Genomic DNA, 112483 nt, shown 5'->3' on the forward strand with positions numbered 1-112483 from the left:
GACAAAAATATAAGGCAAATTCTTAAATAATAATAATAATAATAATAATAATAAAAAGAAATCAACTAAAATAATTTCATGTTTCTTTTTTTCCTAAAATTAAAAATTGATTAGTTTCAGAAATAATTAAAAAAAGAAAACTGAATATTTTAATAAGCACGACATGATTCTATTTTTGTGGGTAATTGTCTTTGTATTATTTATATAAAATATTCAAATTAACTTTTCATAACTACTCCTTTATAACAAAAAATAAAAAGGGCGATTTTTTAAAATAATAATAATAATAATCTATCATAATAATAATAATAACAACAACAACAACAATATAACAACAACTATCCATAATGAACGGCTTCAACTGCACTTCACCACATCCTAAATTAATATTTAAAAGGATTCCCTTCATAGATTTTAAATTATTTAATTTAATAAATGCTTAAAATCCAAAACAGTTTTAAAACTGTCCATCAATTAAATACTACCGCATAATCCTACGATGTAGAAACCAAACATTGTTCTTTTGAACACCAAAATAGTTATGGCTTTACAGTTTTACACGATATCAAATATTTCAAGCAAATTCATACGAGGAAATTTGAAAGTTCAATTTTTTCAATTGTAATTTAAAGTTAGTTTTGCAAGATGACAAGGTAAAATTTATATTCATAAGGTATATATTGTGGATTTTCACATTACTAATTATTTCTGCATATTAACATAACACAAATTTCTATTTTAATTTAGAATGCATACATGCATCAATTGGAAAATTTTGAATTAATAATTTTAGGGACAATATTCTTGAAATCTGTGTTTATACATCAACTTTTCATACTTTAAACTATACGGATATCTATTTCTGTTTCATAAGTTGTTTGATTGTGTTTGTACTAAAAATTGTTCTAATTACAGTTTTTTAGTTCATTTAATATATATTAAGATCTTTCTATTTCTATTTAATACATATTAGTAAATAGTATTCAATATTTATATATTGTTTATTTTATTTTAATTGCAGTAATACTAGAAATAGGCAAAAATATTTGCATCAATGAATCAATAGATATAATTCCTATTCACACATGTTTAAAGTGTCTTTCTATATCTTTAAATGAAAAATAATAGTATGAAAGTTCTTTTAAAGAATAGAAAATATTTACGTCTTTTGCAAAATAGATATTTTATAAATTATTAGTGAAAGGCAAATTTCTCTCTATTCATTTTATATTTTATAAATAAATACTTACATTTTTTAAAAGTTATGGTTACTAAAAGATCAAGTGACACTATTCATTTGTATATTCAGTATATATATTTTATGGCATAATTATTTTTAGGGCAAAGGACAGGAATCACATACTTTTAAGGCAAAATTATTATTTGTCCCTTATAAGTTTATAATTACAAAAATCCCTCAAACGAATACAATAATATAAGCACTGATATATTAATCTGATGTGTGAGATACATTAATCGTTAAGTAAGATACATTACATTTTATACATGATACACTAATCTAATGTACATTTTATACATGATACACTAATCCAATGCGCGAGATACATTAATCGGATGCGTGCGATACATTAATCTGATGCACGCAATACACTAATTTGATCCGCGAGATACACTAATCTGATACACGAAAATAAGGGATTTTGGAGATTTGTAAAACTAATACGGGATAATGGTAATAAGAGAACTTAAAGGTGGGATTTCTGTCATTTTTCCTGATTTTTAATCGTTTTATATAATTAGTTTAGTAGTATATTATCATATTTTTTCATTTTAAATATAATAAATAGTCTTGATTGATTTCTTAGTAAACCTTTATTTATATTGTAACAGTGAGATGTTACAAAAGTTTAATAGATTATTCTTGTGATCCATATAAATTATATTAATTAATTGTTACTTTTATTGTAATATCAAAAAAGTGAAGAGGCATTGCATAAGAACTTGGTTTGTTAGTTTCGTTATTTTCTCTTTAGATAAATAATTATTCATATAATGTTTTGAACACCCCCACCCCCACACCAAATTATAATAATTTTTTTCATGAACATTTAATTTAATGATCACAGCTCCTGATTTTTTGATAACTCATATATATACAATAACATATTTCTTTAATTCCAAAATATATTTGCAATAAATTAAAACAATTTTTAAAATGGTTACCACTTCCCTTGCTTTGAAAAAATAATCGAATTGTGATCTTTTAATTTATTTTTTAAAAAAAAATTAGAGATAACCAACCTACATCTCATAGATCCCATTACACCCCCACTAACTTGCAAACATTGCATTTAATTTGAATTTAATGTTATAATAAAATTCAAAATTTAAAACAATTAACTTTATTCTGTGTTTGTGGATAGAGGATAACAAATAATTAATTCTGTGACAAATTTTCATAACTGACGAATTGCTACAAATCTATGGTGACAACAAGAGAATTGTAAGTCATCTTTTTCACAAGTAAAAATAACTTTATATCTATCTATATAATAGAAGTAAAATTGAAACATGTCAGCACCCCAAAAATTTAAAAATAATTTAAAATTCTTTTATATATGTATCTTAAATTAACCAAGAAGAAATAAAAAGAGTAACCAACTAAAAAATTCTTTTAAAAATAAATATTACAAAATTGTATTTTGCAAAAAAAAAAAAAAAGGACACATGTAATTGTAGTTAATTATTTTAAAATAATGGGATCATTTTTAAAAATGAGTAATTTTAGTTAATTAAAAATTATTGTATCTAATTTTATTGGTAGATTTACCATTTTTTGACAAATATAATTGTTTCCTTCAAAGGTTTTATACGTATATTGAGTACCTTCATAGATTGGTAAACCTTCTATTAAAGTACCTTTAATATGATTGGTTGTTGCGCCAGTTTGTATTAAGATTTCTTGATCTTTCCATTTTGTTCCATTATAGATTCTTCCTTTAATGCTAGTTATGTTAGAAATTTCAAGAACTTTTTTATGATATCTATTAGATATACTTTTTCTAATGGAGTTTTTTCCATATTCTATCGAAAGTCTAGGATTGCTAGAATTTCCTATTTCTTGTGTTTTTCCAAACTGAATTTCATACTCGTCTGGGATTTGAGCTTGTTGAATTTCTGCTTCAACAATTCTTGCTATTCCAGTGCATTCTTGATCAATTTCTATCATTTCTTTATTTTTATAAACTTTTCCATATATAGAGCTTGATAATAAATGCTCATTATATGATTACCTGGTTTGAAAAGATCTTTTCTTTTAACTTGAAAGTGCAAACTTAATGCATCATTAAAATCTGCATCTTTGAGAGAAATACAATACCTTGGATAGTATGTAAATAGGAGTTTTGTATAGGCTAGATTTCCTTCAACTATACCAAGATTTCCTTCTCTTGCATTCATAAATCTTTCGTCTGATAGATTAATAACTATCGGACAATTGATTCCTTTTTTAAAAGTCGATTTGACTAATATTTGGATTCCTCCTAAATGAACATAATTCATTCTTTTTCTTTTCTTTTCGAGAATTTTTCTGAGGATTTGATCTATCATTTGTTTGGTTAACAGGTTTAGTTTGTGTTTTCCTGTTGTCTGGGTAATTTCTAAAACCTTTTCTATTTCCTGATACTCATGATAGGAAATGTTATCTCTAGTAAACATCCTTTGCATTCTGCTAAGTAGGTTATCTTCTACTTTTAGATTGAATTTTAATCATTGGATTTTTCTAAATGTTTCACCATCAAAGGTTGCTTTTAGAGCATACCCTCTTTGATCTTCTTCAGTTTCTATAATTTGAACTGAATTTTCTTCCTTTTGAATTTCTTTATTCATTTAATCAGATTCTTTTGATTCTATAGAAAGTTCTTCGTATAATTCTTCGAAGAAGTCCTCACTTCCTATTGATTTTATCGATTCCAAATCAGAATCAATTTCATTTCTATCAATTCTTGATATTTTTACTCGTTTTTTGTTACACTCGTAACTTTTGTGACCTTCTTCACCACAATTGTAACATTTACATTTCTCTGTGGGTTTAGATCTTTTAAAATCTTTTTTCTTTCTATAATACCTTTTTCTAGGTATGTAATTTTGTTTGGACATGTTTTTTCTTTTAATTAAGCTTTTCTTGAATTTTCTTCTTTTTTTATAAGATTTTTCATCGCATCCCCATTGGGTTGCGGTATTTGTATCCAAACAATAAATTTAGGTATTAATTCTTTTGGCCTTTCTTTGTATATTATGTGTCATGCATAATTGACCAAGTCTATTTTTTTAGGAAAGATATTCTTTGACCAAGAGTATCACTTACTTTAATTTCTTTTTCATATTCTTCTCTGAAATATTTTGCCCAAAAACCTGGTAATTTTTTATAATATTTTTCCAGATATGGGGTCATTTCTTTTTTACTATCAAATATTTTGTAATAATATTCTTCAAATTCACAAGTGTATTCTTGAATATAACTCATTTTACAAATTTGTAATTTTTCTAATTGTTCCTTAGCAATAGTTCTTATTTTTTCTCTATTATCAATAGAGCTCCCGTGTCCACCAAAGAACTCATTTTCAGGTTGGTTATTCCTTCTTGTAACGAATTTTTTAACCCTTCAAAGGTATCATTTTTTATAATTTTTTTTTGCATCTTCTGTTAATCCTGAGAACCAATCATTTACTTTTCATGTAAAAGTATTTATCATGATGATATATTTTTCTTCATCCGTATTAAATAAATCCATTCTTATATAATACTCCCTCCGTTTCACAAAGAATGACCTCCTTTTCTTTTTAGTCAGTCTCAAAAGAATGACCTCTTTCCTTTTTTGGTAACATTTTACTTTTAACTTTCCACGTGGCATGATTAAGACCACAAGATTAAGGACAATTTTGTACATTTGACATAACTTTAATTTAGGACCACAAGATTCAAAAATCTTCTTTAATTTCTTAAACTCCGTGCCAAGTCAAATCAGGCCAATCTTTTTGAAACGAAGGAAGTAGCTAACACTAGTCATTTACATTGAACTAGACAAGTTTAATTAGACAAACTCAACTAAAAAATGTGATAGAAGAATTTCGTATTCACACGTGCTGATTCAGTGAAATTTGACCATTGAATTTGTTTGTAATAATTAATACTAATAATAATAATAATAAAGAGTAGTACAAATCTTTATAGTATTAATTTAAAAGTACTCTATTGATATTATTAATATGTATATTTTTATTTTTTTTAAAAGAGACACCTACTAGGAGTACTTTTTCTATTATTAAAAAGTCTTGACTCTAGACACCAACTTCAAGTTATGCTTTACTCTTTTCTTGATGTTACTTTTTCCGCCTCAAATTATATATCGTGATATTTTAAAATAATTATATTATATTAAAAAATTAAAATTAAAATAATTATTTCTTTTTCAATTTTGTCCATAATAGTCATTTCTTTTAATTAGTTAATAATAATAATAATAATAATGACGACGACAATGACAATATGAACCTTTTTAAAAATGAAAAGTAACTTATTGTATATTTAATTTCTTTTTATTTTATTATCAAAGCTTGTAGAAGGAAATGTAGTAATATCTAGAATGAAGTAAAAATACTCAAAATTAATCTAGGACTAGGTTCATCCCTCCTCCCATTAACTTGATCCTCATATATCTTCACAAACAAAAAAATCTTTGAAAATCCCAATTGCAATGTGTAGTCTTGTGTACTTAGCTGGAAACATTGATATTTGAACTTTTAATTTTACATCTTTTTTTAATGAACTTATTCAAATTCCTTATCTATTCTTGAAAATATCTTGTTTTAGAGTCGAGAATTTATCGAAAGATATTTGAGACAGTAATTTAATTTACTTGAAAGGAGAAGAACCTCAAATAGTCCGTGTTGAAAAAGAAGTTCGATCTACCTAAACTATTCATGATATTTTAAAGAAGACATAAAATCTATCAAAAATTATCCTTTTATGTCACACAATATATAAGTAAGATATGTGATTTCAAACTGTTCAGATTCTACTTATGAGATCACATTGAATATGTTATTATTGTACTTGAGTTATAGTTCAAACACTTGACTATACAAATGGTTGGTGAAGTACTTGAGACCATCTCCAACCCAACACCAAATTTGGTGTGTGAATAGTATTACATCAAATTTGGTGTAACACTATTCATCACACCAATTCAATTTTTGAATATTTTAATATTATTTCATTATACAAATTTTTAATTAAATATTTTATAAATTGTATGTTGTAATTAAATCTCTTGTATATTTAATTATTTTTTATGTAATATTTTTATAATATTAATTTTAGATATAAAATTTAGTTTTTTATAAATTAATTTTTCTATATATGACTTTTTTATTAAAATTAAATTTATGTTAATTCTACTATAAATTATAATTGGATATAACTACAATTAACCTTCACAAAAATTAAAAATGCAAATATTGCTCATTTTGAACTATGTAATGCATTAACAGAGCATTTATGGGAGCACCGTAGTGATCTTGAAAGTTGAATATTTATGTAGAATTTAAAATAATTTTTTCAATTATGTAATGTTTATTTAATTGTATTTCATTAATGATTTCACTTTTATTTGTATTATCCATTATTATGTATAATGTATAATATTTGCTAGCAATTTATATTGTTTAAAAAATTATGGTACAAAATAATTTTATATTAAACGATTATAAAATGAAATAATATGAATTATATATGGTGAATGTTTTAGAAAGAATTTGTTTATGAAATAAGAAAATATAAATGAAATAAAAAATAATAATATAATAATGAAGAGAGAGAAAAATATTTCTTTTTGGTGTAAAATTTGATGCAGTGGGTTAGAGTTGATTACACAAAAGATAGTGTTGACACCAAATTTGGTATAAAATTTGATGTTTGGGTTGAAAATGCCCTAAGTAGCTAATTTGTCATTTTCCTATCCTAATCAAGAAAAAATTCTGCATTCACACTTGACTATTACTAGTAGTGTTATTTTTGTAAAAAAAAAAAAGAGTAGGTTGTCTAAGTATGAATTTAGTTGAATTGAATTCATTGGAAATTAACATGAAAGTTGCAGGTCAGTCTTTGCTTCCTTTTATAGATTTTGAAAAAGTTTTACATAATTTATTTTTCAAACTAATTGACTATATATAGTTGAAGTAAAAGAGAAAAAGTATTCTGAGTAACTATTGAAGTCAATAAATCTTTTTCTAATAATTACTCTGACTTCCGCAGACATCTTATGATTAGTGGCAATAATAAGATATTGTTTTCCCTTTTTGGAACTATTATTTAACAAGTTAACAACAAATCACCATATTGGCTTACATAACAAATCATAATACTAAGCATTTCTAACAGCAATTTTGGGATAATAATTTTTAAATTAGTTTGCATCGAAGCATTTTTAACGACATGCTATAATGTTAGTAATAAACTTGCTATTTGTGAAATATTTAAAATTCGTGTTAGCTTATACAAATTCCACTAGTGTATGACCTAACTACTTACATACACTCTAGTTTACAATATTACATATCTTACCAGGTTTTAGTGCGTTCATATACGTCTAGATACATGAATCTCTAGATACATAGAGCCAAAATTAGGTGTAATTTGTTCTACATACACTGTATCCAAATGGATTAACATTTATTTTAAATATCTGTTTGGTAATGAAATCTGATCAAGTTTTTAAAATATTATTTTTTCATATTTTCAAGTTTCAATTCCACTCAACAAAACTTTTTCAACTAAAAATACACGTCTAAATACAACTTCAAGTTTCAAAAATAATAACTAAAAATTTGAAATTTTCAACTTTTAGATTTTAACTTCAAAATTTATAATCAAACGGAAATTTGAACTTTCATTTTCAACGAATTCTTCATATTATAACTTTAATGTGACGATTTTTTCTTATTTTTTTCTTTTTTAGTTTGTGTGTTGACTGTGGGAACTGGGAAAATTGGATTATTCTTCTAGAATTTTCCATTTCTTAATGATTAAGCAAGTATTTCTCCTAATAAACAAAACAATAAAAGAAATCAACTTCTAATAAGCCTCCGTTTCGAAAAAAATAGTCTAGTTTGATTTGGAACAGAGTTTAAAAAAACAAAGAAGATTTTTTAATCTTGTGATTCTAAATTAAAGTTATGTCAAATGTTCCAAAATATCATTTAATCTTGTAGCCTTAAATATGTCACGTGGAAAGTTGAAGTTAATATTACTAAAAAAAGAAATGGGTCATTTTTTTGAAACATACTAAAAAGAAAATTGAGCCATTCTTTTTGAAACCGAGGATATTATTTATTTAAAAATTTAGTTTTATAATTTTTTTTTACATAGAGTACACTATTCCACTTAACGTAAATTTAAATCAATTGAACAATAGCAAATTCCGAATATCAAACAATTATGTAATACTAGATTCTTTTAAAGAAATTATTAATAAATAAATAAAACGTCATTAATAATAAGTTAGTGAGCTAAGCAACTGTCACTCTATCACTGCACCGTAGCAGCCTTGTTCAGCAAGTATTTCAAATTTACACTTTTAGTCCTCACTAAAACTGCTATTTATATGTGGCCATTTCAGCAAAAATCACTAAAAAACTTCTCTCAAGTTTCTGTTTTTTCTCTGTTCTCTCCACAAAAAAATTAGTTTATTATTCACAATCTCTTCTTCGAAAGAAAAAAAATGGAAGAACAGTACAAGAACAAGAAGAAGCAAAGTTATCTTCCTCCACCAAAACGAGGACAAATAAAGGTGAAAATTGTGAATTCTTTGATTAAATCTGTAGCGGATTTTGTTTATGGTGGATTGGAAAACAAAAAGGGGAATGAAAAAACTCCGGGAGGATCTCCGATTAGTTTTGATTCTGGTGTTGATTCTGATGGATCATATAGATGATGAGTGTTTATTTTTATTTTGAAGTTGAGGAAGTTTTATGTAAATAGTAATGGGAAATTCTGTTTCCCCTGTTTTTTTCCCTCATAGCTTCAAGCTTATAGTATACCTTTATTTATTTAATTAAAATTTCTTTATTTTTAGTTCTTTTTTTTAAAAATAAATTCAAGAGTGTATGATCTATTGATTATATGAAATAGAAATGAGCCTTTTTGTTGTTTAAATCTATTGTTGTTTTTTTTAGTTTAATGGAGAGTGGAAAAGGTAAATTTTATCTCTTGAATGTGAATTTACTAGTTAAAGAGGCGTTGATGGTTGATTAGAGTAACGCAAGAATTAATTATGAACAGATTTATGTATTGTCTAGTTAAATTCTAGTTCACACCTTCTTGTATCAATTTTGCCAATTATATTACTAACTAATTTTTTGTAGCATAGATATGGTTGTTGTTAATAGCAGATCAATGAAATTTTGTTTTTCTATTTCAATATCAGTCGTAGGAAGAAATCTTGGAATTTGGAATAGTAAATATTCACCATGTTTTTGATGTGATAAATTGTGCAAGTTTACAAGAATAGAGGATGAACAAAGACTATATTTGAATTGTATAAGTCTCACTTTGAGATGAATTGCATTATTTTAACTACTTGTGGAATAGTCACTTTGTTTGAGTAAAATATAAAGAAGTGACAAACTTGTCTTTTATCTCCAAGTAAAATAATAATAATAAATAGGTTAGGTAGATTGATAGATAAATAGAGGTTATTTTTGAATTATTTCTCACACATTATAGGTATTTTAGGCTATTTTCTGTGATTAAAATAATGTTCATGATTAAATGCATTTTAACTATAATTTTAAAAGTGAAAATGTAAGTAGGAGAACTTTTTTTAATTTTTATCAAATTATATCATAAAGTTAGTTTTTAAATAACTATTCTTTGTTATTGATTTGTCCCTAACATAATTTGTAATCGTTATCTTTCACAAAATCCACAATAAATATCCTTTATATGCGCATTAAATAAATCCATTCTTATATAATAGCTAACACTAGTCATTTACATTGAACTAGACAAGTTTAATTAGAAAAACTCGACTAAAAAATGTGATAGAAGAATTTCGTATTTACACTTGCTGATTCAGTGAATATGACCATTGAATTTGTTTGTAATAATTAATAATAATAATAATAATAATAAAAAGTAGTACAAATCTTTATAGTATTAATTTAAAAGTACTCTATTAATATTATTTATATGTATATTTTATTTTTAAAAAAGAGACACCTACTAAGAGTACTTTTTCTATTATTAAAAAGTAGTATTTTTTCAGTAAAAATCTTACCAATCATAAAATATAAAACATACTCTAGTGATTAGTTGATTTTGGTCAAAAGAAAAAAAGATAAGGTTGGTGTAGGAAACGTGAGAGTGAAATAAGTTGAAATTCATTTTTTATTTATAAAAAAAATGTGAAAGTTGCTTCTCAATTTTTTATTTTATTATTAAAACGTGCAGCTTATAAAAGAATTGTATTTCCAACAGATTAACTGTAAATCATATTCAGACAGTATTATGTGAATTATTGAGATTTTTTCATAATAAAAAAAGTGAATTGCTTAAGAATTTTAAAAATTATTGGTAACTTTCTTGTGTGTTTACTTTTTATTTAATGTGATTTTTAATTACTTTATTTTCTGATAGAATAATTAAAAGGATAATAATTGAAAAGTACCCTTTAATTTATATTAAATATTTTTTAAGTACCTCAGTAATTTGCTTGAGAAGTACCTAATTTATATGAACTTAATTTCATTTCAATTTATTTTAGAAAAAGAGTGACATAGTTCTATATTTAGTAATACTTAAAACTTTAAAAGAGTTTGAAATATCTATTTTATCATAATATAATGATTGGTAGACATACAAATATCTAATATATTATAGATCGCAATTTTTTAAATTTCATGTCAACTCTAACCAACGCATACAAATTTGAATAGAGAAAATAGTACTATTTAGCAAGTGCATATAAAAGTCAATATTCTTCACTACTAATTAGCCGGCATTTTGGAGATACATCTTATTGAATGTTCATTTATTTTCATGATAAAATTACAAAATTATTACGTACTATGTTCAATAACAGTAGGCATCAAGTGAGGTAAAATTTATTATTTGCCTTTAAATATTAACGATAAGAAATTAAAAATACATTGGCACATGTAAAAAAGAGTGTTTACTCATTATGAAAAGATCACTTAGTTATTACTCCCTTGTCCCTAATTACTTGTCACTTTTGAATTGACATACTTATGAAAATAATAATTGACATAATGAGTTCACCATTTTACCTCTATTAATTATAAAGTTGATTAATTAAAAACTTAAGATTTCAAGAAGTTATACATTTTTCAAAATAATTAATTGAGGGACAATTAAAAAGGGAAAAATTGACAAGTAATTAGGGACGGAGGGAGTAGTAAGAAACTTAGGAGAAAAGGTACAAGTGATTTTTGGTATATATTTATCCAACTTGAAATGGACTTGCTCCATTTGCATAAGCAAAAGAAATGGCTATTCATACTCATGTCAATAGAAACTTTGCTCGTTTGACTATTATAAAATTCATTTTGAAAGATGTGGGGTAAATCGCTTCCAACAAAAGCGACTTTGTATCGAATGAAACTCAAAATTGAAATCTTTAATAAAGGATGAATGAATATTTATCACTCCATCAGAATCCTTGTTGGTCACGATAACTCATACTAGCCGGCACTTATGAGACATCTTAATGGACCTTTCATTAATTTTTTGTTTTTTCTTAAAAACAAAAAAGAAGACATCCTAGTGATAATGATACAAGACCAGTCTCGAATTCAAATCTTATGTATGAAAAAATTCTTGATAGAAAACGTTACTTTTCAAAGACTTCAATGTGAATATTGAATACCGAATAAAACAAAATATAAGACCACCCTCCACATGACAATCACTGTCTGAATTACACTCCAATTAAAAACATAGTACTCCCTCCATTCCATATTAATTGAATTTTTGAGGTGTTTCACACCCGGGAAGGTCTATTAAAAGGGACTAACTAGTTAGTCAATTAGGTAGGAGTCCTTCAAGTCTTAAAAATTGGGTAGAAGTGACAAATAATATTAATTAGGTTAAAAGATATTTCTCAATAGTCCCAAGCTTTTAACTTTTACACTTTAGTCCAACAACTATCGTAGTTGTGGGGACAACTTCTTAAGTCATCCGACAACTTCAGTAGTTGTCCAAACAACTTTAATAGTTGTCCGGACAACTTCAGTAGTTGTCCGGACAACTACGAAAGATGTTATTAGTTTACTCCTTTTATTAATATTAAAAATTAAAAAGTAGAAAAAAAAATAAAGGGGTCCACTTGTCCCTTTTTTTTAATTGGAAACCTATAAGGCACTTTTAGCTCATTTTTCCTTCACAACCTTTAAGAAAAGTAGATTAAGACATAAATTGAACATAGTTTTCCATTTTTACCCTTATTAATTATTGTCAAATTTATGATTAAAATAACTAACTAATAATTAATCACTAATTCCAATACTAACTAATGAAGGGTAAAATTGGAAGAACACACTAAATATAGTTTTGAAAACTGAACAATTAAATTAATTTAAAAAATATCTCAACAATTCAATTAATATGAAATGGGGGAGTACTTCAAAATCGACAGATTGCCAGATTCCAAGTGTTACACTGTTGACTTTTATTTGTCGATTTACAATACATTTATAAACAATAATTAGAAATATTTTATAATACTTATATACATTGATATATAATTTTGTTGAAAAATGGAAATTTTTCTTTGATATATTAAAAACAGAACTTTTATTTTTTTATATATTAAAAAAGTAAAAGTGAACGATGGAGTATTTTCATACAAAAAATAGTGACTCCGAGTCGTTCTTTGGTACTTGATCCCCAATTTAATTCCATAATAAATAGTTAAAATGTTTTATTCAAAAAAAACACGATGGATATAATACAAAAAAGAATGATATAACGTGTTATTTTCAATTTTAGTGTGTAGGATCAATTTTTTATTATTCAAATCGTAAAGGATTATGTTTTTTCATTTCCTTTAAAGTTATATATTTATTTATTTATTTTGCCTTTTTCTATTTGGACACTGGTCTATTTCACATACTTACAAAAGAAATTGTTCTTTGGTCAAAAGAAAGATGCTGTGTGAAATAAGTTGAATTGAATTGATACAAAATGTGAATGCAACTTTTTCAAGAAAATTTCCAACTTATTAGCTGTACATCATATTTTGACCTGAGAGTGCATATTGTAAATTTTATACTTTCTTATTACTCTTCTCTCATATTATACGATACTTAAATTAATTAATTTACTTTTTATCCATATTAATGGATATCAAGATAATTTATGATGACACAAGGCATACAAAAGATATCATTAAAACTTATGCATATTTATTTTAATAACAATACACGGTGAAACACTTTTTTTCTTTCCAAAAATTAGCAGATTAACTATACTTGTCACTCCATTATTTTGTTTGATATTCGTGTTAAATTGATGTTCTCACTTTATAAGCTATTTTTTATTGTTCACGTGTACACTTGTTTTTAAACAATTTTATTATAAGTACTACAAAATTGGTGAGAGCAAGAGTACAAAAGAATAATTAAGTATTTAATGAACTCTTTGAAAAAATAAAGTTGTTTGTGAACTTTAATTTTGTTTAAACTTTCAAAGAGAAATTATGGAAACATAAAACATGATGATGAATATTAATTATAGTGCTAAAATAGAATTTTTTTTAATTAATTTTATCTTAATTTAGTAAGTGATCAAGTAATTTAGGACATTGAGCATTAATCAACCACAAGTTTTAAAAGTCTTCATTTCTTTCTTAGATGCAGTATCAAATCAAACTGTCACATAAATTAAACTAAAAAAAATACTCCCTCTGTCCTTAATTACTTGTCCACTTTTGAATTGACACACCTATGAAAAAAAACAATGATTGACATAGTGAATTTACCATTTTGCCCATATTAATTATGATTAAATATTTAAGATTTCCAAAAAGTTTTACCTTTTTCAAGTAATTAATTGAAAGTATAATAGGTAAAAGAAATTGTCCTTTCTTGATTTGTCGAAATTGACAAATAATTAGGGACAACTAAAAAATAAAAGTGGATAAGTAATTAGAAACAAATGAAGTATTTAGTTTCTTTTTATTTTATGATTAGCTAATTATTAAAGCTTCTCGAAGGAATTGTAGTGACATCTAGAATGAAGTAAAAATACTTAAAATTAATCTAGGACTAGGTTCATCCCCCCTCTCATTAACTTGATCCTCATCTATCTTCAAAAACAAAAAAATCTTTGAAAATACTAATTGCAATGTGTAGTCTTATGTACTTAGCTGGAAAATTGATATATGAACTTTTAATTTGTCATCCTTTTCTTTTTTTTTTATAATAAACTTCTTCAAATTCTTTATCTATTTTTTAAAAATGTTTTTTTAGAGTCAAGAGTCTATCGAAAGATATTCGAGACAAAGTGATTTAATTTACTCGAAAAGAGAAGAGCCCTCAAATATTTCTCGAAAAAGAGGCTCAACCTGGATAAACTATTCAAGATATTTTAAAGAAGGTAAAATATCTATCGAAATTTATCTGCCTATGTCACACAATATATAAGCAAGGTCTATGATTCCAATCTTTTCAAATCTTGCTTATCATATTACATTGAATATGTTATAATCTTATTTCAATTATAGTTCAAACACTTGACTATACCATGGTTGGTGAAGTACTAAAGTAGCTAATTTGTCATTTTCCTATCCTAATCAAGAAAAAATTCTGCATTCACACTTGTCTATTGAAATTGTACTAGTGTAGTGTTATTTTTTTAGTAAAAAAAAGATTTGGTTGTCTGAGTATGAATTTAGTTGAATTGAATTCATTGGAAATTAACATGAAAGTTGCAGGTCAGTCTTTGCTTCCTTTTATAGATTTTGAAAAAGTTTTACATAATTTAATTTTCAAACTAATTGACCATATATAGTTGAAGTAAAAGAGAAAAAGTATTTTTGAGTAACTATTAAAGTCACTAAATCTTTTTTCTAATAATTAATAAACTGTCACTTCCACATACATCTTATGATTAGTGGCAATCATAAGATATTTACTCCATATTGGCTTACATAACAAAACATAGTACAAAACATTTTTAATAGCAATTTTGGGATAATGATTTTTAAATTAGTTTGCATCTAAGCATTTTTAACGACATGCTATAATGTTAGTAATAAACTTGCTATTTTGTGAAATATTTAAAATTCGTGTTAACTTACCCAAATTTCACTAATTTAGGACCTAACTACTTAGATATGCTCTAGTTTACAATATTACATATCTTACCAGATTTTGGTGCTTCATATACGTCCAGATACATGTATCTCGGGATACATAGGATCAAAATTAAATGTAATTTGTTCTAGTATCCAAATGGATTCGCATGTATCTGATATATATTACAAATCTCGCTCACTTCCCTCAGCTCTCTGCCATCTCGCTCACGACTCTCATATGTATCCAGATACATCCCAAATACATGTGAATGTATGTATCTGGTATATATCTAGTGTGATTCACATATATCACTTGCCTCCCTCCCTATCCCACTCGCCTCCCTCCCCATCTCGCTTGCGTCTCTCCCCATCTCGCTTGCGTCTCTCCCTTTTTAGTATATGTGATAGCAAAAATACATGTATCTACCTTAATATATGATAGAAAACTCTTAATTAGTGATAATTTATATGTAATATTATAAAGTATATGTAATAGTATATACGATAATAGAGTATGTCTAATTACGTAGTTTCTAATTAAACGATATGGAACAATGAGTGGCCAAACCCAGGATCCGACCCAAACAAGGGGCCCATAATCAGCCCAGACCAAGAAATCATACTTGGGCTGAGCCGGTACAGTCCGATTGACCTGGACCGGAAAATAATTGTCAAACTGTCACTTTTAGCAAATTTGCAATTATTGAGCCATTTCTTTCAACATCTTTTTATTTTTTTAGCCTCAATTTATTTACAATTTAACCACATCAAAGTTATGGTGCAGTGAATAACATCGTTCCTCCCTTAACTAAAGATATCGAGTTTGAGCCGTCTGTACGAATAATTCTTGGTAGTGGGCACTTCTCCCCAAATGGGGTTGTATTTGGAGCATTTCCTTTCGAATGAGACCCTACACATAACGGATCTAGATTAGTGGAATTCAAACAAAAATACTAAACAGTGTGAAAAATCAAAATAATCATAATATAATTTAACAATCATCCTAAAAACTATATAAAAACTTCTTTCAACAAAAACAGTAGCTATTAATTTTAGATTTAGATTGTGAAAATTTGTTTTAAATATCTGTTTGATAATGAAATCTGATCAAGTTTTAAAAATATTATTTTTTAATATTTTCAAGTTTCAATTCCACTTAACAAAACTTTTTCAACTAAAAATACACGTCCAAATACAACTTCAAGTTTCAAAAATCATAACTAAAAATTTGAAATTTTCAACTTGTAGATTTTAACTTCAAAATTTATAATCAAACGAAAATTTGAACTTTTATTTTCAACTAATTCTACATATTATAACTTCAAAATTATATATATATAGAGAGAGAGAATTTGAACAACTTTAATGTGATGATTTTTTCTTATTTAGTTTGTGTGTTGATGGTGGGAACTGGGAAAATTGGATTATTCTTCTAGAATTTTCCAATTCTTAATGATTAAGCAAGTACTCCTCCCAATAAACAAAACAATAAAAGTAGGCAACTTCTAATAAGCCTCCGTTTCGAAAAGAATGATCTAGTTTAACTTGAAACGAAATTTAAGAAAATAAAGAAGATTTTTTAATTTTATGGTTTTAATTAAAGTTATGTCCAATGTACCAAAATATCTTTTAATCTTGTGACCTTAAATATATCACGTGGAAAATTAAAGTTAAAAATGTTGCTAAAAAAGAAATGGGTCATTCTTTTTTTAATAGACTAAAAAGGAAATTGAGCTATTCTTTTTTAAATTTAGTTTTATAAGAAATTTTTACATAGAGTACACTATTTCACTTAACGTAAATTTAAATCAATTGAACAATAGCAAATTCCGAATATCAAATAATTATACGAAAAACTCATAATACTCTAGATTAGTTTAAAGAATTTATTAATAAGTAAATAAACCGTCATTAATGTGAGCTAAGCAAGCTACTGTCACTCTATCACTGCAGTGTAGCACTCTTGTTCAGCAAGTATTTCAAATTTACAGTTTTAGCCCCGCTAAAACTGCTATTTATATGTGGCCATTTCAGCAAAAATCATTAAAAAATCAATTCCTTCACTCTTAAGTCTCTGTTTTCTCTCTGTTCTCACCACAAAATTAATTTATTATTCACAATCTCTTCTTCAAATGGAAGAACAGTACAAGAAGAAGAAGAAGCAAAGTTATCTTCCTCCACCAAAACGAGGACAAATAATGGTGAAAATTGTGAATTCTTTGATTAAATCTGTAGCGGAATTTGTTGATGGTGGATCGGAAAACAAAAAGAGGAATGAAAAAACTCCCGGAGGATCTCCGATTAGTTTTGATTCTGATGGATCATATCGATGATGAATGTTTAATTTTATTTTGAAGTTGAGGAAGTTTTATGTAAATAATAATGGGAAATTCTGTTTCCCCTGTTTTTTTCTTTCCTCATAGCTTCAAGCTTATAGTATACCTTTATTTATTTGATTAAAATTTCTTTATTTTTAGTTTTTTTTTTTTAATTTCAGGAGTGGATGATCTATTGATTATATGAAATAGAATTGAGCTTTTTTGTTGTTTAAATCTAGTATTTTATTTCTTTAATGGATTGTGGAAGTATTAATTTTTAAGAATTTTTAGCAGTTCGATTAATGGACTATCTGATTATCTCTTTTTAATTGCCAAATAAATTTATTGCAAAGGACAAGTCAAGCAAAAACTTCATTTAATGTCAAGAAAATTAAAAAGGAGTAAAATGTCCAACATAAGCATCGAGTTGATGTTTTTTTGGTCCGATTGTCTCAACTATGTATAATTGTCTCTAATAATTAATGAAGAAGAGCTTTATATTTTTAGGGCTATCGGATCAATATATTTTTTGAGTTTTCGATTTCTGATTTTCTGAATTTAACATTGTTATGGAGAATTTCCTCCCTCACTGGCCCTTTCCTCTTTGTGTTTACATCAAATTTGATGAAGTAAAAATATAACATAAGAAGTTGATTTCGAAAAAATTATGGTTGTAATAAATAATCATTATAAATGTGTAAGTTTACAAGATTAGAGGATGAACTAGACCAAAATTGAATTGCGAAAATCTCACTTTGAGATGAATATTAAATATTAATTTTAATATTGGTTTGACATAAATTTACATTATTTTAACTTTTTTAAGTACTTGTAGGATTAGTGTCTTTGTTTTAATAAAATCATACAAAATATAGAGAAGTGTCAAACTTGTCTTATTGCCAAAAGGGCCCGTTTGGATAAGAACTTCAAATATATTTTTTCAAATATTGATTAATTCATGTCCAAACACGCATCAATCTAATTTCAATACATGATATTTAATTAGTACTAATTATGTACTCTCTAACAACACTTTCACGTTTATTTTCTAAGATTAGATGGATAACAGTTGTCCACTATTTACTTGACAAATGAATTAAGAAACATAATTAATTTTACCAAAGCATCCTTATTAAATACAAGTCATTCAAACATTGAAAAATGAATACTAGTATTTAATAGCAAAAGTAAAAATAAATTCAAAATGATAAATTATTCACTGATTTTATAAACTAGACAAAATTTCGGACATTCCAAAATAATATGGTGGATAAGTAAAGATGAACGGAGGGAGAAGGTTACAAAAACCTACACGAAAGTATTATAAGTTGTTTTCTTTTTTCTATTCTTGTTAGTTTCTTCTTCTTTTGAGTTTTGTGGAATCGAAGTAATTAAATTAGTCAATTTTTGGTTGGTATCCTCTTTAATTACCATATATAAGATCATGATAGATTTAATTCTTACAATATAGCCTCGACCCTAACGCAAGCAATGACCTAAGATAAAATGATATATTTATCCTTCTAATTTTCTTGTATATCTCATTTTTGTCATGTGAACCAAATATACTATACTACTCCTTCACAAACATATGAAACATCTGTTCCAATTAATTTCGCTCTTTTCTTTTTAATCGATCTCAAAAAAAAAAATAACAACTTATTCTTAGTAATTAGAGGTAGATTCGAAATTCAAAGAAGATAAATATATATATATATATATCATGAAGGATAGATGCATATTAGTTAAAGCATATTATTACTTTGTTCGATAATTTTATTAAAAACACATTAAATTAGTATATTAATGTATAAATATGAATTAAATAACCCGTATTGGTAAAACTTTTTATCCCATGCCATTCAAGTCGAAAAAAGGAACTTAGTAGCTATTTCAAACCATACACCCAACTTATTTTGTGTCTTAGCGTATCTGATAAAATCTCAAGTTATATATACCAATTTTTTTTCAAAATTAACAGGTACACACGATTACCCCTCCTCACCATATAGGTCCGCCTATGTAGTAAGTACATCTAACTTTAAATTTTATCATATAGTAATTAATAATCATAAATTTCTTACTTTCCTAAATATCGTATCCAATATAAATTAGGACGGACAGAGTAATTGGGGGGGGAGTGAGGAGGGAGGGAATCCCTTTCAAAATTCAAACTCAAAAAGCCCAACAAAAATCGGGTCGGGTCCACTCATTTTGTATCCGTTCAGAAGTCAAAAGCAACTCACAATTGGATTATTCTAGATTATTGAGAAGTATGATATATATATATATATATCATGAAGGATAGATGCATATTAGTTAAAGCATATTATTACTTTGTTCGATAATTTTATTAAAAACACATTAAATTAGTATATTAATGTATAAATATGAATTAAATAACCCGTATTGGTAAAACTTTTTATCCCATGCCATTCAAGTCGAAAAAAGGAACTTAGTAGCTATTTCAAACCATACACCCAACTTATTTTGTGTCTTAGCGTATCTGATAAAATCTCAAGTTATATATACCAATTTTTTTTCAAAATTAACAGGTACACACGATTACCCCTCCTCACCATATAGGTCCGCCTATGTAGTAAGTACATCTAACTTTAAATTTTATCATATAGTAATTAATAATCATAAATTTCTTACTTTCCTAAATATCGTATCCAATATAAATTAGGACGGACAGAGTAATTGGGGGGGGAGTGAGGAGGGAGGGAATCCCTTTCAAAATTCAAACTCAAAAAGCCCAACAAAAATCGGGTCGGGTCCACTCATTTTGTATCCGTTCACACTTCCCCCCATAGCTTTTTCTGCTATTTCTTGAACAGAGCTCTGAGATTCTTCACATTCCAAATCGAATTCTGCCAGAAGCAAAAAAGGGTTACGAAGAGAGCAGAAATGGATGCTGAAAACATTGAAAATTCAGTGGAAATCAAAGGAATTCCAACTCGGGATGGCAAATATGTTGAGTACAATGTTGTGGGTAACTTCTTTGAAGTTACCTCAAAGTATGTCCCTCCAATTCAACCCGTAGGCCGTGGAGCTTACGGAATCGTCTGGTACTTCACTCATCCCTAAAATTCTTATTTTTCAGCTCTAGCTATTAGATTTTGATGTTGAAATTTGAAAAAAAGTTGAGTTTTTTAGTTGTGATTTTTGAAATTTGGATTTTTTGTGAGTGGAGGTCCTAAGATTGAGAAACTGGTCTGAGTAAGTTTTGGGGAAATTGAAAACATTTGAAGATCAGATTTTTTTAAAATTTGATTCCCAAAATCTATGGCCAAATGCTAGCTGAATCTACGGAGACGAATTCAGGATTTAGAGGGTGGTCCAGAAACTTGGCATGTCTATACATAATTGGTGTAGTTAAACCTGCTGCATGACTCTTTTGGGTGTGTAAATTGCAGATTTAGGATTTAAAGTCAGTTGGGGTTCAAATTTGGTGTTGAGGCACACAAACATAATCTGAGCTGATAGAAATGAATGCAGTTATCCTGGATCAGCTCATGTGTGTGCATTTAGGATATCGAAGTTTCCTAAAGTTGGTGCTTTTGTTAGAATTTTTTGGGGTTTTTGTGTGTACTTCCATAGATCATATGTATAGATGCATGTCTGATAATCCTCGAAAGGATATAAAAGTGCGATGATTGGGTCATATATTGAGTCCCTTTTCTGTTGTGAGTAAAGTTGTGCATAAAATTAAAGTCTTTTGCCTTAGTGAGATTGAGAAACAAGTGTCAAACTATAGGATTTCATTATTGATTTGATTTGAATTCTATTTTTGTTAGTCTTATTGAGTGGCAAATTAACATTTTGTTGGGTTCCCCTGCAGCTGTGCTACGAATTCGGAGACGAAGGAGGAGATAGCCATCAAAAAAATTGGGAGTGCATTTGAAAATAGAATTGATGCAAAGAGGACTCTTCGCGAGATCAAACTTCTTTCACACATGGATCATGAAAATGTATTCTCAAATTAATTGCTAACTAGTATAATGCTTAATCTTTGAGATTCATTTCGTCTTCCCTTCTCCCTTTTTCAAGTATATATCTTCTGTTTGCTTGTGCCAAGTGCTAATGGAGTCTTAAGTTTGACTGTCATGTATCTGCAGATAAAGACAATGTTTTTACTCAATAGTTTCTGAAACAAAGTTTATTACTTTGCCTATAGTGTCTTTTTCAGTACAATCTTTAATTTGGTTATCAATATTCCTAGATTTTGATATCGGTGTACTGGTTCTGCAGGTCATCAAAATAAAAGATATAGTAAGACCACCAGACAGAGAGGAATTCAATGATGTGTATATTGTGTATGAGCTAATGGATACTGATCTGCATCAGATAATACGCTCTTCACAGGCCCTCACAGAAGATCATTGTCAAGTATGTATGCCTCTCTACTTATGCTCAATTTTCATTAACTTTTAAATAATGTATATATAACAATCACTCTGTGACAATTAGAAAATCCAATTTTAATGTGAATAGAATGTCTTAGTAATTTGTTATACGAACAATTATAATTGATGCATGATGAAAAAGATCAAACCTGCTGGATATTACTGATTCTTTGTTCGATGATGTGCTATGAAGTTGCATACTGTGGAAATGGGTAGTTTACCCTGATCTTAGTTACAACTTACAAGTTTAATAAACTAGCACCTGCACAAATGGTGTGCTTGAACAAGAAAAGCAATTTGTTCATCCTAGCTGTTCTGGATTTATTTGACAGAATTAGTGAGAACGAGATAGAACTTGAATATTCGCTAGTATACAACGAACACAACACTCCAATTTATCCATTTTAAGGTTTGAAGATGGCTACATAATTTGGAAGCTCATTTCACATTTTATGGTGTTCTCAGCAGAACTGTTCAATGAACTACTCTGACTTTCTAAAAATGTTGTTGCACCCGTGTCATTAAGGAAATATAGAAATGTGAAATTCTTCTTCGAATGGACTACTAAAGAAATAGTGCCACATAAAGTGGAATGGAGGGAGTAACTCCTTTCACTAGCTTATTTATTAGCTGGTTTGTTGATGGTGCTTTTATTTTGTAACCTCCTGTATCTGATGCTATTTGCAATTTATGCTTGTTTCCAAAACAATTCCACAATTTCCAGTAACACAGGAGAAAATTTTAGGGTAATCTGAATGAGATTGGTTATGTTTACTTGCATGTTGAAGGCTCAAATTGGATGTTTTTATCTAAATTCAGCTTTTCCTTTTTCTTCTTTGGTGTTGAGATGTGGAAACAACCACTTGCAGAAATGCAGGGTAAAACTGCGTACAATAGACCCTTGTGTACCAGCCCTACCCCGGACCCTGTGTATAGCAGGAGTTAGTGCATTGGGCTGCCTTTATTTTTGTGATGGCACCACAATTTATCAATTTCTCACCCTCTACTGCATACAGGTTTTCACCCACTAAAGAAAAAAAAAGAACTACTATTGCCTGACCAAGCTTTACCATATTTTTGCTGTCATAATTTATGCCTATTTGGTTTGGCCAATTTCCATTGAACCCGTCTTCATTTACTTGCGTTGCTTGATACCGGGGTCTTCAGTATCTCATTACTAGAAAGTGGTAGTTTAAATTACTTTAGTCTTAAATTTCAATATGATGTTTTTCAGTGGGGCCAATCATCCATTGAGTTCAAATGGTGCATCACTGGCTCTTAGAGATTTCTTGGTTATCAAAAAAAAATCAGCAAATGATCTTACTTGCAACTAGTTAAGCTGTTATTTTCAAATAATTCTATATTAACTCCTATTTAACAAAATTCACACTTGATTGTTTTAATGTATGTGCTAGTTATATTGTGTATATTGGCACAATTGAATATTGACTTTGGTTTGGCAAAGTTTTGTAACATCCTCTTTATGATGCTTTTTCAGTACTTTCTCTATCAATTATTACGTGGACTCAAGTATGTACATTCTGCTAATGTTCTTCACCGGGATCTGAAACCTAGCAACTTGCTACTCAATGCAAACTGTGACCTCAAGATATGTGATTTTGGGCTTGCTAGAACCACTTCAGAGGCAGATTTCATGACAGAGTATGTTGTTACTCGATGGTATAGGGCACCCGAGTTACTACTTAATTGTACTGAATATACTTCAGCAATTGATATATGGTCAGTTGGTTGCATTTTGATGGAACTCATTAAGAGAGAGCCTCTTTTCCCCGGCAGAGACTATGCTCAGCAATTGGGGCTTATCATTAAGGTATATCTGCTTACACTGATATGTTGTTGTGTCTTATCCTTCTAAATCTCCGTTTCAATTTGTGTCTTAGTTTGACAGGGCACGAAGTTTAAAGTAAAGAAGACTTTTGAATCTTGTAGTCTTAAACATTTCATATGAGATGTTTAAATTAAAGTTTCCACATTAGGAAAGAGGTTTTCTTTTTGAAACAGACTAAAAAAGGAAGTAAGACAAACATAATTGAAACGGAGGGAGTAGTATATATATTCATTAACTAACACTAAGGCTCATCTATAGTTGATCTACCTGATTGTCATTGTCTTTATAGACTAACAATGAAGCCTGTTATGTTTCTCTTTTCTGTAAATAAGTTATTAGGTTCACCGGAGGAGTCTGATCTTGGATTCCTAAGGAGTGACAATGCTAGGAAGTACGTCAAGCAGCTGCCTCAAGTTCCAAAGCAACCATTCTCCGAGCATTTCCCAGATGTGTCTCCTTTAGCTCTTGATCTTGCAGAAAAGATGTTGGTTTTCGACCCAGCTAAACGCATAACTGGTATGCTCTTTGGCAACCACTGCATCAAAAAAGTTACTTATCTAAACTTGTTTTTCTTACTCATCGATTCTTCTATTGATTTCATTCATGTGCATGCAGTTGAGGATGCATTGAATCATCCATTCATGATAAGTCTCCATGAGATAAATGAGGAACCAGTTTGCACTTCTCCTTTCAATTTCGACTTTGAACAAGCATCTCTAAGCGAGGAAGACATTAAGGAGCTCATATGGAATGAGGCTCTTAAGTTTGATCCCGATACAACCAAGTGATGATCCATACTATATTACCTCAATATTTTGTTTCATCAATGTCTGGAGTGTGATTTAGTTGTGGCAGGTTAGCCATTTGTGACATCTGTTTGATTGTTCTTTTAAGCTGAGCTTGGAGAGTTTGGTTTTCCTCCCTTCATACACGGGGTTGTTATAAGGGAGCGCGCGCATGATGGGGGAGTAATCAATGGATTCATATTCTACTCAAGAATCCTTCCCCCCCCTCGAAATTTTCTGTAAAAAAAGAAACTAGTCGTTTTGTGTTTACAAACTCGAAACTGTTTGTAAACAAATCATAGAAGAGAAGAACAATAAGGATGAAAAAGAAAGAAACTAAAGTGATTATTTGCGAATATGCTGTTGTATAAGGGTTTGATAATATAATGGTATTGATATTTCAATTTTGAATTTGCTTTTTTTGCCTTGAATTTGTGTATAAATCACTTTGTCTCACTTGACCCAAGGGTCATCGGAAACAACCTCTCTACTTTCTTCACAAGGCAAGTGTAAAGTTGCATACAGTACCCTCCCTCGACCCACTTGTGGGATTTACACAGGGTATGTTATTGTAACACTCTTGAGTTATCCTTTGGAAAATAAGCAATAATACCAATGAGAGCTTTGCAAGTTTCTGTTCTATGAGCCAAACACACTCTTGAATCCTACACTTTTCAGGAAGGAAAAATATCCTTACTATGTTGCTCGGATTCTTTAGAAAATGCTGCTTGGTGTGTGTTGGATTCGTCAAAAGTAGTATACTTTAGAATGATCCATACCCTTTTGGAGAGTCCAAGCAACACAGATTCATAAAGCCAATTGAGCAAATTTTAACAATCTTTACCCAAGAAAACTTCCTTAAGCATGATGTACAGTTGTTGAAGCGTTATTCTCACACCCCTAATGCATCTGAAGCGTTCGTAGTTCGTACTAATTAACAACAATAATTTTACAAGTTTAGTCTTGAGAAGAATAGAGTACACAGATATTTCTCACACCCCTAATGCATCTGAAGCATTCGTAGTTCGTACTAATTAACTTATTCACTGTAATTTCACAAGTGAAGTCTGAGAAGACTAGAGTATACACATATTTTACTTCTACTTTAGGAGGTAGAGAGGTTGTAGTCAAACATAAACAACGGAGGTAGTAAAAAACATGGCAAATACTGAAGAGAACATGACAAAGTGGTGTGAAAAAAGGAGCACCACTTCAATTTGAGGCATCCACTCCTCTCGTCTTCACATGCCCGAACCATGTCTCATTTTGTATTAAACATGAATGCTAAATAAAAAATCCTTACAGTGGCAGTGAATCGTCAAAATTCACATTGAGAAGTTTGGTAAGGCAACAGGTTGAAGGTTGTTGGCCAAATGATGCACACAGGAATTCTGAATTGAACCTCTTTTGAGAAAGGAGAATAAATGCCACAACGAGTGGCACTGCCGATTGTCTTTTTATTTTTCAGGATACATTTACCTTAACTGGCTTGATCTAACAAAAAAGGTCTGCAGTAACAAAGAGCTCAAACTCTCTGCCAATACGACTATCAGCGATGACATCAATTTCCATGCCTTGCAACACTTTTTTTTTTGTATCTGGACTCTGGAGGACCTCAACAATAACAATGTAGGCTAATACAGGTACACAGCTTATGATTACAGCACTCAAATTAGAGTTATGTTAAGTACCAATGACTTAGAATTTAAGAACTTGTTTGGGTTGTCTTCCTCGCTTTCCCATTGCCTTTTCCAGAGCTGTATGAAAATCATCAAAAGGTGCTACTTCCAACCTGTATGAAAATGAAGGAGATTCAACGTCAGTTCCCCGCATCTAAGACGGGTGGTAAATGATCTGCCATCCGTCTTGCATCATTAGGCTAACAAATGACTTCCTCGCCCATTATCATCCGCAAAAACATTTTCAAATTTCAGCTGTTTAGAAGAATCACTGAATATTTAATTTTTTCAATTGCATTAAAATTCTAGTTATCACAATCTTAAAACTTTTTTTTTCGCAAGGACATCTTGACATCAACTGAGAGGGGGGGTTCATACTCGTATTTCAATTTTCCATCTCGACATAGGCCCAAAAGATAGTCTATCATGGATTGGCGCTCTTCAGCTTTGTCTGAACTCATCCACCTCTGTAGCCAGAATCCTGTCAAGGTAAGCTCCTGAAAATATAGTTTCCAAAACAGTTCAGTATTCTTTTTCCTTGTGGCATACACTAACACATCACTCACTAGGTTCCAATATTAAATTTTTACAGGTCTTAAATGCATATACTTGAGGCTCTTATTTGATCTCCCCACGTTAAATGTTCTTATTGAGATTAAAATAGGCACCTTATTGAGATTTGTTTTCTTTTTATCCTTTGGTAGGGAATTGGGGTAGAGAGGTAAGAAGGTGGTCAATGTTGAGCTGAGCCCACACATCTGGTAAGGCAAGACTCCCCATACAGCTCGTTGGCCTCATTGAGGTTTTAATACTTGTTTAGGACAGTTACAATTGAAGAAGATGAAAATATCTCAACATAGAGGTACTTATGTATGACCTGCAGGTTACAAGAATTTAATAGATTCTACCTAGTAACTCAAAGATTGCAACACTGTGGATGCATCTCAAGATCCTATTTTACCGTCCAAGTTCTCACAACTTTATTCCACATTACTTCCCTCACCTATGCTACTGCTCATTTAGGAATAATTGAAAATAGTTCTACCATAGAGCTACTTCTTCACGGGAAGAACATGAAAAGTGTGATGCTTGAGACTTGCCTTGAATATAAAAGCCGAAGTAGATACAGTTATCGGTTTCTTTGACATTCCCCCATATGTCACCATAGTGCCACCCTGCCTGCAAGAAACATGCTATATGTCTTTATTTCTGGCAAGTTAAATTGACTAGAAAATAAAATTAAGAATACCATCTTACTTCAGGAATTTTAGGATCAATGAAGCAGCATTGCCACCAACACAATTAAAGCCTAAAACAGGTTCAGGTATATTGCCCTACACAACATCAAAGGAAATAATAAAAATTTGTTTGGAATGGAAAATACCAATTAAAAAAATGTTTAAGAGAAGTTAAACTACTCCCTCCATTGATTTTTTTAGCCTTTTGAACACCTATAAAGCTACTTTGGAACTTTAATTTAGGGATGCTATCGACTCTATTAACCTTTATTTCTTCTCAAATTTATTCATGGTAAAGATTTTTTTTTATATAATAACCAGGAAATTGTAAAGACTTCTTACAAGTTTGTTCAATCATTTATAGATGAGGGTAATTTTGAGGGAAAGATAATTAATACCTACTTGGTTTCTTTAATATCTCTTATTTTGGACCAAATTTAAAAACTAGAAAACCACTTGAAATGGAATGGAGAGAAAACTACTTTAGAGCATTGTCCCGACACATTGAAGATGTGTAGGGTTGAAAAGGGGGATAGGAAGAGAGGAAACTGAAATGAAGGAAAATTCCCTGCAGCAATGGCACTACATAAACAGTTCAGTACACAAATCATTATCAACTTAAAATGGTTGTTGATTGTTACCAGAAGACCTCTGACATTCTTCACTTCCAGTTGGCTTTCAGTATACACTTCATCAGCACCTAGTTGCTTGAGATGGGCTTTTGCTTCATCTGATCCTGCCCTGAGAGAATTGAGTTTATAATCCTGTGATACCTCATGCGTAGAAATTTGTATTAAATTAAGAAGACCTAACATCATACACATATTAATTATTTAAAAAACCCAAGACCTTATTTGTGTATAAATTCATTACTTTACTTTCATCGGGAAAAGCACTCAAGGAAATGAACACAATTTATACAGAAACATTGGAAATGGAGAAAGATGATATCAAACTCATCGTCCTAAAGTGAAACTTGCAATTACGTGAGACAGCCTTGAAAATTTGAGGAGAGTTTGGAAGCTACATAGAAGGAAAGATGTTCTTTTAGGCTGCAAGTTGTTAAATGATTACAGAAGTTAGCAGCACTAATCAGGGATGACTCAACCTTTCCTAGAATAGTACCACTAAGACGACTCTTGGGAAAAATTTGCTACAGAGTTTTTAATGCGGGATATTGGTGAACCATATCTAAACATTCAGATAACCAATCGAATGGAAATCCCTCTTAATTCATAGAGATTATCAGCCTCTAACAAACTTGCAGATATTAGTACCATTAGATTGCTGAATGCTCCTGTATTATGAGGCAATTCTCAGGCAATCCAAGTTTAATGTCAAACATAAAGAAACTGCACCAGCAATAAAGGGGGAAATTTAGGATATCAGGAAAATGATATCATAATGGTAATATCGGATCATTTTTACCATAGCAAGGAATTACAGATGCAAATAGAAAGGCATCTATTTTATGCAATTATAGACTTTAATCATAAGTTGCATGTTGTCAAGGAAAGCAAGATTTTCACACCAGAGAACAAAGGAAGGTTTTCAAGCCAGAGAATTAGACTGTTCTCTAAACAATTATTTTGAGAACTAAGATAACTTCAAATACACCAAGACCACAACATATTTTCAGCAGAGTTAAACTCCACCTGTCTCTAATGATATTGATGCTATGAATCCCACGAAGTCGAGCTAGTTGAATAACACATTGCCCCACTATGCTTGTAGCACCATTTTGCACAATAGTGTCCCCTGCTTATGAAAAACATTAACAAGGGAGATGGAAGCAAGCAGTAAACATCAGATTCAAAATTTGGAAAACCTGATTTTAATGCAATAAAGTCCTCAAGCATTCTCAAGGCAGTCAACGGATTTACAATAACAGTCGCAGCATACTCCATTGGGGTGCTTTTATCAACTTTCTGCCACACACTTTGTTCTTTAACGACGTAGGTCTGCCATGTCCCTGCATGAAAACATTGGTGTATTGATGTGTATCAGAATACCAAATTAAGTTCCTTCAGTGGGTATTAAGTCTAGTAAAGTATGCTTCAGGTGCATAACTTGATGTTTTAATGAGCAACAGATTTCTACCTGAAGAAGGTGGGGAAGGGATAACCCAATCTCCCGGGGAAAGACCCTTAACTGCAGAACCAATGGCATGTACTTCTCCAACACCTTCATATCCCCCAACTGCAGGCAGCGGCGGTCGGACAGGATAAACTCCTGCGGTACAATAGATTTGGGGCAATTACTGTGAAAGAATGTTTCCTCTGTGAGAAAGTCAAAAAACTAGTCTTAACAATGAAAGAAAAGAATAGCTGAAGAAGGCCTCCATCAATGAGATAGAATGTTCGAAACATTATCAAACAAGTGTCTAGACCTTTTTAAAGAACATGGTTTTGAAGAAGAAAAAGGACATGCTTCCAACTTTATTTCCCTCCTGATTCATTGGTACTGTACATTGGAGTTATAAGCTCCCCTTCTTGCTTAATGAGTCATCCTTTGGTTGTTTTTGAATCAGACTACATGTTTAAGCGGCAAATTCCTTACTGCAGAAACAGAGATTGTCATTCTCTTCCTCTACTTAATTTGCTAGTGGCTGCTTTTTCCCCTCTACTGAGTAGTCACGTTTTGGTTTTAAATGGTATGTTGTAATAATTATTTACTATACATTTCTACTGAGTTTTTTTTCCTATTTGATGCAAAACCTGGACACTTCAGAGAGATCTATAGAATATGGAGCTGTTATAATGTGTTTATTGACTGTTGTTAATACTTCCGTTAATATTTGTAACTAATGACGACCATATACAATATCATGCACATGCGTTGACACCTAGTAGAGCAATTGAGAGTTTGAGACAGCCAAAAATGAACCTATGAAATTAAATCCAAGTCAAGAACTTTATATACTACTTTATATACTGAATGGTATAAACATAATTTATTAATTTACTTATCGATTAACCAGTTAAGAGAATATCTCAAACCGTAGTAACCCAATATAAAAAAAGAAAAAACCAAAACCATTACTGATACAACTAAACCAATAAGCATTTTCCGGTTCGGGTTATTGGTCTCGGTTTGGTTTTGAACAATCCTAATATCATAGACCTTTTGAATACAACATTCGTGGTGAGTATAGATTTTAAATACTTTTGTTTTCGTCGTGTTCAACACGATCCTTCAGTTTGTGTCTGTGCTAGTTAGCTTATACCAATAACAACAGCTTGCTTAAGTAAAGTACATGTTATTCCGTTGACAACTCCCAGACAATAACATATTCAAAGCTCCCACCTCCTAACCAAAACGGATCCCCACTATTGACAACTCTTTAATTGTAACTTTCCAGTTGACATGTCAATATAAAAAACCAGATAAACAAATTGAAACGGAAAGAGTAGTAGTTCTCAACATAAATCTCTGCACATATAACTGTCATTATGGATTAAAAGAAGCTAAAACTTAGTAAACTTTTCTAACCTTCAATTCTATTAATATCAGAAGGATTGATCGGAGCCGCAAGCATTCTAACGCACACATCATTGTCATTAATTTCCACCGGCGGAAGCTCCGTCACTCTGCAACACACACACATAAACTTACAATTAATTGAAAATTGAAAAGTAAACTGAAGAGAAATGGAAGAGTTACTTAACCTAGTGACAACATCAGGAGAGCCGTGTTGATCGTAGACAACGGCCTTCGAAGGCGGCGAAATGGCGGCGGAATAATCTCGCACAGCGGAGTATAGAGGACGAGAACGGAGCCGGAGGACTCGTGATAGCGGAGTCCATCGTGAAACTGAAACTCCATGTACGAGGGCTTTTAGGGATACAATCCTAGCAGTCGCCATTACAGTACCATCCAAAATGAGCTATGTGTTTTGACTTCTAATGAAACTGAAAAAACGACGCCGTTATGGTTGTTGCCGAACTTGCCAGATTAGTTTAGGCAAAATGCCTAATTTTGCATTGTCTTAATTATTTTAGACACAGTGCCTAATTTTGCATTGTATAATTTATTTATTTTATTTTAGAAATATTGATTGAATTTTTTGGTTTTTCATTAAAAAAAATTTATAATAGATAAAAGGATTACTTACTATTTTATTTTCTTTAATTTTTTGGGGGCTAATTGTAAAAAAAATTCATTCATCCTTATAGCATATGTTTTCGCTAATTTGTTTTGGACTCTAGAATTAGTCTTCGAGAGATCGTCTACTGAATGATATTTTACTAGTTGATGTTTGTTATTGTATTAGTTATTTTATTATAGTTCTTGTTTATTGATTATCGCACTATTTTGTTGTTGTACGTGCTCCCTTTTGATAGATTGTGTACAATTTGTTTTTGTTACTTACTATTATCTTTTCTTCTTTGTCTTCTTTTTCTTCACCTAAGCGGAGGGTCTTTCACAAACATATCTACCACCATGAGGTAGTGATTAGATCTGCGTACAATTTATCTCCCCAAACCCCATTTTTGAGATTTCACTAGAGATGTTGTTGTTCGTGTTACTTTTTTTTTAGTCAACTTTTAAAAAAATATTTTTTTATTTTTTACGACTCTTTAATTTTAGCTTTTCACATGGTATATTTAAGACTATAAAATTAAAAGACATTTTGGTACGTGCAACATATCTTTAATTTAAGACTACAAAATTTAAAAGTCTTTAATACTTGTTTAAACTAGGCGTTAAGTCAAAATCAAACAAATGAAGTAACTTATAACTCTTTCCATTCACTTTTACTTCTCCACTGTATTAAAAATACGTTTTCACTTTCATTTGTCACTTTTAACATATTAAGAAAAATATATATTATTTTTTATATTTTACTCTCAACAGTTTCAAACTTTAAGATTAAATATTAGTTAATTAATATAAATACTATAATAAAATATTTAAATCAATCATTATTTATTAAAGAACATGCAAAATCAAAACTTTAAATAAATAAAAATCAATTAAGAAAGTATAAACTAGATGCCAAATAGCAACATATTTTTCATCTGATAAAAAACAAAATTTGCTCTAAATATTAAAATTTAAAAAGAAATCATCATTCCCCATTTTGCCCGTCTCTCCAATAACTCTTGCCACCGTCGAATCACTAATGTGATGTGAACATTAACTTTATTATATTTATAAGAATAATTTTATTTTATTTTTTTGTATATAAGCTAAATTTTATATACGAAATCATGTACTTTGTGAGTAAATAATTGAAGCACATTGACTTCAAGCATGAATTTAAAATATTGCCAATATTTTTAAATTAGGTGTTTGCATTTTGAAAATAATAAAAATATAAGATTTAATTAGATTTCAGTTAGGAATCTCGATGTGCCTCATATCAAAGCACATGCAACGTAAAACATAAGGAGATTTTGTATTATTATTTCGATCCATTTCAATATCAAAATAGATATTCTATTAATTTTTTCTATTTTTAAATATAAAAAGTTGTAGTATTTTCTTCTTTCTCTATTTATGTGATATTATTTTACTTGAAAAAAATGAATTTTTTTAATTTGTGGTCAAAATATTATTTAATTATTTGTACATGAATATAAATCGTTTTACTACGAATAAAAATAACAATTTAAAGTTATGTTTTCCATCATGAAAATATGATATTCTTTTTGAGATGGAATTGAGATACGTAGCCTACCTCTAGGCCGACCGTCGTGCTCCAAATCAGGTTTTCGGAGCTTTTCCCTTCCGTACGGACTCAAAATGGTGCCACGCTATCAAAAATAGAATCACAATGTCAATAAGGTTGTTTTGACACCAAAATCGCATTTTCAGAGACGGACCCAAAATCGGGTCTAAAATAGGATATTGCGACCCGCACCAGAAATCCCAAAATTGATTCTATGAAAAGGTTCATTGTACCTCCCCAAACTTGTGTCCTAAAATGGAACACAATGCGAGGCTCAGAACAGCCCAAAATCAGCCCATGCATTTAAATCACCATTAAAGCTAAAGAAGAAGAGAGGGCAGCAGCTAAAATGCAAAATATAATTCAAACGGGGGTTCCCCCCCCCCCCCCCCATCATATTATCATTAACATTAAATAAAATATATAGTATCAGTAGTCACATTTAAAATTTAAACATCTTTAATAAGGTTAGTTTGATGAGTTATATACATTTCTAATTAATTTTTTCTTTAAAGGAATATGTCAGGTCAACAGGGGCTAAGTAAAACGAAACAAAGAGAGTATTATTATTTTTATTATTACTATTTTTGCCCATTATTGCATATCCACATTTAGTAGCAAGCCAAATGTATTCCAGAGGTGTCAAGTCTTCGTCAAAAAATAATATTATTCACTAGTATAGTTAGATAAAGAAAAACTTATATATTACTTAATTCTAATATAGAATTCACTAATTGAAGGATTGGAAAATATTTTAAAAAAATTAATGCAAGAAATGATTCCCCCCCTCCCCCGGGCCGTTTCCCATTATATTAAATATTTTACAATATATAATTCGATTTATCAAACCTATCACAATATTGGTGGTGTTTGTCCCGTGCTGAGCCCATGCTCAATATTCTAATAGTCGAAAAATTAATGAAGATTCATATTTTCAAACTTTGATCGTGAACTCGGATATAGAATTTTTATATTTCATGAGATATAATTTATATAAAAAAAATTACATACAAATTACAATAAAACACAATAATTAACAACTTAAATAATTTAAAATGCATAAAAAATGTTCTAATAAAAAACTTCATTGACTTTTAAAATTTTAACTGTGTCACATAAATTAGGATAAAAAATACGTATATAGCAGTTAAGGTATTTGTCACTAAAATATTCATTATTATAAAAAGACATGAAAACATTTTATTTATCAAAATTTACAAGATAATTTTTTTGTAATAAAAATAAAGGACAAAATATAAGCTTCAAAAGTAGAATTCCACGTGGCACTTACGGGCAATGCAGAAGGGACATAAGGGTAAGTAAATGCATAAAGGATAAATCGCATTTCACCAATACGATTTAGGTGTAATATGCTTTTCTTCTCTTTCGCATGCTTTTATGAGAGGTACAAATAGGTCAACATAATACATGAACAATTTATCAAGGATATGATCCTAAATAAAATGATATGAAAGTTGATAATTAGGGTAGAACGCTAATAGTAGGTGATCAAGAATTGTTTAGTTTTTCTTGTAGTTTTCGATTTTGTTATTACCTGTTATTTTTATTATGTTTATCATACTATTTTTTGTTGTGACTTTTTTCCTCCATTATTTTCTACTCCCTTCATTTCGGTGTCTTTGTCTGATTTTAACTTGACACAAATTTTTAAAAAGTAAAAAAGACTTTTGAATCTTATGGTCTTAAATTATACAGTAGATATGTATAATATATTAAAATATGATTTAATTTTGGAGTCTTAAATATGTAATTTAAAAAGTTGCTAAAAGGAGGAAAATGATCTTTCTTAAATAAGTAACACAAGCAAATTGAAACAAAGATAATATATGATTTCTTCGCATTTTCTTTTTCAATACTTGATTTTAATATGTTTTCCTTGACTCGAGGATCTTAGAGAAAATGATACTATTTCTTTATTAATTGTTCAGGAAAAAAATATCTTAATAAATTTTTATTTTGAATTTTATATTTTATAAACTCTTATTTAACCACATAAATATAAAAAAACATTTAAATTCACAAACTTTAATTTTTTTATAATTAATATATTCATAATTATAAAATTTCAAAAGTTCCTTTTTTTCCCCATTTAATCAAAATTACGACATATAAATAACTAGAGAGTATAATTAATAGAGGAAAAGGACATAAAGAGACATCAAATCTTATGAAATATATGTTTGAGCAAATCTTAAACATGCACCAAAATAAAGGTTTATTCTTGGCACATTCAATAATAACAAAAAAAGTTTATAAATTCCACCACAATATTTTTTTTTTAAAGTTTATGAAAAGAAGAAATAACAACAAACAATAAAGTTTCTGAAAATATCAGAACATCTCAACATGTGAGATTAAGAAGAAATAATACTTAATTAAGTACTAATTATTGATCAACATAATGACCAATGAAATTACGACATTACCCTTGACTTTATTTTTATTATTATTATATTTTAGAATATAAGAATTTGTTTCCTTTGACTTCCATGCTTCCCCATTGCCTTCTCAAGAGCAGAATGAAAATCTTCAAAATGTACTGCGTCAAACCTGTATCAAAATTAAAATTTTAGAATAATAATATCGACAAATTTAATCTTATTAAATAAATTTTTATAGTATAAATATAAGATTTGAACGTAAGTTTTTAGATTCATCAAAAGTAGATAGGTTGAATGGAATGTTTCATATGATGAAGTGAGTCAATAAATTGAATCTTCGAACTTAACCAGATTAAACGAATCATATTTTCATGTGCTAATTTTACGACTTTATTGATAGCGTAATAAAGAGAGAACAACATACTCATATTTTAATTTCCCAGCACGAACAAGGCGCAAGAGAGAATCGATCCAATCCCTATATTTTGTTTTGTCTAATTTCCACTCTTGCAGCCAAAATCCTTTTAATGTAATATCCTGCAACAAAAGTTTCATTAATTAGTTTAATTTTATTAGTAGAGTTGTTAGTGCTTGTTTTTACAAAATATAGTGAGATTTTTTTTTAATATATAAAAACGTAGCAGTATTTTAATCCTAATTAAAATCGTGCATATATATAGTATTTGATTGTAATTATATGTGTGTAGGTATGTGGGGCCACCTATATATGTATGTATGTTTTTAAAGCAGAAGTTAGATGTATGTGTGATCAAACTGTATATGTTTTCAAGGCAAAAATTGTATATATGTATGTGATGTATATGAATATCAACTATATGTGTATCCATCCAACATGTTGCAATATATATGTTTTCAAATTGTATGTGCACATATTACCCAACTGTATATGAAGTGTATGTTGTTTATATGACGGTTTCTGGTAAAATAACGTTGATTTTCTAGCGGTCAACTAACCTTGAATATGAAATTTGAAGTTGATATAGTAACAGGTTCTTTGGACATCCCTCCATATGTAACCATAGTACCACATCGCCTAAAACAACATAGAGTTATTACTAATAAAGTTAATTATAATCACTTATCACTAATCATAATTGAAAATTAAATTAAGAATAGTTAATCTCACTTTAAGAATTTGACCACCAAAGTAGCAGAATTACCACCAACACAATTCAAACCCAAAATAGGTTGAGGTGTATCCCCCTACAACATGCAAAAAAAAAAAACTTATAGTTTTTATATTGTATGACTTCAATGTAACAAAATATATAATTAAATGTCACGGTGAATAAAATTCAGTGATCATACCAGAAGCATTTTGATATGTTGTACATTCAACTCACTTTCAGTAAATACTTTATCAGCACCAAGTTCAATGAGTTTTTCTTTAACTTCATCAGATCCAGGATTATCTCTTATGATATTAATACTATGAATTCCATAAAGTCGAGCTAGCTGAATAACACATTGCCCTACTATGCTTGTAGCTCCATTTTGCACAATTGAGTCTCCTATATATATATTTGTGAAATTAAACACATAGTATTCGATGTTTGATAAGTAAGCAAAAAAATATTAACCGAACCTGGTTTCAAAGTGACAAACTCATTGAGCATTCTCAAGGCACTGACTGGATTAACAGAAACAGTGGCAGCAAATTCAACTGGAGTGTCTTCGTGTATTTTGTGCCAAAGACTTTCTTCTTCTACCATGTAGGTTTGCCATGACCCTAATCAAAACATAATTAAGCAAATTATGTACAATTACTTGATTTATTAGTCTAATATTCATATTGAGGTTTTAAAAAAAATATTGTGTAACAATAATAACATATTCAGTATAATTCCACTAGTGAAGTCTAGAAAGGGTAGGATGGCATAGACCTGATCCCTCCCTACCTTTTTTTTTTATGACAAGGGAAACCCGCAGCCGCTACCCTTTGGGTTCGCAATAGCTCGCAAACCACATAGGAGAGGTAACCCGCACTAGGCAAACCCGTTGCGATGAGCTCGACCCAGAAGGCAAACCCTTTGCTTTTGCTGACAAGGAGTTTCAAACTTGAGACCTCCAACATAGAAGTCCCAAGCCCAAACCACTGGGCCACCCGAAGGCTTAGCCCTCCCTACCTTAAGAGGTAAAGAAACTATTTTCGATAAATTATAATCCTTTTCCTTAAGGAAAACATTTCAAAACAGATTGGAAAAGAAAATAGCGGAAGTGAAGAATCCATGAAAAAATACGACTCACTTTGTTCACTTTATTACTTGTCTGTTAAAACACAAATATTTTCCCCCAAATTATTTTCAAGACCTAAAAGTATATACATAAGGGCGTGCAAAGTCTAGAGTGGATAAGTAAAAAGTGAACAAAGATAGTATAGAAAACATGTCAAAACATTTTGAAACGTGGTGCGTAAAGCCCATTAAAAGGGTAAGAACCAGAATTGTTTTGATACTCAAGACTCAAATAGTTACCAGGAATATATGGAGAACGGATAACCAAATCACCAGGAGAAAGAGTCTTAACAGCAGAGCCAACAGAATATATCTCTCCCACCCCCTCACCTCCACCCACTGCTGGTAGTGTTACCCTAGTTGGATATACTCCTGTCATTCGTCGAAAAATTAACAATAATAATATATTCAGTATCATTTCACACGTACAAAAATTCGAGAAAAATAGGATATGCATTAATCTTATCTCTACTTTTGTAGGGCAGAGATGCAGTATAGATAGAAAAGCACAAATTCCGAGTAAGCGGCTTATAAAGTCTTCTCTTGTACTTGGACAGTCAACTTATATATGTAGCCACTTTCTTAGATATGAGCAAGACCATAATTTTCTAAGATCTCAATTATAAAATTATTCTGAATATTTTTTTTGTTTGTATATAAATTGACATTTTTTTTTTCTAAATTCTAACAAAATGAGAAATGACGGATAAAATAATTAATCAAACCTTCAATTATATTGATATCTGCAGGGTTGATTGGAGCTGCCAGCATTTTAACACACACATCCTTCTCACTTATCTCCATTGGTGGAATCTCAATCAATCTACATTAAAATAAAAATTGCATTTATAAATAATCATAATATACAAATTTTAATTACACTAATAATATATAGTATTAAATATTTAAATTTATGATGATAAGTTAACATGAATTTCACTCTAGATCAATTTCTAAGCATAAAAAAAATCGAAATCATAATCACAAATCACAAATTATCGCCTTTCCACCAAGTATTTCAAATTGTATTCAAAATGGACTAAACAAAGTAATTTTTTTAAAAAAAAATTCAGAGGGATGCAACACGAGGACTTAGATTAAATAAAGTAAGATCTAAAATATATGACGAATTTTGGTTAGTAGTTTGAGTCATGTGATATAAAATGTAAAAATCTCGAAAATTTATAGTACATTGATACGTGCTTCTGACCTGATGACGGTGTCTATGGGGCCGTGTTTATCGAATACGGCGGCCATAGACGGCGGAGACATGGTGGCTGCCGGAAAATGTGATTGCTTTGACAACATAATTCCCTCTTTCTCTAGACTCAATTGATAAAAATGAGATAATGTTTGGGTGTTTTTGCTACTTAAATAGTTATTGACTAATGAGGAAGAAATTAATTGGCATAGATTATTTTCATTTATGAGAATTTGCCTATATAGTATATGAGAAAAATTAATTGGCAAAGATTATTACACATGGGAAAAATTAGGTATGTTTTTTGAATAAATTAATTTTGTAAATGTTTTATATATAGAAAAGTTAAATAATTTTCCTAAAATAATAGTCCATTCTTGTATCTAGACATATTTTTTACAAGTATTTTACTTATGAGAGTAAAACAGAAAAAAGAATAAAGTATTTAAAGAAGTTAGATTTTTTCCAAAATAAGTCATAGACTTGATACGGAGTTTAAGAAAAATAAAGAAGATTTTTGAGTCATGTGATCATAAACTAAAGATATGTCAAATATACTAAAATACCCTTTAATCTTGTGATCTTAAATACGTCACGTGAAAAATTTTGAAATTAAAGAGTTGCCAAAGATTTAATTTTATTTTAAACAGACTAAAAAGAAAAATATGATAAATAAATTAAAACGGAGAAAATATAGATTACTTTAGAAATCAACGAATCTAAATAGTTTTTTCTTATTGGTGTAAATGGAATTTGTTGAAAATAACATTGTATATATTACATATATCACATAGAGAGACTGTTTCCATATACCTCAACAATTCAAGTAAAACATTTTAAAATATGTAAGAAAATGGTGTACATAAGTTAAGAAACTAGGACGGAAGTAGCGGAGAAAAGAACACTAACAAAAACAAATAATATGATAATCGAACGGAAAAAGAACCTGAGGTAATCAAAATGGAAGCAAAGAGAGAATGAATAACAATAACAAATATTACGATAGGCGGTTATTCGGAGAATACATTAATGAAAATAATAGAGAAAAAGAAAAATAACAATAACAAATATTACGATAATCGAATCAAAGAGAAGAACAATTAACCAAAATGCAAAGAGACAAGTAACATGGATTAATGAATACTGCTATTTCATTTCATTTGAATGAATAACAAGACTCTGTTTTACAGTTTTCTTGTATCAATCAATTACAAAGAATGAGATATGAATTCACTACAGAAATACCATTTCTTGAACTTGAATCAATTTGAGTATTCATCAGTTCATGAACTTGAACAATTTGGGTATTCATCATTTCTTCAACTTGCAGAGACGAGACGAGACGAACTGGCCTGTGATTCAGAGATACAGCATATCAGTTCCGCCATTGTTGACCTTCAAGTTCTCTAGTAATGTACTCCTTTATCCTAATTTTTGTAGCACTTTTAAGGATTTCGAAATTTAAATAAGGTGGGAGTGACTTTCGTGATGAACAAAATGAGGGAAGCAAGACTGAGATGGTTTGGACATGTGAAGAGGACCTACGTTGATGCATCAATGAGGAGGTGTGAGAAATAGGTTATAGAGGGTATGAGAAGAGGCAGAGGTGAGAGAAGTGATAAGACAAGAGATGACCCAACTTCAGGTTCCGAGGACATGAATTTAGATAGGAGGGCGTGTATGACACATCAGGATAGAGGTTAGAAGGTAGTGTAGTATTTGTATTGTTTGGGGGTGGTTGGTGTTTGTCATTGTACTAGTGGTATTATTATTGTTTAGTGTGTTTCAAATATCGCACTATTGTATTGTTGTTAAGCGTCTTTCTGGTACACTTTGCACTATTTACGTGTTACTTGTTATATTTTATTCACTGACTCCTTTGTATTGGAAATAACCTCTCTACCTCCACAAGTTAGTGGACTAGTGTAAGGTCTGCGTATATTTAGTGGACTTATTTTCCTTTTTAATCCATTTAAAAAAGTATGTATCTTTCCTTTTTTTCCAGCAATTCTCTAATTACAACTTTTCACATGACATATTAAAAACCACAACATTAAATGACATTTTGGTAAATTTGACATATCTTAATTTTAGATCAGAAAATTCAAAGTCTTATTTATTTTCGTAAATTCCGTAACGAGTTAAAAATAAGTCAAACAAATTGAAATGAAAAAAGTAAAATTTTTAACCTTTCAGAAAACTTGATCAAACTTAATAGGTGGTAGACAAGTAGAGAAACCGTTTCCATAGACCTCAATTCAAGTAAAACGTTTTAAAACATGTATAAAATGGGAGTACATTAGTTAAGAAGCTACGAAGAAAGTAACTGAGAAAAGACTACTAACAAGAACAAATAATATGATAATCGAACAAAAAAGAAAAATAGGTAATCAAAAATTGAAGCAAAGAAACAAGTAATATGGCATAATGAATACTCATATTTCATTTCATTTCATTGAATAACAAGACTCTGTTTTACAGTTTTCTTTTATATGAATCAAATCAATAGTTCGATTACAAAGAATGAAATATGAATTCGACAAATGTGTTTCTCATTAAGAGAATCAGATATGAATTCACTATAGAAATGACATTTGAGGAGTAACTACTTGTTATATATACTCTACTTGTTATGTAGTTAGTTAAAAGTCGGTTATTAATTTGTTCAAATTGAATTCAAAAATTTCGATGCTGCCTTTTCAAACTATACCATAAAATTGTGAAGAGTTCTAGATGTGATAAGTGTTTTCTTATGCGTAATTAATTTAAAAAGTATTGTATTATCTTCAACTTCATCATCAACATTGTTTTTTCCGATGAATCCACAATTGTAACAATCAATGTACAAGAAGAATATGTGCTGCACCTCTTATATATCATGTGACACAAAAATTGATAACAAGGCAAGTTTTTCTATTAGCTTATATGCCTTTAACCCATATACATGTATTTCAGAATGTATATGGTATAATCTCTCATATATATATTTAGTGTGATTCACATGTATTTGAAATATATTGCAAGCCTCTCTTTCTATCTCACTTGTCTCTCTATGTATATGTATTTTAGAGTGTATATGATAACAAAAATACATATATCTAGGTGTATCTAATTTGTAATCTGATTAAAATTATTAGTTAGTGAAATGTACTATAGAAAATTAGTAAATATGTTAGGACTAAATTCAGATACATACTAAAAAGTCTCATATACGAAGTAAAGAACTCTCTAAATATATGTTTTGATCTATTCAGATCTATTAATTTCTTGTATAAATTTTAGGAATCACATAGTTTTAAAATGAAATTACAATCTATCCCTATTTAGTTGTAATTACATTAATCTCTGAAAAAGTAAAATAAACCGGATACATAATATATATAGCTCAGATACATTAAAAACTAGCTCGGATACATTATAAAATAATTTAGATTTAGGAGAGAAATAAGGGATTTTAGAGATTTTTGGAAATAGAAGGGAATATTAGAAATAAGGAAAATATAAGACGTGTATTTCAGTAATTTTTCCTAGTTTGTATCATACTTGTAGATATGTTTGTAGATTCGACCCCGGCAGCCAAGACAGGAGGCATCGTGCTCCTCTTTATCATTTATTTTCAGTGGCGGAAATTATAATTTTTATTAAAAAAAATAAAAAAATAAAAAAATTATCTTTGAATCAATTAAAACTTAACAACAATTAAAGATAAAACAACAACTCTAAAATTCTAATTTCGAAATAGTTAATTTCGAAATAACTTATTCTCAACCATAAGAATCAATTAAAACTTAACAACCAAACATATCAAATTCCTAAGACGTGTCGAATTATGTGTAGCAACTTACAATAAAATTAAACATGTCATGTGTTTAATGTTGAGCATGCAAGTCATTAAATTATGTCCATTAGAAGAATTGAAGAAACTGCTGGTAATATAACATACAATCCTTTAATACTTTTAAAAATAAGAATAAAATAATTACAAAATGACAAAGTATCTCTTAAATTTTTAAAATTGGACAAGTAAAATGAACGGAGGAAATAATTAAGGAAGAAATATAAAAAATTTGGTAAAATACCAATAACATAACTAGTGTCATACTGTCATCTCACAACTTGCTAGTTTGCTATTTTGATAAAAAAAAAAGGTAGAGAAAGAAAATTTTCGATAGATTCTTAGTTCAAGAAAAACATATATAACAAATCAAGTAGGTAAAACAAATATAGTATGAAGAAGTCATAATAAAAAACTGTAGGAAAGAATGGTAGCATAAACAAATAATTAATATGATAACTGGAGCCAATACTAATTAATCTTCTATTCTAATTTTCAACTTTCATTATTTAGTATCATGTCCTTGATAAACTGCAAAACTCCTATAATAAATGTTGTAAATAATTTTATTTATGGGGTGCTAAAATATTAAAATACAGATTAAAAAGTATAGAATAGAACAATAAAAAGCATTAAGGGCATAAATACGTTCTATTATTTCATATGGTCGACCATGCATCAACCATGAGAGCATAGATACTATAGTCAAGACACTTATACAATAATTAAAAAAGAAAAGAAATAAAAGAACCTAAACAAAATTGTTGCAAATATTCGAATATACTTCTTTTTTTTTGATAATTAAGAAATTTTATTAACCATCAAATTTGTGTTTACAAATCATAGCTTAGGGTGACTCAACAAATTCGATGATCTAAAATGACATTTTATTAAGAGTAGGCCTTAAATTTTTATTTAAAAAAATAAAAACTAATGTCAAATGTATATTTTATTTGAATACATTTTTAGTATTTTGAGATATAAAGTGATTAATACTATTATTTTTAATTGTTTATTTCTTTTTTTAATTGGTAATATAATGAACTCGTTTAATTTTTTTTGAGATATTGTCTAAACAACTCCTTCTTGGAATTGTTTTTAAAAATTTCAACTCATCTCCTTTTTGTGAATTTAGTGACATATATAACTCACAAACGACGTAAAATAAATTAAAACAATATTTATTTTTAAATGGAGGAAATATAAGTTGCTATCTTCCCTAGTAAAAAGGGGTAAAAGAGTCAAAATATTAGTTGAATGATTGCAATATTATGATGGGATAACTCAGTTGATATATATCATGATATAGGATAATATCAAACATCTAATTAAAGTTTCACAAATCTATAGTAGTAAAAGAAACTCTCTTTCCTTTTCGATTATTTTTAATTCCAACTTTCTACATAACATATTTAAAGTTACGAGATTAAAAGATATTTAGGATATACATATATATTATAATTTAAGATCATATAAATTTTTTATTTTTTTTACTTTTTTAAAATTTCAAGTCAAATCAAAATCATACAAATAAATGGAGAAAGTAACGTCTTAAAATTCACAAATTTCATTGGGCAATATTTTAAACAAAAAATCCAACCGATGCAAAACTATTTGAGTTGTTGCTACGTGCATGGATGAAATTGAGTGCAATCATATATGTCTCTTTCTTCTTTTTGATTTTCCATCCGATGTTCGCTATCTGTAATAGATATTAGAGTTTGACTAATTTGAATTTGTATGATGTAGAGCCTCATCCGGAGGGAAGTGCTTCTGATGATTTTTCATATCCATGAGCTCGAACCCAAAATCTATAATCAAGAAATAAGTGATCTCATCCACTGCATCATTTTTCTTTTTTATGATAATACAACTATATATGTCAATTGACAAGTTCCAAAAGTTTCCAAAAGTGAAATTAATTGAGTGACAAAAAATTTCATTCGTTCAAATCTTTTTAAAAAATGGAAAAAAAAATTGCAAAATTTAGTCGTAGTATCTACAGAAAATCTATATGAAAAGTCATTTTCCTATTTAAATTTGTTGATTATTGAGAGTCATTTTCAAAACAAAGACATTCCATTAATACTTGTAAAAGCTTCCAATCAAATGAACTATTTAAATCCACTTTTCATGGAAAATGTTTTTTGTATTTGATTGATGAGTCAAAAATATTTTTCAAAAATTATATAATAGAAATTAAATATTAATAATAAATTTAACAAATTTATCAAATGGTGTTTTGATGAGTTTTTTTTTAGTATTGAGGATTGATAAAATCGTAGCAAATATTGGTCAGAGCAAGTGGTATAAAATTAAAAGTTAAAATAATTATAAAATATGAAAACTATTCTCAATTAACGAAACATTAGAAAAACAATATTTTAACGAAAAACATTTTCTTAAAGAATGACTTCATTCATACAAAACACGTCTCAGTAAATTATTGTCATCACTCATCGGTCACTTTCAATTACTATTCTAAATAAGAAATTAAAATTAGTATTCCCCACCTATTATTAACGCTTTGCTAAAATAAAAGAGTTAATTAGCTAGTGAAAATCCTAGTCATTAGTGTCTTAATCATAGGCAACTTATCGTTCACGACTAAAAAGTTGATTAAAATCTTCTATATATTAATTAATTAGACATAAGCACACATGTCCACTTATTTGTCACTTCATAATTAGAAGTTAATCAAGTATAAGCATTAATCAAACTCCTTTAATTAATAATTAATACATGAACGGTTAAGAAATTAATTAGAAGCAGTTAGGCTTAATCCTTTATTTGTTGCCACTCTAAAAAGTTTCTTTATTACATTTAATTAATACTTTCTGTTTCTGTAATTTACTTTCGGTGCCAAAAAGCACATCTAATTGAAGATTACTGTCTAAATAAGAAATTGATGGTTAAAACAATTACGCAAAGTTATGGTGTAAATTAAGTCCGAACGTATCATAAGGTGACACGTGACGTTGCTAGACAATTATGCAAAAAATAATATAATAAGATTCACTCTATATCTTTTATCCATTGTTTTATAATCTATTATTCATATACTTATTACTTTGATTATATTCACTAACAAATAATCTAGCATAAAAGATATATAGTTGCCCTCTTAAAGATTTTAGCTTTGTTATGCCAATGTTTTTTCCCCATAAAAGTTTGACATTATTTTTACAATATGGACAGCAAATCAATCTTTAGTTCCAATTTTAAAGTAATTTTAACTATAAAAAGTGTGCTAATTATATAGAGTACTTCCATATAATTCAAAATATAGAAATTTTAATTTTTAAAATATTCAAGAAATAATATCCATATTTAGATCGAAAAATAAATACGACGTGTTTAGATGATTTTGAAAAATGGGAAGGACCGGTAGAGCTTCTAGAATATGAAGGTTCATCACTATATATTTTTAGTTTGCCAATTCAATGTTTGATGTTCATTTTAAAATTTGATTAATATTATGTATAAAAAAAATTATTTTACATAGTAAGATGTTTTTTTATATATATCTAAAATTTAAATTCACTATTTTTTGTTGTTGATAATTGTAGTGTCTGAATCAACTTGTGTACAACTAATTCTATGAGATACTTTCAACCTTCTATCAGCAACAACAACGGATAGCAAGTGATTCTATCTATCAAGGCTTCACGAGATACATTTCATCTCCCACCAGTAATAGATATCAGATAAATCTGTCCACCGATGCTAAGAAAAATGGAAACAAATCACCTAATATTTATGTCTCTACTATAAGATTTGAATACGAGAACTTATGATTCTCAATCACTTCATTATTGATCACTAGGTCATACCCTTAGATATCTCTAAATAACTCAAAATCCTTGACTTACCGATTCTTAATGAAAATGTTTAACTACAAAAAGAAGTCTGACTTATCACTCACCATATTTAATTAAGAATAAAGAAATATCGAGTACCTACTCTTCCACGACCACCATACATGTATAAACTATTTTATGGCATGTTATTGACTAATTTTATTAGTGCTACAATAGTAGTGATTTGGTGAACCGACAGATCAAGAAGTAGACGTATGATAACATGGACTATGTGTATAACCTTTTTTTTATAATCTTGGAAAAATATATGTTCCCCACGTGTGTGGAAGGGACTGCATATTTTTACCAAATTGGCGAAAACATTATATTTTTTTTAATTATATTTGTTGTAAGGGAATGAAAGTGCACGTCTTATTCTTGGAAAAGTTTGAAAGAAGAACCATAGAAATTGGAAATGAATTTTCTTTCTAATATAATATAATATATTCTCTGTATACTTTTGTCAGGGAAATAATAATATTGGAGAAGAATATCTTTTTTATGTTTGAATGATATTTTCCTTGATATATACCTAATTTTGATGTTGAAATACTTTTTTTCTCGCAAATTATTTATTGTGATTTCTAAAAATAGTTATCTTAAATTGAGTATATTGTTTTAGAAAATAATTGGGGAAATAGGTTTTTGTACATTTAAATTAGATTTTTGTGGATTAGATTTATTTTAAGTTTCGACTGATGTAAATTAAATGTCATATCATTTTGTGGTAGTTGGAACTTGGAATAAATTCAGTCATGTAATATACAGTGGGATATAAATTAAATGTCAATAATTAATGTTTGATAAGTTTTTTTAAAGTGTTTCTAAATTTTATTAAAAGTGTTTTTAAGTGTATTTTTTTAATTTAAAAAAAGCACTTTTCAATAAAATGCTTTTAGAGAAAAATATATTTTAGCTTTTGACAAATATTTTTTACTGCTTTCAGGAAGACTTATTTTCTCCAAAAGTTTGGCCAAACATCTTATAAATTAATCTTTTTAAATAATGATTTGAAACATTAAATTTGATTTTTACTATTACTGTATATAGTTACTTAAAGGAAACATTTATTTTTTTGATATAGTGAGCCATGTAAAATGAACATGTATTTTTGATGTAGTTTATAAATAAAAGTGAACGCAAGTTCGAATCTCATTGGGTTCACAAAAACGATTTTAAGTGAAATTTTAATCGCTTATTGATTGATTACTTTATTTATGAGGATTCGACTCCCCACAGTTATAACTCCCTCCCCATTTCTTCTTTCCTAAGAAAAAACAATGGAAGAAAACTATGTGCATGTATTTGCTTTTGATCAAGGTGCAATATGTCAATGACGACTCAACTCAAGTGTATATTTCATTTGGTTTGTCACCTTATTTCTAAAGTGATTTTCAATGAATCTTTTTGTATCAAATCTTAACAATTAAACATATAACCAAATTAATAACGATCAAGAATCGATAAATCAATATCTTAATGTTTCTGTAACAGTTAACATATTTATAAATGAATAACCAATAAATCGAACTATAATTTTTTTCAAAATCACAACCGAACTGATTGATACGCAATCCTAATATATATATTTTTATCCTAATTTATGTACTAAATATAATATATTAGTATTTGTATTTCCTTAAATTCAGCCAAAATTCTGAAAATTCTCTGACTCTTGTTTGTTTGGTCAAAACTTAAACCACAATTAATTTAAAAAAACAATAATTCTCTAATCTCCATGTGTCAATATCTTATTGGCTTATTTTGAAAGTCAAACTACGTTATGATCGGCGCCGGCTCGCCGATTTTACTCTCCGCGTAGCCGAGTAATTCAACATATTAAATGTGAAATATTAATATAAGAAAATTTATTAAATAATAATTACTCTAATAAATTATTGAATTTCATAAAATTTTAATTTTGAATTCTATCTGACCAGAATAACTCTTTTCAAAATAGAGTAAACAAAAGTGGAATAGTTGAGGCTACCCTATTTTTAAGCAAAAACAAAATCTAAGTTTTTTTTATTGTTATTTTATAATTATATTCAAGGCAGCTTATTGATTAATAAATTGAACGAGAATTTGAGAACGGAAATTGGAAACAAAAAATCTAATTTAAAAAAATTGTGTGTAAATATGTTTTTTTTTTAATTTTTTAATTTTATATAATGCATATTATTTTTAATACATCAAATCAAATAATGCATAAGAAATAATGTAAATATAACTAATACAATTTATTTAGCAATATTTTTATACACGTGGCTAAACGATCCCTCTATTCAACATTGTTCTAATACACTCTACCAAATCAATCTTTAGAAAGTAAAAGAAGAACCAACATGGATGTGTGGTGCAATGGTGTGATTGCTCCACTTTAACTAGAGGTTTCAAATTTACAGCTTTGGATATGGAGAAAATCATGTTGGAATCACTTACGGCCTAGGGGTAGCAAAATCAAACCCAACCCATTTTGGTTTCAGTTGGTTCCCACCCATTTGTTAGCTCAATCCATTTCAACCCATTAAAAATTGAGTTGATATGTAACCCAAATTGATTTTTGAGAAATCTCATCAATATATTTTTAATTTTTTTGATTTTATATGTTATATATAGTTATAATAAAGATTTTTTTTTTTATTAGGTAATGAAAGCTTATAAAATAACAAATAAAGCTATTAAAATTTAGTAAAAAATGGACGGATGGGGTTATTACTCGTTTCCTTACCTATTTTGACCCAAACAAATTTGAGTTGGATTGAGTCTTGACCCGTTTTTTCTCTTGTCCCATTTTGACCTGCCCAGATTTAATCCAACCCGTCCAATTGTGCCACCCCTAGAAGCACCACTCTGAAATAAGTCATACGGTGTGCAATTCAAATTTAATCGTATCTCCCATATGTGCTCCGAACACCGAATGAAAATTCAAAAAAGGAAAAAAAGTAAAAGAAGGAGAAAAGACAAGAATACAAAATAGGGACACAAAAAGACCTAAAAGTCCCTTGTATGACATGTTGAAGTTGTTGATTGGATTACCCCAATTAGTAAATGTTACACTTAATTAGCACCAAAAATAAATAAAATAAACCAAAACATTGTACTTACTACTACTTAAAGAAGAAGCTCCTTCTTTCTATTTCTCTTCCTTTTTCTCCTTTTCTCTCTCACCAAAAGCCAAAAATCTCTAAGCTAAAAAGTTCTGTAACTCTTCTTGTTTTGGGGGCTTTCGTTTCTTCTCAGAAAAAAGGAGGAAGAAGAAGAAGAAGAGAAGAAAGTTCATACTCATAGATATATAGATATAGATATATAGATATATAGATATAGAGAGAGAAATATATAGTGTTTTACTAGTTTGTTTGGTATTTGTGGAAAGTGGAAGCCATGGGTTGTTTCCCTTGTTCTGGTGATCCATCTATGACGAAACGAGAAAGAAAGAGAATCCAAGCCAATAATCAATACAAAAGGGATGATCAACCAAACCCCAAATCAGGTTTTTTTTTTTTTAACATGAAGTTTGATTACCCATTTTTCTGATTGGAATAATTTTACCCCCTTTTGGAAAATTCAATGTGGGGTTTGTTGGAAATTAATCGATGATTGAGTTTTTTGCTTAAAAAATGATTTTTTGGGTATGGAATTTCATGCCCTTTTTACTGATTTTTTGGTTTTTGTTCATCTGATTATTGCATGCATCTATGATTTGATTGCTTTTTTGTTAATGGGTATTGTTGAAATTGCTGATGGCTTGTTGATTGTTGATAGAAGAGAAGAAAAAGTTGAATTCTTGATGCGTCGGTGCTGTTTTTATCTGTAAAAAAGTCTAATTTCTGATTTGAGGGGTGTCTTCTAGGAAGTATCTAGTGTACAAACAATTGTAGACATCATCTTTTGGAACTTTTGACTTTTTGGGTTTTTTCTATTTATTTAATTTAATTATTTATGATTTTTTTTTGGATGGATGGTTTTGATGGTCCTTCGATTATTTGTTGTTTTTTGTAGTTTATGTTGTTTCTTGTACTTCTGTTATTGAGCTTGGGGGTCTATCGAAAACAACATCTCTACGTTTGAGGGCAGGGTAAGGTCTGGGTACACTCGACCCTCTCCACCAAAGACCCCACTTTGTGGGACTACAATGAATATGTTGTTGGTGTTGGTTTTGGTTTTGATGCTGCTGATTGTTGAGGTACCACTGAAGTATAATATCTTGCTGTAATGTAATTTGAAAGTCTCTTTCTTTGTTTTGTCTTTTGTGTTCAAGAACTCTTCCTTTCCTTTTAGATTATGTAATCATTGAGGTCATCTTGGTATACTATTATGTGAGAATCAGCAAACTTTGGCTTTTACTATCCATGTGCTTATTCATGTCGTTTTCTTCTTCAAATGGGCCTCACTTTCTTTCAATCCTAATGGTTTTTGGTGTCTTTTTTTTTTATGGTGTAGATACACTAAAGGCGAGTGAAAATAAAGTTGTGAAGAAGGAAGAGCCTGAAAATGCAAACCAATCTATTACTAGGATGGATGGCAATTGTAGTAGTAGCATTCCCCGAGATGGGGAAACTGATGGAATTAAAATTAATGGAGTGAATAGGGCACGGGCGTTTAAATTTAATGAACTGGTGGCCGCAACAGAAAATTTTAAAGCAGCCTACTTCTTGGGTGAAGGAGGCTTTGGCAAAGTATACAAAGGTTTTTTGGCAGATACTGGTCAGGTCAGCTCGACTCCGTTCTTGTTAGATTAATCAAAATTTGCTGCTTGTAGGAGATTGCTTGCATGGCTCTCTTGCTGTTTTGAAGCTTTCGTGTATTTGTTCTTTCTTGGTTCTCATAAGTGGTTGTTTTTAAGGATAATTGGTTTGTTTGCTGAGGCCTGTTTTTTTTTTCTGGAAGGTTGTAGCCATCAAACAACTCAATCCGGATGGATGTCAGGGCAACAGGGAATTCATTGTGGAAGTACTCACTTTAAGTATGGCTGACCACCCCAATCTTGTCAAATTAATTGGTTATTGTGTCGAGGGACATCATAGGGTGTTGGTCTACGAGTACATGCCTCTTGGTTCATTAGAAGACCATTTACATGGTATGCCGTACACTGAAGAAATACCATTGAAAAGATTTGTTTTTTTGGATTTTCTTACTTTCCAACAAATTTTAATTTTCTTGGCCTTGATAAACGTATGTTGCAGACCCTTGGTCAGATAAAAAACGCCTTGATTGGAACACCCGAATGATGATAGCTGCAGGTGCTGCAAGGGGCCTGGAGTATTTGCATGACAAAATGAAACCGCCTGTTATTTATCGTGACTTGAAGGGCTCTAATATTCTGCTTGGAGAGGGGTACCATCCAAAGTTATCTGATTTTGGCTTGGCTAAAGTGGGTCCTCTTGGAGACAAAACCCATGTCTCTACTAGAGTGATGGGCACATATGGATATTGTGCACCAGATTATGCTATGACTGGCCAACTGACATTCAAATCAGATATTTACAGCTTTGGAGTTGTTCTTTTGGAGATTATTACTGGCAGGAAAGCAATCGACAATACTAGATCTGCTACCGAGCAAAACCTTGTTGCTTGGGTAAGATGTCTTTGTCTCTTCATCTGCGAAATGTGAATTTGTGTGGTTATGCTGTTATAACACATGATTTTTCCTTTATTACTTTTTATCAGACAAGACAGGGTTTGTCCACTCCTGTTTCTTGTTTGTGGTTTATGTAAAAGAAGTTGAGCATCAGCCCCAAAATATTAAGGTAATAAATAGAGTGGCCTAAGACTTGTGTAAACCCCCTTTTATGCCTTTTATACCGGACATATAAATTTTACCCTCCCGCATCTGTAATCTCACTCTGGATTTAATCAATGTGAACTTACGACTGTGAGGATGAGTTTGCTAGAGTTAAGCTCTGATATTATATTATGCTACAAAATCTGAGCATCCAACCTTAAAACATAAGGCAATGAATGTAGATTTGTAGCAATCCAAGACCTTTTTAAACCCCTTTGAATGCCTATTATACATAACAGTTTAGAAGTTCTTAGGCGACAAGTTTTCTGCTTCGTGCTTGAAAGAGTTGATACTGACTTATCTGAGTCATCTTTTCATTTTTGGTCATATTGAAAGGTGTGGAGTGTGGGGTAGTCATGTACATATGGGCGGCCTTAGAAAGTAGAAACTGATGTCGTGCTGGCTGGGCTGTCCAGAATGGCCTATATTTAAGTATCCATGAGCAACTATAGAATGTTACTTTTACTAAGAAGCCAATTCTACCAATATTTTTCCGGTGTGAAGGTCAAGGTCTACATTTTCCCCGTATCCTTTTTACATGGCCATATGCGGCCTCACTTAAGAATCTTGCATTGGTTTAATCAGGTCGTTATTGCATTCGTGCCTTTTAAACATCATAGTGGTTTAGAGTTTTTAGTTCAGAATCTTGACAAGTGACTGGAAAATTATATTGCAACACAGATTCATCAAGTAAAATGTAAGAAATAAAATACAGAAATAAGTGATACACATCACTACTAGCTTTTTGGACATGATTATCAGGTATATATGGCTTGTAAAGTATTCTTGTCTCTGTATCATTGATGCATCTATTCAGCCCCGCTGTGCCTGATATATCAGATGAAGTCCTTTGATTTGTACGCTATGTTAGTTCATACATTAATTACTGATAATTAACTTTACATAGCTACCACTTGAATTTCTTTTGGGTAAAGACAGATGTATGCTTCAAAAATCTAGTCGATCAATAAACATATCTTAAGTTGAGCACCATGCGCTGACTTGTAAGGAGACTATTATTTTCATTGTGTTTAAGAACTATGTGCTGAAACATACTTCCTCTATTTGTTGAGCACTCAATCATATCATTCCAATTGCCGCTGATTGCAATTATAAAATAATATTGCTTATATGTAGCCTCATTTACATATGACAATTTGGCATGGAAGAATGAGCCCCAAAACCTGATCTGTTAATCGTAAATAGGATGTGACTGGACCTTTGTTGATATCTCCTCGGCCTCCCAGGAAAGAATGGAATGGGTAGACATAAAAATGAATAGACCAGTGAGAAACGCGTTTAAGATTTTCTTGCTGTGAACTATAATATTTGGAAGTCCTTTTTTTCCAATGATTACGAGAATCTGCTTATGAAGCACTTATCTAACATGATAACTCTACTTCTGCAGGCGCGACCATTGTTCAAAGACCGGAAGAAATTCCACCAGATGGCAGATCCTGTACTAGAAGGTCATTATCCTGTGAGGGGTTTATACCAAGCTCTTGCAATTGCTGCAATGTGTGTCCAGGAGCAACCTAATATGCGGCCTCTCATTGCTGATATTGTCACTGCTCTCAACTACCTTGCCTCCCAAAAGTATGACCCTGAAGCCCAGCCTCCCCAACGATCACGTAAAAATTCTTCTTCTAGAAAATCAAGATCAATAGATGATCAAAATACCCCCATTAACGTTGAAGGTCATAACAGAACGAGATCAATAGATGATCAAAAGTGCCCCATTAACATTGAAGGTCATAACAGAACGAGATCAATAGACGATCAAAAGAGCCCCATTATCGTTGAACGTCACAACAGAACAAATTCAGAGGGACTAAGTTGAAGAACCAAATTGGTGCCCCTCCTACTGCTGGTATTCTCATCCAACCTTTTCGGGGTTTAAGCTAATAGAAAAACTTGCCTTGTTATCAATTTTTGTGTCACATGATAACAGGTGCAGCACATATTCTAACGTATTATAAACAAAGATTCTCCTTTTGCATTTGTGTAAATGGAAAGGGTAGTTAGTTGTGTAGATGCAATATGATTTTTCAAAGGTATAAAGATGAAAGAAAGATGAACTATTTCACTTGATAGGAACATGTTCTTCTTCATCTTGTTGTAGTTGATTCTTCTTTTCTTTGACACTCGTGGATCGATCTCTCTCTCTATTTCAGTTCTCTCTCTCTCTCTCTCTCTCTCTCTCTCTCTCTGTTGTGTTTTATAGAGGCGTAGAATTATCGCTTGTAGTTCTCTTAATACAATCAAGATTTGTTTCATCGATTTTTTTTGGAGATATGTTACAGACCTGGTTCTTGTACATTTTTATCCCTTCTGCTTGTACATTGATTGTTACATACGTTATTTGTCAATCCACTAAATTTTACAAAAGAATTTGTGGATATTGGTACAGTTTGAAAAGCCAACACCAAAACTTTTGGATGCAATAAGAAAACTTGGTTAAGCTTCAATTAGATTTAAATTTTAACAAAAAAATAAAACACAATAGCTTCTTTACTAATGTACTCCCTTTTCATACATTCTTGTAAACTGTAAACAGAGCGTCTTCCTATTCATTCATCTCTATTACTTGTCTCTTTGATTCGATTATCGTAATATTTGTTATTGCTATTCTTCTTTTTCTTTATTATTTTCACTAATGTATTCTCCCCGCTTATAGTTCTCCAAAAAAAATAATTTGCATGAGGAACAGGTCCTTCCAAGAAGAAAAATGGAGGATGCTAATACTCTTTTTTTTTTTTTTGGAATAACAGTGATGTTGGAAATTTATTCATTCATCCATATTCTTTTTCGTTCGATTATCATATTATTTGTTCTTGTCAGTGTTCTTTTCTCCGCTACTTCCGTTGTAGCTTCTCAACTAATGTTACTCCATTTTCTTACGTGTTTTGAAATATTTTACTTAAATTGAGGTCTATGGAAGCAATATCTCTATTTGTCTACCACCTTTTAAGTTAAATAGTACAAAAGGTTTCAAAACATGCATTAGATTGATTAATGACATAACTACCCCTCAAGTCCCTCTCGAAACATTTCCCATTTCACAAAGCTAAAGAGTGTGGAACATTTTTTAGTAAACAAATATTTTTTTATACACCTAATTAAAACAAATAAATATATGCAAACCTTACACTAGTCCACTAACTTATTGAGGTAGAGAGGTTGTTTCCAATACAAAGAGTTAGTGAAGAAAATATAGCAAGTAACACGTAAGTACGACAAACTGTACCAGAAAGACGCAAAACAACAATACAATATTGCAATAATTGAAACACACTAAACAATAATAATACCACTAGTACAACGACAAACATCAACCATCCCAAGCAAGACAAATACTACATTACCTTCTAACCTCTATCCTAATATGTGTCCTACACACCCTCCTATCTAAACTCATGTCCTCGGAATCTAAAGTTGGGTCATATCTTGTCTTATCACTTCTCCCTGATACTTCTTCAGTCTACCTTTGCCTCTCCTCGTACCCTCTGTAACCTATTTCTCGCACCTCCTCTTCACAAGTCCAAACTATCTCAATCTCGCTTTCGTCATTTTATCCATCACAAAAGTCACTCTCACCTTATTTAAATTTTGAAATCCTTAAAAGTGCTACAAAAATTAGGATAAAGGAGTACATTACTAGAGAATACACCCTTTTGCATTCCCATTCATCCAATAACTATATTTTATAACTGAATTTTGCCGCCTTTTTAAGTAACTGAATTTTATAAGTAACCGCTCAGATTTGCTTCTTCTTCTTCAGAGATCCAAAATTTACAGAAGAAAAGCTCAATAACCAATTTTCCCTCTTTGGCTCTCCGTGAAAATGGCTCTAAGTCGAAAGTCCAAAATTGGGGTCTCTGTTGTCATCTTCTTATTAGTCGTGGGGTCTCTGTTTTCCATCCTTGGTAAGCATGGGGTCTCTGTTTTCTGCTCTTCTTTTTTTATTTTCATACATGGGGTTCTTTCTCTGTTCTTGAATTTTCAAATACTGATTGTTTTTTTTTGTACTAAAATGATTTTACAGCGAGATTCAGAGTGTTTAAGAAACGTGGAAAACCCATTTCGGAATCAGCTCGTCCACCGTCAGTTTCACCAACACCGCCGCCGGTGAACGGCCCTACATTTGTACCACTGAGAAAATCTAACTTGAAGGTCAACAATGGCGGAACTGATATGCCAGAATCACTGAATCGTCACAGTGCAGTTCATCTCGGCTTTATGGCTCATCCACAGTCAGTTTCAGCAACACCACCGTCGCCGTATCAACAGGCAAATGGCACTACATTTGTACCAGTGAGAAAATCGAACTTGAAGGTCAACAGTGGCGGAACTGATATGCCGGAATCACTGAATCACAGTCCAGTTTATCACAGCTTTTTGGCTCATCCACCATCAGTTTCAGCATCACCGTCGCCGTATCAACAGGCGAACGGTCCTACATTTGTACCAGGGAGAAAATTGAACTTGAAGGTCAAAAATGGCAGAACTGATATGCCGGATCTCTGAATCACAGTCCAGTTCATCTCGTATCGTCTCTGAAAGTTCAAGAAATGATGAATACTCAAATTGATTCAAGTTCAAGAAATCATATCTCATTCTTTGTTATGGAAGTTCAACAAATGAGAAATACATTTGTCGAATTCATATCTCATTCTTTGTAAACTGAAAAACAGAGTCTTGTTAGTCATTCAAATAAAATGAAATATGAGTATTCATTCATCTCTATTACTTCTCTCTTTGCTTCCATTTAGATTAATTATTCTTCTTTTTGATTCGATTATCGTAATATTTGTTGCTGTTAGTATTCTTTTCTTCATTATTTCCGTCATAGCTTCTTCATTAATGTATTCCCTTTTCATATGTGCTTTAAAATGTTTTACTTGAATCAAGCGTCTATGGAAATAGTCTTTCTATACCTTTTTAGTTACTATTACATTGCATTTTTTGGGAGTCAAAATTACATGTATTTTGATTAATAATTTAAGATGTATAGTTTTTCATATTTATATGAGAAAGATTGCAACTTATAGTATTTTTCATATTGTTTTCGAATATCTAAAATTTTAAATTTCTTATACTTTAATTTAGCTCTGAAAATTAGTTGAATCGACTCCCGTGAAATGAATTGTGATAAGTTAAAAAAGGAATGGAGGGAGTCCTATCATTATTTTCTTTAAGTAACAATTTATATTACAATATTTAATAAAAGGTGTATCGTAACACCCCACCCTTTTTGGAATGTCTAAATTAGTACATGGTATGACCTATTTGAATTGTTCAAGAGTGTATTTTAAGTTTTGAAATAAGCAAGTTGCCAAATAAAAGTTGGCGAGAGTTATTGCAAGTTTCTTTTTTTAAGAGTTTCTCTAAAATTAGGTCAAATATCTCAAAGTTTTTCTCTCAATCTATAAAGATCTAGAGAGCCTACGACCTATCAAATTGAAGGCCTATGATTCTAGTTTTCAATAATAAATTATTCATCTGTACGACGTCATAACAGAGAATTATTCCTGTTTTCGCGAGACGATGCAAGCAGGTATGTGAAATGGGCCCAAGCTAGTGGAAACTTTATAAAGAATCATCTTCCTCATTTTTCTCGAAATTTTGTCCAAGAACTAGAATCCCTATATATATATATACACACACTCCCTCTATCCTAATTCATGTGATGCCCTTTTTATTTTAATTCGTCTGAAAAAGAATGTCACATTTTTTTATTCGACAACTATTCAATGGCACCATCCTCGTTTAATTCTTATTGGTTCTCACTTGATACTTTATGAGAGGAATTAGACAGAGAATGGCCGAATGGGATTTCTACCCAATTGCTGGTGGTGATGAATCCCGTGGCACACGGATCGCCAAGTGGATTATTGTTCTCTTGGTTTGCATCATCGTCTTCCTTGGTTTCTACTGGTTATTCACTCATGGTATTCCCCTGTTTCTGAATGATTAGATTTCTGAATGATTCCCCTGTTTCTTGCAGCTAAATACTAACAATTTTCACAGAAATGGAGCTGCAAGTTCAAGAAATGATGAATACACAAATTGGTTCAAGTTCAAGAAATGATGAATACACAAATTGATGTACTGAATTTGTCGAATTAAACTCAAAACTGAAAACAGAGAGTCTACATATTTCTCTACTGGAGGTATTCATTGATACTCAAAACTGATAACAGAGTCTTGATTCAAATGAAATGAGTATTCATTCTTCCATATTACTTGTCTCTTTGCTTCCATTTTGTTACCTCTTATTCTTTTTCGTTCGATTATCATATTTGTTCTTTTCTCTATTACTTCCGTCGTAGCTTCTTAACTAATGTACTCCCTTTTCATACATGCTTTTAAATCTTTTACTTAAATTGAAGTCGATGGAAAAGTTATAATTAAAGAGTTGCTCAAAAAGATATAGTAATTGATTCTTCTAAAATTTACTTTTTGATGATCAAATTTATTTTTTTCACTAACTTTCTTGTAAAAATTTATCATATATGTCACAATTTTTTTTACATTTATAAAAAATTACAATATATCTGGAAAGTAATTAATTTTAGTTACTCTTTGAAAAAAATATGAAAGAAAAATAAAAATAAGAATAAGAAACTCAAATAATGATAACTACAGATAGGGGTGTTCACGGGTCGGTTTGGATCGGTTATTGGTCAAAATTAAAACCAAACCAATTTAATTGGTTTTAAAATTATCAAAACCAAACCAAACCAAATATAATATACATTTGTCGGTTTGGTGGTTATCGGTATCGATTTGGTTGGTTCGGTTATTAACCATACACAAAAATAAAAGAAACAATTCATTCAAAATGTGAAAAAAGTGACAACAATCCATTCAAAATGAAAAATAGTTAGTATGACTTAAATTACTGAACTTTTCGATCACTGAATTTATTATCAATAAAGCTTTAAAATTCACTATATTGGCCTAGAAGGAGAGACAATAACATTTTCAGTCACACAAAGAATTGACCTAGACACTCAGATACATGAAATCAATAAGATAAATGTTTTCAATCTTGGGCATTTTTGCTTTCAATAACTAAATTATAAAGAAATTTTAATAAAAATATGTATAAGATCTTTAAAATTGATTATAAAAACAATATATTAAGTATGTATATTAATAAAATATATGTATATAATTTATCGGTTCGGTTCGGTTATTTCTTCGATTTTTTTGAATAAAACCATAACCAAACCAAATATTATCGATTTTCAAAAAATCTAAAAACCAAACCAAACCAAACCCAAATAAAATCGGTTTTATTTGATTTTTCGGTTTGGATCGGTTTTTATCCAAACCGTGAACACCCCTAACTACAGAAGTAAAAAGAAGAAGTCATGTGAGTCATTTTTGAAAAGGATCAAATATACCCCTATTAAAAAAAATAAAAAATATATTTTGGATTTACTTTTTTTCACTTTCATCAGATATAAGTGTATACGTGAACCACTTTTGTAACCGCAAGGGTATATGTGAGTCATTTTTCTAACAGTAGGTGGGGGTAGGCATGGCATGACATATATCGAATTAACATACCATATTGAAATTTTCGATACTGTGATTTTGGTATTATGGTACACATTTTAAATTATTTAGTATTCGATATGATATTTGATATTTAGAAATAACATACTGAAATATCGAATACTATACCGAAGTATATAGTTACATAAATAACATACATTATTCTTATATACCCCACTAAATGATCTTAACTGTAAGAATTACATAGAGTGTAATACACTAGTATTTGAACAAATTAGTTATTTAACTAACTATAACTAGCTAAGTAGAATATATAACATCTAACTCCTCACATAAGAATCACATATCCCATTTTTACAGAAAAAAAGTGAAGAAAATTGATGATTGATTGAAGATGTTGACGAAATTGTTGTTATGGAAGGAGAGAATGGACGAATGCGTGTTCAACTGTTTTTACTGAATCTGTTGATGATCATCCAATGGATAAATAACAATTTTCACAGAAATGATGGATACTCAAGTTGATTCAAGTTCAAGATATGATGAATACACAAATTGTTCAAGTTCAAGAAATGATGAATACTCAAATTGATACGTATTTTTGTACTGAATTTGTCGAATTAAACTCAAAACAGAGAGTCTACATATTTCTCTACAAGTAAACTCAAAACTGATAACAGAGACTTGATTCAACTTGTCTCTTTGCTTCCATTTTGATTACCTCTTGTTCCTTTTCCTTCAATTATCTTATTATTTATCGTTGTTAGTATTCTTTTCTCCGTTACTTCCGTCAGTAGCTTCTTCATTAATGTATTCTCTTTTCATATGTGCTTTAAAATGTTTTACTTGAATTGAAGTCTATATAAAAATTGTAATTAAAGAGTTGCTAAAAAAGAATGAAGTCATTGCCAACGTATCCAATTTTCATACTAGTTGTTGATCTACTGTTGTTTTTTCATTGCAACACATCCAATCTTCTTAGCCAACTCCTTTATTTTCTTCAATCTCACTGTCATTCATGTTATCAAGCATCCCGTCCACCCCAACCATCAATGTAGCGATAAATGAATTCTTCATAAGCTCTCTCACATATATTGTTGGGAAAGGCAAGCACAAAATAAATGTGCATGACTGGGCAATAACGGAAGAAAACTCAAGTCAAAAGTTTCCCTTTTATCTGAACCAAGAGAAGACAAAATAATGCAAGAGAAAACACTGTTTGGGGCAGCAAACAAATCAACCAAGCAAGCAAAATAAATCAACACATGAGACGCCAAATTTAACGTGAAAAATCTCTTCGGTGCGAAGAGTAAAAATCACAAGGCCAAAGCTCCACTAAAATCAACAAGAGTTACAAAAGTGTTCTCCAAAATGGGCACCAATAAAGTGCCAATTAATGAGCAACACAACTACAAGATAACACCAAAAATTAGAGAAATAAAAGAAGCAAAATCATCAAATACGCAACTACTGTTCACGAGCAAAAATATGGAGCTACAGGACTCCAAATCACCCTCTATCAGTTCCCAATCAAAGATAAGTTGAAAGGAACAAGCTGTCCCAAAATCAACTCAATCGGATAAGAAACGAAGCGGGAATCACAATTTAAAATTGGCTACTAGGGCTTATGCAAAAATCTGCACTCTCTCACTTTTCTGCTGTTCTCAATCTCTTGTGATTCTTCCAAAATAAGACCTAAAAGAAAGTCTTACATATGCACCATAATACTGGGGTTATGAGCAAAAGTGAGCAAAATTTATTCACAAAGGAAAGGAGTGAAACCCAATACCGTGGACTTTTATTTATCCACATAGAAAGAAAAAAAGACCCAAAACCCAACATATATATGACTATACTTTACTTCATTCATTATATTTTCTCTTTTTATAATTTATTTTATTTATTCCTTTTATTTTCTTTGTGTTTCCTTTTGATTTGACTTCAAATTTCTTATATTTAAAATAATTTAATTTCAGACAAATATCAAAATAAGTGAAGAAAATCAAATAAAACATTAAAATTAAAATATACTTTCTTAAAAAAATATTATTATTATCATTTAAATATATACGTAACTTTTTAAAAATAATTAGAAGTTGAAAAAAAAGGAAAGAATTGGCGCCTTCCCCATTTTAACAAATTAATAACCGACTTTTAACTAACAAGTAGAGTCGATATAAAATCTCACTCCTCACATAACGATTGCATATCCCCTGTTTTTTGTACAGAAAAAAAAAAATCAACGAAGAGAGTGGCTGAATGGATTTACATGAAATTGTTATTGTGGAAAGAGAGAATGGATGAACGGATTTTCGACTGGTTTGCTGATGCTGATGCTGATGCTGATACTGATACTGTTGCTGATGAAATTATTAGTATGTTCCCATGTTTCTGAATGATTCTTCTTTCTCTTTTTGTTGATTTCTTGGTACTAATTTAACGATACACTGGTTCTGGTGCAGCTAATAAACACTTTTGATGCATTCTGAAATGATGAATACGCAAATTGATTCAAGTTCAAGAAATGAAGAGTACCCAAATTGTTCAAGTTCAAGAAATGATGAATACTCGAATTGATTGAAGTTAGATAAATGGTATTTCTGTAGTGAATTCATAATCTCAAACACATTTGTCGAATTCATATCTCATTCTCTGTAAACTGAAAAACAGAGTCTTGTTATTCATTCAAATGAAATGAAATATGAGTATTCATTCATCTCTATTACTTCTCTCTTTGCTTCTATTTTTGATTACCTATTGTTTTTTTTTCGTTCGATTATCATATTATTTGTTGTCGTTAGTATTCTTTTCTCCATTATTTATGGGGTAACAATAAAGATGAAAGTTCATACTCTCTTGATTCTTTTTATACTTGGTATATTGCGCTTTTTGATAGTTAAATTGTATGATTTTTTATCAACAATTTAAGATGTATTTTTTCTTATTATGTTTATATGAAAAAGATTGTAACTTATAATATTTTTCAAACAATTTTCAATTATCTAAATTTTAATTATGAAATTAATTCTAATTTAATTTAGTTCCAAAAATTAGTCATTGACTCTCGTGAAAATAAATAGTACTAGTAAAAAGGAATGGAGTATTATCTTGGCATTTTTTAAAAGTAACAACTACTTTCTTTGTTTCATATTACTTGACCTAATATCTCATTAATTTTTTTTTGATTAGAGGTGTATTTTACTAAACTAAATTTATTAATGATATGTTAGAACTCTAATTTGACTACTCCTCTCTCCACCCGGAAATAAGATCAAACAATATATCCTAAGGTACCACATTGATAAACACATATTATCATATTCCTTTTATAAAGAAATGTTTGCGACTACAAATTTTCAAATACCTATAATTTTATAAAGATATACGAGTCAATAATAATAGTAACTAATTATTCTTTAATGACATTCTTTAATATAATTCTTTCACACGTTACAAACAATCTTATCATGCCGAGCACGAATCTTCCTACTGATTCAAATGAAATTGGTTTTCATTCATACATATTATTTGTCAAGATTACTAAATAATTTAAATGTGAAACTAATAATACTATCTTGATATTTTTAAAAATAACAATTACTTTCACTGTTTCATATTATTTGACCTCAATTGACTTAATAAACCTCTTAAGAAAATAAGTGTTATAATTAAGAATTCAAGACAATAATTAATATATTTTTCTTACTATACCAATATGTTCCATCTTCTTAATAGTATTCAATTTTCAAGAGGCATTTATTAAGCAGTGGTAGTTTAGTAAACTACACATTTAATTTATTAATTTCTTAATGGACGTGATTTTTGCTAAGGTGACACTTATTTTGAAACGAAGAGAATAACCACTTCATCTAGTTATTTAATATTAAGGGCTCGTTTATTAAATAAAATGGTTTGTTTGGTTGGGGAACAAGTTATCCCAAGATTAATTATTCTAAGATTGTTATCCCACTCTCAATGTGACATAAAAATAACTCTACAATCTAGGATAACTAATTTCGAAATAAGTTCTTCCATGATTTTATCCCAACCAAACACGAGATAAACTCATCCTAAAATTAACCCCGAAATTAATTATAACTTATCCCTCATATCAAATGAGCTCTAAGCGCAATATGGGGGAAAAAAATACTCCATCTATCCTAATTTATGTGCGTCATCCCTCTTTAATCCGTCTAAGAAAATGTTACATTTTCTTAATTGACAACTATCTTATAACATCATCTCCATTTATGTTATTATTGGGTTCACTAAACACATTACAAAGTATGAATTATGAAACAATTCGGTAAACATAATAAAGTTTTTCTTTATTACTTAAACTTCTTATCCAATCAAACAATGTCACATAAACTAGACGAATAGGATAATAGAAATTCTCTCAATTTACTAAAATGAACAAGTAAATATACATTATTTTTTAAGAATTCGACAATCACACACCTATCTACATTTTTAAAAAAGTCGTTAAATATAATTGCATACATATGCTATAATGCAATTGTATAACTGATTTTAACAAAAACTTGGCACGTGAAAAGCCAATAACAACGTCTCCCGCCTTTTTAACTAACTGAATTTTATTTACATAAGTAACCGCAAAATTTTGCTTCTTCTTCTTCTTCTTCAGAGATCCAAAATTTACAGAAGAAGAAGAAAAGCTCAAGAACAACTTTCATGAAAATGGCTCTACGGATGTCTGCTGTTGTTACCATTGCTACGCTTCTCTTCTTACTCTACCTTTTGATTTACACCAGTATTTTTGGTAAGCATGGGGTCTGAATTTCTCTGCTTTTTGCTTCTTTTTTTGATTTTGTTGAGTTTCATACATCTCTGTTCATAATCTGAAGTTAAGAATCTTTGATTTGAATGTTTTTACAGTGAGAATGATGAGAAATGCAAACAGAGTACAAAACTTGATCTCTGTTCATGATCAGAAGTACGACTTGGATCTCTATCTGAAAACAGAGTACAAAACTCCACTGAGAAATTCCAACAATGGAGGAACTGAAATGCTTGAATCATGGAATCAAAGTCGATTTCATCTCGTCTCTTTGGCATCAACACTGGGAAAATCGAACTTGAAGGTCAACAATGGCGGAATTGATGTGCCGGAATATCTGAATCACAGTTCAGTTCATCTCATCTCTTTCGCATCAGTTTCACCAACACTGCCACCTACATTTCCACCACCAACGCCGTCTTTCTCAACCACATCAACGTCATCACCTCCGCCGCCGTCACTGACACAGCGCCAAATCCAAGAACAGCAACTGAATAACATCTTGGAGGCATTAATCGGAGCAGGGGATTTCGTGGGGTGGGCTAATTTGTTATCTTCAGCAGATTTATCATCTCTTCCACTCACCGCCACCTTCTTCATCCCTGGACAAACCGCCATGGCAAATCATCAAACAGTTGGTGTGCAAAACTTAGATCCATTATTAATCGCTTATCACATAATCCCACAACGCCTCTCTTTCTCTGATCTCCAACAGCTCAAACCCAACACACGAATCCCAACTCTTTTGCCTTCTAAATTCATCATCGTCACCAACAATTCTTTATCCAATTTCACCATTGATGGGTCTCAAATCACATACCCAGATCTATACGTAAATCTTGCTTTCACATTTCATGGGGTCGATAAAATTCTTGAATACTCTGTTAATAATGCTGAACCCCTGTTATCTCCTCCTGTTGAAAGTCCACCAACACCTGATGCTCCTAGTCCACCATTAAAGCCGAAATTTCCACCATTTTTTCCTGCAAGAGGAAGAGGTTTTATTGATGGGTCTGATTCAAATATTCCATCTTCCATTGAGAAATTGATGGTTTTTTTGAGTGTTAGTATCTTTTTGCTGCAGTGATGAAGATCAATGTACTGAGAAACTGGTTCACTGCTCTGTTTTTTTTTTCTTGAATCAGCTCTGTTATGGTGAATTCATGAAGAAATGAGAAAGTTTAGCAAGATTGAAACTTTTTTTAGTTTTAATTCTGTCTGTTTTGCTTAATTGCAGAGTTAATGTTCTAGTAATGTGATTAAGATATAAGTTTAGTTTCAAAAGTTATGCTTTAAAAGTAATTTATAACTCGCGAGTGATGACTTATAAGATATAATTTGGTTTCTACAAAAGTTATGTCGATAGAGACCGGAGTTCAGTTTGTATACGTAAAAACCTTTTGCTAAACAAAGCATCTCCAAATTTATGCCTTGTAAATTAGATCGTAATTAAGGATATTTTAATTCATCATGAATTTTCAATAAATGAGCAAAATGGATAAAACTCAAAGACCACTTTTATACATTGGATATAAAAAAAAATTAGTTTTCAAATTAAAATTACTACATATTTTAAAACTAAATAAAAATATTTTAAATTACAATAATTAATAATTAAAAATATGTAAGAACATATAAAAAATTATAATAAAAAAATAATATGTTTGACTCTCAAAATTTAAACACGTCATATAAATTTGGTGGAGGGAGCACAAAATAAACATGCTAGTTTTGGTAACATAAACTATTAGTATGATTTTTGGACAAACAACACAAATTTCATTATTTTAGGAGCTAATTATTTAGACTCAAGTTAATTTGTAATATTACGTTCCTTACCATACTTAAGGCCTCAAATACGTGTATACATGTATCACATATATATGAGGTCAAAATGAGGTGTAATTCGTTTTTGATACACTGTATCCAAATGTATCTGACTCTTTCGCTCCCTTCTCATCCTCTGTATCTTTATTTATAATGTATTTGGTATTACATATACATGCATCTAGTGTGATTCACATGTATTTGAGATACATAAAAACATATCGCTCGCCTCTCTCCTTCTCTCGCCCTATTTCAGTATATCTGATATAAAAAATACATGTATATACATGCATAGGATTTGAAATCTGGTAGAAAATTATTTATTAGTGAGATAATATATTATTATATCAAACTATATAGAGAATTAGTAAATATGACAGAAATACTTATATAATTCGGTAATTTTTCCATTATTCTTTTTTGTAAAAAGAGTAAAGGAATAAATCACTATGGGCCCGTCCGGACTTTATGAACTCACAAGCCCAAATTCCATCCAAGCTAGCTGGATCTGAATAACTGCTTTGCTTTCACTTTCGGAAAATTACTCCGGCGAACTCTTTGGAAAATTACTCCGGCGAACAAATGGATTCATCTACACTGCTCTTCAACCAGCTCAAGGTTTCAAAATTTCGATGTTATTTTCTCAAAAGTTGTTCATTTTCACATCTTGCTTAAAGACTAACTGATTGATTACTGTCTGAAATCCGAAAAAAATCAGGCAGCAGAGCCATTTTTCTTACTAGCAGGTCCCAATGTGATTGAATCTGAGGATCACATTCTTTACATGGCCAAACACTTGAAGAATATCACTTCTAAGTAACTTTCTCATCTCTCTTACAGTTTCTTATGTGATTTTGGAATGTATTCATTTGTTTTAACTAGTGGATTTCGCAATTTTATGTATTTCACCAATTTAGCTCTAAGGAATGGTATTTGATCGTATGGTCCAATTTGAGGTTCATTTTGTTGTTTTTCATTATGAATTTAGAGGACATTTGGACATTGAAAAAAATAAAAAGTACACAGTGAGTAAAATTTGAAAAAAAAAAGTAGTAGTAATTTGTTTTCAAGTTGGAAATGGTATTTGGAAATTGGAGTTGTTTCTGGACATGTATACAAATTAGAGTTGTTTTTGAATAGTTGTGAGTGATTTGGAGTTAAAAATATGATTTTTGGAGTTTTTCGATTCCGGAAAATTGTAACAATTCTGTGTCCAAACAGTTTTGCTGGAAAACATCCATGGCCAAACGGGCACTTAATGATTGAGTTATCTTTTTTTTTATAGACTTGGGTTGAAGTTTGTGTTCAAGTCGAGCTTTGACAAGGCTAATCGAACCTCGTCTAAATCATTCCGTGGTCCTGGCTTGGCTGAAGGCTTGAAGGTATAAAAGTGCCATTACTTTGCTGGAAACATCAGGCACTTTAATTTCTGGAAGGATATCACACTACTTTGGTTTCAATGTTGGTTTTTTGGACTCCTATATCAGTTTTAGAAATATGTATATTGTGAATGATGGTCTCTAATCCTTCTTCTCTTGTGATATAATTTTGCAGCCTGGTTTAATATGTTATATTCCATGTCATGTATGAATTCCACTATTACATAAACCCTTCCAGCATATAACCTATCACTTTTCCCCCTTTGTTGCAGATCCTTGAAAAGGTGAAAACAATATATGACGTACCCATTGTAACTGATGTTCATGAATCTATTCAGGTAAAATTTGTTTGCATATTTTAGTGGCACTATGCCATTTATAACTAAAACTTTTGTGCTGATATTCTGTTTGATCCAGAATTTGATGATCTAATTGCAATATTCACTTAGGAAATTATGTTACTTCTGTAAATAAATTGTGCATTTTTTTAATTTCTCACTCATTCTTATTCCTTTGAAGTATATTGACCAACTTAATATTTTTCCATTCCACAAAGTACTTTTTTTTGTATCATATTCCTCATTTCTGACTCTTCTGAGAACGCCATGGATGTTATGCTCTATGGTTGGAGGTATTTAACTCTAATTATTCTCCCCTGTCTAACATAAATGATGGAGAAGATTTCAAAAACTTAGTGTGTTGTTGGTTGAACTGACACTTCATTTGTCAGAAACATATTATGCAAAAAAATTGGTTCGAGTATCCACGTAATGTGATATTTCCAGTTCATTTATTCATTTTGTATATCCGCTCATCATTGAATATTGGTGGTCCAGAAGTAGTTCCCCTTCCAATATGAACTGCATCTACCAATGTTTTTTCAGTGTGAAGCAGTTGGCCAGGTTGCAGATATAATTCAAATTCCTGCTTTCTTGTGTAGGCAGGTTATAATCTTCATTTTCAGAAAGATGTTGTGACTTTTTCTGCCAAAATTTTAAATACATTTCTCAGGAAGCAGCCATATTGATCTACTTTTTGGCTTTTAATGACAGACTGACCTACTTGTTGCAGCTGCCAAGACTGGAAAAGTTATTAACATTAAGAAGGGCCAGTTTTGTGCTTCTTCAGTAAGTAACATTCCTTTTTCTTTTTTTTATTGGATCAATCAGTAAGTAATGTAACTCTTTTCAGTTTCGTTTTAGTTCTCCTTTCACTTTCCCTTGTCAAAACCACGATAAACTTTTATCCATTATCTTGGATGCACTCATGGGTTTATATTCTGTCCATTTTCTACTTATGCTACAATGTTCTCAGGTGATGGTAAATTCTGCTGAAAAAGTGAGATTGGCTGGAAATCAAAATGTCATGGTGTGTGAGAGAGGAACAATGTTTGGCTATAGTAAGTTTTCTTCAGTTTGTTTCTTCTTATTAACTTTTTCTAGTTGGATGGAAGCAAGTCTCTGAGAAGTTATTTTCAGTTTTTTATATGTCGGAAAGGAAGGTCTTGAAGATTTACAAGTACATTATGAATAATTTTCTGCACTGATCTTCTAATGGTCAATGCAAAACATAGAAAGAATAGGAGAAATGTACTCAGTGTTCATGAAAGGTGCATAAAAGGTCAGATGCAAAATGATTCTGGGGTGGGGACCTAGGGTGGACAGAAGCAAATCCATTATTCATTATACTTCAAACAATACGTAGAGTAACTCCTGATAAAACAGTACAAGCAAGACGTATAGGTGGATGAGGTGGATATTACTCCACCTGTCGCTTCCCAAAGCATAGTTATTCCCAAACTCGGTAAGGAGGAGGCTTACTGCAGGTATTTAAATCTAACATATATTATCCGACTCTGCAGATGACTTGATTGTAGATCCTCGGAACTTTGAGTGGATGAGGGAGGCCAATTGCCCTGTTGTAAGAGTCTTATTTATGACTGTATTTTATTATTATATTCCCAGATAAAATAGCTGGAGGAATCCACTTACATATATATTTGTTTTTGGATGTACTTTTTCTCATTTACATTCTTTGTTCTCAGGTTGCTGATATAACTCATTCATTACAACAGCCAGCAGGCAAAAAGGTGCATTGTTCTTTTACCCTTTCCTTCGAGAGTACTGAAAATCCTTAGATGAGTCTTTGATACGTATGCAACTGATAAAAGGAAAAGGAAAGGAGAAACTATTCTAATTTACCATAGCATATCAGTATTGGATACATGCAGTTTATTGCCAACATAAGCCTTCACTCTGAGTCCATGACTATGACTCAGGGAATTTAATTAGTTTGAACTTTGAAGCTTTAGGTTTAATAAGCATAAAATTTCTTCTTTTTCTCTTTCTTTTATGACATAGTCCTGACTTTGTGCTGTTTGAATCTTTCAAGCCTCAGAATCAACTGTTAATAGTTTATTTTAATTATTATCCAGTAGCCAATTCAACATTCTAGGATCACGAGTTCAATCGCATAATCAGACCATTTCTTAGGATCTAGTGTTAAAGTTTATTCTATGTCAATGAATTGATGTTTTGCATTCTTGTACAGCTGGAAGGTGGTGGTGTTGCTAGTGGCGGTCTTCGTGAATTAATTCCTTGTATTGCCAGGACAGCTGTTGCTGTAGGAGTAGATGGAATATTTATGGAGGTAAAAAAGAGCATCTAGTATTTGTAAAGTTGCAATCTGCTTTCTGTATGCACTTCTTGTTTAAGAAGACAAAGATGTTTACTCATTTAAGCGGAGAGTGAAAAGGAACTAGAGAGTTGAAATCAAAATGTGGTGATATTACTTTTGCTGGTGCATTCATTCAAAAGAGAAACTTTTAAGCCGTTTTTGAGATTCCTGAACTTTTAGGATATCCGTTTTGTCAAGACTTGCATTAATTTTCTGCTCAACTCATCCTCAAAAAAAATTCTGCTTGACTGAATCAGAGATATTTTTCATTAGGTGCACAATGATCCCCTGAGTGCTCCAGTTGATGGTCCAACACAGTGGGTAAGTTAAACACAAAATATATTATCTGTTTTGGACTTTTGAGGCATCCTTTTTTTTTCCTTAAACGAAGCTGTGGCATTCTGATTTTAGCTATTGATCTGATCAATGTTTTCATCTTTGTATTGACTTAGCCTCTGCGTCATCTGGAGGAACTACTAGAAGAGCTTGTTGCGCTTGGTGTAAGTTAATTTCTGTTTAGCATGAATTGCATATTTGACACTCTTTGTTGCTTAAATGAATGACACTAAACTTCTAAGTACCAACACTTGTAGAGGATATAAAGCGACTATGTTTACTAATTTTTCTTTATTTCGTTTATGTTTTTTGTTTCCTAATTTTTCTAATCTGATTAATAAGTTAGTCTGTAGGAGCCAATTTTAGCATCTTTTGTTGCCTGTTGACCCTATAATGATGCCAGTGTGGATATCATGGTCTATACCAGAGTTGAAGAGAGTTGTAAGGAGATGTGGTTCCTGTCCCACAAGGGTTTTTACAAGACTCTATAGATTTGGGACATCTTGCTACATTGCAGTGGTGTTGAATGCTCATTTGATGTGCGTTTAAACCAAATAACTAGGTGAAGTTTAAGTTGGACAGTCTCGCTTAAATGGCACTTAAAATGCAGATATTTAGGCATTAATGCATGCCCCTCATCTCCCTACGGGTTTTGTCTTTGAGAAAGCAGCACCAGAAAATAAATATAGTTGGCAAAGTGATATATAAATTGTCAGTATTAAAACACTATAAAGGAAAAAAATGACAGCTCGGTATACAAAGCATCCCGCATTCATACGGGGTTGAAGATGGACTGCACACCAAGGGGGTGTAATGTACACACAACCTAACTTGACGCAAGCATCAGTGGTTGATTGCAGGGATCAAACCCGTGACCTATAGGTTGCACAGAGACAAGTTTACCGTTGTCCAAGGCTCCTCTTTATGAAAACATGAGTAAAAATTTCCCTTTTTACACTTCTGGATTTTACAGAAAACAAATCACTGCATTAAAACAATAAATGGATGCTGGTAAATGCAAGGAACAAAAAAATCAAACTACATAATGGTATATGCTATCATTTAGCTTATGGTTTAGCATGCTTTGTATGTCTCTGTGTTCCTTTCTCCTAAGCACTTTGCAGTTATTCTTTTCTTCCCTGATATCACATTTCTTACAGAGAGTTAGCAAGGGGAAGCAGCAGTTCAAAATTGATCTCACTCCATTTTGTGACTAGAGCACAGAAGTTTGGCTATCAGTAAGCATATTCGAACCCATAAACTATACATTATGTGTTCGACCTGATAGGAGTTGTACTCAGGTTGCAGTTCATGAGTTACATTTCTACTTTATGTAGTGTTTTTCTTACTACTTCTGGAAAGTGAATTGGTTTTATCTAATCCATGATTCGTATATTAATTTCTGATCTGGATATTCTAATAGTTCACTTTGTTGACAAACTACCTGTCTAACATAGATGTGAATGCTTTCTTGAGCCCTATGAACTTGTTAGTTGTAAACCTTGACATCATTAATCTCTCAACTTCCATATTCTTATCCTTAATATGAATGTTAAACAGATGATTCTGCAGAGAAGATGTCTCCAGTCGTTTTAGCTTACATGTGGTGATGAGCTTCCTGCATTTTTAGTTTGCTACTTTGAAGACATTACACAGCGTGTATTCGTTACTATACTGAACATTATTAAATTTTCACTGTTTATTGTAATTTGATCCAAGACCGAATCATTGGTGAGAGTTGTAACACTTCCAGTGCATTTTTTTTTTTGATAACCGAGAAATCCGTCTGTGACCCGCCCTTTGGACCAATCACAGCCTTCTAAACTCCAGTGCATTTAGAAGGCTAAAAATGCTCTCTTTGGACTTCCTTTAGAACCTTTCGGTACCATATGTTACACCTTTGTAAGAAATTCATGCTATTTAACTTACACTGTGAATTCATTCAAGTTCTTTTGTTGTTGAGGAAGTATTCCTTCTATGCATTCGATTGAGATGCAACAGTTGCTAGCTGAAACTCGTGTTATCGTATTATCAGTCTCCAAAACAGATATTGCCACAGCTGTTAGCTTTGTTTGTGAGAGAGGAATTGGTGCAAGAGAATGCCTTGCTAGTCTTTACTTGCACAAAAAAATAGGACATATAGAATGTGATTTCAAGGCAAAATAGCCTATATAAGCTATAATATGTCATCTGATTTGGTAACAGATTTGACTTGTACAAAAAGCTACAATGGTATAATTAGTGTGGTGTTTACACAGGGAAAATATTGAATGATTCAGCTGTTGCAATTTCATTTTAATACTTCCAATGTTTGGATAGTTTCTATGGCCTAAAAATCGAACTACAGATAAACTAGAAAAAAGAAGAAGTAAAACCTCTCTCCCTAACAGCTACAATTCACTGATTTCACCATCTCTGCAACTGCCTACCCACATGTACAAATTTGACTTTGAGTTATTGTTTGATGGTAGAACACCACAACAATCCCTCCTTGGAGACTGCACCAGAAGAAAAAAAGAAGATCCAGTAAAAACATTATACGAAAAGGTGTTATAGTCGATATGCACAAATTGATCTGGACACCATACGACAAATGTATGTATAGAAGAGTTGAAAATGTACCTTTTGCCATCTGTTGTTATCTGGTCTTTTCAACAAAACAATGTTGTTGATCTTCTCAGGTGACTCAATTTTCCATCTGCAAGAAGGTGAAGACTCTCTATGTCTATAATAAATCCCAATAATCTGATTTCTTGAATGATCAAATTTCGCGGTGTTCATGTAATACACAAAAGGCTTCTGGCAAGGATGTTTTGTAACAGGTCTAGTGTTGAATGCATAAGCAGTGTAATCTGCTCTTCTGTACCAATTGAGAAATGTCCTTGAAGGCATTTCAAGTTCTCTAGGTGAAACATTTCCTCTAATTATCTGAACAACATAGCCCCATGACACTGAAATTGACCAATATCTCTCTTTGTCATAGCAAATTGATTGTTGCATTAGGTTAGCAGAGTCGAGTTTCGAAGATTCAAATAGGCGTTGGAGACCGTTAACCCTGGAAATTCCTGGGAATATTGGGTCTACTACATCAAGATGATGAAGTGAGACTAGTGGTGTTACTGGATGTGCTCCCAATAGGCCTAGTAAGTTCCCATAGACATCATACTGTACTACCACAAACAAAACAAAAAAAAAAATATCATCAATTTCAGCCAAATGCTTTAGAATACTTATAATCTATGTAGCTCGGACTTTCCAAAATGTTATATTTTTGAAGGATCCGATACATATCTGACGATATGAGCAACATAGCATATGGTTTATCATCGATAGTATAAGTTTCCATGTATCCATTGTACTATACTACCACAGACAAAACAAAAAATGATCATCAATTTCAGCCAATGTTTTAGAGTACTTATAATCTATGTAACTCTGGCTCTACAATAATATTGTTGTATGAACTTGTATCCATGTTGGATTCTCAAACAAATGCAATTTTTTCGGAGGATTCAACATACGCCAGGCGGTTATTTTTAAGAGTTTGAGCAACATAGCCTTTTTAAGAGTTTGAGCAACATAGCCTATGACTTACGATAAAGTCAAAATGTATAAGAATTGAGTTTAGCTTATAATCAATGTTACTTGGACTCTTTAAAAGATGCTGCTTGACCCGTGTTTGATTCTCAAGAAATGCACAATTTTTTAGAGTATCTAACACACACTACACATCCAACGAAACATTATTGAAGTGTTGAGGCAACATAACGATCAATAATTGAGTGATTTTTTTGTTACAAGATAAAAGAAAGGTGACTTTATTACCCCCATTTGCCATGATTAAGTGATCATATGTTTCATTTGCACATGGGATCTATGCTCCTATATATAGGTAAACTCAAATGTCCAATTAAAACAAGTATATCAATCAATTAATACAGAATTTCTAGTCACCTAAACGATAACTAAACATAACCATTCATGATTTAAGAAATTAATAGCCTACTATGATATGTAAACTTACACAAGCCGATAGTGTAAAAATTCTTTATATTATCAGTATAAATAAAAAATTTACCTGATGAAATCCGCGTTCTTTTGTAAGTGGTACACCAAGTTCAGCCATACAAGCTTGAATTCTATCATCACTTCCATATAATCCAGGATATCTTTGTATACAACGATCTTGCATTTTTTCTAACTCTTTTGCCAATGGATAACTAATTGCAAATCCACCACCACCATAAGCCATTGAATATGAAAAAAAAATATTTTGTACATGACTTTCTGAAGAGCTACCAATATAGTAATATTGGTTATGATCATATTTTGATAAAACCCTAACTACATTTTCCACAAAAAATACCGTATCGTCATCCCCCATCACGAACCATCTCACGTCTTTCAAACCCAACCTTAACGTCTCTGAAACAACCCTAGATATCCTTAGTGCCGATCTTCTCCCTTGTCGATTCGTGTAATGAAAATTTGTAGTATCATCTGGAAAAAAAGAAGATCAATACTTGCATAAATATACTATATTAAAAAAATATTTACCATTTATAGCAATAACATATTTTTTTTTCACTTGATCACTTTTAATACATTTATAATACAATTTTAATACATATTACAAAGAACAATTTATTATTCACATATAATACAAGTTTTATTGGTGGATAATACATTTATCACACATTTTAATACACTTATAATACAAACAATCATAATATATTTAGAAAAACAGTTATAATACATATATATTGCATACATAATTCACTTTTAATACATATTGTAGATTTAACATAATATTGCTATGTATTGCTATAAGTGGTAATAAATAAAAAGTATTGCTAAAATCAGTAATTATTTATTAAAAGATACCCAATGTTCAACTCATGAACTCATCATTTTCGACATATAGAGTTTACAGAAAGTATAAGAATTTCAACGATAAAAACCTAAAGATCGAAACCATCAATATAAAAAAAAAAAAACATGTCATCGCGATCACCTGAAATCCTAATATCAGGTAGGGCTTCATTGTTATTAATTTTGATCTTTTCATCTAACCAAACAACACCTCTTGTCTCTCCTGGTTTCCACCATAATTTAATATACTCTTTCCTTTTATCCCACAAAATCGACGATCCAGCTATCCCAAACACAACATGTTTGAGCATAGTTTCCTCTTCCTTTTTTCGAACATTGTTATAATATTCATCATTATGTTTGTTTTTTTCTTCATCTTGAAGAGTGAACGTAGACGTGTTATTATTCGTCGAAAGATGATCAACTTCATCAATATTGGAAGAACAATCATCATTGTTAAGAATGTAATTTGTGGAGTAAATAAGATAAATAATTAATATTGAGACGAATAACCAAGTTATGAAATTCCGTTGAGAACGTTGAGAAGTACTCATTATAATTATTATGAAGAGATTAATTAAAATGGTTGAGTTTGTTTACAATAATTCATGATGGAGAAGAAAATTGGTGAGTAAGAGACATGATCGGATTAATTTTTTGAAGTTTGTTAGAGGAATGAAGAAATCTACGCGATGTGCAGATAATATTAAATTAAAAATTATAGTAATAAGTGTGATTTGTTATGTGAGTAGTTTGAACATGTTAAATTATATTTATCTATTTACTTTGCTAATATGGTGTGAGTTTAATTGATATTATAAATGTTAGACGTGGTATATTTAGATGATGCCATGTGGCAATTTAAAGTTTTGGAATTTTTCGTGGATGGTCATGGTAGATCTGAGTCGAAAAGAAAATGTTAAGGTCATTTTTTTTTAATTTCAAGTAATAGAAAGCATTTTGAGTTGATCATTTTCAATATCTTAGGGGTAGATTTGAGTCGAAAAATAAAATGTTAAGATTATTTTTTATCTGTAAGGTTAATAAAAAGGTGTCATGAGCTATTTTCAATATCTTAAATGTAGATTTAACATAAAGTACTATTCAAAATAAACTGATATTAGAAGTCTGATCAAATAAGTTGCAATTAAGTTTGTATTGATTCCAGGAAATGATAGGTTTTTTCATACGACCTCCTTTCATATAATTTTAGGTTTATCTCGTTCGTTTTTAATACTTTCACTCACCATAATTTAACACTTATGAATCATTGCATATGTAGGTCGATATAAGATATGACCATGTCATCTTAAACAACCTAATTCTCTTAATTTATCCTTAATACTATTTTTATTCCTATCTAATCTTGTATTACCACATATTTATCTAACTGCATCTCTAGCAACCCAATATTCAGTGCAATAATAATATTAGTATTGTAACTATTTTGCAGAATTTATCTTTCAATTTAATAGACATTCTAATTATTCTATCACATAACACCCTGTATTTAGCACTTCTTCATTTCAATCATCTAATCTTTAATTCAATGAATTTTATCTTGATCGTTTTATTATATCATTCTCTTAAAATAACGAATCTAGATATCATAAGAAAAAAATTGTTATGGTAATTCGTAACAAGATTGAGGACCGACAAGATAGATATATAATTTGTTATGTAAGAATGGGGTAGAGATCTTATTAATTTTGTATTCTTGTATGATTATACTAAATTACACTCAAATTCAATTATCAGATCACTTTTCAAACGGATCGAAGTGAAGGGTCCACAGAGCACCGAAACGTTCTTTGGGGCTTATGTGAGTAATCTAACACATGGCCCATAATACCTGCACAGCTGATAACATGAATTGGGTCCTCCAACTTTGTGGGCCATGCCCTTGGAATTAAATATTTCAAATTAACCCAATTTTTTAAAAATTAGAACATTCTGGTTGTCATCGCTCGATCACTTCCTTTTCTATTAAGTGACTGCTTAGGGATCTTAGCGTACGATCTGGGCTGTTTCCCTCTCGACTTTGGATCTTAGCACCCAAAAAGTCTGTCTGTACAAACGATCTAGTCCTATTCTTGTCGTATGAATTCCACCCATTCAGAATCCTTATCAGGTTGATTTATATAGTGATTATTCAATTGAGGACGGATCTAGAGAGTCGGAGAGTGTTTACTTGAAAGGTTATAAGTCAGTAACAACTTAGAATAATTTACCATGAACTTACATTATTTCAAAATTATTGGAAGGACAATTGAGTTGAATTTAGACAAAATTGATCCTATCTAGTGATCAATGGAAATATCTTCTTTAATTATTTTTCTGCATACATACAATATCTTAGATATGATTTGGAATTTGGTGGACTATAGAAGTGTAAATTGACTACTCAAAAACCTAATAAACACCACAAACAAAAACTATAAGAAAAGATAAATTAATTCTTCTAGTGCCAACATTGAAACATGACTTATCTAATCACACCACATGCCCCTAAGGTCCAACGATCCTTTAATTTCTCTGGCTAATATTGTCATTTGTCCCCACCATTTCATTTGTTAGGTATATAAACAAAGGAACCTATTTAGTCAAAAATATACTAGTGAAAGAAACACAAGAGAGAAGTAGTTAAGATGAGGATAAGTAGGCAAGGGTGGATCTAGGGTTGGGGGTGTTCATTCTAACCCCCTCGTTAAAAAAATACATTGTATATATATATTGTAATTTTTTTATTTGTTATGTATAGGTATATGATTTTGAATCACCTAAATACAAAAGTAAAGATTGACTCAATGATTTAAGAGTTCAAAATTTCCGTGAGTTAAGAGCATAGGCGGAATTAGAGTTAAGAGTTTGGGGTTCTAAATTTTAGGACAAAACAGAAAAATATTGCAAAACATGTTTAAAAAAAGGTAAAGAGAAATTTTCATTGATAGTGGGGTTCGAACCTACTACACTAGTATGAAAATCATTTTCACCACTTTTTTTACCACTTAATTAGTTGTCAATCAATATTTTTTAGAGGGTTCACAAGTTAATATACATATATATATTTATTTAATTTTTTAATATAAATACACGGTCTACAAAAAAATTAGTGGGTTCGTCCGAACCACGAACCTCACCTATGTCCGCTTCTGATTAAGAGTTGCCTGATTTATTTTTATAGTTACTGATTCATTTTCATCTGGACACGTGGATGTAGTAGATATACTCCTATGGGTCCCACTTTGAAATTATGGATGATGTTCTGTAGAAAAACTTATCTATTTGATTGTAATTCGATCGGATCTAACTTTACTATAAAAAAAATGATATATTATAATATGCACAAATTAAACTATAGGGATTGTTTGGTTGGTGGGCAAAGTGATTATAACCTCGAGATAAATTCATGTGGCTTATTATTTTCCATATTTGATACAACTATTTATTTTAGAATTAGTAATTCTGAGAGTAAATTCTATAACAATCTCGATATAATAAAATAAAATAAAATGACACATTTTCCCTACTCTATAGCTTTTATCTCAACATTTTACAACCATAACAAGGTTATAAATTGAAAATAGAAGTTTTTTTCAGTTTATCCTGTTTAAATCGAATATTTTTTTTATATCATATCCAATATATTCCATTTTTAGTCCAAAACGAACTAAATATCTTCCAATAATTAAAAAACATGTCTCATTAATTGTATTATAATAACTTTAAAATTAAATAACTTGCTCTTCAACCAGACGACGTATAGCAAAAGCACTTGACAACAAAAAAACGTCTAGTCTTTTATTTCTCTAAATTGTGAGACAAAAAAACATGAGAGTAATATGTAGTAAGATATGGTGAGTTGCCCTACAAGCTTTACTAGAGAGACCTCCCAAGTCCAAAAACAATAGACAACAAGAAAGGCCTCACATCCCCCCCCCCCCCCCAAGATGATATTCACAGATCACACAATATCTTGTTTGCCTTTTGAATTAATATTCTAAATTATCTTAGATATAATTAAATTGACGATAAATTCTTAATAATTGACAGGATGGAAAACGATCAAGTTTAAGTGAAGCAAATTCAAACAAAACAATAATTTACCATAAGGGCGGAGTGGGGATTTGTTGGCGGTGAAGGGGTGGAGGGTGGGTAGAAGACAATGAGTTTGAAATGTCACTTATGAAATTGTTTTTTTTACTCCCACTAGAAGAATCATTTTTAAAAACATTTTAACTAATTAAACATGAAAAAATTAGAATTTTTTTCCCTTCACACAAGAGTTGGATATTTTGTAATATATAGATGTCTTAAATTGAACAGACACATCTGTTCATGAAAGAACATGACTATTATGAAAATTAGTCATTTGTTTATGAAATAACATGACTATTATGAAAAATCATCTCTTAAGTTTTACAAATATAAGGACTCTAAGAGAAAAATCTGCAGACATATACAAGACTTTGATGTATCATGAAAGGAATTGCTTGTATTTTCTCCAATATGCATACATGTAATATCTCTTTAAGAAAAGTGATTCTTCACGCATCAAAGTCATCTTCTCTTCAATTGTATTTCCTTATTATTTTTCTAACACATACACTTGAAATCTTTTTTTCAAAAAAATATCTAAGCCCACAACTCATCAATGCAAGTGAGAGAGTGATACAATATATCAAATCAAGAAACAACAATTTTAGATGCAAGAAAATTAATCTCCAACATTCTTCTTCTATATTTTTTTTTTCATTTTTTTATTCCAAATGTTTTTGTATTATGTTGATCATTGAAATGAAGGCATAGGGATAAGTGTTTATGCCATGTGAAAATCTAGTTGTATAGGCATGGGATAAGATAATTCTTCAATGACAATCATTCTTTCTTCTTACTTTTCTATTTAATTACCCCTCTTCTTAACCTTTTGTGCCAGTAAGAAAGTTCTATACATACACAACTTTTTGTCCAATTCCAATATTTAATTCATTTGAGACTTCTTTGTTTGTGGAGTATATAAATAGATCAATTTTGTGTATAGTCTGCAGGATATCTACTTACTTAACTCCTCCTCCAATCAAAGGCAAAAGCATCAATATCCTACTTCTTTTCAGGTATATTGTATATTAATTATGAGCCTACCTTATTGAATGAAAGTTTGATTAGCCGATAAGATTGCGCACACATCATTCTTTTTAAAGCATATTTATGAAATTATAGTGAATACGTCGTTATATTTTGAAAAATTGCATTGCACACATTGTTTTGCTCCCTCCCACCAAAGCTTAACATACTCGATCTCTCACGTAGTTTTGTTCTTTGGTTTTGTTAAGAAGTCACACATCAGTAGATGAATGAGAAATTGGTCTCTTTGTGGATTTGGACAAATCTTCTCTCATGAGCTAACAACTTTTGAGGTTGAGTTAGGCTCAAGTGTCATAGATGTCAGAGTTAGACTCGTCCCAATTGTTGTTCACCGATGTTGTACTCCCATTTATAAGCGTTTACGCACCAGTTAAGATCTAGGCATGCGGGTGAATGTTAAGAAGTCTCACGTCGGTAGAGGAATGAGAACTTGAGTTAGACTTATTTACCATATCTTTACAGGTTTAGAATGACCTTGGATACTATAAAAGGTCAGGAAAAACCTTGTTCCTTTTGGCTGAAACTCAATACACACTCTTCGTGTTGGTAAGTGATCAAATTTGTTTTTGAATTGTGCAATGTTTAGTATTGTTAGCATATGTTGGAGTGTAGATCTCAGTTTTCAGTGAATAAATACAATTTCGAAAGGTAATAAATATTCCTACAACTCATATGTTTATGTAGGAATCTAGTTTTGCTCTTATGGATTCAAAATATGGAATGAAATATATGTCATATTCTGTCTAGGTTTCTGATTTAGAAATCCCTATGTTCAACTGTTAGTGTTTTGATTATGTATTTTTATACAAAATGTATTTTGTGGTTATTCTTGATTATTTGCAACCTTAAGACATATACCTACATCTTTCACGAGGATATAAAGTCCAATTTTATCATTTGCCTTTTCAAAATTAAGTTATGACATGCAGGGGCGGAGCCACCTTGCCCCCAGGGTGTTCAATTGGACACCCTTCGTCGAAAAATTATATGATATATACACGTAAAGTTTTGACTTATATTAGTATATATGGTATTTTGGACACCCTAATATAACAAAGTAACCCGCAGTGGAGATGGCTAGATCTGTCACAAGCCCACTCGCTGCCTAGTTCGATTCTCCGCATAACCGTTTTCATTTTTCTATAATTATTTTGCCTTCTTGAAGTTTGTAAGTAAATAAACATGCGTAAGTTTAATAGAAATGTTTAGTGCCTTGGTGGTAAATAGTGTCATGCTTGTCTTGAGTGACCCAAGTTCGAATCTCACATCCAATAAGGATTTTTTTTCAATTAAAATTGAATTATTTCCTTAAATTTTAATACACTTTCCTATGTGGAATAATATTTCCTTATATTTTACTCCCTCCGTCCCATTTTATATGATGTACTTTGATTTGGCACAAACTTTAAGAAAAATGGAAAGACTTTTAAAACTTGTGGTCCAAAATGAATGATAGAAATTTGTGTGGTTGTAAATCATTTCATTAAGGGTAAAAAAGACATTTTATAGGCAAATTGTTACTTAAAATAGAAATGTGTCATTCTTTTTGGGACTGACTAAAAAGGAAAGTAAGTCATATAAATTGGGACAGAGGGAGTATTACGTTTTATCTTCTGGACAATAAGCATAAGATCTTTTATCAAGCAATTAACACTTCACTAATTAGGAGATGTTTGACTGGGGAATAAGTTATTCTGCTATTAATTATTTCAGGTTTTGTTATTTATGTGTTGTTATTTCGTCTTCTATTTGAGATAAAAATAACATTATAATTTCAAAATAAGTTATTACGAAATAAATATCCCACAATTTTGTTCCAACAAAACATAAAATAAACTCATCAATAAACTAATTCTAAAATTAATTGTTCTTTATCCCTCGTACCAACCGAGTCCTGAAGTATTTATTGAGGTTAATATTCGTCCTAACGTCATTGTCAAGGCAGCAAATGTAGGCTATAATGCTTTAAATAGTGAACTACATATAATATTTTCAAGCAACTTTTAGTAAATAACCTAATTTGCCCTTCTTTGACAAAATTACCCTTCTAAATTTGAGGTTTACAAGTGTTCTTTCCACAAAAGGTTCATTGATGGACTCATACTATTTAAAAGTTAGCATTTATTCATTCCTACGTTGCTCTTTAACTCTTGTCTCTATTCACCTAGTTTGAAGTGTTCATATTGAGATTCGATTAAATTTAAATTTACATAAAAAAAATTCATATAAAGTGTAAAGCGCTTTCTAATCAAAGTGATCATTTTATATTCAGTCCTCAATCTAAAAATCTCTTATTAAAAAGAAAAGAGTACTTTTCACTCACTCACGATGAATCGTCTTATATCACGTAAAGCTTATCCTTGTATAGTCTTTTCTCAAGTGTTGTTATTGTCATACAAACTAACAGTAACAAAATATCATTTTCAGTCATCTTCTGTCACAGGCCATTCAACTACTATTAATATCTAGCTAAGTTACAATGACTTGTAATCTGTCCATTTATAATTGTTTCTATTTATCTTCTATTTTAAAAATCAATGCTATTAATATATTAAATTTAATAATATAATATATTTAAGATAATAAATTTAAAATACATTTTTTATATGTTTTAGCTTGTATGCCATAAGTATCTATATGAACCTTCTTAATGCACCCAAACACTATGATGTTAAATAAAAGAGTGTACGTGCATTTATGAAAACATAACAATTATGACACTTTTGTACTACAAAATTTTAAGTTGTTTAACTTTTATATATGATTAAAAATATACTTACATCCTTTGTTCAACTTTGTATGGTTTTCTTATTCCTTTTTAATCTATCCATAAAACACTAAGATATTTTTATATTTAAATTTTACTATTACGCTTAATAATATATTTTTTAAAGCTAAAATAATGTCATGATGACATGGTTTAAACTACATGTGCTAAGGGATCGTTTCTTACCCAAGATAAGATAAAATGTGAGATATTCCAAAATTAAATTTGAGATTTAATTTATATAACATTTTGTTTGGATGGTTGTTACATATTGTTTCATAATGTATCGTACTGTATCGTCTTGTGTTCTATTGTATTGTATCGTACTGTATTGTTTTAATGCATATAATATTTGTACAGATTGTATCGTTCTCTGTCGTTATATAATGTCACATATCTATAATTTGAATTATAAACCTACAAGAAAAATAGGGTACACCGTATACTCTGAAAAAGTAGGGTAAATGATGAAATATAATTATTAAATAATAAAAAAGACAAAATGAGAAGAAAATATTAAGGTAATGATACGATCACACCAAATCGATCGTTAAATAAAATGAATCTTTTCGTCATTACGTAACGAAATTTAAGAACAATCAAAACAAACATTGTATTTATACCAACAATACAATACAACGAGTAACAACCATCCAAACAAGGTGTAAGAGAGTTTTAATAGGCCAGTAGGATAACTACCTGAATTTTTATTCTGTCAGAGAGAATTTCGATTTCCCACCTTGTAATCTTATCCCCGGTCCGTATTTGCATATTCAACTAGTACAAATTTCCGCAATCTTTACATATATATGTTTTTTTACTGAACGTTCCGTCCAATAAAAAATCGTCATGTAAAGTAAAAATGAAATGCTTTTGTGTAACTGGAGATAAAACTGAGAGTGAGCAGAGACACATATATATAGTGCTTTGATACAGACATGAGAACTGGTTGTGTACGCAGAAATAATGGAAGAAGAAAACAAGCAATCTCCTCTTATACCACCATTGCCAAGAGATCCAAGAGGTTCACTAGAAGTTTTCAATCCTTCAACTTACTCTTCCCGATCAACAAATCCAGTTTTCCGATCACAATCTTCATGGAAAAATTGGACCGGCGGCGAGTCCATTACCGGTAGTACCATCCCTGAAATAGAGGAAAAACCAGAGCAAATCGCAATTCCCAAATCGAGTAACGAAAATGAAGAAATCGTCACTTCATGGATGGCAATTGCTCCGGCTTCAGCGAAATTGACTTCTCCGATTACTCAGAAATCAATTACCGGTGGTGAGAAGGTTAATTCGAAGGCGGCAGTGGATGAAGTTGGTGCTGCTGCACAGAGAGCAGCGGAGTGGGGACTTGTGTTGAAAACTGATGATGAGACTGGGAAATTGCAAGGAGTTAAAGTTAGAACTTCTGGAGATGATGCGAATGGTAAAACAGAAACTTCTCGAAGAGATTCCGGCAACTCTGGTCGGAGTTCCGGCGAATTTTCTGATGATGGAGCTGGTAAGCATTTATATACAAAATTTTTAACATACACTTAAAATTCAAATTTTCTGGAACTTTTTCATACTTACACTAAATCACACGTTCAATGAGTTGTGAATTAGAATACATGTCAATAATCGTATATCGTTATACATTTATCGATTTGAGATAAACATTATTTTGTTCGTTGATTAATTGACTAATTATGAAATTAAAGGTAAAGAGAGGGGAATTCCAAGAGTTTCAGAGGATTTAAGAGATGCCTTATCAACATTTCAACAAACATTTGTGGTATCGGATGCAACCAAACCCGATTACCCGATTCTGTATGCAAGTGCTGGATTTTTCAAGATGACGGGTTATACATCAAAGGAGGTTATAGGCAGAAACTGGTAATAACAATAAATTATTTCCGCGATTTATTTGTTTGTCTTACTTTTCTTTTGATATTTCGTTTTATTATTGGACCGGGTTTAGTCGGTTCATGCAGGGTTCGGGTACGGATCCTGAGGATGTGGCTAAGATCCGAGAAGCATTGCAAACGGGTTCAACTTACTGTGGAAGATTACTAAATTACAAGAAGGATGGGACCCCTTTTTGGAATCTCCTCACTATTGCACCTATCAAAGATGATGCTGGCAAAGTTCTCAAATTCATTGGGTAAGTAAAAATGAACTTATTTCGAAAAATCGATTAAACGTTTAAATTATTGTGACAATCTATTACATATTTATTTTTATGTATTTACAAATATATGATACGAATAAGATTATTTATAATGATGCAATATTTATGATATTTACGTGATAATTATATATTTTTAAAATACACTATTAACTATTAAGTAGTGCATGAGATAATAGGTACTACCCAAAGTTTGAGATTGTTATAGCAATTTCGGTCAAAGTTCGAATATATTTTGAACTTTTTTCTATTATTTAACTACCTACTATTCTGTTAAATTAAAGGTATATAAACTAAACGAGTACATAAGTACCCTGTATTTACTAATTTAGACAGTACTAAGATGAAAAACACATAATAATTAGGAAAATGACATACTTGAATAATGGTCCAAGATATTTTTTTTCTTAATAAATTATAATGTCCAAAGTTTATATATTGAAAGGTATTACTTCTTTTATTTCAATTTATTTGTCTGAATTTTTATTTAACACGGAGTTTAATAAAATAAAGAAGATTTTTCTATTTTGTGATGTTAAATTTTAGATATGTAAAATATATAAAAATGTCTTTTAATCTTATATTCTTAAACATATCAGTGAAAAGTTAAAGTAATTAAAGAATTGTCAAAAAAAAAAAAAAAGAAGATATATTTTTAAACGAATTGAAATAAAAAAGTAAAACAAACAAATTAAGACGAAATAACGCGGATTGAATGGGGGATTTGTTGTGGGTTGAATGGGGGTTTGTTCCCTTATCTTTTCAATAATTCTTGCTTTTCTTTTGTAAAATAACCAGCTGGATTTTGTCCTTATCTTATCTATGGAAAGATTCAATACATGATTAAGATAGGGAGATAGTGGGCCTTAATATAGGAATGCCTTGTTTTGGACCATTTTCTCTCATAGATATCATAATAGGGAGCCCATCAACATTTTGCATGAACTCTTACTATTTCATCCTTTTTACTTGTTCCTCCTCTCCCCAACAACAAAAAAAAGAACTTGATGGATTCAATTCTCCCTCAACTTGTTCATGATGGTAGGTGGGCCTATAGTATAGTTTAATTATATAATTGGATAATTACGGAAATTTCATTAGTTTTAGAGCTAATTACTTAAATACACGTTAGTTTATAATATTACGAATATTACCAAATTTTGGTATGTCCAAATATATATATATATATATGGTCAAAATTAGGTGTAATTTGTTCTAGATACACTGTATCAAAGTGGATTTACATGTATCTAGGATACACAAACAAATCTCGCTTGCCTCCTTCCCATCTTGCTCACTACTCTCATATCTCGCTCATCACTTTGGTATCCTAGATACATGCGAGTCACATCAATTATCTGTATCTAGTGTGATTAACATGTATCTGAGATATATAGACAAATAATCTCGCTTGTCTCCTCTTGTTCTCACATGCCTCTCTCCTTATGTCAATGTATTTGATAGCAAAAACATGTATCTTGCTTGAAATCTAATATGAAATCATTAAATGGTGAGATAAAATATAATTATTTCAAACTATAGTGAGAATTAATAAATATGGTAGAAATATTTGTGTAATTATGTAGTTTCTCCATAAATAGTTGATTGTATATAGAGTTTAAAAAAATATATTAAAATTTGTGATTTAAAACAAAATTTTCATATTTATGTGATTACAATTATCTTATTAAGACTAAGAAAAAGTTAAAAGTTAAATTATTTTTTCGTAATAAAAAACATCATTTTTTTCGAAAATAAAAATACATTACATAAATTAGTTAAATTCATGCCAAAAAAATAGAGTAGTTAAATTTAACTTTCCACGTGTGAAATGTGAAAGAAGAGAGAGAGATTGATCATAACTACTAAGAGAAAAAAAGCATGTAAACGATATGTTAGATACTTTGTCAAATACCAATCGAGTAGTTTTTAATATTGTAAAAGAAGTAACAATTATGCAATCAAGAATCAACAACAAAAAAAAAAAAACATAAACATGCATGGTAGAGTTTTTCAAATATCATCAAATTATTTGTGTCGAATTTTTTAATTTATAAACCAAATTAAATTAATATAAAAGTTGAGTTTTTTTTTTTTGAATTTCTTGGATTTTGAGGTTTAAATTATTCATTAAATACATTTTACTTGTTAAATTGCTCATCAGATAATTCTTTGAGATTATAGGTTTTACAAAATATTCAAATGTTTATGAATAAACATATCCAACAAGTAATGCATTCCTTAAATCTGTTGGTATATGATAATTAATTAAATACATACGAATTAATAATGTAATGAAATTAAAAATAAAATTTTGGCAGAATGCAAGTTGAGGTAAGCAAGCACACAGAAGGCTCCAAGGAAAAAACTGTCCGACCCAACGGCCTTCCTGAATCATTGATACGCTATGATGGTACTATTTTTCTTTTACGTAGTTTTCAAATATATAATTTTTTTTTATTTATGTATATCTATTTTTTTTGGTTATGAAATCCTTTAATAAAACTTCTGACTCCGCTACAGTGCGTCAGAAGGAGATGGCTAATAATTCAGTGAATGAGTTATTGAAAGAAATAAAACATCCAAGAAGGGCAAGAGCACTTAGTGAATCAACAAATAATAGACCAACTTTCATGAGAAAGTCAGAAGGAGATCAAGTTGAACAAGACAAGCAGGATGTTGGCATTACTACTCATAAGCTAAATTTAGTGAATAAAGCACCAGCAAGAAGACATTCACATGCTGGTACTAGAACCACCGCCATGAAGATGGAGAAAATTAACGAAGACCCTGAAAAGAAACCTAAAAAATCTGCTCGTCTATCTTTCATGGGGTAATTATTACTTATAACCTCTCTTTTCTTAATACAATATGTTGTTCAGACTCTCCAAATATGTTGTTGCGATCCTATTCATATATATGTAACATTACCTTATATGGTGTAATTACGTATGTACAGGATTATGAAGAAAAAACGTTCTAGTACTACCATGACTACTGATGATGATGATTTTGAGGCAAGGATGACAATGGATAATGACGATGACGATGATGATGAGAGTGACAACGATGGACGACCAGTTAGTGTTGATGACAAAGTGAGGAAGAAGGAAATGAGGAAAGGTATTGATTTAGCAACGACTCTTGAACGTATCGAGAAGAACTTTGTCATTACTGATCCAAGGCTGCCTGATAATCCTATTGTAAGACATACTTTTATCACCTAATTTTAATTCAAAAATTAAAATAAAGTACATCCATATTGATCGCGATTAATTCAGTTATTTTTGTGTAACGTTATGGTTTTTTGTGTTTGATAAATCAGATTTTTGCATCGGATAGTTTCTTGGAGCTGACAGAGTACAGCCGTGAAGAAATCTTGGGAAGAAACTGCAGGTATATATATATCCACTATATTCTTGAAACTTTACCATATTTTATTAAATAAAAAAATTGAAGTCGAGTTAATGAATATTGAATGGTGTGTTGAGATCCCAATTGTGTACTAATTTTGTTATAATCAAAATATTTTCAAAATTTTCTGAAAAAATTATTTTACTTCATAAAATTAAAATACTAGTTCACATATTTTTACTAGTGGAGTGTTAATAAGTGTCTGGAAAATATAGTGTCATATTCTTTTTTTAAAATGATGGATTTGTGAGACAACACGCAATATCAAGAAAGAAGTTTGTTGATAATCATAAGAAAGATTAATCAAAATTTGCTCTTCAACTTTGACTTCTGGTCGGAGATGTAGTGCAATTGAAGCTTGAAACAATTACTCCTTATGTCCTAATTTAGCTCGCACATTTTTCTTTTTAGTCTATCTTCGAAAAAAAATATGTCACATTTTTCACTTAATTTTAATATTTCTCTTTTATCCTTAGCGAAGTAATTTATAGTCATGCAAATCTCTAAGGTTTGTTTAGACTATAAATTTCAAAAATCTTCCTTTACTTACTAAAATTTGCGGCAAATCAAATAACACCACATAAATTGGGACGGAGAGAGTATTGATAATGGACCATGGCACTAGCTAGTGGTGCATACTTAAACCAAAGGAAGAGAACCAAAATGACTAACTCGTTATATTGTTGCTATTTGGTTTTGCTTTTGTTATAGGTTTCTTCAAGGTCCTGAAACTGATCCAGCTACTGTGAAGAAAATCAGACAGGCAATTGATAATCAAACTGATGTCACTGTCCAGCTTATTAACTACACTAAGACTGGTATATATGCTTTCGATTATTTTTTTACCATTCTTCTCATATTTGTCTATGTGATTAATTTCTATACACTGATGGTAAGATTAAATAATCTAAAGATAACTACAAGTAATTGTCCATCATAAGTACAATTAACAACCTGAAAAATAAGGCAGGTAACATGCTACAACAAGTTAAATTATAGGTAGTGCGAAAAAAATTAAAAATTGTCCGTATATATAACTTAAATCCTATATGTATATAGAGTTCGAGATCCGAAGCAGGAAATTTGCAAACATGCATACATCTGCCTCTAGATGGATCAACCAGTAATTAATTTTATGTTGGATCAGCAAACTTAAGCATGTGCACTCATGATTCAGCTCATGTTAATCAAAGAAAGGAAAAGTTTGTTTACTCAAATTTAGTAATTTCTTTTGTTTTCCATTTCCCTTTCAAACTTTAAGACTGTGATTTGGTTCTACTTGAAAAGATGTAACAAACTTATTGTGTTTACTCATCAATTATCCCCAAAAATATTGAGAATTTTGGATCTTTTGGTTAAAAATACAAAGTATTTTATTGTTGAAGCAACTGATGTATCCTATAAAAATTCAGGCAAAAAGTTCTGGAACTTGTTCCACCTTCAGCCTATGCGTGATCAGAAGGTATGTATATTAGTACTAATTTTGTTCTTGATGTTAAGATAAAAGTGCCGCGACTCTGAAGTTTAGTTCTACAAAAACTTTCTTAAAATCCTTATTCAATGGCTCTTTTGTTTATAATCAGGGAGAGGTACAGTACTTCATTGGAGTGCAACTAGATGGAAGTCAGCATGTAGAGCCACTTCACAACAGTATCCCTGAAGACAAGGCAACAGAGAGTGCAAAGCTGGTCTAATCCTACTCTAATCATCTTGAGTTGCCTTTATTTCACATAAGTTTTTTCTATTCCTTACCGCTTGTATTACGTAGTGATATGACAGATGCATAAGTACTCAAGAATGGTCACTTAGTTTGAGCATTCGTATATATACCGAATGGAATTAATTCATGTTTTATGAGTCATTTATGTTCTTCACTTTGAATGGTGAGGCCTATCTTGACGATGGTTTTCATTTGTCTCCTATCAGATAAAAGAAACTGCTGGAAATGTTGATGAAGCAGTTCGAGAGCTTCCAGATGCCAATTCGGTAAGTCCAAAATGTTGAACACGACTGTTTAGGACTATCTGTAGATGCTGAATTGTACGAGCTTGATCACAAACTGCTGAACTGATGTGCAGAAACCAGAGGATTTGTGGCGAAATCATTCAAAAGTTGTTCAGCCAAAGCCTCACAGGAAGGACAGCCCATCTTGGAAAGCAATACAAAAGGTAGATAAAACTTTTGTTTATATTTATAATCGTGTATAATTAATGTATGATCTACGTCTACGGGTAAGGAAAAGTGAACATTGAATCTGGCTGGCTATTTGTGTAAAAATCCCTTTTTATATTCCCCTGATAATAATTTTAGTTTGACGTTTCACTGCCCCTTCCATCACTGAGAGGTTTGTGACTTGCAGATTATGGAGAGTGGAGAACCGATAAGCTTGAAGCATTTTAAGCCAATTAAACCACTGGGATCGGGAGATACTGGCAGGTACATTTTATTAAGAACATGGCTGTCCCACTGTAGAGTGGACCAAGTATTATGAGATGCTACAGTCATCCAAAATGAATGTTTATGTTATCTTGGTTAACTTGGGAATAACTTGTGAACATGCAGTGTGCATTTAGTGGAGCTTTGTGGAACAGACCAGCACTTTGCAATGAAAGCGATGGATAAGAGTATAATGCTTAACCGAAACAAGGTAAAGAGTTAAATTGCAAGATCACAAATGTTGCTGCATCCTTTTTAGAGATTAGAGATTATGCTGTTGTTCCCACCCTTTTTTATGGGACTGTAGTCGTGTAAATACTCGTCTTATGTTACACCCCTACGCATCCTTGTGAAGAGAACGTTTTAACTTCTGACTTCATAGTTTTCTAAACCTGTTCAATATTTAAATGTGATGGAAACTAAGCAAATCTTGACTGTGGTGTATATGAAGCTCTGCTCCCATTCTAACATGTAAACTTATACTCTCTCATTATTCTATCTTCAATAAGGATCCACTTATCTTTCCTGCAGGTGCATAGAGCTTGTGCAGAACGAGAAATCCTAGATATGTTGGACCACCCTTTTCTTCCCGCACTTTATGCATCTTTTCAGGTTAGATACATAGAACTTGATGAGCGGGATTATAATTATGTTGAGAAGATTGTTATGAGAAGGAAATGCATCACAACATTTGATACTTGATGACTTCAGTGAACTGATAATATGCATATATGAATATACTTAATTATAATGGTATTGTGTACAAATTTGAATCGTTGAGTTTTGCTGTGTTTCAGACCAAAACCCATATCTGTCTAATAACTGATTACTACCCTGGTGGAGAGCTGTTCATGCTTCTAGATAGACAACAAACAAAGGTGTTGAAGGAAGATGCTGCAAGGTACGTAAAAAACATATCTATCACCAAATTCGGAAAACAAAATAGTCTACAATTATACCTATCGAAGAAGCATTCTACATAGTTAGCTGAGACTTCGATATCATATTCTCGCAGTCTCTTAAACATTTATTGAGATATTTTCCATTTTGCTTCTACTGACATACAGTTTTTTTTATTTGTGCAGGTTCTATGCTGCTGAAGTAGTGATAGCGTTGGAGTACCTTCACTGTCAAGGTAGCCTTTATATCCACATGTAATATATACACAATTAGATCTGAATGGAGTGATTAATGCTTAATAAGAATACTTATGCCTTATGGTGAGTGATCTTTGAGTAAATGTGGCAATGCTGCAGATGACATATCAATCAAAGCAAATGCTTAGTATATGTACTATTTGTCGCTTGTATCTAAAGAGTTGAAAAATCTATCTCCATGTATCCTGAGTTATCTTTTTCCAACAGGTATAATTTATAGGGATCTGAAGCCTGAAAATGTCTTGCTTCAGAGTGGTGGGCATGTATCTTTAACGGATTTTGATCTTTCCTGTTTGACATCTTGCAAGCCACAGGTACTTAACTCATAATTTTTGTCAAGTTGGCAAAATATTGCTTATCCTCATGAGGTGACTTCGCGAACATAATTAGTTACTAATGGATGCCAATACACTGTTTTGGTTATTTGGACAGCTTTTAGTTCCAGAAATCAATGAAAAGAAGAAACATCAAAAAGGCCAACAGAATCCAATCTTCATGGCTGAACCTATGCGTGCATCAAATTCTTTTGTTGGAACTGAAGAATACATAGCTCCGGTTAGACCTTTTTTTTCCTTTTCTTTTTGAAAAGGAGCTACTTATAGATGCTTACAATCAATGTTTGTGAAAGTTGTATAATAAGTCAAGTTGTTATTCATGTATATCCTATTCTTTAAACAATCTCTTTTCGCTTGTCTATTTAACAGGAGATCATAACTGGAGCAGGGCACACTAGTGCAGTGGATTGGTGGGCTCTTGGTAATTAGAATTCATTTGCTCTTCGAGTGTTGATATTGGCTGATCCTTCAATCTTCACTAAGGCCTTTTTACACCATACTTGCCTCAATTGTTTATGCTATTTTTCACGAATAAATTGTCGTTTGGCAGGCATTCTTTTGTTTGAAATGTTGTATGGTTATACACCATTCAGGGGAAAGACAAGGCAAAAGACATTCTCAAATATACTACATAAGGATTTAAAATTCCCAGGAAGCATACAGGTATGATATTTCAATCTAACGAATTTAATTGCCTCGATTCAAAATGTGAGAGTGCATTTTCCCCCTCCAATTTCTAAAACTGTCTGTTTGTACTCTCCTTTTCCAGTCTAGTCTCCATGCGAAGCAGTTAATGTACAGATTGTTGCACAGAGATCCCAAAAACAGGTTAGGATCTCGTGAAGGAGCAAACGAAATCAAGCAGCATCCGTTCTTCCGGGGTGTGAATTGGGCATTAATTCGTTGCATGGTATTGCTATGAACTCTTTCTTTAGCTTGTTAATCTGTCTTTCTCTCATCATTTCAAGTTCTTTGTTGTGTGACAAATATTCTTAAGATGAGAGTGACAATTCACCCCTTACCAGAACTCACCCGCGGCTGATTCTTGTAAGTCGGATGAATATGGGGTACATTGACATACAATTTACTGAAATAAACCTGTGAAGGATCAAAATCCACAGTGACATAGGTGAAACCAGAATCTAGAGTCATAGGTTCGAGATGAGTGTAGTCTTATTATATGTATACACTTCAAATGTTTTAATTGCATGTGTATGCATATTCAAGCTGAAAGCATTGGTTCAGTTGAACTAACAGAACACGCCCTAGATCCACCTCTAAACTGTGATCATAGTATCGGGGAGAGGTGATCACACATGACATGGCATTACATGACATATCAGCAATTTACCGAGTATACGACCCTAGATAGGAAGATTTGGAGATCAAGGATTAGGATAGAAAGTTGCTATTGTTCTCTTCTCCGTTGCTTTCAGTATGGCTGCTTCACTACTATGTTTACTTTACATACTTGATTTTTGATATGTTTTACTTGAGTCGAGTATCTATCAGAAAATAACATGTGAAACAACTCTTCAGAACCCTCCCAAACTAGATTCTGCTCCTTTTTTGGGAACTGAAGCTGAGAAAGAAGGAAACGACATCAATCCTGAGATGGAGGATTTACAAACAAATGTTTTCTAAAAGGTACTAGCATTTCTCTTTCTCATTACTTAATTTATTCTACATTATCTATAGTTGGAGAATATAATTAATGTATTGTTATTTGTTGCAGAAATGAAAATATTTATATCCCAATTAAATCAAGTGCATGAGTGGAGAAAAGTGGCCTTCAGACCCTCCTTGCAACAGTTAATTACTTGTTGATTTTGTAAAAAATAAAATGATGGTTTTTCATTTGTTATTTTTTCTTCCTTTGATGGTTTGTGTTGTTCTTTTTATATGCATAGTTTGGTTGTTTTGTAATTCTTAACTCATGAATTCCTCAGTAGATGTTGAGTTAATTAATTTGTTAAGCCTAATTTTCTATATTTAATTCATTATCTATTAATGCATCCTAATTCCTTTACATGAGTTCAATAATGGGGTGAAAACAAGTGAAAAACTGTTCTAATATTCAATTGCGTAAGCCGTAATACACTAGCATATACTCTTGTTCTATGAGTGAGACTCCATCCAAATATGTCACTCCTTAGACAAGACCTTCTGTTTTATAAACACCGCAACTGAATGATTCACTTTCAAGTATATCTATCATATAATAAATAGATTTATAGTAGTAGCTGATAGTTAGATGTCACAATATCTTGTATTTGACGGCAAATACAGTACTCCTACGCTACAATCCTCAAACAAGGGGAACATTTTTTTTAAATTTTTTTTAAGATCATTTAATCCCACAAAATGATATTTGAGGAGAGTAGGGGTGGGAGTTTAATTATTGGGAAAATGCTCAAATATTTCATCGAACTTTGAAAAAAGGCTCATTCATGCCACCCGTTAAAAGTTTGGCTCATCTATGTCATTTTCTTTTGAGAAAAGGCTCATCCATGTAATTATTTGTTAACTGAAAATAGTTTTGATTTTTCAAGATCATTTTTTACACGTGGTCAATTATTATTCCGCTACATCATTAATTAAATCATTATTTTAAAAATGAAAAGATTCAAATATGCCATTGAACTTTGATAAAATGCTCATTTATGTCATCCGTTAAAAGTTTGGCTCATCTATGTCATTTTCTTTTGAGAAAAGGCTCATCCATGTAATTATTTGTTAACTGAAAATAGTTTTGATTTTTCAAGATCATTTTTTACACGTGGTCAATTATTATTCCGCTACATCATTAATTAAATCATTATTTTAAAAATGAAAAAGATTTCAAAATATGCCATTGAACTTTGATAAAATGCTCATTTTATGTCATCCGTTAAAAGTTTGGCTCATGTATGGATGAGTCTTTTCTCTAATAGAAATGACATAGATAAGTCAAACTTTTAACAGATGTGATGTATAAGCTTTTTCTTATAGTTCGATTTCATATTTGAGTCTTTTCCCTTAATTATTAGTAGGTGGTATTTTTTTTTAAAAAATAAATTATAATTTTGAAAGAAAAAAAAAATTCCGGTTCAAATACTCGAATCAGAATTTCGAGAGTTCCATTGATTCGAGGGACGATTTTAGGCCTAAGTGAGATCACAATTGAATTTTTAGAGATTCCGAGCTTGATTTGACCTTTTTAGGCATTATGTTTATTTCTTATAACCTTCACGAGTTTCAAGTCAAGTAGACCTCAAATTCATATTTTGATGGTTTCATCGTGTTCGAAATGTCGAGTTTAGTCAAATTGCATGTACGACTTATGTGTACGGAGTTTCGAATGAATTTCGAGGGATCTTTCAATGATTTTTGAGTTGGCTGAATTTTTATTTCTGGGTTGCTAAAGCCAACCCTCTGCGATCGCGGAGGCATGATCGCATTCACGCAGAGACATTTCTAGGATTTTTCGAACATCGGTGCACCAAGTAAAATGTATTGAAGTGAGAATTGATTCTTAATCCTCAAGGTCAAAAACTCAACATTTAACCATGTGGACCATTTAGACTTCTTGTGCAAGAATATAATATTATACAAAATCTTAAAAAATATACATATAAAATATCTAATTTTACGAAGAGACCACGGGTGCGGGTGTCCTATTTTTTGGCTGTAAATTCGCTACTGCATTCACGGAGTGTTGGGCCATTTGCGAGCTCATATATGGGTTGTCCGGCTGCATTCGCAGATGACCCCTAGCGGTGTTTTGATCCCAATTCGGGGTTTCTTCCCTGTTTTCCATTGTTGGAACCTTGAGAACTAAGTGGAGCAATTTCAATCAGGTTTTTCAAGATAAAATAATTGAGTGATATTTCTTAAATTTAAAACTTCAATTACCCATTATTTATGTTGGGTTATGTGTTCAAATCAAGATTTCGGATTGATAGATTGATAGTTTTCATGAACTTGAGTTTCTGAAGTAAAATTGGGTTTGTGAACTGATTTCAAGTCTTTCTCCAAAATGGTTTTCACTAATGAGTTCCCAACCATATCTTATACATTTATGTGGAAATTAAACATGTGGCAAAGGTCACTGTTTATTCATTTATTATTAACTAGTAAAATTATCCATGCCACGCGTGGAAATTTAGTATCACCAAATTTATAAAATAATATTTAAAATCTAACAGTCATTAAAACTAAAACATTATATTATTTTACATACAAGATTACGTAGTAACGAACATTACTAATGTAAAGGAAAATGATAATTAAGGCATCTTATCATTTATCCTTCAATCAATCATCTTTAATTTGATTTTATAATTTATCCTTTTGCTTCCAGAAAATGATACTATTTGATACTTTTGGGGAATCAAATGAACATCAACCTCATATATTAAATTTTTTACAAAATAAATAATCGTTGGTGAAGGGATAAATAAATTTTAAAAGGCTCAAAAAAGTGACAAATGTTCTAATTATAACGTGTAAAAAGATCAGCCCTGCCTTTTGCTTTACATAGATAGATTTAATGTTCCTTATTTAAATGTATCATAAGTAATTATTAAAATGAAAAATTAAAGGGAGAATATATCATATTGGACAACAGTTCAACTTATCATATATACATGAAAGGGAAAAATATTACACAAAATTATTCAGTTTGTTTGGGTGCTTTTTAAAATCAGCATATCAGAGTGATAAAGTTCAATTTGAAACTACACTTCTATTCCAATCGCAGTGTCGAGAAACACATCTATTACTTCAAGAAATTTTTTTACAACTTGCAGTAAACTTGAGAATCTATCCATACTTCATATTGAATATAACCAATTAATTTATTGTATAGTTATCTATGTTTCTGGGATTAAAAGACACTCTAATCTAGTCATATGCCGCTATAGGTAATCCTGCACAACATTCTTGAAGCCATGTCAAAATTTTATTAATTCTTCTCTTTTTTTCATGGTTCACTTCGCACTTCAAGGTGCAATAAGGTTTTGAAGGTTTTTATGTCCTTACAATGGTATACCAAATTTGAATTTTGTCTTCAAGATATGGTAGTATCTTTAATAAAATTTTTTATTATACCTTCAACAATTTCAATAGAAAAAACTTGTGTGAATACTCAATTAACATATGCTATTTAATCTGTACTAACAAATACTTATAACAATAACTTTGCCGAAAAATAAACAACAAAGTTTAAAACATGTACTAAAAAACAACAATTAATAATATCAACATAAATTAACGATTGTAAAAACATATCATGATATGTAACAATAAAATGAAACATAAAGGAAATAATCGAGTCTACTGAATGCACATTGTCCCCTTAAAAAAATTAGGGATAATACATATATTTGACCTTAAACTTGGCTTCAAATTTTAACTTTGACTCCAACTTTCATAGTGCACAAACAAGCACTTTAACTATCCAATCTTTTAATAAATAAACACGCGATTTTTGGAGCCAAGAGCGTGAAATGCAAACGCTGCCACGTGTATTAGCGAGCCACTCAATGGTTGCCAACTAATTAAACACTTTACACGTCCATTTTAGAACTAAAAATAAAATAAAATTAATTAAGGGTAAAGTTATCATTTCAGCATTTTTTTCACTGTTGTGTGCCTCAAAAATTACTTCTCACTCGCGCAAAATGCGTGCACATCACGCGTTTTGCCAGGTAAGACACGCGTGTTTATTTATTAAAAGGTTGGATAGTTAAAGTGTCTATTTGTGCACTTTGAAAGTTGGAGGTCAAAGTTAAAATTTGAAGCCAAGTTTAAGGTCCAATATATGTATTATGCCAAAAAATTATTCTCTTCTAGTACCCGAGGTTTAAAAGAATAGATCCTTTCAGAATAGAATGATTATATTCACCAGTGTATTGATACAATAATAATAGTGGCAGTGAACCACTGAGCAGGAGCAAAGTACACGAATATTTAATTGTGTAGAAAAAGAAGAAAAGTTTCGAATTTCGTTGGTTTAAAATGAGAGGAAATCTTTCTATTTATAGACAACAAAGGGTAGTGAGAACAAATGCTTATTGTACCTTTTATCGAAAATGTCACAACTTTTGGGAAAAAATACAACACTTCGGAAAGGTCACAACTTTTCATAGAAGTCAGAATTTTCATAAAAGTAGCAACTCTTCATAAAAGTTATAACTCTTCATAGAAGTCACAATTCTCATAAAAGTCGCGACTCTTCGTAAAAGTCGCAACTTTTCATAAAAGCCACAACTTTTCATAAAAGCCACAACTTTTCATGAAAGTCGCACATCTTCATATTTGATTCACATCTTTTAAAATCCAACAACGTGTACTTCATATATTAATTCAAAGTTCTAATAAATGGCATTGACCGTCAATCTATATTATACCACCCCTACACAAAAAAATGATTAACTCAAATCACCAAAGGTGAAGTAAGATTATGAAGAAACAGTAGACTAATACATACAATAATGCAAGTATACATAGGATTAAATGAGAAACAATCACAATTTCAAAATTAAAAAGAAAATTCTCATGGTATACCTGTGATATATACATCTGAGCCAACTAACACACATAGCTTGGCCCAATATTTCATTCTGGTACCAATTGGTTAAACTTATGTTTTCCTATCTGGCGATCAGATGCTTAAGTAAGTTCAAAGGGGATTGATATTTATACATATGAAAGATTTGATGGAGGCTTAATTTGTAAGATGGTGGTAACGGTTGTGAAGGTTGCTGAGAGATAGAGAATGCTACTTTTGGAAATAAATAAATTGAAAGAGAATCATAATTTGTGGTGGCGCCACATAGGCAGGCCTAGGATTCTCTTTTTATATAAGAGATTTTTTAAACATCTCTGCAAAGATTTGATGGATTTTCAGAACTAAACATAGTCTGCTAAGGGATTTTCTTCATGCTAAATATTGCAAGAGAAAACATCCAGTCATGAGAAAACGGTATTATGGCCAATCTCAAAATTGAAAAAGACTTATGAATGTGAAAATTCAGGCTGAACAGTCCATCTTGTTATGTCGTAATTTTACCATCTTTAGAAAAATCACTATTGAAATAATTTAAGTATAAAACAATTTGAGAAAAATACTTAGAAAAGAGTCGTCACTTAATTTTTTAAAGAAATTAAGAAAATTTATAATTTAAAAAGACTCTAATAGATTAAGTCTTTAAAAATTTAGAAAAAGTGAGCAAGAGGTTCTCCTAAGGGAAGTGCCCGCTAACACACAGTTATCCTACGAATTGGTTAGAATATATCTTGACTATTTTTTAGAAAAATGATTAACTTGAGAAAATGGTTAAACAAAGAACAATTTTTAATTTTTAAGAAAAGAGGACATTAATTGAAACATCTAATTATGATTAGAATTTTACCAAAATCAGATTAATTAGAATTTATTTGAATCATTTTAGAAATAATAATTTGAACCAAATTGGTCAATTAAAGCATGAAAACTATTTTAAATTAATTGAAGATTAAGTAAAAGTTTTCAATAAAAGTACAAGAGTTGATAAAAAAAAATGAAATCTTATTAAAATACACTAACATAAAGAATATAGTTCATCTTTTGGGCAATTTAATTAAGTCATTTAAAATTGAGGGAACTTTCACATATAGCCACTCAAAAATGGACTATTTACTCTCCATAGCTATAGTTTGATGATTATAATTTGTAGCTACATGTTATAGGGAGGAGAGAGGTGAGCGAGACTGGGAGAGACAGGCGAGCAAGAGAGTGGGAGAAAGGTGAATTGTATATGTACATCGATTAGATAATTGTATATTATACATATGCATTTGTATATATGGCAAGCGAGATAGGGAGAGGGAGGAGAGAGACGAGCTGACTCGATAAAGAGAAGCGTTGGGCCTTTGACCCAATGTGAAAATGCAAGGAGAGGAGTTCATGGAGAACTCTAGCGGAATTCACATGTGAACAGGCAAAAGCAAAAAGAAAAGAAATCAGAGGTGGAGAGATTTCAAAATCTTAGCGAAATATTTGAATCACAGGTAAGTAGAGTAAATGGAACAGATTATGCAATTAATACTAAATAACCGATTGATATTTGGAAAGCAGGACCATTCCAATTAAGAGAAGAAAAAGCACATTTTTTCGTAGTTAAAACAAGTGCTACTGTATAGAGTTTTAGCAAATACACAGAATCCCACGTGATGAACATTTAATGAGTATAGAAATATATTGCAGAGGTGATCAATTAACAAGTAAGCATGAATGAATAAATGGAGACATAGCCTAATACTTCTCATAATCTAATAATACAAAGCACATCAATAATAAATAAAAGAAAACATTACTGCCAAACACTTTAGGCTCACATTGATAACATGAACAACTCTAGATTTCTCATGAATGCATAAGCAACGAAACAGAAGTTAAAACAACAAAAATTGCTCTTCTAAACAACTAGGCCTCACTAGTTAGTAGTTACACAGGATCCAACTAAAACAATATAGGGTCTGCATTCTTATGCAGCCCTGACAAAATACCAACTAAATCAAGATCAGTATGTAGAATAATCGGTTGGCATACAAGCCAACTCTTCTAAACAACTAGGCCTCACTAGTTAGTAGTTACACAGATCCACTAAAACAATATAGGGTCTGCATTCTTATGCAGCCCTGACAAAATACCAACTAAATCAAGATCAGTATGTAGAATAATCGGTTGGCATACAAGCCAACTCTTCTAAACAACTAGGCCTCACTAGTTAGTAGTTACACAGATCCACTAAAACAATATAAGGTCTGCATTCTTATGCAGCCCTGACAAAATACCAACTAAATCAAAATCAGTAATGTAGAATAATCTGCCTGCATATCCGGCGTTGTAATCTTTTCCCAAAGAATTACAAACAGAACTGCGAAATCCAATCCTCCCCCTTACATTGAATCAAATAATGATCTGTCCTTTCATCTTCTACCAGTGTTCTCCACAACTTGCGCTCTTCTTTACTCAAAATACAGTTGATTACTGTGTCTCCGATATCCACTTTGGTAGCCTTCAAACATAATTTCAAAACCAGTTTGTGAGACATAGTTTAGTAAGACACTTAAATAGACAGAAATAAAATAAACAGGGATCTTACCACACGATTAACTCTTTTTGTCAGCTCTAACTTTAATCTACAGAGACGTTGTCCTTCCCCAGCAATACACGTTACCAAACAGGTTTTATCATCCTCAAAGATGATTTTTTGGTCTTTGACATTTGGGTAACATATTCTCAAATAGACATGATTTATAGTCTCAGCCCATTCAATGATAGGACAGACTCTGTAGATGAAAAAAAGAAAACCGTGACACTTCAATTAAATTCCTTCTAAATTAACAAATTTAGAACTTACTCTGCCTAGCACATAAACAAAATGTCACCGTTCAAGAAATTCCTTCAAGATTAACAATTTAAAAACGTAATCTGCATATCAAACAAACAAAAGGTAACTGTTCAAGAATCTGTATATCCAACAAAATGTAACAGTTCAAAGAAAATTTCTAGATTAACAATTGTAGAACCTAATCTTCCTAGCGAACAAACAAAATCTAACGGTTCAAGAAATTCTTCTAGATTAACAATTTAAAAACTTAATCTGCATATCAAACAAACAAAAGGTAACTGTTCAAGAAAACTTCATAAAGATTAACAAATAATCTGTATATCAAACAAAATCTAACGGTTCAAGAAATTCCTTCTAGTTTAGCAATTTTACTTAATCTGCATATCAAACAATCAAAATGATGCCTTACCCATGAACGTTCTCATTCCTCAGCTGTCTTAACTTCAAATCATTCGAGGAGATCAACAGCTGATATTCTCTAACTTGAGTATCAATTGATTGGAGTTGAAAAGGCAATGTATCCCTTGATTGCCATGGCTTCAGTTGTGGAGCATTATTCAATAGCTTTCCCCTTTCGTGTTGGAGTGCCTGAATTGCATTATTGTATTCCTTTAGTAGATTCTCACAGTTGAATATCTTTCGCGCTAACATGTCTGATACTCTGTTTTTGCAGAAGAATGAAATGAACTTATTTTCCTTTCTTTTTCTATATAGAAGAGTATTTATAGCTATGGCTTAGTGGTAGGGGGGTTAAATGGGCGGGTTTGGTTGAAATAATTATTGGATTGGGTCTTGACCCGTTCAAGTTTACTTTGGGCTCAAATGGATTGGGCTCAAATGAGCTAAAAACGGGTTGGGCCTTGACCCGCCAATTTGATCCGCTTAATCTCAATAATTTTAATATAGTGATATTTAATTTTTATAATCACAATTTAAATTTCAACTCAAGATTTAAATAGATAATAATTCATACTCCCTCTGTTCCAATTTATATCACTTACTTTTCTTTTTAGTCAATCCAAAAAAGAATGACACATTTTTATATAAAGTAACAATTTAACAATAAAATGTTCATTTTACCCTTAATGAAATGATTTAAAGCCACACACATTTCTATTATTTATTTTAGACCACAAGTTTTAAAAATCTTCCTTATTTTTTAAACTTCGTGCCGAGTTAAAGTACCTCACATAAAATGGAACGGAGGGAGTACCTTCAATATAGAAACATATCTTAATAAATAATTTTAAAACGGGTTGAAATTGGAGATTAAATTGGGCTTAATTGAGGATTTTCTTAAAATGGGTTAAGCTTGAATGAGTTGAGATTGAATTTAATTCAAATTATCTTGAATCCAACCCTTAAAATTTTGGGCGAGTTGGGCGGGTTACCTATGTTTGGATTCATTTTGACACCCCTACTTAGTGGTCATCCGTTATTTTTAATTAAAATAATTATATGCTGCGGATATTTAATTAGGCTATGTACGGGTTATATTGTGTTGTAAGAACATGCCTTTTTAGTTGAATTAAAGGGTGGGCATAAAATCCAAAAAACCAAAAAAATAAAATCGATTGGTTTTCAATTTTTGTTAAGATTGATGTGTGAGCATACTAGAAGTGACAAGATTAGGAATGATGTTATTTGGGAGAGAGTAACCTCCATAGTGGACACGATAAGAAAAGAGAAACTAAGATGATTTGGACATGTATAAAGGAGGTGTGCTGACGGTGCAGTGAGGAGTTGCGACTTGCAAGAGATTGGTTGTAGGAGGTATGCAGATGGGTGGAGGTAGGACAAAAAAGTATTAGAGAGATGTAATCAAATGGAACTAGTAGAGAACCCAAAATTTTTTCCAAGATATATTAAGTTGGACAAAAAAGTATTCCAAGGCTTCTCAGGTATATAAGACAATTTTTTATTTTTTAACTTATTATTTGATTCATTTAGTCTCATTCTTATTTATTTATTACTAACACTTTTACTAAGTGTGTTTATATGTATCCTGGAGTTGGTTCTCATTGAATCTATTCCAACGAAGTTCAAATGATATTTTTTATGTATTATTGTGTGTATTATTCACGTTAGGCAAATCTTAAGTCGTTTCTTATATTATTGTTTTATTTTGTTATTTGTGTATATCACATGTTTATTATATTTGTTTATTGTTTTATCTCTTCCTCGATTTAAGAAGAATGAATTTAGTTGAGACCCACAGTTGTGGATTTCGAAGGATGCCTAAAGAATAAGAATAAATGAGATATATTGTCACGCCCCGAGCCTACACTCTGGACGTGGCCGACACTCGAGAACCATTATTGGCCCTAAGCGGACCCTTGGCCTAGCTTAACTCTTAGCGGAAGACTTACTCATAAACAAGATGAAATCAAAAGCATAACTTTACTCAATGTCTCAAAGAAATACTCATAATATTTAGAAATAAAACATTCAACTAGCCAAAGAGGCAACTCAAGTCTCAACATACACAACTGAAAAATGAAAAGACTCATGAACTATTGTCTATCTATCTATGAAGCCTCTAATACTATGAGGGATGTCGGAACAAGGCCTCCGATCATCCTAGCAACGGCGATTACTATTGAAATTACAATTCAAACTAATTTTTCAGGAGTTTGTTTCAAATCAAGACATGTATATGTATATTGATTTCCTCTAATGTTTGAGAACTTTGAAACTTGAAAAGGCAATAATATGGACAATAATTTCTGTCCCTAACTTCTTAAAGATACAGTAACATCATGAAGCCATTGCCATTACTTTTAAAGTTGTATTATATGGTATGTGTTGACACCCAATTTTGACCCTTCACAATATAAATTAATCATTTCGAGCTTCTCCAATTTCAAACGATTTAAATAATTAGTTTTATAAAATTTCTAAAAAAAATAATTAATTATATAGTTTGCAAGATTTTTAAATAGTTTTGTCACTTTTCATAATTTTTAGATGTTATATATGTTTTACATAATTGTGTATATAATTAGTATATTTTATGATTATTCGAAATTCGTCTCAAAAAAAGATTTTATATTTTAAATATTAGGGATGGCTAATTTTGAATTAATGAGTTTTATGAAATTCAAAATACTTTCAAATTATTTTTAAAGTCACTACAAAAAAATACACTTAACGCTACAAAACACATTGTAGCTAAATATGAAAATTTTCATAGCTAAACACTTTAGCCATAAAATATTTTTTCGTAGCATCCGTAGCAAGATGTAGGGTGGCTAAAAGTTTGCTACAGACTTTACATGGTCTGTGGTAGAGGACTAATACTTATAGCTACAAAAAAATTTATGTTATAGCTATGATAGTAAAAAATTCTTGCTAAGAAATATATACTTGTAGCAAATAATTTTACTCTTTTGCCACAACAAATTAGATCTATAGCAATTTTTATATTGTAGACACAATGCATTCTATTGTGGCAAATGTCTTAATTTATTTGCTTTGAAACTTTAAAATTTGTGGCTATTTTATATTTTTAATCTTGTGGCAAGAGTACTTGTATTTAGCTACAAATTAGAAACTCTATAGCTATAAAATTAAAGTATTTGCTACAAATGTTTTTCACAAAGCTAAGAATTTAATTTTTTTGTCATGACGTACATAAATTATAGCTAATATTTTTAATTTGCTATGAAAAATGAAAATGCATTGCACTATTTTTTTATAATTACATATAGATTTAGCCATAACTATAAATATTCATTGTTACAAATTGAAGAATACTATCATAAGCATTATTAATCACAAGAATTTTTATAATTTAGCTAAAAAATAGATTTCAACAATTTAAATACTATGAATGAAAGGATGTTGGTAAAAAATGTTACATAATTTAACCACAAATACATTTTTGAGATTCCAAAATAATTCTAAAGTACATATAATTTCATTCTATAATTTTGAGAATAGTCACAATATACAATTCTTGTAAGACACCATCTTGTTTGAATCCAAGGAAGCATATAGTCATCCCCTATCTCTCCTTCCACAATCTTCAAATTGTATGCATCTTAGTTTGTTCAACATCGATCCCAATTTATCATTTATATGCTCTTGTTCCATAAATATGCCTATCAATAATGGCAAATTTAGTACCAAGAAAATAATGATTTGAAATTACAAAGAGGAAAATAAATGTCTTGGATAATCTTTTTACAAAAATGTTTAGCAAATAAAAACCAAAAACTAATACAAAGAAAACCAAGAAGTAAACAAACTTGTAACTTTTAAACTTCTTAAAACTTGTAGATATAGATCTAAAATTTTAGTATCAATTATAAAATTCATACCTAGTCAGAAAATTACCTTATATTAATTAAAATATACAATCTAATACGATTCCTATCAATTCAAATCATGACAACAATCTCTTGCAAAAATACAAAATATAATTGTGTATGATAAATTATTTGTGGTTCAATCTTTTCTTAAACCTATACATAATAGAAAATTTAGAGCATACAATTGAGTAAAACAAAACAACTCGTATTGTAAAAACTTATCTCATCTGCTTGGAGAATGCTATGTAAAACCTACAAAAGAGAAATTAGCAAAACATAAAAAGAAAAAATTGAACAAAAAAACTGAGATAAGAAAGGATGAGGGGAGGGGGCGAACAAGAAATATATGGGAAGAGGAAAAGGATGTCTAGGTATTTGTTAATTGAATTTTGAAATTTTGGGGGGGGGGGTATATATTTATACTATATATATATAACCATTTCAAAGTATAAAATAAATCAAAAGTTTTGATCTTTGCAATTTTAAATTTTGGGGGGAGATTTTTGGATCTAAATGGGGAAGGGGAAGGGACGGCTGGGAGAGATTTTTGGGGTAGATTTTTTCTTTATTTAGTTATTATTTTTTATTGTATCTGTGTAATTTTTTCTTTATTTAGTTATTATTTTTTATTGTATCTGTGTAATTTTTTCTTTATTTAGTTATTATTTTTTATTGTATCTGTGTAATTTTTTCTTTATTTAGTTATTATTTTTTATTGTATCTGTGTAATTTTTTCTTTATTTAGTTATTATTTTTTATTGTATCTGTGTAATTTTTTCTTTATTTAGTTATTATTTTTTATTGTATCTGTGTAATTTTTGCTTTTTTTATTTTACAAATTCTATTACAATTACAAAATTAACAAATACAAAAAAAAAATAAAAAAAAATAAATAATAATAATATATATATATATAACAAAGAAAATCATTTCATGAAAATAACAATAAATAATAATAATAATAATGATGATAATAATAATAATAATAATAATAACAAATTTATACTTTACTTTTAGTCAATGAAAAAATCAATTATTTATATGAAATAAATATTATTCTAAAATATATATTCCTTGGTCCTTTATTAATTATTTAATTTTGTTATCTACTCTCCTTTTCAAAATAAATTATTAACTTATACTTTATATGTCTCATATTAGTTGTCCAATAACAACAATAATAATATCTCTAGTGAAATTTCATAAGTAAATTCTAAGAAGAATAGCGTGTACCAAGACTTTACCACTATTTGATGAAGGTAGAAAGACTGTTTCAGAGAGACCAACAACTCATATTAGTTGTACACATTAATAAAAATAGTTGTCCGAAATTAATTGTCAATTTATGAAATCAAGATATAATTAATTACATTTTCTCAATTTTCCTTACATTTTATTCTTTTTAAAAGTGTAAGCAAGTTTGTAAAGTTTCAGATAAAAAAAATTATTGGGTAAAGTAGTAAAATTTTCCTTTTTATTTATTTATTATTATTTTTATCCTTCTTATTTATGATTTTTTAAGATCATGTCTAGGGAAAAATAAACAACTAATATGGAACAGAGAAAATAGTGTTTAATCAAATTTATGATCATTCTTAAATTTTCAATTACTGTTTTTAGTTTGCTTTAAAAATATAAAAAATTATATGGATTCAAAATAATTTTCTCTATATCTGAGAGAGGGGTAAATTTGTGTACACTTTAGTACCTCCAGATCTCATATACTGTAGAAAATTTTGATTATACTCTACTTTCTTAAAATCTAATAATATAGTACTTTATTGTTATACATTGTATAAAAATTTAAAATGATATACTGTTTAGAATGTCAAGTTAAAAATATAATATTTTAAAATAAAATAAAATTGTTAATATCAGAAAATATGTTTAACCTATTTAATAGAATTGGAAAAGCAAAACAATGTTGTGATGGCAATTGTTAATTGCCACAATTCAAATTTGAAAATTATTTTAAAATAGAATTATCAAAAGAAAAAAAGAAACTCAATTCAATTTTTTTATACATGTGAAGTCAAATTCAAGTTAAATTGTTCAACTAATAGTGGAACTATACTTCCACAACATTTGGTTATTTCAATTTGAATTTAAATAGAGATGTGAATTTTGAATTGTAATTTTATAGTTTTGATTAAAACACACAATATTAAATGGATTAAGATGTTAAGGTTAAAATAATAAATTCTAAAATAATTTATTTTTTGCTAATAATAGAAAATTAAAAAAAGAATTGAATGTCAATTTCACTTTTTATGTATTAATTATATTCAATTAATAATTGACAATTGATTTATCTATCTAGATTCCAGAATAATTCATGTTGCATAATTGAATAAAATATGACACTATTTAATAAAGTGTAAATTGATTATACATATTTTTTATATAAAAAAGTACAATTACATCAAATTAATTAGACATAATTTCTAATTTTTTCATAACTTCAATTTATTTAAATAAATATGTATATTTTTGCAATCACGTTGTTTTATAAATATTTGAAAATCATCACAAATTTTTTTACATTTTAGTTAAATATTTTATTAATTTACTTTTAGTTATAGTTATAATTTCAAGTTAATTAGTTTTGTAATTGAATTAGTTAGTTTATAATTAAGTTAATTTTTTTATTTCGTTAAGATTAAGAAGCTCATTAATTAATTTATATTAACTCATCTTGTTTAAATTTTAGTCGAATTCACCAATTAAATTCTATTAGGCTATGATTGAAATCCATTATTTAATAACAATTTTAGTCAATTGCTTATCCCATCTTTTAAGAACAATTTTGGGCCACTTCCTAAAGACCCAAATCTAATTCCATATACAACAAATAATTCCAGCCCATTCCAAACAACAACTCAGCAATAATTCCAATTCAATACCCCTTTTTCCAGCAACACCCACAACCAACCGACCCAACTTCACTTCTTCTTTTCCCTTGCGCCTACAACCCAAAAGCCGCTATAACATACCAGCAACACCCCACCCCATGCTTGCCTTCGTCTTTATCACGCTAAATCAGCCCGAAAATCGCGTCTCCTACCCTGCAAACCCATCACCCTCACGTCTCCTTTTCCCCATTTTAAGGGATTTTCAAAATCTTTCTACTATTGTCTTGAAAAAGGAGCAAGAAATTCAAATTTCAAATTTCAAATTTTACCCGGTTTCTCCCCCAATCGATTCCATTCTCCAACTATAAATACTCCCATTCCGTTAACGTTTTGAAGGGGGGTGGTTTTTATTTTATTTTTTGGAAAAATTGGATTTTGACACGGTTTTTGAGCTTAGTTTTGAAGCAATAGTCATTTTACACTCAAAAATTTCAAGCGATTCTCTAATCCTAGCTTCCGAGAAAATCTTTGTTCGTAGCTGGTTCTAAATTTCTAGGCTTGCTGTTAGTGTTTAAACCTCCCGGTAGAAGAATCATTGCCCAAGCTCGTCGTCCCAGTCGCTGCCCGAAAAGAGGTAGATTTTTTTTTAGCTTTGTTCGATGCGTAGTTCTTCTGTGCGTTTCGTTCATGTGTTCTTAGCTTTGTTTTAGTCCCTATATGTTGGAGTTTGGTTGATGCTAGTTAGCTAAAAATGTTTTCTTTTACTTTTTTTTACTCTTTGTATTTTATTGAAAAATATCAAATGTGTTTCTCTGTTTAGAGCTACGGTTTTCTAAGTTATTTACTTATCTCTTAGTATTTTCTCTTTGGCATGATGATTTACTCTTGCCCATATTTTCTTCATGGTTGATGATTGTTCAAAGTTTTAATCTACTAGCAACTTGTTCGTTATCTCTGATTTAGTGTGAATATAGAATAGTCATGTAGTCATCTTTTTTTTGTATTTGCGTTTGACTGCTAGTATACTCACCTGAAATTTAAATGTATTATTACTTGCATGAATCTGCATCAATATCGTCTAAGTTATAAATTTTTTTTTGTGATTAACAGATGAGTTTTAATTCATCACATCTTTAGGTAATAGAATTGAGTTGATATTTATCAAATGCTAGTTCACTATTGATTGCTTAGCATGGTTTAATTTTCCTATTGTTTCAAGGTGATTAGAACCTTTGCTCCACCAACATGACAAGTTTTTTTGATCTAGACTTCTATTTGATCAAACTAGGAGTTTAGTCTTTTTCCTAGCCTAAGTTAATTTCACAGATTTTAAGTTAAGTTTTGTTTTAGTATTAATTCCGTAATTTGTAAATGCACCTATAAATTTGAGGTTTGACGGTTGGGGTCACGTTGATCTTATAATAGCCATTGCAAGTTTCTCATCCTTTCACAATTCAATGTAGGTGAGGAGATATATGCCTTAAGTCCTATATTATTTCTCCTGCCAATTATTTTATTTAGAAGTTAACCGTTTTGCTAAATAAAATTTTGCTTTGACTTTGTATATATGTGAATATGTAGTCATGTGAATGTAACCTTTTGGGATGCTGCTCTAAATCTAATTCTTTAGTTGTCATTTTGGTGCTCACTGTGTTTAAATATTAAATCCAATGTGTGATAGTTTCCAAAGCTACTAATCCGTTTTAGTCCTCTGTTAATTACCATATATTTCGAAAGTATTGATTGTTGTTTAAATGGTCCTTGTGTCATGATCGAGTGTTATGAAGACATCCTTTGATTGCCTTTCTTTATTCACTATGAGAAGTATATATTGGTCATGAAATATTCTTAATTCTCATTGGCTTTAAGTTATAATTTTACTTGTCTTACGATTAATTCCAAAATGTCAAGACGTTAGCTCTTTGATAGTAATGTGTTTGTTGTTTAAATTGTGGTGAAGGACAAATTGTTGAAATGATTATCCTTAAGCTTTATCACCTAGTTTATTAAAGAATTTGCTCATCTTTATCTCCTTTGTTTTCTTATGCATGAATACTCTCCCTCGAGTCTCTTGGACTCCTCCTTTCGCATTTTCTCAATCGAGTCGGTTCCCCTATATATTCGAAAACTGTTACAGGTCCCGGAGACCCAATACTGCTGGAAATTAATTCATAAATGTTCAAAAGCCCAAGAAATAGGTTGAATACATATGGTATATATCTGTCACGACCCGATTCCTCAAGTCATGATGACACCTACTATAACCCACCAGTAGGTAAGCCAACCCGTAACCCGGAACAACAAGTAATGGGTCTGAGGGTAGAAACTAAACAATATAAACAAGCGGAATCAAACCAAAAACATATATACAAATAAAGATCCCTCCCAGAACCTGGAAGTCACCAGTACAGAGCTACTACAAAATGAGTACAAGGCCCAAAACTGGACAGCAACAACTGGACTGTCTCG

The 112483-nt window shown here is 30.5% G+C and overlaps 9 protein-coding genes across 11 annotated transcripts; 6 read left to right on the forward strand and 3 right to left on the reverse strand.

Annotated features, from left to right (window-relative positions):
* Positions 1–20534: 20534 nt before the first annotated feature.
* LOC102601363 (mitogen-activated protein kinase homolog NTF6-like) lies at positions 20535–25106 on the forward strand. The gene is made up of 6 exons (NM_001288256.1): positions 20535–20723; positions 21497–21626; positions 21907–22044; positions 23560–23892; positions 24243–24426; positions 24526–25106. Exons 1-6 carry the CDS (start codon positions 20563–20565, stop codon positions 24696–24698), a joined length of 1119 nt encoding a protein of 372 aa, NP_001275185.1. The 5' UTR covers positions 20535–20562; the 3' UTR covers positions 24699–25106.
* Positions 25107–25888: 782 nt separating this feature from the next.
* Positions 25889–31558, reverse strand: LOC102601699 (probable trans-2-enoyl-CoA reductase, mitochondrial). Its single transcript, XM_006365082.2, has 10 exons — positions 31281–31558; positions 31105–31202; positions 29713–29844; positions 29441–29584; positions 29268–29370; positions 28254–28353; positions 27632–27708; positions 27475–27553; positions 26753–26871; positions 25889–26487 (listed from the first exon to the last, which is right to left on the reverse strand). The coding sequence occupies exons 1-10, from the start codon at positions 31475–31477 to the stop codon at positions 26394–26396; spliced, it is 1143 nt and encodes a 380-aa protein (XP_006365144.1). The 5' UTR covers positions 31478–31558; the 3' UTR covers positions 25889–26393.
* Positions 31559–35763: 4205 nt separating this feature from the next.
* On the reverse strand, positions 35764–39218 carry LOC102605504 (probable trans-2-enoyl-CoA reductase, mitochondrial). Its single transcript, XM_006365094.1, has 9 exons — positions 39154–39218; positions 38669–38766; positions 38184–38315; positions 37295–37438; positions 37018–37220; positions 36836–36912; positions 36664–36742; positions 36113–36225; positions 35764–35857 (listed from the first exon to the last, which is right to left on the reverse strand). Exons 1-9 carry the CDS (start codon positions 39213–39215, stop codon positions 35764–35766), a joined length of 1002 nt encoding a protein of 333 aa, XP_006365156.1. The 5' UTR covers positions 39216–39218.
* A 10745-nt stretch (positions 39219–49963) lies between these two features.
* Positions 49964–54792, forward strand: LOC102602028 (serine/threonine-protein kinase CDL1-like). 2 transcript variants are annotated; one of them, XM_006365083.2, is made up of 5 exons: positions 49964–50332; positions 51283–51551; positions 51730–51919; positions 52026–52417; positions 54033–54792. In XM_006365083.2, the coding sequence occupies exons 1-5, from the start codon at positions 50224–50226 to the stop codon at positions 54462–54464; spliced, it is 1392 nt and encodes a 463-aa protein (XP_006365145.1). In that variant the 5' UTR covers positions 49964–50223; the 3' UTR covers positions 54465–54792. The 2 variants fall into 2 exon arrangements, with proteins under 2 accessions (XP_006365145.1, XP_015159796.1); XM_015304310.1 differs by lacking the exon at positions 49964–50332 and adding an exon at positions 50844–51025.
* A 1628-nt stretch (positions 54793–56420) lies between these two features.
* Positions 56421–57247, forward strand: LOC102602586 (uncharacterized). Its single transcript, XM_006365085.2, has 2 exons — positions 56421–56550; positions 56670–57247. The coding sequence occupies exons 1-2, from the start codon at positions 56469–56471 to the stop codon at positions 57149–57151; spliced, it is 564 nt and encodes a 187-aa protein (XP_006365147.1). The 5' UTR covers positions 56421–56468; the 3' UTR covers positions 57152–57247.
* Positions 57248–64802: 7555 nt separating this feature from the next.
* Positions 64803–66187, forward strand: LOC102605845 (uncharacterized). Its single transcript, XM_015304308.1, has one exon. It carries the CDS (start codon positions 65056–65058, stop codon positions 66037–66039), a length of 984 nt encoding a protein of 327 aa, XP_015159794.1. The 5' UTR covers positions 64803–65055; the 3' UTR covers positions 66040–66187.
* Positions 66188–67229: 1042 nt separating this feature from the next.
* LOC102602925 (2-dehydro-3-deoxyphosphooctonate aldolase 1) lies at positions 67230–72925 on the forward strand. 2 transcript variants are annotated; one of them, XM_006365086.2, is made up of 14 exons: positions 67230–67397; positions 67498–67595; positions 68065–68161; positions 68431–68496; positions 69043–69102; positions 69211–69285; positions 69473–69557; positions 70020–70078; positions 70203–70247; positions 70709–70807; positions 71108–71155; positions 71287–71334; positions 72331–72408; positions 72731–72925. In XM_006365086.2, exons 1-13 carry the CDS (start codon positions 67362–67364, stop codon positions 72385–72387), a joined length of 873 nt encoding a protein of 290 aa, XP_006365148.1. In that variant the 5' UTR covers positions 67230–67361; the 3' UTR covers positions 72388–72408; positions 72731–72925. The 2 variants fall into 2 exon arrangements, with proteins under 2 accessions (XP_006365148.1, XP_015159798.1); XM_015304312.1 differs by lacking the exon at positions 69043–69102.
* A 569-nt stretch (positions 72926–73494) lies between these two features.
* Positions 73495–76596, reverse strand: LOC102606181 (uncharacterized). Its single transcript, XM_006365096.2, has 4 exons — positions 76185–76596; positions 75249–75670; positions 73793–74335; positions 73495–73668 (listed from the first exon to the last, which is right to left on the reverse strand). The coding sequence occupies exons 1-4, from the start codon at positions 76594–76596 to the stop codon at positions 73561–73563; spliced, it is 1485 nt and encodes a 494-aa protein (XP_006365158.1). The 3' UTR covers positions 73495–73560.
* Positions 76597–84709: 8113 nt separating this feature from the next.
* LOC102603264 (phototropin-1) lies at positions 84710–95451 on the forward strand. Its single transcript, XM_006365087.2, has 24 exons — positions 84710–85461; positions 85661–85835; positions 85921–86103; positions 88449–88540; positions 88651–88960; positions 89087–89330; positions 89453–89523; positions 90253–90359; positions 90954–91003; positions 91125–91229; positions 91468–91527; positions 91620–91709; positions 91901–91977; positions 92104–92188; positions 92509–92589; positions 92775–92878; positions 93063–93112; positions 93342–93448; positions 93567–93689; positions 93839–93890; positions 94020–94132; positions 94239–94379; positions 95009–95116; positions 95205–95451. Exons 1-23 carry the CDS (start codon positions 84921–84923, stop codon positions 95111–95113), a joined length of 3066 nt encoding a protein of 1021 aa, XP_006365149.2. The 5' UTR covers positions 84710–84920; the 3' UTR covers positions 95114–95116; positions 95205–95451.
* The last annotated feature ends 17032 nt before the right edge of the window (positions 95452–112483 follow it).

This window comes from Solanum tuberosum, unplaced genomic scaffold (assembly GCF_000226075.1).
Source record: "Solanum tuberosum cultivar DM 1-3 516 R44 unplaced genomic scaffold, SolTub_3.0 scf00529, whole genome shotgun sequence".
Lineage (NCBI taxonomy): Eukaryota > Viridiplantae > Streptophyta > Magnoliopsida > Solanales > Solanaceae > Solanum > Solanum tuberosum.

Coding starts and splice junctions, on each gene's coding strand:
- LOC102606181 (XM_006365096.2), bottom strand. CDS start 76,596: ATGAGTACTTCTCAACGTTCTCAACGGAATTTCATAACTTGGTTATTC. Junction 74,336..75,248: donor AAGAACGCGGATTTCATCAG/GTAAATTTTTTA, acceptor GTGGTAGTACAG/TATGATGTCTATGGGAACTT. Junction 73,669..73,792: donor ATAACAACAGATGGCAAAAG/GTACATTTTCAA, acceptor CTTCTGGTGCAG/TCTCCAAGGAGGGATTGTTG.
- LOC102601699 (XM_006365082.2), bottom strand. CDS start 31,477: ATGGCGACTGCTAGGATTGTATCCCTAAAAGCCCTCGTACATGGAGTT. Junction 28,354..29,267: donor ATCAATATCATTAGAGACAG/GTGGAGTTTAAC, acceptor CAATTCTCTCAG/GGCAGGATCAGATGAAGCAA. Junction 27,709..28,253: donor AGAATGTCAGAGGTCTTCTG/GTAACAATCAAC, acceptor GATGTTGTGTAG/GGCAATATACCTGAACCTGT.
- LOC102603264 (XM_006365087.2), top strand. CDS start 84,921: ATGGAAGAAGAAAACAAGCAATCTCCTCTTATACCACCATTGCCAAGA. Junction 91,710..91,900: donor CTTGGAAAGCAATACAAAAG/GTAGATAAAACT, acceptor TGTGACTTGCAG/ATTATGGAGAGTGGAGAACC. Junction 94,380..95,008: donor GGGCATTAATTCGTTGCATG/GTATTGCTATGA, acceptor ACAACTCTTCAG/AACCCTCCCAAACTAGATTC.
- LOC102602925 (XM_006365086.2), top strand. CDS start 67,362: ATGGATTCATCTACACTGCTCTTCAACCAGCTCAAG. Junction 70,248..70,708: donor AACAGCCAGCAGGCAAAAAG/GTGCATTGTTCT, acceptor ATTCTTGTACAG/CTGGAAGGTGGTGGTGTTGC. Junction 71,335..72,330: donor AAGAGCTTGTTGCGCTTGGT/GTAAGTTAATTT, acceptor CATTTCTTACAG/AGAGTTAGCAAGGGGAAGCA.
- LOC102605845 (XM_015304308.1), top strand. CDS start 65,056: ATGATGAGAAATGCAAACAGAGTACAAAACTTGATCTCTGTTCATGAT.
- LOC102602586 (XM_006365085.2), top strand. CDS start 56,469: ATGGCTCTAAGTCGAAAGTCCAAAATTGGGGTCTCTGTTGTCATCTTC. Junction 56,551..56,669: donor GTCTCTGTTTTCCATCCTTG/GTAAGCATGGGG, acceptor ATGATTTTACAG/CGAGATTCAGAGTGTTTAAG.
- LOC102601363 (NM_001288256.1), top strand. CDS start 20,563: ATGGATGCTGAAAACATTGAAAATTCAGTGGAAATCAAAGGAATTCCA. Junction 20,724..21,496: donor GGAGCTTACGGAATCGTCTG/GTACTTCACTCA, acceptor GTTCCCCTGCAG/CTGTGCTACGAATTCGGAGA. Junction 22,045..23,559: donor TCACAGAAGATCATTGTCAA/GTATGTATGCCT, acceptor ATGCTTTTTCAG/TACTTTCTCTATCAATTATT.
- LOC102602028 (XM_006365083.2), top strand. CDS start 50,224: ATGGGTTGTTTCCCTTGTTCTGGTGATCCATCTATGACGAAACGAGAA. Junction 50,333..51,282: donor TCAACCAAACCCCAAATCAG/GTTTTTTTTTTT, acceptor TTTATGGTGTAG/ATACACTAAAGGCGAGTGAA. Junction 51,552..51,729: donor TTTTGGCAGATACTGGTCAG/GTCAGCTCGACT, acceptor TTTTTCTGGAAG/GTTGTAGCCATCAAACAACT.
- LOC102605504 (XM_006365094.1), bottom strand. CDS start 39,215: ATGTCTCCGCCGTCTATGGCCGCCGTATTCGATAAACACGGCCCCATA. Junction 37,439..38,183: donor CCGTTCTCCATATATTCCTG/GTAACTATTTGA, acceptor TGTTTTGATTAG/GGTCATGGCAAACCTACATG. Junction 36,743..36,835: donor TTGGTGGTCAAATTCTTAAA/GTGAGATTAACT, acceptor ATGTTGTTTTAG/GCGATGTGGTACTATGGTTA.